This window comes from Cotesia glomerata, linkage group LG9 (genome assembly GCF_020080835.1).
Source record: "Cotesia glomerata isolate CgM1 linkage group LG9, MPM_Cglom_v2.3, whole genome shotgun sequence".
NCBI lineage: Eukaryota > Metazoa > Arthropoda > Insecta > Hymenoptera > Braconidae > Cotesia > Cotesia glomerata.
This window is the reverse complement of record NC_058166.1, coordinates 11,179,046-11,287,907: the sequence shown is the minus strand read 5'-3', so window position 1 is coordinate 11,287,907 and position 108,862 is coordinate 11,179,046. Positions and strand designations below refer to the sequence as shown.

General features: G+C 32.1%; 10 protein-coding genes and 1 non-coding gene across 15 annotated transcripts; 5 read left to right on the top strand and 6 right to left on the bottom strand.

Moving 5' to 3' along the window:
- Window positions 1-19,331: 19,331 nt before the first annotated feature.
- On the bottom strand, window positions 19,332-21,191 carry LOC123272236. The gene is made up of 4 exons (XM_044738935.1): window positions 20,420-21,191; window positions 20,316-20,335; window positions 19,875-20,201; window positions 19,332-19,784 (listed from the first exon to the last, which is right to left on the bottom strand). Exons 1-4 carry the CDS (start codon window positions 21,189-21,191, stop codon window positions 19,332-19,334), a joined length of 1,572 nt encoding a protein of 523 aa, XP_044594870.1.
- Window positions 21,192-27,035: 5,844 nt separating this feature from the next.
- LOC123271920 (general odorant-binding protein 56h-like) lies at window positions 27,036-32,680 on the bottom strand. Of its 2 annotated transcripts, none has more exons than XM_044738471.1 (5): window positions 32,531-32,680; window positions 32,250-32,426; window positions 32,072-32,177; window positions 27,353-27,411; window positions 27,036-27,193 (listed from the first exon to the last, which is right to left on the bottom strand). In XM_044738471.1, exons 1-5 carry the CDS (start codon window positions 32,576-32,578, stop codon window positions 27,143-27,145), a joined length of 441 nt encoding a protein of 146 aa, XP_044594406.1. In that variant the 5' UTR covers window positions 32,579-32,680; the 3' UTR covers window positions 27,036-27,142. The 2 variants fall into 2 exon arrangements, with proteins under 2 accessions (XP_044594406.1, XP_044594407.1); XM_044738472.1 differs by having other exon boundaries at window positions 27,036-27,187.
- Window positions 32,681-36,518: 3,838 nt separating this feature from the next.
- Window positions 36,519-37,201, top strand: LOC123272235. The gene is made up of 3 exons (XM_044738934.1): window positions 36,519-36,546; window positions 36,638-36,784; window positions 36,862-37,201. The coding sequence occupies exons 1-3, from the start codon at window positions 36,519-36,521 to the stop codon at window positions 37,176-37,178; spliced, it is 492 nt and encodes a 163-aa protein (XP_044594869.1). The 3' UTR covers window positions 37,179-37,201.
- Window positions 37,202-37,543: 342 nt separating this feature from the next.
- LOC123272234 lies at window positions 37,544-38,627 on the top strand. The gene is made up of 2 exons (XM_044738933.1): window positions 37,544-37,704; window positions 37,774-38,627. Exons 1-2 carry the CDS (start codon window positions 37,695-37,697, stop codon window positions 38,625-38,627), a joined length of 864 nt encoding a protein of 287 aa, XP_044594868.1. The 5' UTR covers window positions 37,544-37,694.
- A 5,574-nt stretch (window positions 38,628-44,201) lies between these two features.
- LOC123271892 lies at window positions 44,202-46,802 on the top strand. Of its 2 annotated transcripts, none has more exons than XM_044738435.1 (3): window positions 44,202-44,884; window positions 46,372-46,558; window positions 46,625-46,720. In XM_044738435.1, coding segments are annotated over exons 1-3 (660 nt in total). In that variant the 5' UTR covers window positions 44,202-44,412; the 3' UTR covers window positions 46,626-46,720. The 2 variants fall into 2 exon arrangements, with proteins under 2 accessions (XP_044594370.1, XP_044594369.1); XM_044738434.1 differs by having other exon boundaries at window positions 44,206-44,884; window positions 46,372-46,551; window positions 46,625-46,802.
- On the top strand, window positions 46,171-46,244 carry Trnat-agu. The gene has a single exon. It is a non-coding gene; the product is annotated as a tRNA-Thr (tRNA).
- Window positions 46,803-51,173: 4,371 nt separating the features above from the next.
- LOC123272233 lies at window positions 51,174-55,670 on the top strand. The gene has a single exon (XM_044738932.1). It carries the CDS (start codon window positions 51,174-51,176, stop codon window positions 55,668-55,670), a length of 4,497 nt encoding a protein of 1,498 aa, XP_044594867.1.
- A 7,188-nt stretch (window positions 55,671-62,858) lies between these two features.
- LOC123271905 lies at window positions 62,859-65,517 on the bottom strand. Its single transcript, XM_044738453.1, has 3 exons — window positions 65,055-65,517; window positions 64,929-64,997; window positions 62,859-63,153 (listed from the first exon to the last, which is right to left on the bottom strand). Exons 1-3 carry the CDS (start codon window positions 65,395-65,397, stop codon window positions 62,945-62,947), a joined length of 621 nt encoding a protein of 206 aa, XP_044594388.1. The 5' UTR covers window positions 65,398-65,517; the 3' UTR covers window positions 62,859-62,944.
- Window positions 65,518-69,427: 3,910 nt separating this feature from the next.
- On the bottom strand, window positions 69,428-74,554 carry LOC123272232. Its single transcript, XM_044738931.1, has 2 exons — window positions 73,970-74,554; window positions 69,428-69,882 (listed from the first exon to the last, which is right to left on the bottom strand). The coding sequence occupies exons 1-2, from the start codon at window positions 74,514-74,516 to the stop codon at window positions 69,428-69,430; spliced, it is 1,002 nt and encodes a 333-aa protein (XP_044594866.1). The 5' UTR covers window positions 74,517-74,554.
- A 5,865-nt stretch (window positions 74,555-80,419) lies between these two features.
- LOC123271897 lies at window positions 80,420-82,570 on the bottom strand. The gene is made up of 3 exons (XM_044738443.1): window positions 82,167-82,570; window positions 81,768-81,940; window positions 80,420-81,283 (listed from the first exon to the last, which is right to left on the bottom strand). Exons 1-3 carry the CDS (start codon window positions 82,412-82,414, stop codon window positions 80,976-80,978), a joined length of 729 nt encoding a protein of 242 aa, XP_044594378.1. The 5' UTR covers window positions 82,415-82,570; the 3' UTR covers window positions 80,420-80,975.
- Window positions 82,571-103,029: 20,459 nt separating this feature from the next.
- LOC123271888 lies at window positions 103,030-106,850 on the bottom strand. 3 transcript variants are annotated; one of them, XM_044738425.1, is made up of 3 exons: window positions 106,673-106,850; window positions 104,177-104,672; window positions 103,030-103,650 (listed from the first exon to the last, which is right to left on the bottom strand). In XM_044738425.1, the coding sequence occupies exons 2-3, from the start codon at window positions 104,667-104,669 to the stop codon at window positions 103,346-103,348; spliced, it is 798 nt and encodes a 265-aa protein (XP_044594360.1). In that variant the 5' UTR covers window positions 104,670-104,672; window positions 106,673-106,850; the 3' UTR covers window positions 103,030-103,345. The 3 variants fall into 3 exon arrangements, with proteins under 3 accessions (XP_044594360.1, XP_044594359.1, XP_044594361.1); XM_044738424.1 differs by having other exon boundaries at window positions 106,694-106,848; XM_044738426.1 differs by lacking the exon at window positions 106,673-106,850 and adding an exon at window positions 106,613-106,633.
- Between the last annotated feature and the right edge of the window lie 2,012 nt (window positions 106,851-108,862).

Below are 108,862 nucleotides of genomic sequence, written 5' to 3'. Positions count from 1 at the left end.
TGTGTGTGTGTGTGTGTATGACTATGTGACTCGCTTATAACTTTTGAACGGTTGAACCGATTTCATCGCGGTTGGTGCCATTCGAAAGGGCTACGCTGAACTTAGATTTCCTGAGAATTTGAACCGATTCGGACCGATAGATTTTAAGAAATCTTGAAAAATCTTAAAAAAAATAAGAAAAAAATCATTTTTGAAAGTAGCTTTTTGGAATATCTTTTAAACGGCTCTATCGATCAACTTCAAAAACTAATCCGCCCTTAAGCTTGAAAAACCACGCCGATCGGCGTCAACCCGATCAAAATCGGTTGATTCGTTCGAGAGATAGCGTGAACGAAAGAAAACCGAAAAAAGTGTTTTTTTCACATAACTTCGTCATTTCTTCTCGGAGCGTTTTTGAGGATATAGAATAATTTCAGAAGTTAAAAAACCTCGTCGATTGCCGCCAAAAACGTGGAAATCGGTTGATTAGTTCGAGAGATATCCTCGACGAAATATTTGGAAATAAGGATTTTTTCAACATAACTTCGACATTTTTTGGAATAACTTTCAAACAGCTCTACCGATCGATTCCAAAAACTAATCAGCTCTTAACATCATAAAACCACGTCGATTGCCACCAAGCTGGTCAAAATCGGTTGATTCGTTCGAGAGATATCGTGAACGAAAGAAAACCGAAAAAAGTGTTTTTTCAGAGTTACTCCGAAATTTCTAGTTTGACCAATTGAAACTTAGAAATTATTTATAAGGCTTAAAAAACTACGTAGAATGCCGCCAACCGCGTAAAAATCGGTTCATTCATTCAAAAGTTATTGCGGTATGAACATTCAAAAAATAGTGTTCCATGAAACTTCTATCAGACTTTTGAGCTCAAAGAGCTCAAAAGCATAGAAAAGGTATCTTTTTGAGCTCGGAGAGCTTAAAACAACACACAGATTGTACTTTTGAGCTCGAAGAGCTCAAAAAAGCGGCCAGGTATTAACGGAATTAGCGGGAAGTTGCAGGGATGGCCTTTAGGGTCAACCGTTTTCCTAATTTTTTTTTCTAACAATTTGCACACACCTTTTATTTCACCTACAAAAATACGAACTTATTAGACAGAATTGATAAACAGGAAAATGTCAAGTTGAAAAATAATGTACCAGTATTGACACTCGCAGTGTCAAAGCATAAAGCCCCAACTCCATCTTTAAGGTTCCAATCTTCTAGCAATTTGAAAATTACTTCACTTTGACTTAAAGCACATGAGTCACTTAATTTTGGCACTCCTAATATTTGTTCACAATCAACACCCGTTACAAGCACTGAAAGTCTTTCAACTTTTGCTGAACCTGTCATTTCTGGTAAGAGTTTTCCCTCCCAATGCACAGTTAAGATACTAGTAGGCTTGAAATTAGTTTTAATATTTTCTCCAATATTTTTTCTGTCTTGTTTGCGATGTCTGTAAATAGTACTAGGGCATATATTTACTTTCTCTAATGGAATACCCAAACTTTGCGAAACAGCGCCCAAAATAATTGCTGCATTTCGTGGTGTTGTATTAGTTCGATCTAGCGCAGCAGATACAAGAGGTGTCATGAGGTTTAATTTCCGTTCTTTGGAGGTCCCCATACAAAGTTGCCGATGCTCAACAATTTCCGTTCATTGGCCAAGGCACGGCTACTAATGCTCGGCCAAGTATCGGCGTTTTGTATCGGCCTAGCCTCGGTAAACCATCGGCTTTAATGTTCGGCCAAGCATTGGCGATTTGTACTGGCCTAGTCTAGGTTAGCCATCGGCTACCGCACGATATTTATTATAATATAATGGTATGTGATTTGATTATCAGCCATTGCTTGGCCGATGCTCTGGCTAATTCTTTATTACACTTGAAAACAATTAATACGTATTAGTCATTACTATGTTGTATTATTGTTTTCAATTTTTTTCAATTTAACGTTTGACCAAATTATAAACTAATATGTATTAAAAATTAGTAAATCAATTTTTAAAAAATATCTTAAGAGATTTTCTTAGGAGAAAACACCAATTTAAATTATTAACAATGTTTTTTTTTTTTTTTTTATAAATATTATATTGATCATTTTTTAGTTTTTGATATTTTTATTATTCAACAAGCTCGATTAGGATTAAATCAACATTGGTTTTCACTAAAACTAATTTAATAAATTAATGAATATTTTTTTGGAAGACTTTTTCGATAAATTTGTACATTACCTAATCAGTTAAAACTATTTCTTTTAGTATTAAAAAAAAAATATTTCAGCAAGAAGCTAATGATTTTTAATAAATGATTTATTTACTTATAAATAGATTTATGAATATAAATAAAAATATAAAAATATAAATATATAGATTTATTTACTAATAAATCAATTATTTTTAATTAATTTTGAACTTCTTGCTTAAAAAATGAAGTTTTAAAAAACTGGGAAGTTATTTTTTATTATTAAAATTCAGAAATTGTGCAATTATGAAATAAATAGAAAAATTCGTAACAACAATCAAGTTAACTCAATTATACTGAGAAAAATTGATCGTTGAACATTGAAATGATTAAACTAAGAACACTACACTCAGATCAGTTAGCAGCGCCCGTGACACCGCTCGAGACTTCCACGCAGACGGATCAGGTTCAAACCCCTCCACACCCGAATTTTTTCAGAATTAATTTCTATCAACCAGTAGTCCATCACCTCAGAATAATAATAATTCAAAAATAAACAACGAAAAAAAAATTTTTTTTTATTATTTTACCTAAAATTTTATTTTTTGCCTATGCTTGGCCGATGCTCGGCCAATGCTTGATTACTATGTTCGGCCGACGCTCAGTCGCCTATATCGGCTGGGTGTTACCATCCGATACTCGCCCAGTCTTGGCCCAACGATATTTCACGATACTAGGCCGATACTTAAAGATCGGTTACCAGTCTTGGCCCAGTATCGGGCCGATCTTCATTTTTTGTATGGGTCGTAGGCAGTTGATCTTCAAAATTAGAAGGTATTCGTTGCAATGAATCGAAACTATCAGTGTGAGATTCATTTGAAATAGTTACATTTGAAATTGACTTGCTTAATTCTACAAAAAATTAGATAGAAAATTATGTCAAATATCACTGAGAAAATTATATGAAGTTACCTTCCAATAATTGCTCAGATTCAGAATCTGTTTCCTCTGAAACAAATGGTATAACACTACGACGTTTGTTGCTCCTTTTATTTTCCAAAAATGTTTGTTGCTCGTTTGTTAAGTAGATATTCTCATTTCGACTTGCTATATCGAATAACTTTTGAGATAAAAGTTTAAGATTCTCTTCTTTAGTTTTTTGGGTAACTGATTTTGTTCGTGTACGGTTTTTTTTAATTTTAATCCACTTATTATACAAGTTTTTTAATTTTTCAGCACTGTTTGGATTTTTCATCACAGGAATTTTGGTCTTACTCCAAATAGTATTCACTTCATCAATAACAGTCTTTATACTATTTTTAAGTGATTTACCCAGAGATTTATAATTAAATATCAAATAACTGAGTACTTCCTGATTATTAGGAAGTTTGTGTTGAGGTAGACATTTGCGTTCGTCTCCAAGCAGGAAAAAATTTTCAGAAAAATTACTAGCTGACATTTCACTAAAATTATTGATTTAATTGCAACACTTAATCACAAGTAGTACTAATATTAAATACAACTTATATTTATTGCCACCAGAACTTTATATATTTTAGCAATGATATAAAACAACACCATACACACAAAACATAAACATTAACATTACCGAAGTTAATTAATGTTGATCTATGTTGAATGCGCCAATCGATGCGAAATAATTGCCGGCCGAGAAATAAAGAATAGAAAGTTATAACATTTTATAGAAAGTTATAATATTATCATAATGCTTAAACGCAGAGAATGACAGAAATAGGAAACAGCGCCATGATACGAAATATCGAACTAAAAAACTGTAAAAATATGCGCGAAAATATGATTTTAATCCATAAGTGTTATGATTTCACAATAGTAATAACTATTTAATAATAATTTGACTTACATTATTACATTGAAACGGGTCCAATACTTAAATTAAAAATTTCAATGCTCAAAAATGTACAATAAAATTAAATTATTCATGCAAGAGTAAATAAATTGAAAATTAAATGGAATTTAATGTGTATTTTTTTAAATGTTACCGTTTAACGGGCTATAACTTCGAAACTAGTCGTTCTACAGTCTTCAACCGAAGAGACATTTTTGTAGAGAATTTAATTACCTACAAAAGACATAAGAAGGTTTTTCGAAAAAAAATTTTTTTAATAACAAAAAGTCCACTTGAAAAAAAAAAAAAAAAAGTTTTCCTGTGTTATTTAAATGGGAAATCGAATTTTTTGATGAGCTAAGCCGCTATTGGACTTAAAACCTTTAGCCCAGCGGCATAATTTTTTATTTATTGACTAGACGACCCGGTGAACTTCGTATCACCTACATATATTTGTGAAACGTATAGTCAAAATTTAATACAAAATTCTTATTTACATTCAATGCAACATAGTTATACACTTAATCAATTTAAAGCTTTTTGATGGACTACATTTTTTATCTTTTTTTGCGGTGCGTAAATATATAAAGATGATGGTTTTCCGATTCACGAACACAGGACGTATAATTTCCTATGCACGAAATAGGGAAACTCCGATTTGATTCCGCAAATTTTCAACGACTGGCCTGGCGATTTATTTATGATCGTCAGTGCGGTTTGAACGTGAGATAGCTCGTCCCACATCTCATTAACTGGCATGACCTTAGTCAGGTTGTCTTCTCCTTGGTATTTTGAAACAATAACAATCAAAAAGTTCTTACGCACTGACAAACTGATAATAGATAAATAGATTTTATTAATCGGCTTGAAATTAATAATCAAGTGTTTGAAAAATGCATTCATTTTCAACCGTTACATTTCCGCAATTATAAAATCAATTAATTAGTTATGTGATTAGCAAAAATAACATGTATAAAAAATTCTTAGTCCGTTGACTGAATAACTACATGTCATGTTAAGTTTTGAAAACCTTACAATGACTTTTTCCCCGCTGCCAAAGAGACGATTATTCTAAGGAAATTTTTATTAAATGTTATTGAAGTTTAATAGATATGTCCTTAATTTCATGTCTCAAAAAGTCCTAGTTTATGAACAAAAATATTTCTTACATTCTACTCACCACTCTGACACAACCTACATATCAATTGAATTATCACGAAATTCGTTTTTGGTTGAAATCTAATCATTGACTAAGAAAAATATTTAAATCGGTTGACCTTGAAGGCCATCCCTGTAATTTTCTGTATCTCTTGAGATTCTTTAAATTTTATATCTGTAGGAACTGTATTTGAAGAATATGAATTTTTTGACAATTATCACTTCCGCACTCCTATGCGGGGGAAGAATTTCGTAAGATCCTATTCGAGATGATATCTACATTGTAAATAAAAGATTCCAACAAAACTTCGAGTCCATAAAAACTATTGATTGGAAATGAGAAATTTTCATGGCTAACGCCCCCGCAATCCTTTTTGAGGTTAGAATTTGATGAAATCCACTCTTAGCTGAACTTAACATCATACACGAAGATTCCTACTAAATTTGGAGTCTGTAGAAGTTACAGTTTGAAAATGATAACTTAACATTCCAACACCCACCCCCGTAATCCTTATGAGGGGTGGGTTGTAAAATCCGCTCTTAGATCATTTCCGCATCACATATGAAAGACTCCACCTAAATTTGACGTCTGTAGGATCTACAATTTGAAAGTTAAAAATTTTCATTGTCAATATCCACCCCCGCAACTCCCTGTGGAGCGAGCTATCGTAAAATTCGTTCATAGATTATTTCTATATCTCTTACAAAAGATTCCTACCAAATTTCGGAACTATAGGAGCTATAGTTCAAAAACCGGAATAATTCATTGTTAACGCTCCCGCAATCCCCTTTGAGGGAAAATTTTTTAAGATTTTTTTTACATACAAACCTTCTCCTAACAATTCTGACGATAACAAAAAAAAATTTAGTTCAATCGGTCCAGCCGTTCTCAAGTGATGCGTGGACATACATGCGGCATTTCATTTTTATTTATATAGATATATATATTAGAGTGGTCCAAAAAAAACATTTTTATTTTTTTTTTCAAGTGCTGCTGTTTCAAAAACTTCTCTAAGGTATAAAAAAAATTCTCTCCAAAGCGCAGCTTGATATCTCAATTGTTCATGAAGCTCAATGAATTTTTATTTTCCCATTTAAATAACACATCAAAAAATTTTATTTACGTTTTCATCCGGTAAAACTACGAAAAAAATTTTTTTTTGTATTTTTCGTCAATTATTCTTGTAGGAAATTTAATTCTCTATAAAAAGTACTAAGGTAGTTTTTTCGTAATCCTAACAAGTAAAAGTTATTAAGCTTTAAATACTGCAATAAAAGAAAATTTAATCAGATATGATTTTAGAATTCATGTTGTATCACATTTTCTGTTTCAAAGTATTTGATTAAGTAATTTATATTTTTTTCTTAAAAACATAGTATACAGTCTGATATCGGTCATTCAGTCTGGACCAGTGATAACAAATGACAATTCAATATATCGGTTTGTTTATTTGAACCACATGTTAAATGCACTGAAGGAGATTACCAGACTTTGTAAATACTCTAACCACTGCTTAAAAAAATTAAACTAGATAATTTACTTTTAGCACTCTCTTGCGGCCTACATGAAGATATATAGTAAATTAAATTTTTTGTTGACAATTAGTTTTTTACTTCAACCTAGCTGCATTTTAATAATTATGTCTTATAAGTCATATAAACTAAAATAAGAAATAACCAAAAATTAAATCAGTCTCAAAGATTATATTGGTTGTATGTTTATTAGCAATTTTTTTATAGTCAAGCTTATTTACTTAAATATGTGATGACTCCTGAGATAAGGCAGTTTTCCGCACTAACTCTACTTGTTTATTTATCATTTTTTTTTCAATGATTAAATTTAAAAATAAAAGAATCAATTCACGAAGGACTTCTATTTACGTACTCCTGCAAAGTTTCGTGATTTTTCATTCGGTCAAAAAGCGTCCCAGCATCATGTTCAAAATTTAAATATTCACCTGTTCTACCTGTCCTAAATCTTCTTAAATAAAAAAATTAAATTTGGTATACATCCGGAAGTACTAGCTTGCTCTTGATTCAGATTCCGTAATGAAATTCAAGTTCAATTTTAATAAATCACTGCTCATAAGAAAAAATATCCAAATTGTAATGAGAGAAATTATTCATCATTCACAGTTAATACTTCACCAAAAGACAGGTGTTAATTATATTAGAAACAGTCTAGTTTGATAAATTTTGAAATAAATACATGCAGTTACCGAAAAGTTTTCGAAAAGTTGCTTTGAAACTATCTTCGTTCAAATTTTTTTTGTGCAAGTATTTAAAACTCAATAACTTTTTACTCGTTAAGATTACGAAGAAACTACCTCAGTACTTTTTTGTAGAGAATCAAATTTCCTACAAGAATAATTGACGAAAAATACAAAAAAAATTTTTTTCGTATTATTGCTGGATAAAAACGTAAATAAAATTTTTTTACGTGTTATTTAAATGGGAAAATAAAAATTCATTGAGCTTCATGAAGAATTGAGATATCAAGCTGCGCTTTGAAGGGAATTTTTTTTATACCTTAGAGAAGCTTTTAAGATGATAGGCAAAAAACTTTTTTTTTTTGGACCACTCTAATATATATATATATATATATATCAGGGTGTTTCAATTTTAGGCAACTTTTTTTTTCAACGAAAAAACAGGCTGAAAACTTGCATGAAGGTGAGAACAGAAGCCTGTTCAAAGCGGAGCTCTAAATGTTAATATTTAGAGGTGTCTAGTCTCTCCCTAATTTTTCATTTCCCATTTAAATAACATAGGAAAAAAAATTCTTTTTATTTATTTTTCTAGCTCGGCATACGCACCTCATATAAATAAGCCTACAGCTTATTCTTGTAGAAAATTCAACGCTCTACAAAAAAGGTCTCTTACACTTTTATCATAAAGACAGCCGTTCTAAAGTTATTCAGACGTAAACTTCTGAATATATAAAATTTTGATTATTCAAGTATTAAACTGATAAAAATTAATTTATTACTGTCTTAAAAATTATTTTTATATGTAAAATTGGTTCTGATGCGCTAACATTTTCATAAGGCTAAAAAAAAATTTACTCATGTATCAAATTTTTTTCTTCTTTATTTCATTTACTGTTAGAAAATCATGACCCGAGTAGAATGAATTAAATTTTTAAAAAGTTTTACGGAATTATCAATTTATTACTCTACACGGAGAGAAAAGATAAGTTTGGAAAATCAGAAAAGTGCACGTCTCATAACGCTCATTTATCACAAAAAAATCTGGAAAACGGTTGACCTTAAAGGCCATCCCTGCAACTTCCGCTAATTTCATATCTAAGCGCTTAAAATTGCACTTATGAGGTTTTTGAGCTCTTCAAGTCAAAAAATTGATAAAAGTTTCGATTATTCGTTAATTCATTCAAGAGTTAATGCACTTCGAAAGTTCAAAAAATAGTATTCTTTGAAACTTTTATCAGACTTCTGACTTGAAGAGCTCAAAAACCTCATAAGTGCAATTTTAAGCGCTTTGATATGGAATTAGCGGAAGTTGCAGGGATGGCCTTCAGAGTCAACCGTTTTCCAGATTTTTTTGTGATAAATGAGCGTTATAAGACGTGCACTTTTCTGATTTTCCAAACTTATCTTTCCCTCCGTGTAGAGTAATAAATTGATAATTCCGTGAAACTTTTTAAAAATTTAATTTATTAAACTCGGGTCATAGTTTTTTTTCGGTAAATGAAATGAAGAAGAAAAAAATTTGATACATGAATAATTTTTTTTTTAGCATCATGAAAATATTACCGCATCAGAACCAATTTTACACATAAAAATAATTTTTAATACAGCAATAAATTAATTTGTATCAGTTTAATACTTGAATAATAAAAATTTTATACATTTAGAAGTTTACGTCTGAATAACTTTAGAACGGCCTGTCTTTATGATAAAAATGTAAGAGACCTTTTTTGTAGAGCGTTGAATTCTCTACAAGAATATGCTATGGACTTATTTAGATGAGGTGCGTATGCCGAGCTAGAAAAATAAACAAAAAAAAGAATTTTTTTTCCTATGTTATTTAAATGGGAAATGAAAAATTAGGGAGAGACTAGACACCTCTAAATATTAATATTAAGAGCTCCGCTTTGAACAAGCCTCTGTTCTCACCTTCATGCAAGTTTTCAGCCTGTTTTTTCGTTGAAAATAAAAAGTCGCCTAAAATTGAAACACCCTAATATATATATATATATATATATATATATATATATATATATATATACGAGCAGACCCGGCCACGCGTTGCTGTGGCTAAAGTTATTGTTATATTACATTGTAGTATACAATTTAAGAGGAACGGTAGGAGAACATCAGTCACGGGGACCACCATGCTTTTTACATAGATGGTATTTGTAAAAAAATATGGTGACCTTCATGACAGATTTTCTACGACTATAACCCTTTAGTACAGTGAAATTATTTACGAACCAAGACGGAAATGTTGAAGTTGGTACACAAATTCACGGGATAGGAATTTGAAGGGGAAGAAAGTTGAACACGATTGATTAAAATTTTCTTACAGTTTATATTAAGCAGAAATCAATACAAAAGAATTAATTTTTAAATTTATTATTTCCATTTAATTTTGTAACGAATGAGCATATTACAAAGTTGTAAGTGAATAACATATGACATTTAAACTTATGAATGAGGTAGGTAAGGCAGATAGTCTTAAATCTTTAACAGTAATATTTATTATTTTAAATTATAAATACTTTCAATTTCAATTTAATTTAGCACTAATCGGTGCACAATATTTTTGGTTAACCTGTCTTTAGCTAACACAAATAGATTCGACGGTTTCCCAACACGTGAACATACAACATATAGTTGCCCATGAGAAAAACACGGATTTTCCAAATCTAAACCACAAATGGACATTGTTTGGCCTTGAGACTTATTTATTGACATGGCAAAAGCTAAACGAATTGGAAACTGTAGCCGTTTGAAAGGTATGGTAGAATCTGGCGGTATCATTGGAATACGTGGCAACAGGACCACTTTTTCTTTAAACTTCCCAGTTAAAATGGTTGCTTCAAGAATGTTTCCGGTGATCTTTTTGATGATCAAACATGTACCGTTGCATAATTGAGGTGGATTACGTAGGAGAATAATCGGGGAACCAATCTTTAATTGAAGATTGTGGGGTGGCATTCCAGGTATATCTAGTGAATTCAAAAATTCAGTTCGAAAATTTACACTTTCATTTTTATCAACAACAGTATCGATTGATTTAAAAGACATCAGATCGCCTGGTAACAACAGTTGTATCTGGAAGTTAATTTCGTCAACATCAACATTTTTGGCTGCCAAAATCGCCCGATGACTGAGCCAGTTATGATTCAAGTAATTATTCTGTATATCCGGAAAAATACTCTGAATCAATTCATTTTTATCTTGAAGAACAGTACGAAAATTGTCTGGCAGTTTGATGCATTGCGTATTTGGTTGCAGTTCTATTTTACCGTTCCCAATATCTAGTAATTGCTCGGAAAATATTTGTGCTGATGGATCATTTTGCAACTGTACCCGCATGTTTATGGTCAATCGAAGTGTTTGTAATAATACTTTTCCCCAAAATTTAACTAAATTCGACCGATGGCGGAGATATCGGCTGGGTAGGGTATTTTACGCTCGCCTTTTTAATATATAATAAAATTAACCCGGAAACCCCTCAGGCTGGGTTAGTGCACATTTGGACGCCAGATAATTTTATCCAAAAATTACCAAAAATAATAAAAATTCCAGGGGCCGCGCCGGACAATCAATCAACGATTTAAACTAATGCGAATGAAAAGGTAAATCTCAAAGTAACTAAAGTCAAGGTCAAAATAGAATTTACAATTAGAAATAATAAATAATTAATTATAAAATAATATTTTATATTAACGAATTGAACTAGGAAGATGAGTCATAGGAAAAGAATCCGGGAATTAACTTACATAAAATAAATCATTGTTTAATTGGTAAATATTAATAAAAATAAATTATTTATTTATAAACGGTATTACTTAAAACTAAATCTACTTTCCAAATAACAAATTAAATCCTTTATTTATTTATTTATTTATTTATTAAATTTTGATCCTAGAGCAAGTGCTCCCTAAGGACCATCAGAATTAAGTACATTACATAATGAGTACATATAAATTAATGTAATATTAGGATAATAGAATATAATAGATTAATTATAGAAATTATAACATGATAAGTAAAATGATAAATAACATAATATAATAAGTGTTAATGAATATAATAATGACAAAAAATGTTATTGTTATTGTTCTTGATTCTTCGCAACAATTCTTTGCACAGTTTTATATATTTCTATCAAAATGCCAATTAAAACACGCTACTCTAAACTCTTCAAATGTGCCTAATGCAACAATATCAGACGGGAGCCGATTCCAAGTCTTTATGGCTGTTAACAGAAATGAACGCTCAAAAGTCACTGTACGGCAATTTGGTTGATGAAACACATCATTTCTACGCTCTGCACGATTTCTAACTGAGAGCAAAATACGAAAACCGTCACACAACAAATTATAATGTTGCAAATGCAACATCTTATAAATCATACAAGTTATCAAAAATTCGCGTCTACTATGCAGTGTCAACCATCCAAGCTGCCGTCTGTAAGGAGTAATGTGATCAAATCGCGGAACACCATAAATGAATCTTATGCAGGCATTAAACTTTCTCTGTAGCCTCTGTTGAAGGTTACCAGATATGTTTGTTAGAACAGCACAACAGTAATCAAATATTGGCAAGATCAATGCAGTAACTAATCTCCTACGCATTGTAGTGTTCAACACCTTACTATTCATTTTTAACCGTGCAAGGCAACCCATAGCCTGCTGGCTAACAGACACCATTTGGCCATGCCATGACAACGTATTGTCCAACACTAGTCCAAGATACCTGACACACTCAACGTATTCAACCACCATACTATTCACTATTATCCTTGGAGCATTAACACACATACTATTATTCGCATGTTGTGGGCTACCAAAGATGATAGCCTTCGTCTTAGTAGCATTAAGCCTAAGCATGTTGTTACGACACCAAGCCTCGATCATCAAAATTGTAGCATTTATCTTCTCAATCACTCGTTCTATTCGATTTAATTTGCAGGAACAGTAAATCACCAAATCATCTGCATAGAAGAGGTGTTTACAATCAATAAGTTCACCAAGCTCAGTAACAAATATTGCGTAAAGCAATGGGCCTAGAACGCTACCTTGTGGGACACCACACTTCACGTTATTCCACGATGATCGAGCATCGTCTATTTTAACTGCTTGTCTCCTTCCACTCAGGTATGAACGAAACCAATTTAAAACACCAGCTGACAGATTCAGTTTTTTAAGTTTCTTTAGAAGTAGTCGATGATCTACACAATCAAACGCCTTAGTAAAGTCAAAGAACACTGCAATAGTAACTAAGTGTTCATCAACACCTATACGTATTTCATCACATAAACGAATCAGAGCTGTCTGCGTATTCATGCCTTCCCTGAAGCCAGTCTGATACGGATCCAATAAATTATTTGAAGATATATATCTAATAAGCTGTTCATATACACATCGCTCCAGTATCTTAGACAACGGACAAAGAATTGAAATCGGCCTGTAATCACTGTATTGCTGTGGAGAACTTACTTTCGGAATAGGTACAATCCATGAATCCTTCCATTGCTTTGGAAACTGTGAAGACGTTAAGGAGGCATTAATCATGTTAACAATTGGTTCTAAACTGTAAGGCAGCAACTGCTTGTAATGCCTAATCGAGAAACCATCTGGACCAACTGCGCTAGTGGTAACACGGGACAAATTACGCCGAACTTCATTTGATGTAACCTCCCCAAAATTGAACTGATTTTCAATTTCATCAGCCAGACAAGTTGGAAGAAGCTGTAGATTATCAAAGTGACCGCCTCCAACAGAAACAAAATAATCGTTCAGCCCATTTATGTCAAGATTATCCGGACAAGTTGACGTTCTTGTTTTAAGAAGTCCTAACCTCCTGAAGTCATTCCAGATAGTCTTTGGGCTTCGAGCTAAAGCAATCCGTTCTTGCAAAAACTTTTTCTTAGCCTCAACAATTCTCTGCTTAACCAAACGACGAACACTACAGTACTCAGGATAAGCAAACCCAGTCCTTTTAAATATTCTGTAGAGCTTGTCTCTTCTCCGCTGAAGATCACGAATGTCATCAGTGAACCACGGTGCTGGAGGACGAGATACTTTTATCAGGCGTTCTGGCGCTATTGCATCTAAAACATGGAACTTTATAATAGATTTCAAACAATTAAACCAATATAAACGATAATTTTAGATATTAGCTTTTCAATATTATTTACAAACGTAATAATAATTAATGTAAGTGTAATGTTTTAATTAGTAATTGCTGGCCATTTCAGGGACCCACACGAGGCTTTCGGGATAGGTACAAGTATTCCTTTAAAATAACCCTTACTCGCTACGGGATCGACCCGATAAATCGATAGTGAATTTAATTAAACGATAAAAGAATAAATTATTTAAGTCAGGAGACAGCGGTGTGCGGATATTAATCGATCTCAACTTGTGAGTACTCACCAAAAAGGAAACTAAACCCAAGGCACCAAATCCACACTCCTTATAATAGCGGAGGTCCCGCGTGTATACCTCACACCAAGCGGGCCACCGCGTGTCTGCTCAATTTTTGTCACCGTAAACCGTTCGAGGCCTCGTGTTCGACAACAAGGGCCTTTCTAGCCATTTTCCCTAATTCAATGAACTCTTTGCTCGCGATCGATATTGTAGGGCCTCACCCGTGCGAGTAAAGGCTATGATTTATCACTCATAGTAAAATTAGGTACTATATGACAATGATTTACGGCAATGCACACAAATAATACTAATAGTAATAAATTATAAATAATTCATTATAAATGTCTGAAATAAAGATTAAATTAATTCTCAAATTAATAACCATAATATTAGAAATTTCAAATATAAATAATACTAATAATATTAAATTCAATAAATAAATTAATAAATAAATATAAAATAATAAATTCAGAGACACACCGAGTGTGGATCTGTTGCCAAATTTAGGCGCAGGGAGGGGCGCACACAGGGAATAAAAACCCTGTGACATGTTTCAACACTACGCCATAAGAATGATTGTTTCAAACATGCATTAATCTCATCCGCGAAAGTTGAGCGAGGTATAACCGATAAGGTCCGACGGAAATCACCAGACAAAAGTAAGATAGTACCACCGAAAAGTTTATTATTGCTTTTTAAATCCTGCATAGTTCTATGCAATGCTTCAAGTGAATATTTGTGCGCCATTGTGCACTCATCCCAAATTATTATAGAACTCTTCCGCAACACTGCAGCTATTCCACTATTCTTTTTGATGTTACACATTGCATCTGGTTTATGATGAATATCCAATGGCAGCTAAGTAAAGTAGCCGCAATGCCTGACGATGCAACTGCCAATGCGATTTTCTGTTGCGACCGTATTTTGGCAAGAATCAACGATATTAAAAATGTCTTACCGGTTCCGCCTGGTGCGTCCAAAAAAAAAATACCGCCTTCCCGAGTCGAAATTTTTTTTCGCTTAAAACCCATTTTAACCTGGGATAGTCTAATTCAGGGTGAAACAGAATGAAATAGGTTTTAAGAAATAAGGAACTGCATTGATACTAAACCCCATTTCACTCTGGTAATGTCTACTTAAGTGCGTTTTCAGACGAGTTAGGTTGAAGAAGGTTCTTAATAAAACTCTGTTTCACTCTTTTAGCGCCTAGCTGGGATTGTAAGATGTATACGATTTTTTGTTTCTTAGACGAAAAAGTGTCAGGCAGGGTTTTATTAAAACCTATTTCGACCTAGTTCAACCTTAATAGCCTAAACTGGTTATATTCATAGTAAAAAAAAAAGAAAAAATTATCATTTAACTGTTGGGTACTTCATGTTATTATTTGCATGACTGTTAAGGTAATGATAACTATTAGTAATGTTAATTTATAATTATACAAGAATAATGATATCGAAATGAAGACAGAGAAACGACGAAGAAAACACAAATTTCCGTTGAAAAAAACTCCACTTTACTGGGATTCGAAATCGAGACCTCACGATTACGAAGCAAGAATGGATCCCCTCTGCTACTCGAAGACTAGTCATACAGTAAAAATATTTGTTTCCATTGAAGCTACAACTGACAAAATTAAAATTAACTTATGTGATTAAATATTATTATTATTTCTTATGTCATGGTAAATATTACTGTGATTATTATTATTAATTTTACAACGTTGCTTACAAAGTGCTTAAAAAATTTCATCGCGAAAATTGCCTAAATTTTTAACTTCCCGCTAAGAAAATTGAAAATTTTCAAAAGTTGGGAAGTTATTGGTTTTACCCCGTTTTTCGAAAATCAAGTTTTCAACGGATGTTGACGTTTTGAGGTCCTAGGAAGCTTCCCCGATTGTTTCCGCGATGGTGTCCGTTTGTCTGTATGTATGTATGTAAGTATGCATGTAAGTATGTATGTGTGTGTATGTGTGTATCGCGATTGGCGTCATTCAAAAAGGCTTGACCAAACTTAGATTTTGAATATAATTAGGACCAATTCGAACGGGTAAATCTTGAGAAATTAAAAAAAAACTACAAAAAAAAATTTTTTCAAATGTGTTTTTTTTTTTAATAACTTTGAAACGGCTTCACCGATCGATTTCAAAAATTATTTAGCTCTTAACATTAAAAAAACAACGTCGATCGCCGCCAACCCGGTCAAAATCGGTTAATTCGTTCGTGAGTTATCGTTGTCGAAAGAAAACCGAAAAAAATGTTTTTTCGGAATTACTTCGAAATTTTTCGTTTAATCAATTTAAACTTAAAGATCCTTTATGGGACTTCAAAAGCTGCGACACAAAAATTATATTTTTGAGCTCTTCGAGTTCAAAATGTGAAAAACTGTGCTATATGTTCATTCTTTAAATTTTTAATTTGGCAAACTATTCTTTTTAGCAATTAGGTCAAATTTTTAAGTAGAAAAACTTGATCTTTCGTATATTTTTAAATTATTCTTGCACAAACCATAATTTTTTATTTAAAGCACGAAAAGTATATACACATGAATAGTTAAATAGTTAAAATTCTGAAAATTATTTCGAAAAAATTCTGGAAGAAATTATTTTTGAAATTTTTATAAGGTATAATTTTGTAATATATCGTTCGATTTTGATTTTTAAAACGGTATTCAAAGTAGTTTTTAGAGTAGTAATGAAAAAAAAATCTGTATATACGGGTTTATGTTGAAAGGTTAAAGAAGCCCGGTAATTATTTTCGAAAAATATCAAAAAAAATTTTTTGTAAATTTTCAACCAGCTGTAACTTTTGGACGCGTCGATCGATTTTAATTTTCCAAATGGTTTTCAACACAGTTTTTAAAGCGAAAAAACTGGATGTCCGGGCAAATATCGTTTGGTTAAGAAATTTAAATGTTATGTCGAAAAAATACTGAGAAAAAAAATTTTGTAAATTTTTAAACAAATATAATTTTTGAACGCGTCGTTCGATTTTAATTTTTAAAAAAGCATTCGACGCAGTTTATTAAGCATAGAAAATTTATAAATGGTTTTGTTGTGATTTTTTCGCACGTTTTACTGTAATACATTTTCAAAATAATGATAATAATTTTTATTACTCTTATTTATTTTGAAAAATGTATAAAGTTTTAATCTCTGTTTCACCCTAAGAAGCCTACGCGATAAAATTCTCATTAAACCCCAGCTCACTCTTCTACGACCTGAATTTAGACGAATAAGGTTTAAACAGAATTTTAAAGTTTGAACTAAATCCCAACTCAATACTCCTCACCCTGATGCAAGACGAGTTAGTTTGAAACAGAATCTTAAAATTTAAACTAAACCCCAACTCACTATTCCTCACCCTGATATAAGACGAGTTAGGTTGAAAAAGGTTCTTAAATTAGAGCGGCATATGTCTACATCAAAGGAATCAGGCTCTACTAGGTTGAACTGGGGTTTTAAAATTTCGATTCGGGTTGTTCAGCAGCAACAGCCAGCATAATCCGATCATAAATAATTTTTTGTTCTGCTGTTAGTAATGGCTCACTGTTCGTGATAATCGTGGCTAAATTTCCATGGTCATATTGTTGTTCTCGTTGTAAATCGGTATTGACTAAGTCAGTAGCTGGGCGATTAGGTGATGGCATACCATAATGATTAAGTGGTAAATTTGAAATTAGAACACATAAATTCTCGATCAACACCAATGCTTCATTATACGTCTCTGGCGTATAATCTATGTTTTGGCATTGATCTGTTTGTCTAATTCGGTGCAATATGTCTTCTGTCATGCAATTTTTATATTTTTCCCACAAAGTTTGTGCTTACGATGGATAACACGTCGTCAAAATAATTGCAAACAGTTGACGAATGTTATTGGGCATTGATGTCAACGCAGCATCAGCAAGCGCTAAGTCCCAATGGTTATCGTCTTCTAGCAATTGCAGTTCACGACATGCACCTTGGTATATATTGAATACTCGACCATTAACTGTTCGCAGAAATTAAAAAGACGTTGGTCCAGGCACATTCACCAATAACAAACGTAAATAGAAGCACTCACGTTGCTTTGGATGTACTGTGCAAAGTCGCCCCAATGTCTTAGCTTTGAATATGCCTGGAATGGAAGGATGTCGTTTTCCTTGTTTTCGTGGTTCCCATTTTTTACTGGATTTTTTCCATGTGAAATAACGCGGAACATCACCATATAGCAATGTCTTTGCGAATCGGCCAAAAATATCAAATCTTTGACACAATGTAAAAAATTCAGTTAGTGTCGTTTTTGGGGCCTCGAACGCTCTTTGGAGAAGATCTTCTTCAGTGAAGTATACACGTTGACCGTTCTCAAGATGTATTGCTAGATGCTGGACAAAAGGATCTCTTTCGTGTATGGGAAAACTGAGAATATGCCAAATAGCGCCGTTGCTGCTAATGTATCTACCCATTTGGTATCGTGCTATTTCGTCATTTTATTTATATTTTGTACTTCAAATATGGCCAAATGACTGCCTTTGTTTACATATTTACAAATTTTTATTTATTTATTTATTTATTTATTATTACCAGGATACAAAATTAGTATATACATACAAAATATGCACCTATAGAGGTGTTATAAAAAACACCTGTACATAGACCTGGAGAAACAAAAACTTATCAATAAAAAGACTTAATATTAATATATAAAGTATCATTTTAAAATGAAAAAAGAAAAATAAGAGAGCATATTATGATAACAAAGATGTAATCATAAAATTAGATATCAATTGATGCTATCCACTGAAATACTTTTTTTTTTATTAAGCTTATATTTTATATTTAACGACTAAAGTCTGAGGTAGTTTATTAAAATGCTTAATTGCTATATATTTAGAATTTTTGCGCGAAATATTTTTATTAATCTTTGGTAATTGTAAGGATTTAGCTCTAGTTTTACCCTTATAATCATTATATTTTTCTTTACAGTAAGAATAATGATAACATAGAGACTCTACAATAAACTTATTTTTAACTCCCATTATCGGAGTTTTATCATCTTTATCATGTAAAAATCGGATTAATTTATTTTGAGTATTCATTAGCACTTTCATTACATTTTTATAACTACCCCCCCCCTCCCCCCAGGTAATACCATACGTTACAATACTTTCAAATAAAGCATAGTAAATCATTTTTAAGGCTTTTTTAATCATAACATTCTTTAGCTTGTAGAAAATAAACATGAAATATCTGGTCTTTCTCAGAAGTTCTTTGACATGTTTATCCCATCTCATATGACTATCAAAAATTAAACCCAGATATTTACAAGTGTCAGACCGATTATTAACCTTATCATAAATCTTTGATAAAAAATTATCTGGAATGCTGTCTTTGTATGAGCCGAAAGTTATGTAATTAGTTTTCTCTATATTCAAAGTTAGATAGTTATTGCACATCCATTTCCCTATTTTATTAAGTTGTTCCGACATTTGTGCTTGAGCTTCTACCCAATTTTTACCAGTACATTTAATTATTGTATTTATTAAATGTACTTAATTGATTTTACAGAACTGCAAAGCTCAACGTTGATATGAGCTTTATAAGTTTTTGAAAGTAATGGTGAATATGGTACCACCCACTGATTATCAAATTCTGCTTGATTTGGATAATTCGGCAGTCGCATTGTAAATGTGTGGCCACCATTCTCAGTATTTCTGCAGCGATATATAGGATAACCATCAACATCCGTGATAGTGTCATTCGTATGCGGCTTTGGGAAATTTTTCTTACATTTTCCATTTTCCATGCATGGTGACGTGATGTTAAAAGCACCGCATGGCCCATGGATCATGTGTTTAGTGACAACATCAAATAATTCTGGATCAATTAATGGGTCTGGAATTTCGGCTGAAATTATTTGATCAATTTCTTCTGGACGGATTTTATCTTCAAGCCAAATCAAAATGTGGGCATGAGGCAAACCTCGCTTTTGCCACTTAATCGTATACAGCCAACAATGTGTGATACCGAAAATTGAATATTTAACAATAAAATCAATTAAGGATTTCAATTATTGTTTAAACACGTGTGCAGTTATATCATGACGATGAATTGCTTGTTGTCCTGATAATAATAAAGTTTGTATCTCTTCCCAATTCGGATTACATTTAAATGTAATAAACAAATCCGGTCGGCCGTAATAACGTACGTAAGTCATCGCGTCTTGTATGTATTCCTGCATGTTCCGTAGACTGCCGATGTAGCTTGAAGGTAAAATGAAAGCATTACCGATGTCATTAGGATTTAAATTTCCGTCGATGTTTCCAGCAACAGCATCTCGTAAGTGAATATATTCTTCCGATCGTAATTTAGCCTGGTTGAATCGAATGAATCGCAAGCGTTCGCTTTCAACCTTAGCATACATATCAACAATGTATTGATGGAATAGCTGACGATATCGAAGGATATAGTTGTCCTTATTTAGTCTAATCATTATTCGGTGTGCGTATTAGTTCATTGAGCTCACTTTTTTATTTCCATAATCACCTAAAAAAATAAAAAATAAAATACAATACGAAATTAACATTCATACATACAGTAAGAAAATCAATAGGTAATTGTCAAATTTACCGGTATTAGGATCACACTGTTTGATGTTAAGGTGATATTCATCCTGTCCTTGCCAAAATATCAATGGATATTGTAGTGCATCATATGAACGGTGTAGATCCGAAATCGTACTGATAGTGTTGTCTTGCCGTGTAATTTTTATAGATCTTTTGTCAACTGGATCACCAACCATGATAACAGCAACCTCATCAACAGTTGGAGCGTTGAATCTACCAGCATGTTCACCTAATGGTACTTTATCGGCTTTTATGACGATTTGATAGTTGTCATTTTGCAATCGTGGCGAAACTCTTTTGATTAATTGAAGTAGTTGATTCTGATCTTCTAAAAAATTTTCCAGTAATATCACAATTGCTCTTTCCTCTGCTTGTTCAATGAAATTATACTGACACCGAGTAGTTACGCGCTCTTCACAATTGCCCATAAAATAAATTTGAAGAAATTTCGGATTATCATCAGGCATTGGCATCAATGATCCAATTTTGTGGTACACCTGGCCTTGTATTTTGAATGTAGTTTCAAAATTACGTCCATCGGATGCAAGATCGCAAATTTTAGTTGCCCCAAATGACGTCATTTGGAAGCAAGAATTAAATTTGCGTATCTTACGCAAAAATAATTTTGAATCATCTGAATTCCCAGCAAGAAGGGATAATAAAGGTTCTGGCGGAGCGGGTAGAGGTGGCAGCACGACTTGTCCTGCTGCGCAGCACATACCGGCAGCTTCATTTCGAAATTTCAACGCCTGACAATATTGACATACTTTATCCATTCCACCGATAGCAATTTTTGAATGCGCAGAGTAGTTAATATCTGGTGCATATTCAAAAGCAATACGAACGAATGATGTACGTATTAATGAGCGGCTGATCCGTTGCCTTTGTCGTTTTTGTGCTCGTACTGTAGCTATGTTTCATTCTCGTGCCGCTCTTGTTCTCGTAATATTCTGTTGCAGACGTTCGCTACACTGTTCTTGAGATTCTTGTGCACGACCTTCTGCTGTTCTAATTCTTTGAGCTGTATTTCTTGTATCAACTTGTTCTGGCAACTGATGAGCTCTTTTAACACGTTTGCGTCGTGCTTCTCTGGTGCTTGCGTTGTTGAGGTTAGATTTTTTCGGTGGCATTTGACTGAAAATATTAATTTAATCGTTTAAATATTAGAAAAAAAAAAAAAAAACTGAAAAACATGTTATTATAGCACATTGAAATAATAAGTGCAAAATAATTTTTAATAGAGGTTAAATGAAAACAATGAAAAAAAAATATTTGTAAAATTATTGAAAAAATGTGGGGAGCTTTGTACCATTTTCTCATTAATATATTAATTAATTATTATAATTATGTGATAATACTTACATGTGGGTCATTCCACCAAATAAGAACATTTTTACGGGGCGACCCTCGCGGATTATGTTTAAAATTTATGGAGGTGTTCTCTATAATAAGAAATAAATTCCCTACAAGTTTCAGCCCTTAACATGCAGCGGTTCTGGAGTTATGATTTTTTGAAATTTTGAAAAAAAATTTTTTATAACTTTTTTATTAATTTTTCTGAAGAAGGAAGCTTTTTTATTAAAATCCACGAAAAATCTTATCTTGTGGGAAAAATGCTCAGCCTTTGAATAAAAATATCCATTTTATTATAAACACATCAGAAGACCCTTTGAAATCCAATTAAAGTGGAAAAATTGATTTTTCTTGGTGTGCGGTGCAAGGTACATCCAATTTGACTTTTTTTCTGAAAAATCAGAGTTTTTTACACAAAATATAAGGTTTTCACGATGTGCATATTTTTTGTTCAATCGCAATTAAATTAGACGTAAAATCTTTATAATTAAAATACTTTTATTTTTGAACTTTTTTCAGATGTTGATACAGTTTTAATAAGAGCATATCCAATTTCATCATTTATCGGTAAAAGTGTGCAATGTCTGTGTACCCTTTACCGTTTTTGATAAAGAATATCGTACGTCTAACACATTTTTTTTGTCTAAATAATCATCATTCGTTATGAAAGTAAAATCAACGCCTGTAAAATTCTTGATTGCCCAGGAATTCAAATCTTGTGGTGCCAGTATATGTTTTTTATTTTCCATTTGTAATGAAGCTCTAGCAGCATGTCGTTTTACTGGACCTACAAGCCCATCGCATGGTCCTTTGCCATGGGCAGTCGCAAAAAAATGCCACTCAACGATGATTCTAAAGTCAGCATAATATTAACATAAATTAGTAAATGTTTTTTTATTTTTAAATTGCTGAGGTGCTCCATCTGAGAAGTAAAAAATTCTTTCAATAACAGTAAATTTTTCTCTTAAAAAAGAAATCAATTGTTCTTGAAATAAATAAATCAAAACTGTGTCATGTTTAAGGCAATCTGAGATACCAACTAAGCCTAAATGCTTAATAGTATCATTTTCGTTTTAGTAAACCACCATTTGAAGTATAGTAGCTTGATCATTATTTCAATGATAGCCTTGAGCAGCTTCCTGCACAACAAACGCAATTTTCTACCAAGTTAAAAACTACCGCTAATTCACCACTCTTCAAATTTAATTTCGCATTAGGGAAAAACCGACTTTGTATTTTTACTATAAAGTCATGTTTTAAAAGTTTCTCAAGTTGCGTCGCTAAGGTATCAATAAAGTCATCGGAACTGAAATAACGTTTACAATGGTACATCGATCGGTTGATGTCCACATTTTAAATTCGATTTCATTTACATCAAATTCTTTAAACGATGGATGAAAGTAATTAATGATTTCTTCATTGTTTGGACATCTATTACAACTTCTGAAGAAGCATGATTCCGTTGGATTATTACAAATCAATTTATTCAATAAATTTTTATAAATTGATTAAGTTTCCACAATCCAATCAGTATTTCTCGCAAATTTTGGAAAATTACATCCTAAATAAGAAAATGGAATCGTAGTTGTGAACGCCATCTGCATTGTATAAACTCAATTTTTTAACGAGCAGTTTGAAATTTTAAATATTTAACAGAAAATTATTTTACTATCCCGAATAATCGTATAACGCTTAGCCGATATAACGTTTATTTTAATTGTGATTGAACAAAAAATATGCACATCGTGAAAACCATATATTTTGTGTAAAAAACTCTGATCTTTCAGAAAAAAAAAGTCAAATTGGATGTACCTTGCACCGCACACCGAGAAAAATCAATTTTTCCACTTTAATTGGATTTCAAAGGGTCGTCTGATGTGTTTATGATAAAATGGATATTTTCATTCAAAAGCTGAGAATTTTTCCGACAAGATAAGATTCTTCGTGGATTTTAATAAAAAAGTTTTCCTCATCAGAAAAATTAATAAAAAAGTTAAAAAAATTTTTTTTTCAAAATTTCAGAAAATCGGGGGTCGCCCCGTAAAAATGTTCTTATTTGGTGGAATGACCCATGTATATATTTTATAATTATAGAATTTTGAATAATGAAGCACAAATAAGTAAAAAGCAGGAATAATTTCACTGTATTATCGTCACTATAATTTAAATTTGATTTACACTTCGGTCTAAGTAACACGTGGTTGGCTATGCTAACACCAAAAATTAAAAAAGTAGAAATAATTGAATCTCACGGTATTTCGTTTACTACAAAATGAATTTAATCTATACTTTAGCCTCAATAACACGGGGTAATTATGATATTGAACTGTAGCTTATAAGACACGTTTGTCGGTTTACCATAGCAGTGCCATCTATTGATTACTTACTCAATCCAGTCGAAAAGTATCGACATCTGTTAGAATCTTTTGGAGTTGACAGATAATTGTGACTGTCAATTAATTATAGACAAATAATTTGCAATAAAATAAAATTGCGACTATAATTAAAGATCTAAGCTATCCTATCTCTTAAGTTGGACCAGACTGCTCACGGTGTGCTAATTTAATTTAAAATCGGTTAAGTAGTTTAGGAGTCCATCGCGGACAAACATCGTGACAGGAGATTTATACATATTAAGAAGATATATATCTGCATACTTTTTTTTGACAATTTTTAATTATAATTAATTTATAAAAAAAAATAAATAAAAACATTATAATAATAATTAAAATGAAATAGTATTAAAAATAATAAATTAAATTTTTAATAATTAAATATAAAAAGGGTTTATAAAAATATTTTCTTCACAAAAATTTATTTATTTCTAAATTCATTTATTTTGAGAGTGAATTTTATTATTAATAAAAATTAACTCCTTTTCGGAGTAAATATCACTCCCGTTGGGAGTGAATCAATTAAAAATCATTTACTCCGCGTTCACTCCGCAAATTTTTTACAGTGCACAGTCAACAGATAACCAGCGAAGTAGACGACGGTTTTGCCGGTAATTAAATAAAAATAATCTTCAATATTAAATGTTTTATTAACATATCAGTCCATGAAGTGAAATACTTCTATTTATTTATTAATTATTTACTTAATTATCCTGACCTGATCTCTTTAACGCCATCAATTAAAGTAAAATAAAAGTGAGAAAGATGGAACACGAAAGGAGAAAGGATATCGTTCGTAGGCGGAGAGCCCAAGATAACTTGCAATATTATGATTGTTGGAATTTATTAAATAGATTTGGTTTACCTTTTGGATTTTCCCATTATCTTATGGTAATTTTCGGTCTGTATTATATGTCATTTTTATGATACATGAAGCATGAGTATAATCAGTGTAATATACAATTCTTCAAATTACACCAAGTAAATTTTGGGTTAATGGATTCTTAATGAGCTTTTGAATATTATTAAATTCTTTGCTCGTTCTAAGTTATACGGGATTATTTATTAGAAAAAAAAAAGTTAATTATATAATTTCACGGTCCACACCATTACAACCTATGAAAACTATGGTTTTTATACTTAGAATGTTTCTTAAAAATAATATATTATTTGAAAAGTTTATTAAAAACAGAATAATTGAGAAATATTTTTAGAAAATTCCAACTCGAGTAAAAATAAAAATTGATTTTTAAACAATAAAATTTTTATCCACTGCCGCAACACCGCCGTACTACAGCCGTTTAGAAGACAAAATCGCCGCAACACGAAATCATTATTCTCGACTCGCATAACCGCAACATCGCCGCAACACCCCTGCAACACTGCTGTACCCCAATGCTAAAGCATAGCTAAAATTTCACAAAAAATGGCATCATAATTAATTTATCACGCAATAATTAATGAATAAATAACTTGAACATAAATTTTAATGTTAGACCCATTGTTCAATCTCTTTTTATTGAAATGCCTAATATTAAAACGAAAAAAAATTTTTAAATCAGGCCAAAGTACCGCGAAATTATTGATTCTTTTTAGTCGTATTATTGCGTAGTAAGTATATTTTTAATTTTGTCCTCTGGGATGAACAGAAGCGGCATGCCTATTGAAATACCCTGGAAAAATTTTGTATAATGATTAAACTGCGATGGGATTCGAACCTGGGTTGTCTGCATGAAAGTCTCGAACATTACCAACTGCGCTGTAAATCAGTTAACTAAAAGAATTTAGTTTAGCTATTTGAATGATGAACAAATATTTTATTTCAATGTATACCACCAAACGAAGGTAGTGTAGCGGTGTTTCGGCGGTGTCACGGCGGTGTTACAGTGGTGTTGCAGCGGTGTTGCGGCGGTCGATCGAAATTTATTATTTTCTAGTAGAAAATAATAATTTAATTTTTACTCGGGACAGTGCAGCCGTGTTGCGGTGATGTTGCGGCAATCACAATTTTATTATTTCATCACAGATTTGTTGCAGCTGTGTTTCGGCGGTGTTGAGGGATTTAAGAAGTATTTTAGATATATTTATTATAGTGCAGCCGTGTTGCGGCAATTATAATTTTTTTATTTTATCACAGATTTGTTGCGGCTGTGATGCGGCACTATTGCGGGCACTTAGACTCCGTACGGCGCTGTTGCGGCTATTTTATGTTTTTACTCGGGAATTTCTCCCAATTCAAAAGCTTAAAAATTGACAATTTAAAAAAAAATTTTTTTTGTGTTTTTAGAGATAAAATACGAAAAAAAAGTACTGTCATTTTTAGGATTTCTTATAAAATAAATGATTATAAAAAAGATTCATCAAAAAATGCTCCTTGTAGGAATTGAAAATAAATATTGACACAATTTTTTTTAAATACTAAAATTTATTCATTATATAAAACTGAGAGAAAATTTTTGATTCATTTTCAAAACTTTTCAGTACTATTTTGTAATTTTTAAACGAATAACAAAATTTTTTTTTTATTCGATAAAAAAAACTAAAAAATTTACGCTGTGAAGTTTTTTTATTAATAATATAAATAAAATCCTTCTTGGAGTGAATTTCACCCGAATGGATTGAATCTAATAAAAATTATCCACTCCACAAATTATTCACCATGCAAAATAAAATGATTTGAAAAATTAATAAAGAATATTTAAAAATGTTAATTTTTCGATTATTTCATCTTAAAATAATCAGATGACTGTAAAATTAAAAAATTACCAAAATAAAAGAATAACAATTGTCATGCTATTACAGTTTATTAATTAATAAAATATTTTTAAAATTGGTGTACAAAATGTGGTAGTACATTATTATTAATGATTCTATTAATAATAATAATTATCAACATTTTTCATTATATAATTTAAAATTCAGTTTCATATCGTGGCCGTTGAATTATGAAGTTGCACAACACCAAGTTTATCCAGAAACAATTATTGGTCGTGATGGTGGTGGTGGTGGTGATGATGAGGCAGTGCCTGTACAATAATATAATTAAAATTATTATATAACCAAATCATAATCAGGACATAAATGTGTGAAGGTGAGCGCTAACAGAAGTGTTGACTTAGATTTTTATTCTACGTAATATTTATGATCATAAACTAACTACGATTCATATATGTTATTATTATTAGTTTTACCTTATTGTCACGCAGACATTTCATTACGAGATAAGCTGTCTGGCACTCGTCACTTCCCTCTGTAATAAAAACATAATTTAATAAATCTTTTTAACATTATTACAAAGTTAAATGTTAAAAATCAGCTTGTGCTATTAATAATTAAAGGAAAAGATGAAAAAATTGAAAATGTTCAAATTTTCGTATTGTAAATAACAAAAAAAATTTTTTTCTATTTATTTATCAGTTATGGTTAATATTTTCTTATCCATGTGTAAAAAGTTAATGCTAATCTATGAGATAGATAACCACCTTGTAAATTAAAAAAAATCGTTTATTTGTTGCATTTTCTCAATCCTTATGCTTTTAAAAATCACTTCAAAAAATTCCGAAAATTCGAATTCTAACATAGTGCAATTAGTAAAAATGTGCACGCACTCTAAATAGCGCTTAATAGCGAGTGAAAACTTTAAACACGTTTTTTTCAAAACTACTTTTTTTTAAATAGCGGACAGTTCGTCGCCGAAATTATTCGATCGATTTTAATGTTTTTAATCTTGTTTTGCTCGTTGAGATGTTTTGTAAGCTAATCTACGACATGTTGCCAAAAAAAAATTAATTATAGGGAAGCCTGGTGCACGACGGCCCCTTAAGCCGATTTTTCCTTTTTGTGGCTTTTAACCGTCAAATTCATTTATTTGCCATCTACTTTGAACAAATCAGTCGAAATTTTGCAAAAAATCGAAAAAAATTTTTTTTTACTTAAGCTATTACCATCAAAATCTAGAGACTCTCTTTACAGAAAACGTCGTCGAGGGAAAACCACGATTTTTACGAGTTTTGAGTATCCCGACCAGAAATTTAAGTTCGGCGGTGGTTCGTTTCGAATTAAGCATGCCGAATTCCAAGCTCGCGCCGAACCAGAAATCCAAAGTTGGCCCACGTCCCGGAAGTAACGCAGTCGCGAGTTTGGGCCTAACTTGGCTTCCGACTTAGGCGGTGGTTTGGAAACCACACTTGCTGGTGACTATCCAAGCCTCATTCAGTCCGAATTTGGCTACCTAACTAGGCAGCACCCGACTAGAAATTTCAGTGAGGCAGTGATTTGGCGCAAGTAAGGCATGCCGAATTCCAAACTTGCAGTAAGTAAGGCATCCAAACAAGGCCAAAATTTGGGACGTAACGCAGTTGCGAGGCTCAGCCTAACTTGGCTTCCTGATTAGGTTGCAGTTTGGAAACCAAATTCGCAACGAAGAATCCAAATCTAATTCTTTCTTGATTTTTAGCTTTTTTATTATCAAGCGAAAATTAATAATAACAAATGCTTATTTTTTTATCTTCTTTTACTATTTTAAGTATAAATATTAAATTTAGGACTAAATTTTTTAAATATTTTATGAATAAAAAAAAACAAATTCTTTGTTGCTTTTATTTAATATTATTTTATTTTATTTTTTCTGTAATTTTTTTTTTGTTTTTTGGAGCGTTTTTTAATGTAAAGAGGTTTTTTTGATTGGTAGATTTGATAAGTCAAGGGGGAAGGAGATGATGGAGGAGTTAGATACACTAATCTCACATAACACTTAACTTTACTTCACACTCGCCTTAATAGTAATTATAATTAGCGACCTCTTACTTCAAGATACTTATAAGCACAACCAATGTTCAGCTTGCCTAATTTAAAACAAATAAGATTTGAATTGGGCTAGCCTAAGTTCGGAAAGCCAAGTTCGCTCCAAACTAGCAAAACTCAGGTTATCGTTACTTGAAACCAGTTCGGCGTTCCCATATGATATATCAGACTTAACGAATCCATGAAACTTTCCTAGTTACGTTCAAATATGGCAAGCCAAACATTTCGTTCTGCCTACCTTGGTTTTTATGAGGTACAACCTAGGCAAGCCTAAGTTAGGCAAGCCAAACTTGCCCCGAATTGGTTCTTCGGCATATGACTCACTGAAATTTCTAGTCGGGATAGCCAAGAACTCACAGAAAAAAAAATTAACATGGAGCAAAAAAAAAGATCTCAATTAAACAAAAAAAAAAAAAATTAGAAAAACGGTTGACCCTGAAGGCCATCCCTGCAACTTCCCGCTAATTCCATACTTAGGCGCTTAAAATTGCACCAATGACGTTTTTGAGCTCTTCGAGCCTAAAAATACAATTTATGAGTTATTTTGAGCTCTCCGAGCTCAAAAAATAGCTTTTGTACGCTTTTGAGCTCTTCGAGCTCAAAAGTCTGATAGGGATTTGATAAGACACTATTTTTTGAACTTTTAAACCGCAATAACTTTTGAATGAATAAACCGATTTTTACGCGGTTGGCAGCATTCGACGCAGTTTTTCAAGCCTCACAAAGAATCTTAAATTTTGAATTGATCGCGCTAGGAATTTCGGAGTTATTCCGAAAAAACACTTTTTTCGGTTTTCTTTCGTTCATGATATCTCTCGAACGAATCAACCGATTTTGACCGGACTGGTGGCGATCGACGTGGTTTTTTGAGGTTAAGAGCTGATTAGTTTTTGGAATTGAACCATCAAGCCGTATAAAAGTTATTCCAAAAAAACCGCATTTGAAAAAAATTTTTTTTTCAGTTTTTTGAAGATTTCTCAAAATCTATTGATCTGAATCGGTCCAAATAGTTTTCAAAATTTAAGTTTGGTCAAGCCCTTTCGAATGGCATCAACCGCGATGAAATCGGTCAAGCCGTTCAAAAGTTATAAGCGGTTCACATACTTTCACACACACACACACACACACACACACACACACACACACACACACACACACACACACACACACACACACACACACACACACACACACACACACACATACATACAGACAGACACCGTGACAACCTCGCGGGGATAGTCAGGGAAGCTTCCTGTGACCTTCAAACGTCGAGATCTGATGAAAACTCGATTTTTGCAAAAGGGGGTGAAAACAATAACTTCCCGATTTTTGAAAATCTTCGATTTTCATAGCGGGAAGTTAAAAATAAATTAATTAAAACTGAAAAATTTGAAAAAAAAAAAAAAAAAACATTTTAAATATAAAAATGATGATTGCCATTGTCTGTATTGCAATGGACTTTCCTTAGAGTCCTCAGAGTCATAGATTCAATGTAAAAATTGTAATAAATGGTCTTATGATTCTTGCGCAGGAATTGACAAAGATTATTCTGACGAATATGTTTGTGATCATTGCGAATAATCGTATATTCATTAAAGTATCTCGATGTGATTTTCTAATCATCGAACATTTATATTTCATGGTTTATTCAAAGTGTAATTTTTGTTAACGTCTTAAAAAATTATTATAAATTTTAATAGATAAAAAATACAGAGATGTTATTTAGCAATGAATTGGTAACATTAGTTTACATTGATTGAAATCACAGGTAGAGTTTTCATATTGAGCTTTTTAAATACGTAATATCTTGAACCAGACCTTTTTTTTATATTTTTATCAAGTCAAAATTAGAAATATGAATTGCGTAGAGTAAGACATCCTTGGAGGAATTCAAATAAAACTTTGAGATTAGGTTTCTGTCTGGTGCAGATAATACCGTGATCAATAATTCATCATATAATGATTACTGTTTTAATTTTAAAAAACAGTGTTTTCAATTTTTTATAAGCTATATAATTCAACTTTTCATTAAATTTTTCAGTTTAATTAAACTCATTCTGATTCATTGACTTGAAAAGGCCTAAAATAATGAATTCTTTAAATTTGTGATTTTTTTCTCGAGTGGTCCATTATGCCCCACTTATCACATTTTGGCCCGAAATATTATAAAAACATCATAGAGGCCATAACTTGACGGAAAATGGAAAAAAAAATTTTTACCTAATTTATGAGAGGGGCTGTTATGCCCGAAACCGTCGTGCACCTCTCTCCCCTGTATGATTCAATTTTTTGTTAAATTTTTTAGTTCAATAAAATTTTTTTTTAATTCATTTTACCACAAATATATCATAATTTGAAAAAAAAAAAAAAAAATTATTTTTCGTTACAATTTTTTTCTCGAGTGGTCCATTATGCCCCACATATCACATATTGGCCCAAAATATCATAAAAACATTATAGAGGTCATAACTTGAGGGAAATTGAAAAAAAAAATATTTTACTTAATTTTTGAGGGAGGCTGTCGTGCCCCAGGTTCCCCTAACCAGATTTAACGTACGCCCGCAAGCGCGCGTCTGAATGTTCGTATGGAATCACGTATATTTTTATGCTTATGATATATTTGACCAATCAAACTATGAATAAATTGGCTTCACATATATATTTCATTTCAATTTTATGTTGGGACATTTTTTTAAACCGAGAATAGTGAAAAACTGGGGTATTTTTTAACATTTTTATCAAACATCTGGCAGTTTTTTTTTGGCAAATTGTGGTAGATTGTCTCGTAAAGGACTGTTCTTTCAAAGATGCCGTGTTTTTTTTATCTTTCCTATTCACCGATTAACTGTCTACCATGGGACAGCATATTTTTGAGGCTTTAACTTCGGCGCCTCTTAGATAGTTTTTTAAAAAAATGAAATTTAAAAAAATCAAGTACTTTTGTATTTTATAAGCTTTAAATAAAAGTTTAAAAAAAAATTAATTGTAATATCCTAGACAGAATCTGAAAAGAAAATTATTGAAAATTGTGCATTTTTTAGCGTTCCAAAGTCATCTACCTTAAAAAATCTACAATGATATCATGAACATAAAAAGAAACTTACTCTCTTCAGTGCATTTTGTGATCGCTTCAACCTTCTTTTCACGATCGGGTATGTCAGCTGGAAGCTTCTCGAGCATTTTGTCTTTGTTGAATTGTCCATCAACCATCTTAACAAAATAACCAAATTTTTACAGGACAAATCTGTTGTAAGATGAAAAATTTCAAAAATATGTACGTACAGCACCCATTTCTTTGGCCATACAAGCTGTGAAGCATTTTATTTTTTGATCGGGTTCTTCTCCGTTTTTCTGAGCTTCATGAGCCTTATGTAGCTCTTCTTTTTCGATTCCTCCTTCTTTGAGACACTTCTCGAAGGTTGCTTTCATTTTCGCCCTTTTCTCTTCGTCTCCAAGTACCTAAATAGTTTTCAAAAATATTTTTAGAATCGAAACTCAGATCAATGCAACACAAAAATTAACTTGATTCTGTATCAATAGTGAATAAAAATAATAAAACTTACTCCAACAAGAAGAGCACAGGTTACCAGCACGAAAATTGATGAACGCATTGTTTAGTTAGTTGTTTGTTAGTTAGCTAGTTGTTTGTTCAAAGGACGTTTGAAAAACTTATGTCCATGCTGTGAAATAACTTGTCTTATATACCAGTGACAGATTCATTACTTCCTAGTCTCCCTGAAAAAATAATTGACTTATACGTAATGCTACTATTATTCGTATTCGTAAGTTTATTTTTATTGTTATATTTTTTTTAACTTACGATCTCGTTTAGTTTTATAAGAATCAAGATCAGCACACAACCGCAAGTGACATAATTGCTGACTACCTGAAATCGCTTTTAATGATCGATGATGAATTGTTATGAATTGTCTATGGATTTTTAGTTCGTGGAATTGTGCTCTGTCATTGAGGATTTAAAATTACTTCCTACTCGCGGTATTGTTTATTGAACATTAAAAATGATATTAAGCTAATTTTTATAATTTTTATCCGGCATGACGATGCTTGAATATAAGTTTTTAAAAGGTGTTGATTATTATTATCAAAAGTTACAATTATATATTATTATTGAAGAAAATTCAATAGTTGATTGTTTGTGAAAAATAATTTATAATTGATACTAGCGGACCCGACAGACGTTGTCCTGTACACACGTCTTAAATTTAGAAATTTTAAGCTTTTTCGAATAAGCTGTTACCGTTTGGACTGTTTTGATGAAAATTATTATTAAAACGTTATTATAATGGAATATTTTAATTAACTTGTGATTGATTTCACCACAATAACACAAAATTTTCTTGAATCTGATCGCAGCGCCTACACGGAGAGAATTTAATGGTAAATACAACTATCCGAGTATTGTAAAAACATACTTCTTAGTATGAATGATTGCAAGAACTATCCAAATTGTTAACTGAACCATCCAGATAGTTACATTTACCATCTGGATAATAATTATTACCATCTGGCTGGTAACTTAAAGATGGTAAACTTAATCATAATATATGTTAACCGCTAAAATCATGTTGATTGTAAATTCTACAATCATGATGGTAATTATTACCATCGCAGCTAGTAATATGATTAGTCACTATGTGACTACCGTGACAAGTGAATTATAAATAAACAAAAATTTCGCTTTATTAAATAATGACTTTTGTTAAATTGCGCTGTACTTTCTTAAATATTGACGTTTTTGAAAATATAAGCATATACGTTTTTGAAGATATAAGCATATATTTTATATATTTATATATAATATAGATAAATATATAAAACATATGAAAAATTGATATGGGTACTCAAATGAAAGGTCTCGATGAGTGTAATGTCTGGGTGAATTTACATTTTTAAAAATGTCAATAGTTTACAAGATACAAGGTTATTTCTTAATTATTGATATTTTTAAAGATGTAAGCTTATCCTGATGTCACACTCATCAAGAGCTTTCATTTGAGTACCCACATGCATTTCTGATATATTTTTGATATATACATATACAGAGTGTCCCAGAAGTAACGGACGCCATTGTAGCATCTGATAAACAAAATAATTCTGAGACGAAAAGTCCTTAGCCATTTTTTAATCAGACGCATAGATAATTAATTATTAATTAAAATAACGTCCTTTTATGCGTTAGAGAGAGAGCACTAGTGTCAAGTCAAGTGCGTTCCAACGAAGACGCTTGCACGTGTGAATGTGTAAGTAAATATGTGTGACTACGTTAGCTATAGAAACCAGTTAGTCATACAGTTAGTTGTGTCTTTGTTTGGCACATACTTTACTGGACACTGGCGCTCTCTCTCTAACAAATAAAGAGACGTTATTTTTAATTAATAATTAATTATCTATACGGTTAATTGAAAAATGGCTAAGGACTTTTCGTCTCAGAATTATTTTTTTCATCAGATGCTACAATGGCGTCCGTGACTTTTGGGACACCCTGTATATAATATACATAAATATATGAAATATATGAAAAATTGATGTGGGTACTCAAATGAAACGTCTCGATGAGTGTAATGTCGGGGTGAGCTTATATCTTTAAAAATGTCAATAGTTGACAAGATAGCAATGTCAGTTCTTAATTATTGACATTTTTTAATATATAAGCTCATCCTGATGTCACACTCACCAAGAGCTTTCATTTGAGTACCCACATGCATTTTGATATATTTTTCATATATACATATGGGGCATTCCACACCAAATCGACCACTTTTGAACCCGACCCCTTTAGATTTTGCTGAAACTTTTCCATCCTTTTCTACCCTTTGGAAAACATTTTTGAGAATTTTTTCAAATTTTTTTGTCCAACCTCAAAAAAGTTATGAATTTTTCAAAAAAATGGCTTTTTTATTTTCAAATAGCCATAACTTTTTTAGAAATTAACTTTTGGATACCTTTTTTTTTTAAAAAATTTTTGTTTTTGAATGAATTTTTCGAAAAAATATACGAAAAAAATTTAAAATGATCAATTATATAAAATAATCGGTTTTTTTAAGTACAATCGTCATTTTTTCGAAGTCCGCCATTTTCTTTTTTTTTTTTTTTCTCAAAAAAAACTTCAATTTAATTGACAACTATCCCCGCTAATCCCGAGCAGGGCGGATTTTTTTTTATATTTTTTTTTATCTATTTAAAAAAAAATTTTGTTTAATTTTAAAAAATGAAAATTTTTTTTTCATAAATACTATTTATATAACAATAAAAATGTTATTTAATGGTTCTGAGGTATTATAATTTCTATTTATTATCTTAATCTTCGATTATAATGACTGAAATTCAAATTTTGGCGCGTCAATAGGATCGATAAACTAGGGTATGGCAATCACAGACTTACCTATAGCCAGTTTAGTAGATACACGTGATTATGTTTCGATTCAAAAATCTATAGTGTTCCTCTATATTGAAATCTAGAACATAACCTATAAATCTTTTTTGCGTTTTAGTGTCGAATAAAAAATTGTTGTCATTACATTTGATAAATAAAAAAATTAGAAAAACGGTTGACCCTGAAGGCCATCCCTGCAACTTCCCGCTAATTCCATACTTAGGCGATTAAAATTGCACCAATGATGTTTTTGAGCTCTTCGAGCTTAAAAATACAATTTATGGATTATCTTGAGCTCTCCGAGCTCAAAGAGATTGCTTTCCTATGCTTTTGAGCTCTTCGAGCTCAAAAGTCTGATAGAGATTTGATAAGACACTATTTTTTGAATTTTTAAACCGCAATAACTTTTGAATGAATAAACCGATTTTCACGCGGTTGGCAGCATTCGACGCAGTTTTTTAAGCCTCACAAAGAATCTTAAATTTTGAATTGATCGCGCTAGGAATTTCGGAGTTATTCCGTAGAAACACTTTTTTTGGTTTTCTTTCGTTCACGATATCTCTCGAACGAATCAACCGATTTTGACCGGACTAGTGGCGATCGACGTGGTTTTTTGAGGTTAAGAGTTGATTAGTTTTTGGAATTGAACCATCAAGCCGTATAAAAGTTATTCCAAAAAAACCGCATTTGAAAAAAATTTTTTTTTCAGTTTTTTGAAGATTTCTCAAAGTCTATTGATCTGAATCGGTCCAAATAGTTTTCAAAATCTAAGTTTGGTCAAGCCCTTTCGAATGGCATCAACCGCGATAAAATCGGTCAAGCCGTTCAAAAGTTATAAGCGGTTCACATACTTTCACATACTTTCACGCATACTTTCACACACACACACACACACACACACACACACACACACACACACACACACACACACACACACACACACACACACACACACACACACACACACACACACACACACACACACACACACACACACATACAGACACCGTGACAACCTCGCGGGGATAGTCAGGGAAGCTTCCTGTGACCTTCAAACGTCGAGATCTGATGAAAACTCGATTTTTGCAAAACGGGGTGAAAACAATAACTTCCCGATTTTCTTAGCGGGAAGTTAAAAATTTCTCAAGTTTATGAACATGTTCCTGATTCACTCTTTGTGGAAGTGTTAATTATTTTGATTTTACTAATCTCCATCTAGTGGAATAATTTCATTGAAACATCATGGCATCAATGAAGCAATTTGATCGATGATTAGTTAGACAACAAACAAATACTCGTGATGATCCTAATGTTGATTCAAGTGATCACGAAGGCAACTCTAGTGACAGTAATGAAAACGATGATCATTTTGATAGCGATAGTAATACAACTGCCACAGATCTACCATTATCATTATCATTCCGTAAGGTTTTTAAATTATTTATACGTTTCTTAATTGAATACATTTTGAGTTATTACATGTTTTTATTATTTTTTAAGGTTCTATGTCATTTGATAACGAACCAAAAAATTCACAACCAAGCTCGGCATCTCAAGTTAGCGCTGCAACTCAGTTACCTGTAATAAATCATGCATTACAGCTGTTAAATCAATCACCAATCCCATCAAGGAAATTAAATGACAATCAATTTTTAAACAACAAAATAAATCAGATATCTGACAGCTTGAAAAAGGTTTTACTCTCTTCAACTGATGAAGACCCGGTCGATGATGATGGTGAAAATTTTCGCGCTTTAATAAAATTACTGCAAGACAAATTTAACGATAAAGAAACGGAAAAATCATTGAAAATATAGGTTTTAACATTATTACCTGAACAATGGAGTGAAAGACGTATTTCTGAAACTATGAATACATCAAGACATACGTCAAGGGTAGCAAAAGCGTTGGTTGAAGAAAAAGGTCCACTTTCAGTACCTGAATCAAAATTAGATATATATAGCATTAAATTGATGTCTTAAACACAACTGAAGACTCACTTACTCAACATCTTTTTTTATAGGGAGAAAAATTGCAGATCAAGTGAAATGAAAGTTGAAAATTTTTATAATGATGATGAGTACAGTGCTCCGATGCCAGGTATGGAAGATTTTGTTTCAGTTCGAAATGATGATGGTAATTGAGTACCCGTCCAAAAAAGACTTGTCCTGTCTAGCTTAAAAGAATTATACCAATGTTTTCGGGAAATAAACGCTGCAGAGAAAATTGGATTTTCGAGATTTGCTTCTCTGCGACCTAAACATTGTGTGTTAGCAGGGGCAAGTGGAACACATACCATCTGTGTCTATACGATCCATCAAAACGTTAAGTTAATGATGCTTGGTAATTATCAAATTCATTAACAGTTATAAATGTGTGAATTTTTATTTAACTAAATCACAAATGTTTCAGGTGCGAATATTCATTCTCTAACAAGAAATACAGATATATCCATTACACACTATAGTGATTGTTTGAGTTTGATTGTATGTAAATCTCCATCGTTTCTATGTTATTTGGGTAGATGTGAAAACTGTCCAGGGGTAGATGAGTTGAGTAACCTTTTACTGGCATGTTTTGAAAATCACGAAATTGAGAATATTACATATAAGTATTGGATATCTAAACCGAGAAGCAGTTTAGAAACTATTATTAAGCCTATAGAAGAATTTGTTGAAGATTTTTGTACTGAATTGAAAACTCTTCTACCTTACTCATTTATTGCTAAAGAACAAGCAAAATTTTTGAAAACATTGAGAGAAACATTAGAACCAAATGAATTTATCATTATTTGTGATTTTGCAGAAAATTACGCGTTCGTAGTGCAAAACGCGGCATCTGGTTTTCACTGGAACAATAATCAAGCAACAATTTTCCCAGTAGTGATTTATTATAAAGTAAATGGCGAACTTGAACACAAAAGTTTAGTAATTATTTCAGATTGTAATAATCATGATGCCGTTGCCGTACATGTTTTTATCAAATTAATAACTGACTATGTGAAAAGTCTTCCTGAACGTTGTAACAAAATTTATTATTTTTCTGACGGGGCTCCTCAACAATTTAAAAACTTTAAAAACTTCGTAAATTTATATTATCACGAAGAGGATTTCGACATTCCTGCTGAATGGCATTTTTTTGCGACAGCCCATGGCAAAGGTCCATGTGATGGTATTGGTGGTACCATTAAACGATATGCAGCAAGAGCAAGTCTCCAACTTGCGGTTGACAAACAAATAACAACGCCTGAAGAAGTCTTTGAATAGATTTCTGATCCGGACAACTTGCCAAACATCATAACTAAGTTTTCCCCAGAAGAGGATTATAAAACAGCAGTAAATGATTTAAATGAAAGATTTTTAAAAACAAAACCGATCACAGGAACTTAACAATTACACTGTATAATTCCAGACAAAAATGGTTGTTTGTACATTAAAAACTTTTCAAATTCCAACGAGCACAAAATTTGTAAAATATTTAAACGCCAGAGACGTAATTAATAAATTGTTGAATAATTTTTCAGTCATTGAAAATTTACTTTATTAATCATTAATCCTAGTCAAAAAAATAGAAAATTAATATAATAAATAGAGATTATAATACCTCAGAACCATTAAATAACATTTTTATTGTTATATAAATAGTATTTATGAAAAAAAAATTTTCATTTTTTAAAATTAAACAAAAATTTTTTTTAAATAAATAAAAAAAATATAAAAAAAAATCGGCCCTGCTCGGAATTAGCGGGGATAGTTGTCAAATAAATTGAAGTTTTTTTTGAAAAAAAAAAAAAAATAAAATGGCGGACTTCGAAAAAATGACGATTGTACTTAAAAAAACCGATTATTTTATATAATTGATCATGTTAAATTTTTTTCGTATATTTTTTCGAAAAGTTCATTCAAAAACAAAAATTTTTTAAAAAAAAAAGGTACCCAAAAGTTAATTTCTAAAAAGTTATGGCTATTTGAAAATAAAAAAGCCATTTTTTTGAAAAATTCATAACTTTTTTGAGGTTGGACAGAAAAATTTGAAAAAATTCTCAAAAATGTTTTCCAAAGGGTAGAAAAGGATGGAAAAGTTTCAGCAAAATCTAAAGGGGTCGGGTTCAAAAGTGGTTGATTTGGCGTGAAATGCCCCATATATAATAGGGTAAAACTTTTAATTTTTTTTTCTTTAGCTACCGCGAAAATATCGTCCAAGATGACGAAAAAAAAATTCTGGTAGAGTTTGAGCTCTTAATATCAATATCTAGAGGTGTCACATGGTAATTTTCGATTTCCCATTTAAATAACACAGGAATTTTTTTTTTTTTTTTTTTTTTTTTTTTTTTTGGAATTTTGATGTATTTCAACGAGTTATTGTATGGTAAAAGTAAATAGATATTTTTGTAGGAAATTGAACGGCCTACAAAAAAGGTCTGATATAATTTTTCGCTAAGTCAACTCGATTAAAAGTTATTCGCAGTTAAAATTCAACTTAAAATAATATACGATGACTTTCACAATTTTTTATACTTTTTAACAATAAAACGGCTTAAAATCATAAAACTACATATTTTTCGTGAATTTTCTCATTTTTACTTCCCAAAATTATTGAGAAAAACTTATGTCATATATAGCACACAATTCGAATAAAAGCGTTGAAAACTGATTTCAATGTAGTCGGAAGTACTGTAAAGATTTTTGATGCGATTATATATATATATATATATATATATGAAAAATATATTTTGACATATATTTTTTTTGCGCTAAATATATGCTTACTTATATTTTGAAATATATTACCGTCTATATGTTTGCATGTATGTTCATTATATATGAAAGCATATATGTGTACATTGTAAAAACGTTCTAATCGGCCATTTTTTACAAAGTTATGGGTATTGAAAAAAAAAGTGACGTCTTTTTTTGAAAATCAGTAAGGATGCCTCATATTAATACGCTTACATGTATGTGTACATATTAGGGTGTCCGTTATTTCCCAAGTTGATTTTTTTTTCGCGATCGCCCCCTTGATTTTCAGTTCTTGGCCTAAAAAAAAATATCTTACACAATAAGCTCTTAATTACCAAATTGAACCGTGCCGAAGTCGAGTTACATTTCCCATTTAAATAACATGGGAATTTGGAACTTTTTGCAATTATTTTTTTTTCTTCAAAAAAAATGTCACCACGATTATGATCGGTGCATATTCTGATGAGAAATTGAATGCTCTACAAAAAAGTTCTCTTATAATTTTTCGATAAAATCATTTCTTTAGAAGTTATTTGTGGTTAAAGTTGTGTATATAGTTATTATCATAGTTTTGCAGTCTTGATATAAAGTTTTTTGTGTTATAATCATTTATTTTATCTATAAATGTTCCAAAAATTTTATCAAAATGATTAATAGTTACAATAACGTTAACAATACGATGTATTGAATACATTTTTAATAATATTGCCGCTTATTTGTATTTTTTCTGTCTCTATTCACATTTATTTGTTAAGCAATTTTTAGTTGCATTATTAGAGTGCCAATGAAATCAAATTTTATAAACCAGTTGCATTTCACTATGCACGCTAGATGTCAAAAGCGATTTATTCGCTGAAAATATATATTTTTCGGGACATTTTCGAGTTAGATCTTGAAACGCAACAAAATCTTTTGCATATTTGTTCATTCATAGTATTTATTTAGGCAGTATTGCACAAATTCAAAAACCATCTGTGGTGTTTAACTGGTGAAAAAGCTGATTTGACTTTTTTCGATTCAAATACATAACTTCACGTAAAACGAAAAATGATTAAGACAGTTGGGTTCTGCAAGGCATATTCCAAGAAAATTATGAAATTTTTTTTATCGAAAGATAAATATATTAACAATTCACTACCAAAATTTCAGATCGATTCACCACACCGTTTTTGAGAAATTAATTTTCGAAATTGCATCATTTATACGCAGAGGTATAGAGAGATGGTAAAGTTAGTATGAAATCTTCCATACCACCCGAGTGATGCAAATAATTTCATACTATAGTACATAACTTCATACTATAGTATATAACTTCACATATAAAAGTTATGTAACTTCACCATCTTTCTATACCTTTGCGTGTAAATGTTGCAATTTCGAAAATTCATTGCTTAAAAACATTTTGGTGAATTGATCTGAAATTTTGGTGGTGAATCATTAATATAATTCTTTCAATAAAAAAAAATTCATAATTTTCTTGAAATATGTCTTGCAGGATCCAACTACGTTAAATTATTAAAATGTAATGAAAATTTCGATTTTGATTCCCCCTGAACGCTATATAGTTAATGCAGATAATGAAATTATCAATTCAAAAAAAAAAGATATTGATTTCTTTCTTAAATAAATTAATTGTTATTAATTCAAATTCGATGAAAATTTTTTTTTTGATTCAACATAAATAAAAAATTGCTAGAGATTAACTTTGAGACATGAGTCACCAATAATGATTGTTTGGAAGGATTAGACATTGTTAATAATCTACAATTGTTAACGATGTAGCCGAAAGAGCGCTTCGATGAACTCAAAAATACATCAACAATTTAACGCATAAAAAAGAACAAAAACAATATTTAGTGCAAATTATTCATGAAAACAAAAACAAACAAATTCATGAATACTTATCATAATGCGACTAAAAATTGCTTAACAAATAAATGTGAATAGAGACAGAAAAAATACAAATAAGCGGCAATATTATTAAAAATGTATTCAATACATCGTATTGTTAACGTTACTGTAACTATTAATCATTTTGATAAAATTTTTGGAACATTTATAAATAAAATAAATGACTATAACACAAAAAACTTTACAGCAAGACTGCAAAACTATGATAATAACTATAAACACAACTTTAACCACAAATAACTTCTAAAGGAATGATTTTATCGAAAAATTATAAGAAAATTTTTTTGTAGAGCATTCAATTTCTCATCAGAATATGCACTGATCATAATCGTGGTGACATTTTTTTTGAAGAAAAAAAAATAATTGCAAAAAGTTCCAAATTCCCATGTTATTTAAATGGGAAATGTAACTCGACTTCGGCACGGTTCAATTTGGTAATTAAGAGCTTATTTGACTAAGATATTTTTTTTTAGGTCAAGAACTAAAAATCCAGGGGGCGATCGCGAAAAAAAAGTCAACTTGGGAAATAACGTACACCCTAGTACATATGAATTTAAATATATGCTTCCATCTATATAAGCATATATGTCAACATCCCGTGCAAAAAAAAATTAGAAAAACGGTTGACCCTAAAGGCCATCCTTGCAACTTCCCGCTAATTTCATATTTAAGCGCTCAAAATGATACTTACTACGATTTTGAGCTCTTCGAGCTCAAAAATATAATTTTCGTGTCATTTTAAGCTCTCCAAGCTCAAAAATCTGGTAAAAGTTTCCCGAGTCAGAATAATGAACCTACATAAGCCTACATGAACCTACATGAGCCTACAGGACAATTTTTAATTGTTTTAATCGATATTTTTATCTTTAATTGTTTTGATTGATCAATATAACCTCACAGAATATACTCATACCAATATTAAATAGTACAATACAAATGAATTTAAATAGTAACTAAAAAATTATTGACAAAAATTCAATTTATAAATTGGATAATATCGATCAAAACAATCGAAAATTATCCTGTAGGCTCATGTAGATTCATGTAGGCTCATATAGATTCATTATTCTGACTCGGGTTAATAAAACACTATTTCTTAAATTTTAAAACCACAATAACTTTTGAATAAATAAACCGATTTTCACGCGGTTGGTGGCATTCTACGCAGTTTTTCAGGCCTCATGAAGAATTTTTAAGTTTTAATCGATCGAAATAGGAATTGCAATGTAATTCCGAAAAAACATTTTTTTCGGTTTTTTTTCGACAACGATAACTCACGAACGAATCAACCGATTTTGACCGGGCTCGCGGGAAGTTAAAAATTGTTCAAAAAGTGTTCACAGCTTGTAACATCAAAACGTGACATGAAATTGATAATCATTCGAAAAAAAAATTTTTTGCTCAGATACCTTTTTTAAACAAGTAAAATTTTGCTACTTTGTAATAAATGTTACATTTGCATAAATGTCTTAATCACATAAAATTAATCGGAAAATTACCCATGATAGTCATAATCATAACCCGATTACCTAATTACCTTTTTTCCAAATAATTAACTCTCCTTAGAAGCATTATCTAGCCCAATCAACCTCAAAAAAAAATCAACAACGCTGTCTCTCACCATAACCATTACAGAAAAGAAAACGATGCTCAATAAATTTCTATTGAAACCTATAAATAAATTACAGCGATAAAAAAAGCATTAATTAATTTTCACCGTGCTATATACGCATACTATCTCTTATCCTTTATTAACATCAAACGTCTACCATCGACCTGGGATTTATTTAATGATCATTAACATTTGCATTCAGTTGAACATTTACACACAAACACACCATAGACAGAAAACACATCATAACTAATAATAGACAACTTTAAATTAGTAATCCACCTAATAATTCATTTAAACGTTTCGTTGATTCACACGGCCACTCGTTATCTAGAACGAGGAGTGTGTAGTACCATCTTCAACATTGGTAAATACCGAACAATTATGATGTTAACTAAATCCAACAATTAACACATGCAGGCATAAAACAACTACCTACATATGAGTATTTTGATGTAAACAATGTAATAGAATGTTAATTTAAGTACTTACTAGATCCATACAAAGTTATAATAATAATAATAATAATAATAATAATAATAATAATAATAATAATAATAATAATAATAATAATAATAATAATAATAATATTTGTGATATAAGTGAGCATAGTTTTAAAACTAAAGTAAAGTACTATAAGTGAATTCAGTAGATGAGTAGGTGTGCAATGATGTTTGTACAGAACATAATGCATTAAGTGGTCAACGAAGCAGTGATTACGTGTTTAATGCATCCATAAATGCATATTCACGCTCTGTATGGTGTAACAAGACCCAAGTTCTCACGAACATGTGGCAGGAGTTAATTACTCTCTACGTTCTTTATAAAAATGATACCTTCATGGATAACAGGTCAGTCAGTGGTGTGTTATCATCAAATATGATGCTTCGAGACATTAGAGTTTGTGCTTTACTTATTGTATTTCTCTATGGATTTATCGATGGTTCCTACAGTGAGCCCGCATTTCGACGGCATCGCATGCTTAATTATCAATTGAGTAGTAATAATAATAATAATCATAATAATAATCATAATTCTAAAAGTTTTGATAAGGCAAATGATAGTAAAGTGACAGTTGATTGCGTGGGAAGTCGTGCTGATTCACCAGAGTGCAAATTGCTCGTTAAAAGTCGTAATGATACTATTAGAAGCAACGGAACGATTGACAGATTGAAGGATAGTAATGTGGAGGATTCAGATCAAAACCAATCTTGGATTGCTGAGGTGTTTGGTGATGGTGATGATAGTGCTCTTGAAGAAGGTAAGAACTGTTGGGTGGATTGTAAATAGTTTACTTTATAAGTGATAGGCGTTTTAAAATAAAATTGTATTGAAAAGTATGGGAATCAAGCTTGAATGGGTGAATTAGAATTGTTTGATAGGAAACAGAAATTTTTTTAATGGTATTTTACTGTTTATAAGATACATATCGTTACCAAGAACAATTTGTTGGTAATGTTACGTATAGCAATAGCGATTGAAGTATGTCGCGTCGTGAAAAAATATATCATGTTATTTGGTAAGAATATGCTTCTTTAGTAAATAATTAAAAGATTGATCGGACTTAAGTCATTTATTTGTAAAATCAGGTTGAAATTAAACATAAATTTTTATTAATATCAATTGTGGACAAATATTGGTCACAGATATTAAAAATCAATGCCTATAATTATATTACAGGTTATTTATCTTTAAAAATAGATTACCTGTCGGGTCGACAAAATATTATTTAAAAAAAAATTTTTTTTTAATTTAAGAGATTAATGATTAACATTCATGTTGATGTCTTGACTATGAGACTGGAAATTGAATTATATTTTTTCAACGGTGAAACTATCAAGAGTATAAACTTTTAGGTTATCTAATAAATAAACATCTATTAAATATCTATTTTATTCACATATTTCAAGTAACTAGACTGTAGTTATCAATTATATATTCGATTGTTCTAAAAAAAAAGTTTTGTATGTTTTACATTTAAATAACAATGAAATAATTTAGGTTGATTGATGTAAAGGAACAAAATTAACCTATAAAAATATAATTGTCACCAGCATTATGGATATGTCTACCTCAAGACCAAGCCCTTGAGAATTTGTTTTCGGTTCGAGAATTATTATTATACTTACCGTGGAATTTTTAAGCATGAATAATGAAAAATATTGAGATAAAAATTGAAAATCGGATGCAATAGTGACACTTTTACGTTTATTTTGTTATTTTAGTCTGTAAAATATGGAATTTAGCAATAATATAGATAATCTCATGGATAATATCGCTTTTTGTTATAAATATTGAGGTGTAAAAAAGATTAAAATTAATAATTTTGTATATTTAAAAAATTTGTAACAATTTTTAAATTTGTTAATTATTATTAATTTGGAAAATTTTCTCATTAAATCTTTTCAAAGGTTACTGATCAGATTTGTATCGTGTCTTTATAAAGAAAAATTAAATTTAAAAGAAAAAAAATCAATAGACATGCGACGAACTTAAATCCACTGGTTCATAAGCTCAAAACTTACAGTTACATAGTGGCCCATCGAAGGCGCCGTGGCTTAGTTGGTTAAAGCGCCTGTCTAGTAAACAGGAGATCGGGGGTTCGAATCCCCCCGGAGCCTTGCTGGGAAAATATTTTTTTCTGAATCAATCTTATTATTTTTTATTCTGAGCAATTTAATTATTGATTATCTTAAAATTTTGTATTGGTAAATAAATAAATTGACATAATTGCAACTATAATTACAGGTCGAGGAAGGAAAAAGAAAAAAGGTAAGGGAGGAATATTTTTCATGGTAGCAGCAGCAATGAAAGCAACATTATTGTGGGTAATGGTGCACGCAACGGCACTTCTTGCCGGTAAAGCGTTCGTTATTGCAAAAATAGCTCTAGCATTAGCCGCAGCAGTCGCGCTCAAGAAATCCCTCGGTAATTAGTCAGTATTCAACCACTATTTGCAGATTGAGAGAAATACAATTAATTTATTTTATATTTGTTGTAGATCACGGTGAAAAAACTTCCTATGAGATAATAAAACACCCCCAGCACAGTTACGCTTCCTCACATAGCTCAAGTATCGACTACGACCATCATGGCGGATTCGAAGGTCATCGCAGAAGGAGATGATTTGCTCAATATATTTAATTAATTAATCTTTCATATTTATTGTACTATTTATTTATTTATATTTATATTTATTTATTTTTAAATATTTGTATCAAAAATTCAGTGAATAAAAATGTTCGTAATTTATTTTTAATTTTTTTTTACATTGGAAAAGATGTTCAATAGGGAAAACGCATAAAAATTTAATAAAAATTGTTTGCAGAATTTAATTAGTTCTGAACTCAGAATTGAAAATTTTAAGATCAATCCAGTAAGTTTTCAAAACTGTTGAGAGCTTTTTTTTTAATGAAGGACAGTTTGAATTAAACTGGCTATTTATTAAATCTAAGAGAATTTAATTCTTGACATGTTACTTAAATAAATTATTGATCTCAGGTGAACCAAAAATCTTACGAAATTTGTTCGTCGAGGAAGACGAAGATATCAGAAGATCAGATAGGTTAACAGCAAAGTATAATATCTCTTTCAAAATCCTAAATTTTGCTACTACTTGCTATTACGAGCATGCATCCGGCGTGCATTGCCGATTGAATAGTTTAAATTCTTTTAAATCAAAAGCCTTAAATTATTTCTTGAATCTCGAAGTAGAAGGTAAATTGTAAAATATAATTCAATTTATTGAGTTGAAATTACAAACCTTTCTAAGAATATGTTTAATAATATTATATAATTAATCTATACTAATAAATGGAGAGCCGGTTTTTTTGTCCGGTTATACTACGAAAACTACTGAACCGATCGGAATAATACCTACTTATACCATAAGATGCAGCGTGTTTCGGAGAAGGTTTTAGTATATGAAATGGTGGTGATTACTTATTCGGAAGCTATATTTTTTTGACTTAGAAATAATGAATTTTTATTGTAACTAAATTTATTCTATTCGATTATCATTTGTTTCAAATAAATTTTTTAATTCTATTGGTTATGTATACATACTAGGTAGATTTCTTCACTTATGAGACCTGCAATTTCTTCAACTGAAACTTTCAATGCTCATTAAAATTTTTTTTTTTTCATATCAATTATTTATTTTTATAAGAAAAACACGGGAATGTTATAATGATTGCATATTGAAAGTTACAATGAATATTAGCTACACGGAAAAAAAAATTTCGTTCTGGTAACGTAACTGTAGAGTTACCACAACTATACACAGTTTACTGTTCGTTGTAGAGTTACAGTAACAAAATGTTATTTAGTTCTGATAACTCAATGTTGTTGAGCTCTCAGAGCTCTACGGGATTGTTCACAGAGCCAAACGGTATAGTTGAGAGCGCTCTACGTTGCGCAGTAGTAGAGTGCGCTGACATATTTCATAACCTTCTAAAATGCCAAACATAATTATTTTGTTACTAATCTATATTATTAAAAATATATGAGGACAATTAAGTTCCTAATTTATTTATTTAAGGAAATAGGTTTTTTTTTGTCAAATTGAATTTCGTTAGAACAGTTTTGTATTTATGGTTTTTCAAGGTTCATTTGCAGTGACTATTAATTTAATTTATTAGTTGAATATATTGTGATAAGTGATAAGTTATCGGAATACATTAAAAAGACCCAATTTAACACAAAATAAAATTTTTTTTCGTTTATTTATCTTTTCTCGTGCATATACGGTAATGATTTTATGTCCAATATTTATTAATATAATTAAGAAAATAAGATAATTTTGTGACGACCATATTTTTATTTTACAAATAATTTTTATTTGTAATATAAGTTCTATTATTATTTTATTTCTATTATAATACTATTCTTATTTGTCATATACAATTATTGTTGGCAATATAAATTCATTCTGCTGCATGTATTTATTAAATTATCAATGCTAAATCGTAATCAAAAATTAAGCAACTTCCAAAAATTTGTTATAGTCTTAGAACGATCCTGTAGAGTTGTGAGAGGTAAATAACGTTTAGCTCTCAGAGCTCAACGATGTAGAGTTGCAGGAGCCAAACTGTATTGTTACTATAAGAATACGTTAACCTACTGGAACTTTTTACAACTAACTAACTACTATAGAGTTCCTATAGCAAAATTTTTTTCTCCGTGTAGAATAATTACATGGATAAAAGGTGCATACCGATTCGATAGAATTGGGAATCTGTGCAAATCAAAACAATACTCTAATTAAATTTCAAGTCTAGATCTAAAAATGCGATTCTATAAAGCGCCCAGCGGAGCGGGCGAGTAACAGCTAGTATTATATAATTAAATTAGAAAATTTTTATAAATCTCTCAATCTTGAAATTTTTAATGCTTACTTTATGCACTTATAAGATGCATCTGTGTATACACACTGTATAATGTTGCTATTTGGTTATTGGACCTTGGCATTTAAATAAAACAAATTAAAAAAAAAATTATTTTTTCTTAGTATATTATATCAATAGATGTATAATTTACATAGAGCGAATTTTTTTAATTTTTTTCAACAAATATTTTTAAACAGGGATTCTAGATACATCAATTGTTCAGTTTTTAAGTAGACTATGGTTATTTTCATACAGAAAAATAACGGTTTGTTAAATTAGTTAAAACTAAAAATTTTTATAGTAAAGTTATTATTTTATTTCATAACTAGCTGTTACTCGCCCGCTCCGCTGGGCGCTTTATAGAATTGCATTTTTAGATCTAGACTTGAAATTTAATTAGAGTATTGTTTTAACTTGCACAGATTCCCAATTCCATCGAATTGGCATGCACCTTTCATCCATGTAATTATTCTAGCTAATATTCATTTGTTTAAAAATAAAGATATAATTCAAAATTGTTGGTTATAATTCAAAATTATTAAATATGTGGCGCCACCTATTGATCGTTATGAGTACTCTAAACAACAACATTGGCGCTGTCGCTTAGCTCGCGCTCGCGCCTGCGCCTTACTCGCGTCTGCGCCTAGAAACATCTCGTAAAAGAAAAGTCTAGATCAAAATTCTTAATTTGGCTAAATATTAATTAAAAATCGATTAATTAATAATCAAAAGAGTTAAAATAAAGTAAAAATTCATTTTGTATCAAAATCATTCATTTTGTTAATCTGGAAAGTGAATTTATCAAAAAAGAGTTCTCTCCAACTCAATCGAGAGAATTTCAGCTGAAAATTCGAGAATCCCGCCAGTCAAGTATATAAGCCAGTCCATCCGGCGCTGCGAGTCAGTCTTCATTTCAAACGCTTACTATTCACATCGTGATATCAAGCTAAGATAAAAGTCTTTCACTGCAACGAACTTGTCTACAAGTAAAATCTTGTTATTCTGAGTGTGAGAAAATCATCTAAGTCAGCGTGTTTATAACCTAATCGAAAAGCATCTTCTTTGGCGACTTCTAGACAAGAAAATCATCGTGTTCAAGGCTCGGTACTTCTTTTCACCCTGTTAGGTGACCTACAAGCTTCCTTGTGGTACCCCTCAGAGAAAATCATCGTACCCAAGGCCCGGCTGGTCATCACCTTGTAAGGTGCACCTGCAGGCTCCCTTGAACACCTTCTAGAAGTCTATTCCTAATCAACAGATCCAGCACCTCTTCTCCTTTGGGTTTACGGTGTCTAACCACTATTTTAACCATTTGAGTGACTCATTGATTTCATAAAACGAAACTGTGATCTAAAAGATTGTGTGTTCTCTAACTTAAACTTATTGTTAATTTTGTAATAATTGTCAATAAAATTAACCTATAAAACTGACTCTCCAGCTATTGTTTTTTTAACATTTTTTGGTAGCAGAGCGTGGTTTCAAGTGAAACAGTGTCAAGATGAGAGTCAGTCATATCAAGAATCATATTGATGAGCAGATGGAGCTCATCAAAATCATCAACGAGGCCACCACAAACTTAACTCGTGTCGGGGAAGAAAATATTTCGCTTCAACGTGTGGAGGCTAGGAAAACTGCTTTGCGTGACACCTGGAACAAATTCTCAGCTACTCATGATGCAATTAAAATTGCTATGAGAAAGTTAAGTGATCATAAGAAGCGAAAGGTATTAAGGCTCCCTTATCTCCAGGACAATCTCTACCGAATTACCTATGATGCATACCTAGAAGCATTGGAAAAGATGAACACCTTGTATTATCAGCTACGACAGGCTGAGAGCAGAGCATCGTCAGTCACGAATACGGAATTACCGGTTCATCATTTCGGTCCTCGTCTACCAAATCTTGATCTACCAAAGTTTAATGGTAATCCATCTGAATGGCTGCAATTCAAGGATCTGTTCACCTCCATGGTTCTCAACAATAATTCTTTATCCATCATATGGAAGCTTCATTATCTCAAGCAGAGTCTTACTGGTCCAGCAGCGGATTTTTAAAGAATACAGCCTTAACAACTGATAATTTTCAAAAAGCATGGGATGCGCTAGTTTCATTCTACGAAAATAAGCGGTTGTTGGTAAATTCAGCGCTTCAATCATTAATTACCATGAAGAGGATGACAAAAGAATCAGCTGTGGAAATGGAAGGTCTCTATTCTACAATTACACAAATCTATCGAACTTTAGAGACACTTGGACGACCAGTTAACACTTGGGATGATTTCTTGGTGTTTATTACGGTTCAACGTCTGGATTCAGAATCTGTCAAGGCATGGGAACTCCATCTAGGTTCTACCAAAGATCCTCCAACTTGGAAACAGTTCATAGAGTTTCTGATGAGTCGATTACTAACTCTCCAAGCAGTCGAAAAATCAAGAAAGCCTGGGTCTCAGCATAATCCAAGAGTAACTACGGTTCATCATGCATCTGGAGATCCAAGTAATTTCAAGAAATGTTCTATTTGCTCCGCAGATCATTATACAGCTAAATGTCCAGAGTTTGCTAATAAACCACTTGAGAAAAAATTGGCAATTATCAAAGACAAGAAGTTATGTTATAATTGCTTGAGAAATCATCTAGTCAACAAGTGTACTTCGACAAGAAGGTGTATGAATTGCGGAAAAAGACATCATACAGCTATCCATAGAGATGAAGCAGATTCAACACCAAATGTTCAAGCCAATTTAACATCTTATTCAACTTCAACAGCTAATCAAACTCTGCTCGCCACTGCTCAAGTCGCAGTCGTTTCGGAACAAGGATATCAAGTCCAAGCAAGAGCATTGATTGATCCTGGGTCTCAAGTATCTTTTATATCTAAAAGATTAGTTCAGCAGCTTCATCTTAAAAGGAAACCAGTAATATTCGAATTACATGGAATCGGCGCGGTAAATGCCGGAAGAACTCAAGGTCTGGTATCAGTTACATTACGACCTCACTTCAAGTCATCTCAACAAGTAAATATTCAAGCTCATGTTCTTCCTAAGTTAACAGCAAGGATTCAAGCTACGTCATCTGCAAATTGGAGTCATTTTCAACAACTTCAACTAGCCGACCCTAGCTACAATCAACCTGGTAAAATTGATGTTATCATTGGAGCAGATTATTATGGTCAAATTTGTCTTGAAGGACTACGAAAGGGACCAAATAACTCTCCTACGGCTCAATCAACGATCTTCGGATGGATCCTTTTCGGTCCCACTGGAAATTCTTCTACCTCTTCAATACAGTGTTTTCACACTTCTGTTGATGAAGAACTCTACGAACTTATACAAAGATTTTGGAAGCTCGATGATATTCCTGTAAGCAATAAATCTTCTTTAACCCCAAATGACCAAGAATGTGAAGATCATTTCAAGGAAACACATTCTCGAGATAATACTGGCCGCTATATCGTCAGATTACCATTTAAAAAGCCGGTCGAATCTCTTGGAGAATCAAAGAGTGCAGCACATCGTATGTTATTTACTTTATCTAAGCGATTCCTGAAAGACTCATCATTGAGGATAGCTTATCATGGATTCATGGATGAATATCAACGACTACAACATATGAGATTGGTATCTAAGTCTACTGCTGAGCCTAAGCACAGCTATTACTTACCTCATCACGGAGTAATACGAGAACAAAGTCTAACAACTAAATTGCGAGTGGTCTTCAATGCATCTTGTAAGACTTCAAGTGGGTTATCTTTAAATGACATTCTTCACACTGGACCTAAGCTACAAACTGAACTAATCGATGTACTCTTACGATTCCGGTTCTTTAAATATGTCTTCGTCTCGGATATTGAGAAGATGTACAGACAAATCATGGTCCATCCAAATGATTGGGATCTCCAGAGAATTTTGTGGAAAAACGAAAAGGATGAATTAATTATTTATCAACTAATGACTGTCACTTATGGGATGGCTTGTGCTCCCTTTCTAGCTTTGCGAGTTATGCAGCAACTAGTTGAAGATGAAGGACCAAAGTACCCTCTGGCTATATCAACTCTAACAAAAGGCCGATACGTTGACGATGTTTTCGGTGGTGAAGATTCCATTCAAGAAGCACAAGAAACGGTGAAACAAGTAAACAATCTCTGCATGGCGGGCGGTTTCCCTCTTAAGAAATGGATAAGCAATGAACCTTCAACTCTTCAATCAATCTCATCTGCGGATCAACTTCTGGCTTCTTCAGTAACAATTGATAAAAGTACAGTTGTACATGCTCTTGGCATGAATTGGAGTCCGATTACTGATAAGTTCCAGTTTACATGGAATATTCCTGCTTATTCAAAAATTACAAAACGGACAATCCTATCAACCATTGCTAGATTCTTCGACCCACTTGGACTTCTGGCTCCGGTAGTAATCACGGCAAAGATCTTTATTCAACAACTCTGGACGAATCAGCTGGACTGGGACGATCCACTATCTGCAGTTCTTTCAAATCAATGGAAAGATTTGATTCAGAGTTTCCAAGAGATGAATCAGATGTCAATTCCTCGCTGGCTTCAAACATCACGCAGTAATCCTTGTGAAATTCATGGATTTTGTGATGCATCTCAGCAAGCTCTCGCTGCTGTCATTTACGTCTTATCAAAAGATCCAAATGAAAAAACTCAGACTGTGTTATTGTGCTCGAAGACCAAGGTAGCTCCTATCAAGAGGCTAACGATCCCTCGACTAGAACTATCAGCTGCTGTCCTACTAACAAAATTAGTTCATCACGTTCTTCAAAAGTTTGAAATAAAGAAACCTCAAGTTCATCTTTGGACGGATTCCGCAATCACACATACTTGGATAAATAATCATCCATCTCGTTGGAAAGAATTTATTCATAACAGAGTTTGCTTTATCCAAGAAACTCTTCCCGCAGCAAAATGGCATTTTGTACCAGGTAAAGAAAATCCTGCTGACTGCGCTACACGTGGATTAACTCCAACTCAGTTATTCAAGCATTCTATTTGGTGGTTTGGTCCTGAATGGTTAAAGCAGTCATCATCATCATGGCCTAATGGTTCAACAATTCCAACGATCAACGATCATCTGGAAGAACGTCCAATTAAAGTAATGACAACCAAACTTATACCTATGTCAATTGAAGAGTTTCTTCGGAGAACAACACCGAAACCATTTGATCAACTAAATCGCATTTATCATAATTTAACTCGACTACTTCGTATCACTGCCCTTTGTAGAAGATTCATTCTAAGATTACGGAAGAAAGCAGCAAATCTTAAAACTGAGCCAATCACTGTACAAGAATTAAACGACGCTAAATTCTACTGGGTCAAGATAACGCAACAACATGCCTTCAATCAAGAAATCAAACAACTATCCAGAGGAGAACATCTGTCCAACTCTAATCCTCTAGTAAGATTAACACCTTTTATCGATTCACAAGGGATTCTTCGAGTAGGAGGAAGATTAGAGTCATCTCACTTGCCATTTGGTGCCAAACATCCAGCTATTCTTCCACGAAATTCTCCACTGACTAAGATGATCATTGATAAAGCTCATCAAAAAACTCTTCATGGAGGAATCCAAAAGACTTTATCCTTTATTCTAGATGAATTCTGGATTATTGGAGGAAGAACTTCAGTCAAATCAGCAATCTGGAACTGTGTAAGATGTGCAAGATTCCGACAAATCAAGAGCCAACAACTAATGGGTCAATTACCAATTCATCGAGTTACTCCTTCTCGTCCCTTTTTGCATACCGGTGTTGACTATGCTGGACCATTCATGCTAAAAACTTGGAGAGGACGCAATGCTCGTGAATATAAAGCATACATTGCCTTATTTGTCTGTGAATCTACGTCAGCTATTCATCTAGAACTTGTCACCGATTATACAACTAATGCCTTTATAGCAGCTTATAAACGGTTTACTGCCAGACGTGGGATTTGTGCAACATTGAGAAGCGATTGTGGAACCAATCTCAGAGGAGCGGACTCGGAACTTCGAAACCTCTTTTCTTCAACATCAAAACAGCTTGGTAAACTAGCTTCACTCCTCGCCAATGACGGTACTCAATGGTTGTTTAATCCTCCTTCTGCTCCTCATTTCGGTGGAAAGTGGGAATCTGGAGTGAGATCAACAAAACACCATCTTTGTAGAGTAATAGGAGAACAACAACTAACTTATGAAGAAATGAGTACCTTCCTGACTCAAGTTGAAGCTGTTTTGAACTCAAGGCCTCTATGTTCGCTCACTGAAGATCCTGATGATCTTTCCGTGCTAACTCCTGGTCATTTTCTTATAGGAGGACCACTAAATATTGTACCTGAACCTTCTTTAGAAGATATTCAAATATCTCGTCTTTCTCGATGGCAGCTTCTGCGACGCATGACTGATGATTTTTGGACTAAGTGGTCTAAAGAATATCTTCAAAAGTATCAACCGATTTACAAATGGAATCAACCAATGCCTGAAATCAAACCAGGGTCACTAGTTCTCATTACGGATGAAAGATATCCACCAACAAAATGGCCTCTAGGACGTATCATCAAGGTTCACCCCGGTAAGGATGGCCACGTTCGAGTAGTTACTGTAAAAACGGCTACGAGTACCTTTGAAAGACCTGTCACTAAATTAAGAATCTTACCAATTCATTAACAATAGTTTGTTAAATCAATTTAACAAAGGCGGGCGGAAAATGTTTAAAAATAAAGATATAATTCAAAATTGTTGGTTATAATTCAAAATTATTAAATATGTGGCGCCACCTATTGATCGTTATGAGTACTCTAAACAACAACATTGGCGCTGTCGCTTAGCTCGCGCTCGCGCCTGCGCCTTACTCGCGTCTGCGCCTAGAAACATCTCGTAAAAGAAAAGTCTAGATCAAAATTCTTAATTTGGCTAAATATTAATTAAAAATCGATTAATTAATAATCAAAAGAGTTAAAATAAAGTAAAAATTCATTTTGTATCAAAATCATTCATTTTGTTAATCTGGAAAGTGAATTTATCAAAAAAGAGTTCTCTCCAACTCAATCGAGAGAATTTCAGCTGAAAATTCGAGAATCCCGCCAGTCAAGTATATAAGCCAGTCCATCCGGCGCTGCGAGTCAGTCTTCATTTCAAACGCTTACTATTCACATCGTGATATCAAGCTAAGATAAAAGTCTTTCACTGCAACGAACTTGTCTACAAGTAAAATCTTGTTATTCTGAGTGTGAGAAAATCATCTAAGTCAGCGTGTTTATAACCTAATCGAAAAGCATCTTCTTTGGCGACTTCTAGACAAGAAAATCATCGTGTTCAAGGCTCGGTACTTCTTTTCACCCTGTTAGGTGACCTACAAGCTTCCTTGTGGTACCCCTCAGAGAAAATCATCGTACCCAAGGCCCGGCTGGTCATCACCTTGTAAGGTGCACCTGCAGGCTCCCTTGAACACCTTCTAGAAGTCTATTCCTAATCAACAGATCCAGCACCTCTTCTCCTTTGGGTTTACGGTGTCTAACCACTATTTTAACCATTTGAGTGACTCATTGATTTCATAAAACGAAACTGTGATCTAAAAGATTGTGTGTTCTCTAACTTAAACTTATTGTTAATTTTGTAATAATTGTCAATAAAATTAACCTATAAAACTGACTCTCCAGCTATTGTTTTTTTAACATCATTGTAACTTTCAATGTGCAATCATTATAACATTCCCGTGTCTTTCTTACAAAAATGAATAATAATTGATATGAAAAAAAAATTTGTAATGAGCATTGAAAGTTTCAGTTAAAGAAATTGCAGGTCTCATAAGTGAAGAAATTCGCCTAGTATATAAACATAACCAATAGAATTAAAAAATTGATTTCAAATGAATGACAATCGAATAGAATAAATTTAGTTACAATAGAAATTCATTATTTCTAAGTCAAAAAAATATAGGTTCCGGATAAGTAATCAACACTATATCATATACTAAAATCTTCTCCGAAACACGTTGTATCTTATGGTATAAGTATTATTCCGATTGGTTCAGTAGTTTTCGCAGTATAACTGGACAAAAAAAACGGCTCTCCATTCATTAGTATAGATAATCTAAAAAATAAAAAACCTTCCACTCAAAAAAATTCTACAGTTTTATAACTTTAGAAAGAAAATCTATTTACAGTACAACCTGGTTATAAGTTACTGTTTGGGGCTGTAGGAGAAAAAATTCTCGGAAAAATTTGTCCCCCATCACTACGTTTAACTCCGAGATCGCTCGGTTTGATGCATATGTGTGCATCGTGTTTGTATTTGCACCCGCACTCCTTTTATAAGTTACTTGACGTTTGTCATTTCTTTACGTATAATAGTGCTGTTTTTTGTGTATATATAGTACATATGAGAGTAACTTATAAAAGGACTGCGGGAATAAACTCCTCAGCGATAACCGAAAAACGTTGTCAGTAGAAATGTACACGGTGAGAAATTTTCATTATTTTTTTTTCTGCATGGATTTTAGATATTACAATGATGCATATTACTAGTGAACCTTATTGACTCAGAATAAAATTTTACAATGGCCCATAGTAATTTCTGAAACAAATGAAATCAGACATAGTAAATGGTAGAAATTGAAATGTACCATAGTAAAATGAAATATGCAATGGCTGCGTTCAAGTTTACTAAGTTCTTAGCAGATCTGAGCATATCTTGTAGCAACAACTTAAAATAACTATATTATTTTTTTTTTAAATCTATAATAAAACAATGCAAGGTATATTTATTTAAGTTTGTCTAAAATTAATTTTTTTGGTAGATAAAGTCAGCCCTGCTCAGAACTTAGTAAACCTGAGCCAATAATTTAAATTTCCGAATGTACTATAGCAAAAAAAATAAGAAAACGTTTGTAAAAAATAAAAAATTTTAGAGTAAAAAATATTTTTAGCAATTAAAAAAAATATCAAACCAAACAAGATTTTTTTTGTTTGCAATAATTTTTAAAAATATTTTTTTAAAATATAGTTTTTTTTATTTTTTTTTTTCATTTTTAACAATAAACGTAGGATTTATTTTGGCAGTTAATTTTATTGTGAATAATTATAAACACAATATATAACTTTTAAATTATTTTTTATTATTATTAGAAGTGTCGGTTGCAGGTTAACCATCAAATGTTTGTTTTCATTTTAATTTTTCACGGTAAATTATAAAATATTTTATTATTTATGAATCTTACAAATTTTCATTAACTATTCATGTGTTGATGGATTTATAAACTAATATTTATTTAAAACTTAATGTTTATTGCAATTTTCATAACACCGTTAACCACTACTGATAGCGTCTGTACACTTATGTTGACAAAACAAAGCAGTATGAAAAAATGAAAGAGCGCGCGTCGCGACTGACGCGCATACGTTTACTATGGGACATTTGAAAATTTCATAGTCACAATTTTAAATTTAAACCGAGTACACGTGACTAAATGTGAAACTTTTTTATAAATTTTTATTGTCGACTGAGCAACAGAAATTTTACTATAGAACTATAATGAAAAGTTTTAAGCACACTAACAGTTTTTGTTCTGTCAGTTTACGAAAATTTTTTATATATGTTTATGTAACAGTTGCATGGTCAAATTTACTATGGTCCCTAGTAAATATTGATTGGTACAATATGATATTCTTAAATTTTTATGGTAATATTTTGAATTGAGTCATTAAGGTTCAGTCTTATTATGTATGCATAGTAAATTTCTACAGAAATTTCTCACCGTGTAGTGGGGGAACCATCCCGAGAAGAGTGAAAAAAAATTGAGGGGAAGTAACTTATAATCGAGTAACTTATAGCCAGGTTGTACTGTATTATGTTCAGATTTTTATTATTTTGCTTCATAGAACGTAAATATCGATTATAATCACCATCAACTGGGAGAAGAAAGTTATTAATGTTAATTTTTTCTTTCCAATGTTCGATGACAATGGATAATTTGTAGATGATTAACCAATTAATTATAACCTCAATTTCATAAAAAATAAATGAAACTAGGAATTTTAATTGCGCGCTTTAATCCTACACGGAAAGAAATACATTGCGGATATCACTATGTCACTATGGGTGTGAACACCATACTGTATGGTTTAGAAGATTTTCATTGGATAAAAAATCGTCAGCATAGATGATTTGGCTATGGTGGGAATAGTAACATCGACAATAGTTATAGCCGATGCGCCAATGTCACTATGGGCGTCAGACCCATAGTAACTGGCGACATTTACGATGCTCCTGGCAGAACAGTCTATCCATTATTGTTATATCTCTTATGCTAATATTGAAGTTGTAACAAAGTTAGTTTAATTGATTAAATAGGTTATGCACTGATAGAAGGATTTATTAACTATTAATAATTTAATTTATTTGAAAACAATTATTTAATTTATTAAATTTCAATAAATATTTTTCAACATTAAATAAATATTTATTTGGGAGGAAAGTACATTTATTAATAGTTAATAAATATTTATTTATATTTAACGAATATTTATTAACAGTTAATAAAGATTTTGTAGAGTGAATTTGTTTCGCCTGCAATGTCATATGATTTGATATATATAAAGATTGATTATAAATAAAAATCATCTTTATAAATTATTTACATTAATTATATTATGTTATAATAACGTTTATTATAAAATACCAAATTCTATCACAGCTCATAATTATCTTTTATATTTTTAAATATTAAAAACGTTAATTTATTTAAAGAATTAAATTAATATCATGTATTCCAGCCATAAGGTTATGAAAAGTGTCAAAAAAAATTGCTATTTTTGCGTTTTATATTAAATAAACATTTTTTAACAGTTAACAAATATTTATTAACTATTAATAAATATTTATTAACGGTTAATACATCGTACTAAACAAATTACTTATTAACTGTTAATAAATATTTGTTACCTGTTAACAAATATTTATTAAATCGTATGATGTTAAAAAAATCATTTATTAACCGTCAATTAAGCTTATTAAATATAAAGAAATCCTTCTATCAAAGTGTTCAATGAGAAATATTTAAAAATTTTGTATTAAACTAATTTAATGTAACAATTAATTTCTAAGTAGTTAAATATTATTTAGTAAAAGGAGAAAAATGAAAAACGGCGTATGCAATTAAAATAAACATTGTTTTTAATTTATTTTTATTTCTAATTATTATACATATATTACAATACTTTTTTTTTTTTAATAATGAATTTATATTAAATCCAACGTTTTGGAATGTAAGTTTTACCATTCCCAGCGATTACTTTTCGAGTCAAACTACAAAATTTTAAATCTGAATAAAATAAACAATACCATCTCTTACCTAGAAAAAATATCACATAAATTTAGGTTAGTTTACTTATTTTCATGATTTTTTCATTATATTAATTTATTAGATGTATTTGATTTCATGATAGTACTTACTATTTCAACAAAATCAAAACAATATATTATATTTATTACGTTTATTTATTGCGTTATATTTATACTTGTTATTATATTTATACTCGTTACACGTGTAAACACACGTTTATTTTCTTTTTACTAATTTATAAATTTTTATGTCGATATAGTAGTTGTACCCATAAAATATTGGCCGTAATTCGATAGAGTTATTGATTGTCGCGCCAAGTAGCATCGCGGGAAAAACTAGTAGCATTGCGAGATCTGCGATGCAGTATGGGGCTGGCGGCAATGCTGTCACGTCAAACCTACTATGCGCCCGTGTAATAGACGCAAAAATTCTGGTACCATACAGTATAGTAGATAATCCTATACTCATAAGACTTATAGCAATGCCCTGTAGCAACACAGGGATATCCGCAATGTATTTCTTTCCGTGTAATCAATAAGGTATCAGTTACCATTCTTTCGAGATTTTCGAGATTTTTGATACTAAACTAACTTCAGTTTAATCATCAATTTTATATTATAGGATATCACAAAAATCATCTGTTGACTGACTTTCAACTTTTATAGTATACACGGAAAAAAGTAAACTGTAATATTCACTCGGATTCCGGTTAATTTTTATAGTTTCAAACAGTAAAGCGGACATTGGGGTGGCAAAAATATAAATATTACAGAACTTAATGTAGAAAGTATAAAAGTCACAATTTATAATTTAATATCCAAAATAAGTGATCAGTAGCTGTCACTATAGTAAATAACGACTCTTTCATCTTAAAAAATTACAGTTTCAAACAGTAAAAATTGCCATTTCAATATATAGTCCATATTATGAGGAGAAGGGGAACTCAGATGAAAGAGAATGGGGTCTTACTCTGGGAGAATTTAACATTTCAAACAATAAAAATTATACTTTTAAAATATAGATTTTACCAGTCCAAGCAAGTCAATAATTACAGTTTGATTTTTAGCGTTACGTTTAAAATTTACCATTTTACTTTGTAAATATTGACGTTGCTTGTAATAGAAATTTACTAACTTTATTTTATACGTTTTACATATCATAAGATCATTTTTTAGGTGCGAAATGATAAATATCAAAGTCTGAATTCTTAATTATTAAACTTTAACATTTTAGACATTTACATAGCGAATATCACTGTTTGAAATAGTATTTTCTTCCATGTAAAGAGTAAATTGTAACGTTTAAATGGTAAATATTATAAAGTGAATAGTAAAATCACGATTTTAATGTTTGAAATGGTAATTTTTAGCAGTTGATCATTACTTATTATAAATCGACTGTTATTTATTACAGTTTACTTTTTTCCGTGTAGTAAAAAATATTTAGAAATTCATAATCTATGAAGTAAAATTGAATCAAATACTTAAATGATCCTTAATTACTTGAACTACAGCTTTGACAAGTAAAAATTTTGCGTTACTTCACGCTACCAATCGGCTGGCCGTGAAACTATTTTTATAAAATGACTTATTAAAATCGTATTTTATCTATTGGTATGGCGAAAAATGTTAACATTGAGAAAATATTAAATTTAACATTGCTATCGTCTAACAAAAAATTAAGAGAAAATCACAAATTAACATAAAATTTTTTCTTTCAATTTAAAAACATAATCTGACCTTTATTGACGCAAAATTTTTTGTACCGACAATTGGATACGGATGTCATACATACATAAATGTACGATGTGAAAAGAAATGTAAGACATAAAAGATAGAAGAAGTGCGTCATTACGGACAGAGAAAGGGTCTTGAAAGCTAACTGATTTCCTAGAAAAGTAATGACGTCTGTAACTATCACCGTATTTCTACACTGTTACCGGGTTACCACTAATTTTAATCAATAGATCATACATTAACTATTTAAGTAACTATCTTTTTATTAAACGATAAATATTAACAAAATAAGCAATAAATAAATAAATAAATTAATTAATTACTTATACAAAATTACAAAAACGTAACACGTAACACACAACTAGTTATTGATTTGTTGATTGAGATTCATCGAGCTTTGGTTATACAGAGTGTCCCAGAAGTAACGGACGCCATTGTAGCATCTGATAAACAAAATAATTCTGAGACGAAAAGTCCTTAGCCATTTTTTAATCAGACGCATAGATAATTAATTATTAATTAAAATAACGTCCTTTTATGCGTTCGAGAGAGAGAGCACTAGTGTCAAGTCAAGTTTCAACGAAGACGCTTGCACGTGTGAATGTATAAGTAAATATGTGTGACTACGTTAGCTATAGAAACTAGTTAGTCATACAGTTAGTTGTGTCTTTGTTTGGCACATATCTTACTGGACACTGGCGCTCTCTCTCTAACAAATAAAGAGACGTTATTTTTAATTAATAATTAATTATCTGTGCGGTTAATTGAAAAATGGCTAAGGACTTTTCGTCTCAAAATTATTTTTTTCATCAGATGCTACAATGGCGTCCGTGACTTTTGGGACACCCTGTATTTTGAATTATCTACGAGGATCCCAAAGACCTAGACCATCCTCCATATCCACCGTGCGGATCGGAGGCTGTAGCGTAGATAACTTCATGACCTCCGCCGCCGCTTGAGACTAATTTTTTCAGTCCAATTATTGCGCTGAGTACTAACGCTATTTTCGCAGTCAAAAGAGCTGTACCCGCTAAGAAGGCGATTTTTGCGTATGCTAATTGGGCCATTACACCTGAAAAAAAATAAGTTATTAATGTTGATAATTACTATATTAAATAATAATAATAAACTATATGATTAAAAGAAAAATTTTGTTTCTAACGTTTTAAAAAGGTTCCATGGCAAGAAAAAGACACCAATAGGTTATGGCTATTGGTTTCTTTCTCATGCACTAGTGCTGCCTCTCTTTATAGACTATCGCTCACTTACTTCCACTCACGTAAAATATCTAAAGTCGCTAACTTCAAACATTTTTTATAAAAAAATGAATACCGCTCGTTTATGTTCTTTCTGATAAAAAATACTTAAAATAACTTCAATTAAATATTCTCAGTTTTTCAAAAAATCCTAAGAAAAGTATGATTGTTATTCAATAAAATGTTCACTTTAACTACAGTCAGGATAGGGAATACATGTTACATTCGAGGGTTTTCTAACGCAACCACGTATCCCGATTTTTGAAGATGAAATGGTTCAACTGAAAAATTAATAATTAATTATAAACGCGTTACAAAAAAAAAATATTAACCAGATTAATAATAAATACGATAGTATTTTTAGAAAATACAATTGATAAATATTATTTTTAGATGAATATTAATTTTTTATAAGCTATTTTTCACCTCGTCTCCAAAATCGTCATTTTTGAGATACGGTTAGGTCAAAAAACCATCGGTCATGTTGCATGTATGATTTTTTATTGCTAATATTTCAAAAATTAGCCCCGCAAGGACTATTAAAAAAAATTTATTCGTATAGAGACTACTTAAAATTACTCGTATTCAAAAATTAAAGAATATTTTAAGAAAAGTGATTTTTCATGGAATCTCCTTAATATGATTAATAGAGTTTTCTTAATTTAAATTCAATATTATTTATTTATTAACATAAAATTACCCTAGTAGAAGCGAAATCGAAGCTCTGAATAGAGTCTGGCTACACGGAGAAAAAAGTATTGCTATTATAGCGATCCAGTGGATCGTGAACGAAGTATCGTGATAAGCTCAAAACAGTATTGTCATATTCACGATACGAATACAGTTATGCTCGAAACAGTGAATACTGAATACCACGCTCAACTGTATAATGAATATCTCAAAACGTTTTCTTACTACAGCGAAACGGATCGTGATTATCGAGTTTATTTATTTACAATTTTGGTAATGAAATAGCGATAATTGCACCAATTTATATTAACAGCGATATGGAAAATTGGGTTGTTGATAAATTACTCGAGTGGAATCTTGAAAAACTCGTGTCGTTTTTTGAAGGTCTAGTAAAAAAATAAATTTTCCTATGTTAACTGTGTTAATGCTGTGTCCGTGGTTATTGTATATAATTCTACTGCGTTGATAAAGAAAAACAATGAACATTATATACTGTATTAAATAAATAACATTTGTGTTTTCATAAAAGGTTTTTTTAGCATAAATAATTTGATCCCATACTACTTTACGCAAAAATATGTTATTTTTTTTATAAAGTACATGGAGTAATAAAGAAGTAAAAATTCCATTAAAAAATATTTTTCTTATGATAAAAATAATTGCGTATTTTTAATGAATATATCAATAATACAAATTTCTAGGCTAATATTTTTAAAAATAAAAAAAAAAGTGACATAAAATAAATTCCAACTGATTAAAAATCAATGATTTCTTTAATAATTACCAAAAAAAGTTCCGATAGTTTCTCTAATATTTCACATAAAAATTAACTTACAGGAATTCCCTCAATAACGCGAGTAACAACATAATATTCCACAACATAATAAAAAAAAACTCTTACCTGCCATAGCAAGACCTCCCATCATCAAAGCGCCTCCATATCCACCTTTATCTTTCTTCTTACCCCGTCCTAGAAAACAATCATCATAAAAATCCACTGTGAGGATAAAAAATTATCAAAAAATACCTTCAATAACTCCTCCAGGAATGGTCAGTTTGATGCTTCTGGAAGCCAAATACTCATGTAGCTTCCTGTCAAGCTTATCATCCAAGCTCAAAGCAGTGTCATTCTCCCCACTGGACCTCTGAATGATATCAGGAATGACTTTTGGGTCTCTTGCGATCGACACATAATCATTAACAACATAAACCGTATCATCCTCAACAGCCCTTTCTAAAACGTCGAGCGCACGTTTTTTCAAACAGTCGAAAGTATTTTTTTCTTTGGTGCATTTTTCGAAAAATTTAACGTAATCTCCCCTGCAAGTCGCAATGACCACCAGCAAACAAAGTCCAACAAAAATTTTCATCTTGCCGAATCAGATATCCAAAGTTCGGATGACTTTCGTTACAACTTAAGAATGCCTGATACTAGGCATAGATATTCGCGTAAACTAACCATACGACCGGCATACCTCGACTCTTATATACCAGATATTAGGGAAACTATAAAGCTTCCACCACCTTCTTTATAAGAGCAACATCACCAACAACCATTCATTTAGACGATGATGACTCTAGATTATCCGTAATAAGAGTTGCCGCGTCTGATTCGTCCAAGCCCTGCCCATCTCTTCTCCTATCCTAGTCTCCTTTTTTGCTTGATTCACAGAGCTCCGAGTTGTTGTAGTTAATTCTGGTGAACGTTACGTGAAATATACACGCGCTGTTTAGCGCTGGGATATTTAGAAAAAATACTTAACGCATGTACATAATAATCTTACACTTAGCTCTAAATTAAAGAAACAATGTCGCAGTGGTTTACGAACAAGTAGACTCCGATCTGACCCGGTTGCCAAACGATCCGAAGGCTTCCGATTTAACAACAAGTGTGAGTGAGAGAAGCAACAATTATTCGCTAATAAAATCAATCCTGGCACTCATATTCGCTAATAAGAATGAGTAATTCGACCGAAACTAAGTGTTGGTTGGTTATTTTAATAACAATAACTTCTGAAACGAACAGAACATCTGCCAGCTTGGGATAATCATAATAGACATACGTCGATGCCAATTGTTTGAATTATAACTCAGTATGAATATTACTCAAGGAACTGTACTTTTATGAAGCGAAAGATAATTGTTGGCTGTAATTTAATAGGATCCCATCTTATTTTATTTCCTTGGAAATGGTTGTTGTTGATTTAATTGAGACTTAGATTGCTGATTGGAGATTGTTAATTGTGGATTGTAGATTGTTTGATTGCAGACTGGTGAGAATCGGTTGTAGAGCGTTGAAGAAAGTAGGATATTCAGATGGGCTAGTTTTTAAATAAACAAGAATATCGAAGAAAATATATAGAAGAAATGCCCATGGGAAAAATATGTATGAAAATATATAGGTATACATATAAAAGATATATGTCTACATATACCCTTGAAAAAATTTTCTGATATGATCGCATACGTTTATAATAGGCTTCACATGAAAATAAAAAAAAAATTATATATTATAATTTTTTAATTTTTTCTAGAAATGAATTACAATTAGCATGTTTTATTAAATAAAAATTGGCTAAGTAGTCTTATCAAAATAAAAATCTGCTACATACATAATGAGTTGAATTATAATGAACTTAATTTTCTTTGCTTAGATAACTCTCTTTTGATAAATCTATGCGACCATGGAGGGGGAATTTTTTATCCGGATTTACGATAACACTCATATCTTTAAGACTATAGAATGTTTTTTAATGAACATTTGTGTAATTTTTGTAAGATTTACACTTGATAAAATAAATAAAAAAAAAACAATCTAGATATTCCTTTATTTTTCCAGTCAAGAAAATTCCCGAAAATCAATCTTTCTTTTCGGCCACCATATATGAACAGATACATCCAAAATACACAGTAAAAAATTTTTCGTCAAATTTAACACAAAAATTTGTGTTAATGATTTTTTTTACACAATCTGTGTTGAATCAACACTCTATTGTGTTGAATCAACATACTAAAATGTTAAATTCTACACACTAAAATGTTGAATTCCACAGAAACATTTTTACACTTTACAAAATGACGAAAAATTTTTTACTGTATAAATGAAAAGATAAACACAATTTCCATATATGATGCATATCAAAGATATCAAAGTTCGAATAACCAACTTGTCAACTCCATTTAAAAAAATTCTTCATTAAGATAAAAGAACTTTTAATTAACATATTTATTATCTAATAAAAAAAATGATAAATCTAAAAACCAATTCATTATCGACCACACGTATAATATTATTGTTTCAATTACCCAAATAAAATGTATTCAGATTATAACTATTTGAAAATATTAAAAAAAAAAAACATCTCAATAATGTAGAGTTATACAATTTGCTAATCAGAACGTCGATATAAAAAATTTTCATTCACATTTTCGGAAAAAATAAATCTAAATTAACTTTACGTACGGATATAAGCTTTCTATATATTACTTCCGTGGGAAAAAGTAGGCTGAAATCGACAGTGAAGGAAGTAGGGTAGCTTCGATTAGAAGCTAGATTGCAATTAAATGGGAGCATGTTTCACTTTTAGATGGAACTGATTGATTAAGCGAACAGTAACTGGAGCGATCGTATTCAATTCACCATTTGGAGGGCAGTTGTTGTTTGTTGCTTGGATTGATACTTCATTTAATTATTGCGGCTTTGTTTTGTGAGATTCGATTGCGGTTTGATTTGATGGGAAATTGATTATTGGGACCGTTATGGTTCGGAGGTTATTATTGGAGAAAGATGGAAATGTTTAGACTGATTTATTGTGTAGAATTATGATCTTGGTGTACAATAAGTTGTTATGAAACAAAGCGTAAAGTAGTAACTCACTGATGATTTTTTGCAGCAAAAATGCTGAACTATATATTAATGGCTCTTTCATTGACATATTCACACAAAAGAGATTGTTAAAATTACTGTTGATTGTCAAGTACAAGAAAAATGATTTTCATTTGTGAAACGCTTTCAAGAGAGTATTTAAAATGATTTGAAGGATCATAAACTATATACAAAATTATGAAAAATCAAATTACTTTAAATACTCTTTAATTTGTTCGTTTAATAAGGGTGTGGATATATTTTGCAATTAAGGTAAAAGCTCCAATAGATGATCATGTACCAGTATATGATCACTCCATGTATTTGTATACCTATATTTATGAATATAGATATACAAATACATGGAGTGATCATATACTGGTACGTGATCATCTATTGGGGCTTTGACCTTATATGTGATTTTTTTAAAAATAGTTTCTATTAATAAATTACACGTTTTATTATAATTTTAGTTGAATTTTCATGGCTTATTTGAAATATAATAATATTAGCAAGAATCATTAAAAAAAAAACTGTGAATATCTATCAAGCTTTTCATCTATGACCGTAAACCAGTGGACCAATTTTCAGTGATTTGAAATTTAATAGCGCTTCCAATATAAGCTTTCAATTACCACAGATTCATTCACGAATTAGTCCACGTGAAGAGATATCGTGATTGAAGTAATTATTTATGAATGGAAACGAGTTTCACTTCAACATTGGCCCTCATAATTTTATACTGTAGCTTTGATATTAAATAGACACGAAATGAGTAATTTATGTAATTTACTAGATTGAGTGGATAACTTACTTCATATTCTAGGAACTCGAATCAAATATAAAAAAAATTTTACCATCATATTTTTAAAAATTTAATAGCTATTGGTTCGAGTTTGAAAGAGTTTATCAAGAATAAAATCTGATCAAATTTTGGAGTTAATTGACCAAGCCGTTTCCAAAATATTCAAAAAATTAAAACCAAAAAAATTTGATTATTTTTAACGGATAACTTTAAAAATTTTTGACTAATCAACTTGAAATCAACGAAAAACTTTTTTTAATCAATAAACTACGTCTATTGTTATCTAGAAAATTACAATAGAACGAAGCATTCAGAAGATAATGCAGTTTCAAAATTCGAATTTAAAATTCTACATAATTCTTATTTTTTCGATCTTGAAGAGTTTAAAAATGAATTAATTGGTAAATTTTTGAAAGTTTTAAAAATAATTTGGCAGATTTTTTTCTAAACGTAAAAATGTATTTTGTTCCTAAAGTAAAAAAAAGTAAAAATTTATCTTTCATTCTTTCAATAGAATTTCCTATTGAAAGAATTTCCTACAACAAAAAAAAAGTACGAAAAAAAATCTATGATTTTTTAGAATTAGTGATGTGACATTGGAAGATAGAAGAAAAATGCCCGGTTGATGATGACGCTAGATGGTTTTTATAGAATCTTTTTTCATTAAATAATTTTACAAGTAATAACAAATAACAAACAACAAAGAAAAATAACAAAAATATATCAACAACTAATCTCGTGACCAGAGAAAATTTTTTCCGCTTCGAGTATTATCACGGCTTGCATCACTTTCAGGGTCGTAAACTTCGACAACTTCTTTAATAACATGGTGATTGTACCCCGGCACGTCTTTGACGAAATTTCTGTAGGGACGATAAGGATAGTGGTGCTCGTTGATTGTATTGTGATCATAACCGTGCTGAAAATGATGTTGGAATCCGTTGAAATTATTGTAATTACTTTGAAATCCAGAAGGTGCACCGTGAGAAAGTCCGGCGATGTTTGGCGAGCTCACAAATGCATTCCATCCAAGTAGTCCGCTTATAATAAGCGCTACTTTCGTGAGTAACAAGGCTTTCTTCGTCACGACAACAAGGGCCCCGAATACCAAGGGAATTAGTGAGGACAGACTGAACTTCAGGCCCAGAAGAAAGGGCACTACTACGCTCTTCATTATCATTCTTCCTGAAACAGAATAAGAACATAATCTTATATTTATAATCGAATAGTATCTTAGCAGTAGCGAGCTATTTTAAGAACTATACATTCTACGGAGGAGATTGATAGTGGGAATTAATGAGTTCATTGGTAATGGCTTTGATTCAACCGCCACCTAGCGGAAGAATCTCCAAACTTCTACACCTTGAACTTGATAATATTCAATGCTAAGTTATCCTTGTATCGACTGAGGTGTTCAAGATGTTAATGCTTCAAGGTTTTGCCTCTAGATGTTCTTATTTTTTTTTTTATTTTTCTTTATAAATATCGAATTTTGTGAGAAAAATGAAGAAAGAAATAGAATATTAATCGAAAAAAATTATTTTGAATTTTCAGACATCAAAAATTTTTTTTGGTAAGAAATTTTTAAGTTAAAAGAACAATTTTTCATTTTTCTTTCAAAAAAAATTAAAATAAAGTAGAAAAAGTTATTTTAAATTTCAAGGTATCGACAATTTTTTTTGTGATGATAAATTTTTAAATTAAAATAGAAATTTTTAATCTTTAAATTTTTATTTTCTCTCATAAATATTAAATATTGTAAGAAAAATAAAAATAAAATAGTAAATTTATAGAAAATATTTTTTTTAATTTAAAAATATTTTATGTAATGAAATTTTTAAATCAAAATGAAAAATTTTAGCGTTAATATCAGCAGAGAAACTTTTTTGTAAAACTGTTAACTTGTTTTGAAAATGTTTAACTAATGACAGCAAATGCGTTGTAATTATAAGAAGTTATAAGAAAATTTTATCTTAACTTAACACTAATTACTATCATAATTATGATTTATCAAGACTTATAATTGAGCCGCCTTAATAAAAGCATGTGCTTGATTGATGTGATCAGTAAATGCCTGCTTGTTAATTTTACATATAATATTTTTCCATAAAATACCAACAATTATTGTATGTAATTTTGATATTTGAAAAAAATTTATAACTAGCCTTTTCTTGTGATCATTCAGTTTTTAAATTATAATTAATTATTTTTTTTTTTTTAACTCAATTATTTTTCATTTATTTTTATTTTCTGTTGATGACTTTATTTGTTCAATTAATAAAACTTAGTTAAAAAAAAAAAAATGTTATGAAAACATTTCATCAACAATGTTTTCGCGGTCGAAATTTATTTTCTTGTAAAAAAAATTCATTTTCCTCATTTTTTTGTCTATATTCGTTATTCGTCGATGTAAAAACAACAACACAAACGCGAGAAAAATTTTCTAGCAATTTCTGAAAACTTGAAAAAATATTCAATTTGAAGAACAAATCTTACTTCATTTTTCCCTAAGCTCCGAATAATCTGCTCAAAATATTCTCTTAATGGATCAATCTGAAAATTTACAGAGCCATTGGGAATACATGATGGTAAAAAATATTCGTGAAAACCTAAACCTTTCCATCGGGATTTGCTAAGATGCGTTCGATTTACAAAAACAAAAGAAAAAGTTATTTTTTTAAAATTGATATTCTTGATAAAAATTTTTTTTTTTCAAATATCTTGATAGGTGATTTTAAAAAAATTTATTCCAATTTTCGAAACTGCTGTTCAATTTTCTGTACCATCATTGGTTGTTGAGATATTGATTGGTTGAAGACAGAAGGGTCCTTTTTCGTTTAATTTTAAATATTTCCACGACAAAGGAACGTAGTAAGCGTTAAAAAAAGAAAATTAAAACTGAATGATCAAGTTACCTGGTATATATGGTTGTTTAACAAAAAATAGTAATTTATGTCATATAGCCGCAAAGTGGCGATTTTCTGACAACGATGATGTTGCGATATGAGCTTAAGGTTCGTGGCGAGAATATACGAAAACGGACGTAATTTTGACATCCGAGGCGAAGCCGAGGACGGAAATTTACACTGGTTTTCGTACATTCGCATCACAAACTTTAAAGCGAATATCGTAAAATCGTCGTCGTCAAAATCATCACTTAGTGGCCAAATTACATACAATATTTTTTGTTATCATCGCTCCATAAGTTTAACTTTTGAGGGATAGGAGGCAAATAATGACATATTCAAATTTTATGAAGTTTCACAAGGGCAAAAAAATTAATTTTATATTAATTATCTTTGTATTAAATTTTATTGATGACTCACTAGTAACTAAGTTTAAATTTACTCAAAATCAACGGTCAGTACACTAGAATTGGATTTATTTTGTTTTAAATTTCATCCGATTTCACAAGGACAGTACGGAAAAAAAGGGGGAAGTAAACTTTGCCACCTAGGCTGCAGAAAAAAGGCAGTAAGATAGAGTCTTTAGAAATGAGTATCTTTTCGGACGTCACCCAGCGCTCAAAAATTGTAAGTATGTATGTATGTAAACCTCTCATAACTTTTGAATGGCTTGACTGATTCGATCGCGGTTGGCACAATTTGAAAGGGCTTGTCCAAACTTAGATTTTGGATACAATTTGGATCGATTCGGACCGATAGATTTCGAAAAATCCGAAAAAAACTGTAAAAAAAAATTTTTTCAAAAGTGGTTTTTTTGGAATAACTTTCAAACGGCTTTATCGATCAACTCCAAAAACTAATCAGCTCTTAACCTTAAAAAACCACGTCTATCGCCGCTAATCCGGTCAAAATGGGTTGATTTTTTCGAGAGATATCGTGCAGGAAAGAAAACCCAAAAAAGTGTTTTTTCGGAATTACTTCGAAATTTCTAGTTTGATCAATTCAAACTTAAAGATTTTTCATAAGGCTTAAAAAACTGCGTCAAATGCCGCCAACCGCGTGAAAATCGGTTCATTCATTCAAAAGTTATTGCGGTTTGAAAACTCAAAAAATAGTGCTTTATTAACCTTCTATCAAACTTTTGAGCTTGGAGAGCTCAAAACAACATATAAATTGTATTTTTGAGCTCGAAGAGCTCAAAAACGTCGTAAATGCAATTTTAAGCGCCCAGGTATGAAATTAGCGGGAAGTTGCAGGGATGGCCTTCAGGGTCAACCATTTTCCTAATTTTTTTAATTTAATTTTTAGAAAAGTTAAATTTCAGTCTATGCAATCAATCTACAATTTTTTTTTTCCTCAAAGATTGATACCACTTACATATTTTTTCAGACATAAAATAACTAAATAAAAAATTAGGAAAACGGTTGACCCTAAAGGCCATCCCTGCAACTTCCCGCTAATTCCGTTAATACCTGGCCGCTTTTTTGAGCTCTTCGAGCTCAAAAGTACAATCTGTGTGTTGTTTTAAGCTCTCCGAGCTCAAAAAGATACCTTTTCTATGCTTTTGAGCTCTTTGAGCTCAAAAGTCTGATAGAAGTTTCATAGAACACTATTTTTTGAATGTTCATACCGCAATAACTTTTGAATGAATGAACCGATTTTTACGCGGTTGGCGGCATTCTACGTAGTTTTTTAAGCCTTATAAATAATTTCTAAGTTTCAATTGGTCAAACTAGAAATTTCGGAGTAACTCTGAAAAAACACTTTTTTCGGTTTTCTTTCGTTCACGATATCTCTCGAGAGAATCAACCGATTTTGACCGGATAGGCGGCGATCGACGTGGTTTTTCAAGGTTGAGAGCTGATTAGTTTTTTGAATCGATCGGTTGAGCCGTTTAAAAGTTATCCTAAAAAAACCACTTCAGAAAAAATTTTTTTTCCTACTTTTTTTTAGATTTCTCTAAATTTCTCAAAATCTATCGGTCCGAATCGGTTCAAATTAACAGAAAATCTAAGTTTGGCGAAGCCCTTTCGAATGGCACCAACCGCGATGAAATCGGTTCAACCGTTCAAAAGTTATAAGAGGTTTACATACTTACACACACACACACACACACACACACACACACACACACACACACACACACACACACACACACACACACACACACACACACACACACACACACACACATACATATAGACATAGTGACACCCTCGCGGGAATAGTCAGGAAAGCTTCCTTGGACCTCAAAACGTCGAGATCTGATGAAAACTCGATTTTCGAAAAACGGGGTAAAACCAATAACTTCCCGATTTTTGAAAATTTTCAATTTTCTTAGCGGGAAGTTAAAAATAAAACCTTACCTGGACCAAGTTGTCGGTTAGAATGTCCAGCAACTCTTTCATCAAGAGCAAACTCTAGCATCCCATTGCTATTTAATGCAGGGCCGACTTTCATCGTCAATCCTGGATAGAAATATCCCAGGTCCCACTTCATATTCCGCCTCTCCATCATCCTAGCTGCAGCCTTGACCACATTACTAAAATCCTTTGGATCATAATCAAGATCCATCAGATCCCTAGCTTCACTTTCAGATTTATCCAGCCTCACATCCCCAAAATCCAGCCGATTTTCATCATTCATCGACTTTAAGACACTAAAACTGCCTTCGTTGAAGCACTCAAGTGTTCCGTGAACTTTTTTATCCACACACTGCGTAAACACTTGCGAGAAACTACCCTCGACATTGTCGTGGTCCCGATTGTTTTTGGACCCGAAATTGGGATTGGGATTCGAATTAGTGTCACTGTTTTCAGAAATGTTCTTATCCTTAGGTTCCATAATAACCGTAATCACAGTAGGAGTGTAGATCGACAGAACAATCAACATAAAATCGCGTAACTTGGTCATTCTGCGACATGTATGCTGCTTGAAATCAAAAGTTTGAATAACGGTCGAACACTAGCGACCCTCGGGAAGATGTCAGAGGATATATAGCTTCTAACTGTTGGAAATTTCACCCGCCAGAGAACAATTAGTTTCACTTGGGAGATCTTTTATCATCGGCGAAAGTTGAGTGAAATATATATGCTGATATATTTAATGGACGTATTGTTTGGTATGCCAAAAAATTCTCATCAGATACACCGGATGCACCTGACAGACAACAGGACATAATTTCCTGTACAATTTTTTTATTGTTAACAAAAGTCGCGATTAGTCTCACTAGATATCATACGAATCGCGATTTCTTGTGTTTTCATAGTTGGTCCATTCATTTAATTGCTTTTGACAACAATGGGTGTTTTTACCGATTTGTTATACAAATTTAATTATTTTGGCAGGAACTCCACGAATTAACTAAAGAGGCTTATACGTTCTAAATTTCTGTAGTACACTGGCAAAAGTATTTATTAAGCTTTATTAACTGTTATTAAATGAATTTATCAAAACAGTTAGACAATTCTTCTATGAGTGTATAATGTAATTAAACGCTTAAAATTCAATATTTTTATATCATTTTTCTTCCGGAGTTTTTTCCCGTTATTATTCACTTAAATAATGAATTTTAATAACAATTAAGATTTTGTAGACGCTCATATAAATAGTTCCGCGACAGCCGCTAGACGGCAAAAGATAGTCCATAGTTTTTCTAAGCAGAGTGGTAGGTCAATCAATTAAATTCCGAGAGTAAAAACTAACATCGTTTTCAAGCTAGTGTGAATAATAGAAAAATCTGACTTGGAAAATTCTTTTTTCATAACTAAATAAAATTATATAATGAATGGCAAATGTGAGTAAAGCTCAATGCACTGATAAAAAATTTAACTTGACTCAAGAGCAAGAATCTTGAACCAAGAATACCAATTGGAAAAAAATGAATTTCTTGAGCCAAGAGGAAAAATTATTGAGTCAAGATATATTTTCTTGAACCAAGAATTATATCTTGACTCAAGAATTTTTCCTCTTGGCTCAAGAAATTCATTTTCTTCCAATTGGTGTTCTTGGTTCAAGATTCTTACTCTTGAGTCAAGTTAAATTTTTTATCAGTGTGAATATAAACGATAAAATAAATTAATAAGAAAAATTTTAAGATCATTGTAATACAGAATGTTACTGTGTGAAAATTAGTAGACCTTTTTAAAAATGGGAAAAAATTGGTAATTCAAATTTCTCAATTTATCGAAATATTTTAAGGATAATATAATTGATATATGAATTCTGTTTGCTAGAATAGAAAATTCCACTGTTGGCTTTAAATGCCAACATTGATCTGGACGAAAATTTTAATAAAGCTTTCACATAGATTTTCGATTGAACTAATTTTTATTATAATTAATTTTTTTTTGTTATTTTGAAATTCAAAAATTTAGATGTTTGTAATGTGTACCGAAAATTATTCACGACGATGCTTATCCATGATTAAATCGGTTTTAATAATATTTTTTATGTTTCTACGGAAATTTTCCTTGATTTTTTTCATTCTGTCAAAATTCTGGAAACGTTTAATAAATTGCTATAAAGTTTGATGCCCAATGTCTTACATCGACAATCAGTGCAAGTTGGTTTTAACCATAAAAATTTTCAATGTCAATCTTTTTTCGTGTAAAAATCGTAGTAACACACATAATTTCATGTAGCAATTTGTTTGCTGTTCAAATGATTCTGTTTTTGTAATAACGAAAAAAATTCACATCAATATCTGGTTTTTTGATGAAGAAGTTTCAAAAATTGGATGTTTGATATTTAAACAATAACATGTTATAATACAACAATAATTAAATTTGAACTGAGCGCTAATTACTAACACACGTTTTGAGGAAAGATCTATCATCAATTAAGACTTCGAAGTCTTATGAATCAACCAAATAATTAATGTACAAGTTTAAAGTGAACCCATATTTAAAATAATTTTCATACTTCAGTCAAATTTTTATATTCGATGTCTAACGTGGCCTGTAAAAAAATTATCTTGTTCCAAATAAAGTCATTACTAATGACTCATTAGCATTAATCATTAATTTCTTACATAGGTGAACTACTACACTGATAGAAGGATTTGTTTATAGTTAAAAAGATTTCTTAATATTTAACAAATCATTTATTAGAAGCCATTTGTTAGTCCTTAACAAACATTTGTTAGTATTTAAAAAGATTTATTAATATTTAATAAATGAAAATCAGATTTATTAAATACAAACAAATCATTTTAAATACTAAGAAATATTTGTTTAATACTAAAAAATGGTCTGTAATAAATGATTTGTTAACTATTAACAAATATTATTTAATACAAATAAATCCTTCTATCAGTGTATAGACTGGGTTTTTTTTTTTATACGTCATGCTATGATAATAAACGAGTATAAATTGGTTCTCTACAAACTGTAATATCTGTGACGAGAAATACTTCTACTGTTTAGTTAACCTCAAGTTTTTTTAAAAATGACAATGAAAGTCTTGATGGTCTTTCTGCTTATTGCTGTGATGTCGACTGTGGTTTTGGTCGTTGCAAAGTAATCGGTTCAAGGGTAAGTTGTAAATAATGATAATAATGACAGTAATCGAAGTTATTTATTTAATATATTTTGTATTGTATGATTGTAGTGTATTCAAAATGATGATTGCTGCTTTAATCTTGTGTGTGACAAAAAACTATCTGCCAGAGAATGGTACTGCAGTCATCCTACAAGAGCTGACAAATTCGTAGAATATTGATAGAAACTTCAAATCATTTTTTGAAAAGTTCACCCGATTCAAAAAGATATGACATTTTTATGACCCATCAAGTTTATTCGATTTTTAATGAACATAATTATTATAAGCAGTTCATAAAATAAGAATTTAATCGCCAAAAATTTATAAAATATATTATGTAATCACAATTATGATAGTTCTTGTAAGAAATTACATTATAACAGAAACAGTAAGTTTCTTTTTCGAGTTTTCAATAAAAGTCTGGTCATAATCTAATTTAAATTTATATTTATGAGATATTTAAATTGCGCGCGCTCATCCTAGTCAATAAGGAATTAGAGCTTATTTTTCGATAAGTTTTGATAATAAACTAACTTCAGTTCAATTATAAATTTTATATTTTGAGATTTAAAATATTCTTTATGAACAAATAATTTTTAATCGCAATTTGCAAAATGATACAATTTTTGTTTACTATGCAAACTGAAATGGAGAAAAAATTATATTTTTTCCCAAGTTTTTCTAAACACATTAAGTATATTTTTGCGGGATGGTCGATAGATGGCGAAAAGTAGTCCAAAGATTTTCTAAGCAGAATGGTAGATCGAGTAATTAAATTCCAAAAATGAAATTTAATATTGTTTTCAAATAAAATTTAAGTAACAGAAAAAATTTATTAAATTTTATATGAAGTTCTTTTTTAGCTGTAATAAAATTTTATAATGAATATCGAATATTATTTGAAGTCCGATGATTTTTACACGGAAAAAATGAAACCCGACTGGTTCGATTTCGGCACCAGACTCAGTCGTGTGCAAGAAAGAATGGAAAAAAAATTAGTTTACACCAGACTGACTCGTGTGCGCACCCGAATGAGTCTAGTGCAGCACATGACTGTCTTTCGTGTAGATAAACCATAAAATGAAGTGACGATCTACTATAATCAGTGAATATTCTTTAAGAATATATTGCTTTTATTTAGATTAATAAAGGGGCCAATGAACAGGCATAAACAACCCGTTACAATATAATGGAAAAAAATTGACAATCAAATTTCTTTTGTCATCGAAGAGCGATAAATTCGATAGTTATTGAATCGCACCCATTACCCCAAGAAATTAATGGGTGCTTACTCTATAGATTTTTATACATGCCATAATTTTTAGATGCAAGTAATTAGTATTTTAGTAGCATCTTTAGAAAAATTTTCCATAAATGCACTTGAAGAACTTAATAATAATAAATTGTAACATCATTTACGAAAAATACTTCTATCATTTTAATTAACTTTGAATTATTTTTTTAAATAACAATGGAAGTTTCGATGATTTTTCTGATTATCATTGCAATATCACTGCAAATGTAATGCAATGATAGTGTGTCTACACAGTAAAAAATCTTGCATCATTGCGTCAAAAAATTTTTCTTGCTCTCCTACCCGAAAGTACGGTATTTCTGGACGCAATGAACTATTTAATAATAACACTACACAAACGATTTACATAAAAAGTTTATACATAATAAAATATAAAAGTTTTGTGAACTTTATTTGCTTTCTTTTATATTTTGACAGCTAGTCAAGCAATGTTTATAAAACAATAGGTACATGTACTCTACAAGCTTCTAATAATTAATTTTAAAAATTAAAAATTAATTTTTAATCAACTCAAAAAAATCAATTCTGTTATTAGAACAAGTTTAAATATTTGTGCCAAGTTCCGTGCACTCTTAACTAGAACAGTTGTTAGTAAACTTTAAAATAACATATTTATTTTTTTTTAATTTATTAATTTTTACTTTTTTTTTATGTCCGCCCCGACCAGCAAAGCCTCGGCTTTGCAAAAGTCAAACGGCGCCCCCCTCGCACCCGGCAAAACCTCGGCTTCGCCTCGGTTTTGCAAAACCCCTTCCGCGGAGTTGCGTACTTTCGGGTGGAGAGCAAGAAAAATAGGATACGACCCACGACCAGAATGTTGGATGCCCTGACGTATGGGATATGATGGCCGAGGCGTAGCCTCGGCCATCATATCCCATACGCCAGGAAATCCAACTTTCTGGCCTAAGGTTGTAATATACTATTGTGTTAAAAATTTTTGTTTTAAATATTAAACCTTTCTATGTATAAATTTAACACTTTTTTGTGTTAATCCTCTTAAATCAACACAAGGAAGTGTTAAATATTTGATACAAAATTTTTTGACGCAGTGACGCAAAATTTATTACCGTGTATTCATAGATTAATGATGAAGACTTTGAATCGCTTTTTGAAAAGTTTATAAAAATTTTTAAGTATTCATTAAGTTTACTTTATTTTTAATGAAAAATTTTACTAACAATTCATAGAAAGAATTATTTACGAAAGCATATAAAAAATTTATATTCATATATTTGTTAAGAAATCCTAAAAATTGTATAGGTCAATTAATTTTAGTAACATTTAATTACCTAATTAATTTTTTTTTACTTTTTACATTAGAATATTTCAAAAAGACTTAAAAACATTATTATATTGATGAAAATTTAGTTCAATGTTTCAACAAAGTTTTTTTTTTATAATTAATATTTACAAACTCAAACTTTAGATAAATTGTTCAAAATATTTGTTAGTTATCTGGCCCGTAAAACTTTGTGTAGCTAATTAAAAATTATTTTTGTCTAAAAACTTCTAACTCCACTGAAAAAAATATCTAGATTCAATTCATATGCGTTTTATTTGGTCATTTCGATATACTTCAAGCGATGGGAGTGAAAATTTTATCCCAATTTTTTAGAGTGTAATTAGTTTATCTTTAAGCTATTAACTTACCAGTGTTGATCCGTTTTCTACGGCAATAACTGATGTTCCTTTAATATATGAACGGATATATCAAACATATATAAAAAATTAAGTCTATATATATTTTCGGCGAAAATACATAAAAGTTAGAAGAATGTATGGATGAAATTTCTTATGTTTTCAAACACAAATTTTTGCCCTTATATGTTTATAAACATTTTTTTCATCGAACAGTTATCAAAGTCTATTTTTCCATTACAATTTTTCCATGGTAATTTCCGACGCTGATCATCAAAAACTTATACCAACAATCACAAGGTCTTCAAATGAATGATAAATGTTAAATTAAAATTATATTTATTTATAAATAACAAATTTATAAGTTACATATTAAAATGAACCGGTTTCATAAAGAAAACCGTGTATAAATAATTAGTCATTGGGTAATCTGTCCGCGGTGATCTGACTAGGAGTCTGCCTTTAACTTAATTGACCAGTGCACAAAAATTGACACATTATTAAACAATCCTTAAAACAACTGTACAAGACTCCAAGTAAAACCGCACTAAGTAACCTCGGGCACGGTAATCCAATCAGTATAATTAACCTCAAATGTCCTCCTAAGATGGCGTCTGTCCGTTCGTAAGTTATCCGTCTGTGAGATACAAAACAATCCGTGAGTGGTCTATGATTTAGGTCTAGGTCTATGGCATCTGACAACGAATCCCAGCAGGATCGATTGAGCAGCTAATATCAAAACAGTAGCTAAGTCCAATCGGTAATCTTCTCGGTCGATAAGCGTCTCGTATGTTGAGTAAAGTTAAGTCTTGCAGTGAACTTAGTCAATGGCCGTTAATTTATGATTAATGATAAATAAATAAATATATATAAATTAATTAATTAGTTGGCTTGTAAGCGCTGTAAGCAAGCTCGGCTCCAGTTGCCGATCTGCCCCAGCCGTGGTGTTCTTCATGGTGGGCCGGGTGAGCGACAACCTCGTAGCTCTGGTGGTTCTTGTTTGCCCAAAGCTTTTGCAGACCCAAAATAGCCGATATTATCAGAGCGATCTTGCCGATCACCAGGGCTTTGAATGCCAGAAGAGCCAAAGCTCCCAATACGATTGGCATCAAAATCGCGAATTTCATTTTCAAGAGAAACAGAAGTGGCATTAAGGTTTTTGCGAGCTTCTTCTTCTTACCTCGGGCTGAAAAAAATTCATATATTAATTTTTAGATGCAAGAAAAATTATAAAAATTTTGTAATCTCACAATTATTCGATCCGCTTTCAAAGTTTTTATTTTTAAACTTTAAAGTTTTGTATCTAACGGCAAATTGGTACCGTAATTTCACATGACACATATGTCACAGTACATTAGAAAGTATTCATCAAAATTTGCTAGGCTAAATCGAAGATTGAACTTGTACATTTCCAAAAATAGAAAAGATTTATTAACAGATGAGTATTTTGACCCAAATTTTAAAAGTTTCTTTTCACGAATAAAAAAAAAGTCCGATCAATAAATATTTTTCAGAAGTTACCGTAATTCCAAAACCGGTTTTCAAGTCAAGTCAACAGTTTTGAACCGAATTGACTGGGAAATAACTGAGCATACTTGAAACATTTTTGAGTTTTTTTTTTTTCACAAATTAATGAAAATAAAATTATTTATACATATGCACAAATGTACCTTCGTCGAATGACCGTGAAACTTCTTCGGGCAAACTGAGTTCGACGGTGTGGGTTGACAGGAATTTTCCTGCCCTGTCAACAAGAGCCTCATCAACGGCAGCCTCACGAGCTTCCATTTCAGTTGGTAAACTAGCTTCGATGTCATTCAATGACCTTGCATTGTCAGCACGACTGTAATTAGTATAAAATTCACAGTTATTAATAGAATTATTTATAATTGTTACATAACAAAAATTAAAGTCATTAAAATCGGTCACTTTTGTTTGATAAAAGTCTTTTGTTGGTAAGTGATGAAAAGTAATAAGATAATAAGTGAAAGTTGTAATTCCGCGCACATTATTTCATTAAATTCCACAATTCACTTTCAGGATGATGAATATAATGAGCAACCACTTACCTTCTCTTGGCCTCCTCGGTCTGAACGATTTTAAGCCCATCTACGATACTGATGTCCGCGGATCTCGCGACCCGGTCAACGAATCTCAGTGCTTTCAATTTTAGACAAACTGACACGTCTGGCTCGGAGGCACAGGATGCATACACGTCAACGGCATCCTCCAGAAGGGATTTTGGACCGGATTCTTGTCCCGCTGGGGCGGAAAAGACAAAACCGATCAATGAGATAACAACCACGTATCTTAGCATTTTATTTTTCTAATTTTTGATTGTTATTATTAATAATATCACGAACTTCACTGTTTTAATGATTTAATTTGATAAATAAAATAAAATAACGAGTTTGTTGTTAAATTGGCAGCTCGTTGAACCAACTACGCCGATCGTATCGACACTGACCGAAAGAATCACGATGCTGCCTTTTATCCTCAACGCGAAAGGGGTCCGCGTACGTTTTTGAAATTTTGATGGCCCCCACTTTTGTTGGTCCACTGTACGAGCATTGACTATAAGCACCGTACGATCGTAACTGCCCCTGTCCCATCCACCAAACACACACAGGTACAAACGCGTGTCTTCCTCTTTTCTCTCTTCGCCTCTTTCCTCTCTTGCCACTTTTCTCTTTGCTCTTTACACTTTTTACTCCTCACCCAGCTACGACAAACGCAGGTTGAAAAAACATTTTAAATTGGGTACTACTCAAAAGGAAGAAATTTATTCGACAATCGACGATTGTCGTCCAATCGTTTGTCTATCAGGAAACATGTGTGCTTCATGCGTGTATATATGAGCACACATGACCCGCCCTTTTACTAATACTTTCCAAGATTAGTTTCTCTCTGATACTTCAATGCTCCTCCCATTCGAATTTTTTTTAGAATGATTCGCTTGAAAAGAAAAAAAAAATTTTTTTTAATAAATTTTTAAAGAAAAAAAAAACTGATTACACTTTTTTAAAAAATTTCACTTTTCGAAATTTTTCTTCCTTAAAATTTGCTTAAATTTTTGGAAAAGTAAACTTAATTTCATTTTTTTATTAAAATTTTGTTTCAATTTTATATTCAAAATTTTACGGTCCAAATTTTTCTTTCTTAAAAATGAAGTTGAATTTTTACGGAAAAAATTTAAGAAATTTAATTTCGACTACTTTTTTGACTAATAACTTTATCAAATTTTTTTTTTCTAAAATGTTGTTTGAATTTTAAGCAAAAAAAAAAACGGCTTACACGTTCTCTTAATTAAAATTTTTAATTAAATTTTTTCTTTGTCCTATTTTAATTTTTTTCTCAACAGTTTAACTTTTCAAAATTTTTCTTCCTTAAAATCTACTCAAATTAAAAAAAAAATCAGCTTCATTTTATTGAAATGTCTTTTAAATTTTTTTCATTAATAATGTTAGTGCCAGAAATTTCGTCTCCTGAAAATTCAATCAAATTTTTTAATTTTCAAATTTCTTTAACCGTTTTATAAACATATTTTTTCAAACATTTCATTTCAATAGCTTTTCAAAAATTACATGTTCGATTATATTTAAAAAAATTTTTTTTCATTAATATAAATAAATTTTGCTTTAATTATTATTTTTGCCTACTAGAACATTTTCTTCGAAATTTTGAAATTAATTTGTACATTTTCAAAAAATCAAGATCCCTGCAAATTTTCTGTAATTAAGTAATAGTTATTAAAACGAAAAAGTTAAAATTGTGAAATTTTACAGTTATAGATGTGTATATAGGAGAATCCACGAAGACAAGAATTAAGAGAGTAAGAGAGTTAAAAAAAAAAAAAAAGTGTACGTAAAAATTGTGTCGCCTCGTGTGCCCGATGGCTATAAGACCATCAGCGCTCGCGACAACAACCCGGCGTTTTTATACTATGAATAAATTATTGTTTATCTTTAAATTTTAAACGTGAGAATTGGGCTTTGGGAATAAAAATAAGATAATTAATTTTTAAACTAAAATTTACATTGACCTCAAAAAGCATCCTCATATGTATTTTCTTAAATTGGCAATATATTCGCGAATAAATGCGCAAAGAAATTTGATCCTCAATTTCGATCTTAAATTTACTTTCAAAAAATGAAATTTTGAAAAGATGAGGAACTTTCCTCGTTAACAACTAATGTAATTAATTCATCGTATTTGGAGTCAAAGCCTTAAGGACGTTTAACGGTTTTTACGGAATGCACGGTGAGGCGAGTTGGGCTCGCGCCAGACCCGCGGAGAAGACGACTGGCCGCGCCTCCCGTTGACCCCGAACCGATCTCAGTCTCTTGTCTAGAGTGAGAACGACTTTAACAATTTTTATTTGTTATTTTAAATTTATGGATCAGCTTAAATTGTATTATTTGAATGTTGCGTTAGAAATTTATATTTGTAACAAATGGTTCTTTAATATCTTTCGGAACAGATAACAGTCAAACTTTCTCCGCTCCGGTCCAATCATACGGACCTGTCTCTCAACGAGATACAATAAAGTAAAGTAAGAGCGTATTTTAAATTGATGCCGTACTCTTGAGACTGCGAGGCGTTTTTTTAATAAGCATTCGTTATTATTATTATTTATTTTTTTTTAAATTAATTTATTTACTAATTAATAGTTATAACAATAGGCAAATACTTTGGCCTGGTTTAAGAATAAATCAAATTGATCAATTCGTTAATTATCTGTATGATAAATTTTTTAATCATAATTAAAAATTCGAGGATGCTTAATCAACTGCAAAACTAAGTGATAACTTAATATTGTAAAATGTATCGTAAAATTTAAAATATTGACTTTCATTGACGTCATCTAACTTACGTCTGATCGTTTTCTAAATTATTCGACAGCTTTCAATTTTTAAATATATGGACAAATAGTTATTTTTACAGGTTTATCTTTAAATAATTTCCAGAAGGATTGTATTTCAATTCTGTACAATGCATATCACAGTTTATAAAACAAGCTACAATTTACACTATTGCATCTACAATTTCACTTCATCTTTAAAAATCGATTTAATATAACAATTGAGTGGTACATAAAAATAGAGTTAAACATTAATTGTCAGTGAATCGACGATATAAGCTTTATTATTGTGTATTATTTAAGCTTTATTGTGACTCTGAATTTAAAATTTTTTTGAAAAAATATTCTTGACACATTTACAATAAATATATGATTTATTATTTTCAATTAATTAAATTTTGACAAAACATTTTACAGTTATTTTTGAATTATTACATAAATACAAATCCACATATTTCATTTCTGTGAATAGAATATTTGTTTTTAAATTAACGTTCAAATGTTAAATATTAAAAACTGAAATTATTGTAGATAATTCGACGAAATACGGAGGATGGAATGAAGGATGCTGGAAAAAATAAAAATCGTGGGAAAAAAAAGTTTTCGGCGCTACTTTCTCTCGATAAGTGAAGGAGGACCTGAATTCTCCCTTACGACGAAAAATATAACACTGCTCATCTCATCTCGTCTTTCCATCTCATAATTTCTTATAAATTTTAAAATTTTAGGTATAATTATACCTACCGTGGACGGAGATACTTATTGCCGAGGTGCGATGACTAAAAAATGAGTAAAATGATCGGGCTCATGGAGCAGGTACTACGGGTATAATGGAACACTTTCCTCTCCCCGGCTGCGGCGAGAGTGAACTCGCTGGTCGTTGGAAGATCGAGGTCAGGTCAAGGCCCCCGTCCGACCAACCAGACTCCAGCTTGTAACTTTTTTATTTTTTTTCTGTTGTATATTTATTACAGTTTTTGTAATCGATTTATTGTACGGCTTTTTGGACTTTACATGAATCAAATGTTTGAGGGTGAAATTTTAGAATATTTTTGAGAAACTTTATTCTCAGAAATTTAATTTAAATTATTAATAAAATGTGAACTCGAAATATCGAGTCATTAATTATTTATGACCACTAGGGTTTTTCATTTGAATTTTTTTTTTGTGAAAAATTGTTGACATCGCTATACTATAATTGCTACAAAATGTCATAATACATACGATTAAATTAAAAACTGTCTCAAAAACAAAATGGATTACTACTAATTTACCAAAAAAGAAAATAAACCAATCTTGATACTACTAAAAAAAATTAGAAAAACGGTTGACCCTGAAGGCCATCCCTGCAACTTCCCGCTAATTCCATACCTAGGCGCTTAAAATTGCACTTATGACGTTTTTGAGCTCTTCGAGCTCAAAAATACAATTTATGTGTTATTTTGAGCTCTATAAAAAATTTAGAACAAAAAAATTGATCTAATGAAAAATTTCGGAGTTATTACAAAAAAACACTTTTTTCGATTTTTTTCGACAACGATATCTCACGAACGCATCAACCGATTCTGACGCTCTATGTGGCGATCGATGCGGGTATTCAAAGTTAAGAGCTGATTAGTTTTTGAAGTTGATCGGTTGAGCCAATTCGAAGATATTTAAAAAAAATGAAAAAAAAAAATTTCGAATCGAATATTCGAATAGTTCAAATAATTCGAATAATTCGAATAATCCGAATAATCCAAACAGTCGTTTTCTGTTGATAAATTAACTAATTTTCGTGTAGAAATTACTTTGTTTTATTGTATTTAACCAAATGAAGTCTTCAAAATTATTTGATAGTAAAGTCTGCTTATTATTTGTATTAAATATTTCTTGGTGTACTCGGACCCCCTACTCCGGGGCACTCCGCCATTTTGACATTTCTCCGAGAAAATTCGTTTTTTTTAAATGAGATCTACGACACGATGGATCAGACATTGAAGACGATTTCGTTGTTGTTACTTTTCGCTGCTATGGTAACCACTACGGCAACGATTATCATGGCAACGGTTGAATATTAATGGATAAAATTTGTAAAAATATTGATTAATTAAATTGTTAATAGTAAAAATTTTGACAGAAGCGTATTTAAATAAAGGTTGCGATGAGCGTAACATCAGGATGAGCTTGTGTCTTAAAAAATGTCAATAATTAAGAAATAACGTTGTATTTTGCTAATCTTGGAGTTACACTAATCGAGACCTTTCATTCGAATAACCACACGAATTTTTCATATATTTTATATATTTTACAAATATGAGAAATATCATGTGTATAAAATATATAGAAAAATACGTGTGGGTACTCAAATGAAAGATCTCGATGAACGTAACATCAGGATGAGCTTATATCTAAAAAAATGTCAATGACAAAGAAACGACTTCGTAGTTTGCCTTCTAATGATATTTGGAACGATAGATAAGATAAAGATAATTCTAGAGTTACACTTATCGAGACCTTTCATTTGAATACCCACGCAAATTTTTCCATGTATTGTATACATATGATATTTGTCATATTTTCGAAATATATAAAATATATGAGAAAAATCGTGTGCGTACTCAAATGAAAGGTATCGATGAGCGTAACATCAGGATGAGCGTATGTCCGAAAAAATGTCATTAATTAACATATGACGTTGTATTTTGTCCACTGATGATATTTTTAACGATATAAGCTCATCTAAGAGTTACACTTATCGAGACCTTTCATTTGAATACCAACACGAATTTTTTACATATTTCACAAATATGCGGAATATCTTATGAACAAAATACATGAAAGAAATTGAGTGCGTACTCAAATGAAAGGTCTCAATGAACGTAACATGAGGATGAACTTATATCTTAAAAAATGACAATAACTAATATAAGATATGACGTTGTATTTTGTCCACTGATGATATTTTCAACTATGTAAGCTCATTTTGATTTTACACTTATCGAGTTTACACGATGAATTGTCAAATGATTTTTCGAATGAAAGATTCGAGTTTACACGAATTACCTTAAATATTATAAAATATCTAGGGGCAAAGAAGCTCTTTTGATTGCTGTCAATCCCGTTTGAATCAGTCGGGCCGTTTAAAAGTTATGAGAGGTTTATATTCACACACACACACACACACACACACACACACACACACACACACACACACACACACACACACACACACACACACTTCTGAGAGTGATGCTGGATGCACGACTCAACTTCAAACAGCAGGTGGAACATGTCAGTGCCAAAGCGTCAGTAGTGAGGGCTAGTCTCGCACGGCTGATGCCTAACATCGGAGGCCCAATGCAGAGCTGGAGGCTACTATTGTCATCAGTAGTCACATCAGTGCTCACTTACGGAATATCCATTGGGGCTGATGCACTGGAAACCCAGAAATCATGGAGAAAAGCTGGACCAGTATATCGACTGAGTGCCCTACGAGTAGCTAGTGCCTTCCGCACTATATCAGAAGAAGCAATGTGCGTCATTGCCGGAACCCTACCTCTTAGAGTTCTAGCAGAGGAAAGACGAGCCCTTTACCAACGAAAAAGGTCAACTGCACTGAGCCCTGAAGAACTTAGAATTGAAGAACAGCAGAACAGCATAGGCCAATGGCAACTACAATGGGATGCTGCAGAGAAGGGTAGGTGGACGCACCGCCTCATACCTCAGATCGACATTTGGCTTAACCGGAATCACGGCGAGGTCAATTACTATCTTACGCAGATGTTGTCGGGACACGGGTGTTTTTGAGAGTATCTACACCGCTTTAAGCACGATGACTCTTCGGAGTGCCTGTCCTGCCCAGGAGTTGCTGAAGATGCGGAGCACGTATTCTTTGTATGTCCTCGTTTCGATCCATAGCGTAAAGAGTTGGAGAGGATCCTGAACCAGAGAATGCAACCAGATTCACTAGTGGAAACAATGTTGTCATCAGAAGCTGCCTGGAACGCTACCAACACGTTTGCAACAGAAGTCCTTAAAGATTTGCGTTCCACCGAAAGAAGAAGAGCAAATAGCAGAAGATAGAAGGAAGGTAGTTAACACCTTAGCCACCAGAAGGAAGAGCAGTAGCTAGATCCTCCCTTCACGAAGTAATGCCTGACGGCGGTTTCCATGAGGGATTAGAGGAAAGAAGGAAAAGGGGTTTAGGGTTTAGTGGGTAGGGGCGTTAGTGTCGAGTTTTAGTATGACGCTGCGTCGAGTCGCCACATATCCAGGCCAAACAACTATGCCTAGAATCCGTAAAAAGGATTCCCCCCCCTAAGGGAAAAAAAAAAAAAAACACACCCACACACACACACACACACACACACACAGGAGGCCCGAACCAGAGCAGGAGACTATTGCTGTCGTCAGTAGTCACATCAGTGCTCACATATGGAATATTCATTTGGGCAGACGCGCTGAAGACCCAAGAATCATGGAGGAAAGCCGGACTAGTCTACCGATTAAGTGCACTGAGAGTTGCAAGCGCCTTCCGCACAATATCCGAGGAGGCAGTGTGCGTCATTTCTGGAACTCTGCCTCTTAGAGTCCTAGCTGAGGAAAGACGGAACCTATACCACCGAAAGAGGTCATCTACACTGAGCGCTGAAGAACTGAGAACTGAAGAGCGACAACATAGTATAGCAAGATGGCAACAACTATGGGATGCTACGGAGAAGGGAAGATGGACTCATCGACTTATACCAAGGATTGACGTTTGGCTTAACCCGAATCACGGCGAGGCCAACTACTATCTGACTCAGATGTTGTCAGGACACAGCTGTTTCCGGGAGTACCTTCATCGCTTTAAGCACGATAATTTCCCAGAGTGTCCGTCTTGCCCAAGAGTTGCTGAAAATGCGGAGCACGTTTTCTTTGAGTGCCCTCGTTTTAACCCACAGCGTGATGAGTTAGAGAAGATCCTGAACAAGAAAATCACACCAGAGTCAATAGTAGAAGAAATGCTGTCATTCGAAGCTGCCTGGAACGCCACAAGCACGTTTACCACCGAAGTGCTTACAGAGCTGCGTTCCATTGAAAGAAAAAGGGCAAATGACAGAAACTAGAAGGAAGGAAAAATAACACCTTAGCCACCAGAAGGAATAGCAGTAGCTAGATCCTCCCCTCACGAAGTAATGCTTGACGGCGGTTTCCATGAGGGATTAGAGGAAAGAAGAAAAGGGGTTTAGGGTTTAGTGGGTAGGGGCGTTAGCGTCGAGTTTTAGTATGACGCTGCGTCGAGTCGCCACATATCCAGGCCGAACAGCTATGCCTGGAATCCGTAAAAGAGATTCCCCCCCCTAAGTTAAAAAAAAACACACACACACACACACGCATACACACACACACCTGCGGCAGAGGAGAAAATGCTACCAGGCGCGTCTCCCCGTAGCGGATGGGAGAACGCTCGCTGTCCTTGGATGACACTAGGTGACACAACCCTTTAATAGGTTGGTCACACTAACTGACCTAGCAAGACGATCGTTCCCTGCTGTAACTCACTGGGAGTGTCCGGAACCCGTGTCGATTATTTCCGACGATGCAGGCTACGGCTGAGGTGAGCTTGCTCTGCCGAAGTGTAAGTTGCAGTAGCGGATCAGGAGCCAGCCACTTTGGGCCTTGATCAGGAAGTACGCAGTGAGTGTTAGAGATCGGAATCTTCACCGCCCCGAGTGAGTCTAGTCCGTCCGTGTATTTCGGGACTGGCTAAGTGTCGGCTAGGCCTCAGGGAACTGGGGTAGGAGTACTATCTCCGAGGGTACACCCGTTTCTAGTTATGACAACCCGCTCCACTCCGTACGATGCGCTGGTAAATCAAAAAGTATGAGTAATTTACAGGAAACAAACAAGGGTGGAAACAGGCTTCATGCCCAACAAGCAGCGATTGAAGCAAGCGCTGAAATGAAGAGAACTCAAGCGCTGGAGCGCCTTGAAAAGCTGACCATTGAGCTGCAAGAGTTTGTCCAAACTAAGGTCAATATCCACAAGGAGATAAAGACCAAGACAACCGGTGTAGTCAATGCTCTTGGAAGATTCAAGAAACTGGACGAGGAATGGCAGTCATCACGACGACACATTCAAACTGAAGTTGAGACGGAAGAAGTAATGGATACTGGAGCTGACGGTGACGGCGAATCTGCTGCTGAGGACAAGGGTGAAACTGACACAAGGCCTGGAAAGAGAAAGGACCGAAATTCGCCAGAGCCAACCGACAAAGTTACAAAGAAGAAGGACTTGAAAAAAAGCCCTCCCCAACGACTGGCAGGACAGGGCGACGAACCTAAGAAAGCGACTGATTGGGAAAAAGTACAGTCTAAGAAGGAGAAGAGGAAGCTAGCTAGAGAGCAACTCTCAAAGCAGCCGCCGAAGGAGCCCAGGCCAGAGCCTAAGCGGAAAAAACCACGCAAATGGATCAGACCCGACGCACTGATCATCCGCCCGGCCGAGAAAACAAAGTATGCCGAGATTCTGCGTCGCATAAAGCAGGACGTCCCAGATTAGCAGGTTCGTTCAACGGTAGATAAGATCAACAAGACCAGAAGTGGCGACTTGTTGATTACGATTTCGAGGAAGAGCACTGACAAAGGCCAAGCCCTCCAAAAGACGATCGCAGATATCCTTAAGGAGGAGGCCAAAGTGATCTGCAAAGGACCACAGGAGACCATCGAGATCCGAGATGTCGATGACGACACGATGAAAGAGCATATTCAGACCGCTCTAAAGAGGGAAGCTGGAGAAAGTTGTGAAATCCCACTAGAGGCAATCAAAATCCGTAAAGCCTTTAGGGGTACGCAGACAGCCACAGTGTTACTACCAGCAGCTGCAGCACAAAAGTTACTAGAGGGAAACTGCAAAATAAGGATCGGCTGGGTCAATTGCCGAATGAGAGCAACGAAGAGACCCATACAATGCTTCAAATGCTGGCACTTTGGGCACTTCGGATCTCAGTGCAAAAGCGAAGTCGACCGGTCTAAGCACTGCATAAGGTGCGGAAAAGAAGGACACAAAATTGCTGATTGTAAAAATCCAGCTAAATGTGCACTGTGTGTTGAACAGCATGGCGTAGAAAAGGCGGCTCACCATGCAGGCACGAACAGATGCCCCGTCTTCCAAGAAGCGCTCCAGAAGATAACGAAGCCAAGAATATGAAGATATTGCAGGTCAACCTCAATCATTGTGAGGCTGCGCATGACCTGCTCATGCAAACTGTGCGCAAATTAGAGGGAGACGTAGCACTTATAAGTGAGCCTTATAGACACCTGAGTAACCAACCCTGGGAATCCGACAGCACGAACAAAGCCGTCATCTGGTCTTGCGATAAATGTCCTTTTCAGAGAACAGTTAACAATAAAGAAGCTGGCTTCATAGCAGCATAGGTAGATGGCCTCCGCTTCTACAGTTGCTATGCACCACCTAGTCTCTCTAATGAACAGTTTGAAGACTTCCTTGATCGGCTAACTGAGGACGCAAGAAAACACTTTCCCGTGGCAATAGCTGGTGACCAATTCCTGGGTAGCAGACTGGGGCAGCAAGTTCACTAATACACGTGGAAAAGTACTTCTCGAGGCAATGGCCACACTGGACGTGATCCTTCTTAACACCGGTGACACGCCAACGTATACTAAGGGAGAGGCAAACTCAATTGTCGACCTTACATTTGTCAGCAGTTGCTTAGCTCGAAGAGGTTTTTCTTGGAAAGTATTGAACATCTACACAGCCAGTGACCATAGTGCGATACTATGGGAAATATCAATTGGCCAGAATCTAACAAGAGTCAACAGGAACGCCAGCGCGGTTGGATTGACAGTTAAATCTCTCGATCGCACTGCTTTAGTAGTAGCCCTAGAGTGTGATCCGATCATCGTAGAAACTGCTGAAGATAAGACCAAGGACCTAATGAGAAGAGTCACCCAGGCTTGCGACGCCAGTATGTCTCGGAAACGTGGCATGAATTCAAGACCTTCGGTGCACTGGTGGAACGATCACATTAGCATTCTACGTTCAGAGTGTCTTAAAAAAAGAAGAAAGTCTCAGCGTGGCTACAGACGACCTAACTCCGCAGAGCTGTTGGCAGAGTATAAAAAGGCCCGTCGAGAACTAAACAGAGCCATTAAAGAAAGCAAAAGACGCTGCTGGAAGAAACTGGTCGCAGAAGTAGAGAAAGATCCATGGGGCAGACCGTATAAGGTGGTTATGACCCACCTGAAATGCCAGCCAATGCCATCACCTACGTGTCCACAGCTCCTAGAGAAGACTGTTACTGCGCTGTTTCCCCAACAGCTGGTATTCACCTACAAGTTGGAGCAGCTTAACCCTGAAGACATCCCAACTATCACGTTGGACGAGTTGATAGAGGCAGGCAATCGAGTAGGGAATAATAAGGCACCGGGATTGGACGGAATCCCTAATATTGCCCTGAAATCAATCCTTAGGGCAGCACCGGCACTATTCCTGGACGTTTATGATACATGCCTGAAAAAAAGGGACTTTTCCCCAGAAGTGGAAACAGCAACGGCTAGTGCTACTTCCGAAGGGGAAAAAGCCGCCGGAAGAACCGTCATCCTATCGACCACTCTGCATGTTAGACACGGCCGGTAAGATATTCGAGCGCATAATTCATCAGAGAATAGAGGCTGTAGTCGATCCACTCCTGGCAGAGAACCAGTTTGGTTTCCGAAAAGGACGGTCAACTCTGGATGCGATCAAATTGGTTGTTGATACAGCCAAGGATGCAATCGCTGGAACGAGATGGAAGGGTGGAAAGAAGAAATACTGCTTGGTGGCTGCTTTGGACATCAAGAACGCCTTCAACTCCGCTAACTGGGATTGCGTTATGCGGGCTCTAGAAGAAAAAAACGTACCAGGATACCTTCGCAGAATAGTAGCGAGCTACTTCACGAATAGGGTTCTAAAATATGACACGAAGAACGGTACGGAAGTGTACGAAATCTCCGGAGGAGTGCCACAGGGATCAGTTTTAGGTCCTCTGCTATGGAACATCATGTATGATGGCCTCCTGAGAATAGCATTGCTCACGGGAGTCAAACTTGTAGCATTCGCGGATGACGTAGCTGTCGTGATCGTCGCAAAGCACCTCGAAGAGATAGAAATGGCATTTGATATTACATTCAGACGAGTCAATTTGTGGATAGACATGATGAACTTGCAACTAGCCAAGCATAAAATCGAGGCAGTGCTCATCACTCGTAGAAAAACGGTAGAAACCATCAAGTTGAGAGTCGGAGAACAAGAAATAACATCACAACCATTTATCCGTTATCTGGGAGTGATGCTGGATGCCCGACTCAACTTCAAGCAGCAGGTGGAACACGTCAGTGCCAAAGCGTCAGTAGTGAGGGCTAGTCTCGCACGGCTGATGCCTAACATCGGAGGCCCAATGCAGAGCAGGAGGCTACTATTGTCATCAGTAGTCACATCAGTGCTCACTTACGGAATATCCATTGGGGCTGATGCACTGGAAACCCAGAAATCATGGAGAAAAGCTGGACCAGTATATCGACTGAGTGCCCTACGAGTAGCTAGTGCCTTCCGCACTATATCAGAAGAAGCAATGTGCGTCATTGCCGGAACCCTACCTCTTAGAGTTCTAGCAGAGGAAAGACGAGCCCTTTACCAACGAAAAAGGTCAACTGCACTGAGCCCTGAAGAACTTAGAATTGAAGAACAGCAGAACAGCATAGGCCAATGGCAACTACAATGGGATGCTGCAGAGAAGGGTAGGTGGACGCACCGCCTCATACCTCAGATCGACATTTGGCTTAACCGGAATCACGGCGAGGTCAATTACTATCTTACGCAGATGTTGTCGGGACACGGGTGTTTTTGAGAGTATCTACACCGCTTTAAGCACGATGACTCTTCGGAGTGCCTGTCCTGCCCAGGAGTTGCTGAAGATGCGGAGCACGTATTCTTTGTATGTCCTCGTTTCGATCCATAGCGTAAAGAGTTGGAGAGGATCCTGAACCATAGAATGCAACCAGATTCACTAGTGGAAACAATGTTGTCATCAGAAGCTGCCTGGAACGCTACCAACAGGTTTGCAACAGAAGTCCTCAAAGACTTGCGTTCCACCGAAAGACGAAGAGCAAATATCAGAAGATAGAAGGAAGGTAGTTAACACCTTAGCCACTAGAAGAAAGAGCAGTAGCTAGTTCCTCCCCTCACGAAGTAATGCCTGACGGCGGTTCCCATGAGGGATTAGAGGAAAGAAGAAAAGGGGTTTAGGGTTTAGTGAGTAGGGGCGTTAGCGTAGAGTTTTAGTATGACGCTGCGTCGAGTCTTCACATATCCAGGCGAAACAGCTATGCCTGGAATCCGCAAAAAGGATTCCCCCCTCTGAAAAAAAAAAAAAAAAAAAAAAAAAAAATCACTATCGCAAAAAAAGTCAGGGAAGCTTCTGTAAAATAAATAGTTTTTTAACAAAAAATATAATAAATAATACTGTTCTTCAACTCGCGATCTAGTTCGTACTTTACCTATATAATTTTTTCTATAATTCAAAAATTCTAGAACGCGTTCAACTGAAAAATATTCTTTGGTTTTTAAAGTCTAATCAGCCCATTATACCTCCTAAACACTTCGAGAGTTGAAAATGTTGGGGGTCTATTTTGCCCCCAAATATTTTTGAATATTGAAAATTTTAGGGGGCCCATTTTGCCCCTAAGGGCCCATTTTGCCCCCCCCCTTCCCCTACATAAAATCTTTCATTTAAAAGCTTATGCGACGTTTTCATTGTTGTCGCTTTTCGTTATTACGGTAACAACTTTGGCAACAGGTAAATATTAATGAATAAAATTTGTAAAAATATTAATAAATTAAATTGTCGATAGTAAACATGTTGGCAGAAGCGCGCTCGATTTTCTAGTACATAAAAATTTTATGTGGGTACTCATATAAAAGGTCTCACCCTAGTTGCCATGATAACCAAAGTGTTTACCATAGCAGCGAAAAGCGACAACAATGAAATCGTCACATCAAAAGTTCAGGGCTCTCAAATTTATGCCCTCGTAGTGTATACTAGTTTTCTTGCTATCCGGTTGAAAGTACGCAAAAAATTGCGTTGAAAAAAATTGATGCCTGCCCCCGACATTTGCGGCACGAGCGAAGTGAGTGCTGCTGGTCGGGGGGGGGGAGGCATCAAATACACCTGTCAATAAAGATATTAATTTATAATCTATCATATTACTACTTTCTTCTGAGAAAAGATCTTAATTTAATTAAATTAATTTAAAATTATAAATATATTTTAAATTAACTCTGATTTTAAAAATAAAAAAAAATAGAAAAATGAAATAATAATGCTTAGAAAAAAAAATTAAGAAAAAAATCAGTGTATTTTTTCAAATAATTATTTGTTTAATAATGAATTTATTTATTCGAAAATATCTATTAGAATAAAAAATATTTCTCGTTTTCTTTTGTAATTTAAATATTTAATAAGTCTCATTTCATTAAAATAAATATTTACTTTCTTTAATTAACTTAGTTTCTACCTAAAATCATCGACACATAACAAGACAGATACATTTATAACAATCACAAGTAAGGTTAGGCTTATAAACATAAGTAATAGAGTGAGCGCGACTACCGACTTTCGGACTTTCTGCCGCCTCGTGTCTCGTTGTCAGTGCATGAATACATTATTTCGGCTCCCCGTCGTAGGGCGCATGCGCGACTTGATCACGGCATAAAACTGAGGCTTTCTGCCGTGAAATCGCAGCGGGAACCCCGTACTTTCGACCAGCGTAGTAAGAAAAAATTTTTCAAATCAGAGTTAACTTATAATATATTTATAATTTTAAATTAATTTAATTAAATTAAGATCTTTTCTCAAAAGAAAGTAGTAATATGATAGATTATAAATTAATATCTTTATTGACACGTTTATTTGATGCCTGCCCCCCCCCCCCCCCCACCAGCAGCACTCGCTTCGTTCGTGCCGCAAATGTCGGGGGCAGGCATCAATTTTTTGCGTACTTTCGACCGGATAGCAAGAAAACTAGTATACACTACGAGGGCAGAAATTTGAGCGCGCAGTACAGGAATCTCAACTTTCTGCCCTTGTAGTGTAATATACTATTTACTACCAATGGATTCTCTCACACTCCAAATGATTCCTACACGGAAAGAAAATTATAGGAACTATTCCTATACCATTATGGGAATGGTTCCGATAATGCTATAGAAATAATTCCTATACTATTATAGAAACTATTCCTATATCATTATGGGAATTAATCCTATAATATTATGGGAACTATTCCTATAATATTATGGGAATGGTTCTCATAATTCTATAGGAATTATTCCTATACTATTATAGGAATGGTTTCCATAATTGATGCGAACCATTCCCATAATAGTATAGGAATAGTTCCCACAATATATAAGTTTAAATCTTACACGGAAAAAAAAAATTGGGGCTGCCACATGATACATTTCTGTGGAAGATACATGAGTTTCATGTGACAGCAACATGATTTTCATGTGGCAGGCAATAATAGTTAAAACAATAATAATAATAATAATAATAATAATAATAATAATAATTTATATTATTAAGAGAATAAGAACAATTTTGTCTTTTCAAGGTTTCATATCATTCTCGTCGATAGTCAATTTATGATGATAGATATTGAGGTTGCATTCGAAAATGCTCTATCTCTAAACATATAATTGAGAAATGACCTTCTATCTTGTGAACTATTGACATTTTTAAAGATATAAGCTCATCTCGATGTTACACAGTAAAAAATTTTTCGTCATTGTGTAAAGTGTTAAAATTTGTGTGTTGAGTATTACACTCTAGTGTGTAGAATTTAACATTCTCATGTGTTGATTTAATGATTTAACACTTGTGAATGTTAAATTCTACACACAAGAGTGTAATATTTAACACACAAATTTTAACACTCTACAAAATGACGAAAAATTTTTTACTGTGTACACTCATGAAAACCTTTCATTTGGGTACCCATATCAATTTTTCATATATTTTATATATTTATATATATATTATATATATGTAAGTATGAAAAATATATCAAAATGCATGTGAGTACTCAAATAAAAGTTTTTAATGAGTGTAACATCGGGATGAGCTTATATCTTCAAAAATGTCAATAGTTTACCAGATACAAGGTCATTTCTTCATTATGTATCTAGACACAGAGCATTTTCGAATGCAGCCTATATTCTTATTATAATAAATTGACTATTGGTGAGAATGATATGAAACTTTGAAAAGGCACAACTCCAAGCAAAAACCCATTTTATCATATGTAATTTAAAATCCGAACAAAAACAGTTTCACTGTAAAAAAATTGCGCCAAGTCCACGTTCATAAGACTATCAAGAAAAAAAAAATTTCTTTTTTCTTTACAAAAAGATATAAAATAAAAAAATTAAAAAATCCAAGTAACCGATATGATTGTATTTGATTTTCGGAAATTAAAAAAAATTTTATTGTAAATTTGAAAATTAAAAAAAATATTTTGGAACGTATTTAGTGTGCGTGGTTGCAAAATATTTTACTTTTAATGAAATTCGTAAAATCTATTTACTAGGACTTTATAAAAATTGAAATACACAATGACGCACACCAAGTACGTTCGAAAATTTTTTTTTTTATTTTCAAATTTACAATAAAATTTTTTTTAATTTCTGAAAATCAAATACAATCATATCGGTTACTTGGATTTTTTAATTTTTTTATTTTATATCTTTTTGTAAAGAAAAAAGAAATTTTTTTTTTTTTGATAGTCTTATGAACGTGGACTTGGCGCAATTTTTTTTTACAGTGAAACTGTTTTTGTTCGGATTTTAGTATTTTTTGTAATTATAATAAAAATTTACAATAGGTACCAACTTAAATCTCGCGTTGGCTGCATTTTTTATAGCAAACTATCCCATTGAAGCTACAGTTTATGAAAAAACAATTCCAGCGCACCCTGGCGGATGTAGATGCAAGCTGTGAAATGTATTTTTATAACTGTAGTTTCCCATCTATTGGAAGATTACCATGCATTCTCGAATTATTTAGTCTGTGGCATGTCACTTTTTACATAGAAAAAAAGTCAGGATCGAAATTTTTGAGCTTGCTATAGTTTGTGCTGATAAAATTTAATAATTTCAAGTAGATTAATTGTTATAATTGAATATAATTAATTAATATCAGTAAAATAAAGCATGAATTACAGTTATAATATAAAATTTAGGAACAAGAAGTACCGTAGAATTAAATAAAATTTTGCAACCTCAAAATACCGTTCTGCTTACAGTAAACACAGTCGGTAGTCTGGCGCTCCGTTTACAACGGATTTGAACGGAACTTGGCGCCAGATTCTACCGAATCTGTGGATACACTGGTCACAAAATTTTTCTTATTATTTTAATAATATAGATTATTATTATGATTATGATGATGATTATTATTATTATTATTATTATTATTGTTTTTTTTAACTATTATTGCCTACTACATGAAAATTATGTTGCTGTCACATGAAAATCATGTGGCTGCTACATGATTTTTTCATGTGGCTGCCACAGGATTTTCCTGTTGCTGCAACATGAAAATCATGTGGCTGCACCAATTTTTTTTCCCTGTATATATAATCCGAACAAAAACAGTTTCACTGTAAAAAAGTCGCACCAAGTCCACGTTCATAAGACTATTAGGAAAAAAAAAATTTTTTTTTTCTTTACAAAAACATACAAAATAAAAAAATTAAAAAATTCAAGTAACCGATATGATTGTTTATGATTTTCGGAAATTAAAAAAAATTTTATTGTAAATTTAAAAATTAAAAAAAAAATTTTAGAACGTATTTAGTGTGCGTGGTTGCAAAATATTTTACTTTTGATGAAATTCGTAAAATCTATTTACTAGGACTTTAAAAAAATTGAAATACACAATGACGCACACCAAGTACGTTCTAAAATTTTTTTTTTTATTTTTAAATTTACAATAAAATTTTTTTTAATTTCCGAAAATCATAAACAATCATATCGGTTACTTGAATTTTTTAATTTTTTTATTTTGTATGTTTTTGTAAAGAAAAAAAAAATTTTTTTTTTCCTAATAGTCTTATGAACGTGGACTTGGTGCGACTTTTTTACAGTGAAACTGTTTTTGTTCGGATTTTAGTATTTTTTGTAATTATAATGAAAATTTACAATTGATAACAACTTAAATCTCGTGTTGACTGCATTTTTTACTGCAAACTATCCCCTTGAAGCTACAGTTTATGTAGATGTAATTCCAGTGCACCCTGGCGGCCGTAAATGTAAGCTGTGAATTACTTTTTTTAACTGTAGTTGCTTATCTATAGGAGGATTACTACACATTTTTATTTTATATAGTCTGTGGCGCTGACCTTTCTCCGTCAAAAAAAAGTCAGGATCGAAATTTGTGAGCGAGCTATAGTATGTGCTGATAAAATTTAATAATTTCAAGTAAATAAATTGTTATAAGTGAATATAATTAATTAATACGGTGAAATAAATTATGAATTACTGTTATGATAAACAAATTGGGTAAAAAAAGTACCGTAGAATTAAATAAAATTTCGCAGCCTCAAAAAACCGTTCTGCTTACAGTAAACATAGTCGGTAGTCTGGCGCTCCGTTTACAACGGATTTGAACGGAACTTGGCGCCAGATTCTACCGAATCTGTGAATAGGAATCTTTTTGAACTCACTCCACACGAAGATTTTATTTTTATTTTATTTTGAGAATGATTCCCATAATGGTATAAGAATGATTCCTATAATATTCTAGGAATCCTTCCTATATCATTATGCATTTTAGCTTTTTCTAGCTTGATATAAACATGAGTGTTTAATTTCATGAGATGGTCAATATGGAAGCCTAGATACTTGACTATTTTTTTATGAGGAACGTCGATAAATTCTTTGGTACCTGGGTGTTCGGTTCTCAGCTGTTCTACGTCACTATATTCGATGTCACGATATCCGCGACATGAAATCCGTGCCATTTAACCCTTGGACCACTATATTCGCAACAATATACGATATACATTATTAACATTTTAACTAGGGTTAAAATTTTAATTAATTATTAATTATTCTATAATTAATTATGAGGATAAAATAAATTAATTATTGTAATTAACATTATGACTCGTGCTATAACATTAGCTATAATTAACACGTCATCGATGATTCATTAACATTTTACTAGAGCATTAAGAATTAAAATAATATACAATCTGCATTATTAATTTTTCAACTGGGGGGGCTTCACCCCCGAACCCCCACCGAGCTCTGACCCTGGCCCTTGTCTAATTTTTTGCCTGCCCAAACCTTTTTACGTTACGTAACAAATTTATTTTTTTTTTCTTTTATTTAATATTATTTTATTTTCTCAATAATTTTTTTTTTAGAGCCTTTCTTACTGTGAAGTTTTTTTTGATTGGTAGATTTTATAGGTCAGGGAGGAAGGAGATGATGGAGGAGATAGATACATTAGTCATACATAACTTAAATTTACTTCTCACTAACCTTAAAAGTAATTGTAATTCATAATTATTAATTATTAAAAAATGTCGAACGCGAGACTCAAATACTGTACCCGATGCATGAGAGCCCTATAATTCTTATTTTTTTTCCAAAAAAAGTTTATTTGCATTATGAAGATACAAAGTCTCATATAATATTATGTATATTTGGCTGCAAAAATACTTGACAAATTGCCATAAACTGCACTGATAATTTTGTTAGTTAATTAACATTAATGTCCCGAAAGATGGATTGCTCACAACTGTCTTATTTTCTAGTAGATAACATGAATACTTAATTAAAATTAACGTCTAATTATCCATATAGTTAGATCGCATTAATTTTTAGTGAAAATTTCTCTGAAATAATATAACGATGTAAAAAAAAATAAAAAACATCAAGCTACAAGTCTCTTTGTTAACTTATAAACTAAAATAAATAAATATGTACATATATATATATTATGTATAAGTGACCAGATTAAAATATCCCGACCCAAATTACTGCTAGAAAGATTTTTTCAGCTTAGAAATAAAATTGTTCAAAATTTTCAACAAATTAATTTCTTGTCATAACAATGACCATTTTTTTCAAAATAAATTTTTTCTTCTAGTACACAGCAAAAATTTTCCTGTTTACTTAATCGCAAATTAGCATTTTCTACCTCCAAGTGTTAGAACAATCCAACACCATCTTTCTCACACACACGTCTCCAACTTATATAGTAAAAAGTGAGTTATAGCAGCAAAGCGATTGACTGTCAAGTCCGCCTGGATGCTGTCTGCTGTCGGCCTGGTTTACTTCTTAGTACGTGAGCAAATCACACACGCACACTTGGACATTCCTCGTACTTATACAAGAATATATTGTGTATTAAGTATTAAAACGCAGAAACTTGATAACATAAGCGTTTAATCCATAAAATAAATAAACCTAAGCCTTCTCATTTTTTTCTCAAACCCTCCAATTTTTCACCCTATAAATGTGACCCTATAAAACAATAATAATCTACGTTCTGGAATCTAAGCTTTCCCAAGCGTCAACAAATCAACCACTACTGCACTAGTGGAATTATCTGCACACACAACACACATTCACATTGACAATCGTCTCAACCGGACGTTAATCGGCAGCTATATCAAGTGTAAGGTAGAAGTGGCGCTGCTCCGGTGGCCTGCATCTACATAATCACATACGGCTTCAATTACACATCCTATTTTATACATTACATGTCCGAGATCTGTGTGAAAATTATAATTCAGTCAAGCTCTGATTGCTATTAATATTCAATATTTAATTAACTTGCCTAAAATCGACTTTTTAGCCAATTATTGTCTCCGTTCGGGCCAAATTTCTTTCAGGAAAACGATGACGACTTCCAGTTGGCAGTCAGGTGAAAGTTAAAGATGAAAAAAAAAAAAACAACAAATAGATTTAAGTAAAAATGTTTATTTATTTTTTATAAAACAAATATTATATAATTTATGATTACAATAATTAAATAAATTATTTATAATTTTAATATTAGTCTTCGTTTTGTTTTCTATAGATACATGCTGGAAAATAAATAAAATACTGCGGGTGATAAATGGTAATTTGGATGGATGATTACGATTGTGCATGGGAGCGATAAAAAAATGAAAAAATCACAGTGCGGTCAGCGATTTCCAAATTTTCTTGGAAATCACGGTTTTAGGGCAGAGGATGTTTTATTGTTGGCTTGTAGGGAAGTTCCTAATGAGGTGAGTTGATAAATTATAATTTATAATTTGTAAATGTAAATGGTAATTTAATGAGTTATGAAAGTTTTAGTGATAATTATTATGAGGAGGATGATGTTGAAGAGGGACCGGGTTTGTAAGCGGAGTACGCGAGTTCCTGAGCAGAAGATCGCGCCCATCCGCTCCCTCCATGGCCGACTTGGACCACCTCGTGGCCGTGCTCATGCCCGGAAACCAGTTTCTTCAGCCCGATTATTGATGCGAGCACCAGGGCAAGTTTACTGACGATCAAGGCCTTGCCCGCTAATAATGCCAGCGCTCCCAGGGCCAGAGGGACCAGGGTTCCTCCGATTAACAAAGGGATTGCCAAAAGTCCCCCCATGTTTTTCTTCTTTTTGCCTCGACCTTTAATCAAATATTTTTTTTTTGTTATTTTTCAGTGTGAATTTTATTTTTGTAGAAGTTTGATTTGATTTAATTTTTAAAAGATTAAAAAATTTTAGATAAATTGAAAAAAAAAAAAATTGGAAATACTGTGGCTTTAATTTTTGGTACAAGGATAATTTCGAAATTTTGAAAAAAATTTGAGTAATTTTTGATAAAAAATTACAAAGTTTTGACAAAAAAAAATATCCGGAAGAAAAATTTAAATTATAGTTAAATTTAAAGTTCCAAAAATAATTTTGAAGTTTCATAATTTTTTTTTTTTAAAACAAATGTAAATAATGTCAATTTTTCAAGTTTTTTGAAAATGAAAAATTTTGTATTTTCCAAAAATGAATTTTTTTCAAATTTTTATCTCAAAAGAATTACACAAAAATTAATAGAATAAATTTTCTTTAAAATTATAAAAATTTCAAAATTTTTAAAAAATTTTTCAATTAAATAAAAAATCAAATTTTTGGAAAAGTCAAAAAATTTTAGAACTTACCTTCTTCAGTAAGACTCCTCGACAATTCCTCAACATTAGGAAGTTTCAATTTAAGAGTATGACTTTGGAAGAACCGAACAAACTTGTCAAAAATCATAGTGTTAAGCGCATCTTCCTTGTCCTCTAGCGCCCTGGGTAAAGAGGCCTCAATTTCCTGAGGTGTCTTGGGAGCTTCTTCAATTTTCTCTCTAGAATTTTCGTCTCGCACAACCGTAACTCCTTCGGCGATATTAAGCTGGGCGCTACGCGACACGCGGTCCATCGCGGTCACCAGCTTGAGTTTCAGACAAGAGCTCATCTCCTCTCCCGAGCATTCTTTGTACACCTGATAAACATACCTCAGCTCGCCCAGCAGACCGTTTGCCGCCGAGGAGCGTCCCGTCTGCTCGTCAATCGAGTTTGTCTTCGCGATCGAGTCCGTTGATCTTCCAGCGGCTGATACGACCAAGATCGCCAAGGTGATATAACAGAAATGGTGACCCGTATGTCTCATTTTCTGTAATCCAAAAGTTTTCAAAAGTTAGAAAATTATTTAATTAATTGAAAATAAAATTTTTTTCAAATTTTGCACTTTTAAAAAAGAATTTCCAAAAATTAATAAATTAATTAAAAAAATTTCTCCAAGTTTTGCACATTTATAAAAAAAATATTCAGAAATCAATAAATTAATTAAAAACATTTTCAAAATTTTGCACATGTATAGAAAAAATATATAAATATTGGCAATTGGTATCAATGATAAAGTTACACTGAACGAATGAAAAACTTTCACGTAATATATTATATATTTTATGTGGAATTGAATACGACACAATACGATGCGAATGAAGAAGTCTATCAGTAGGTAAGCATCAACATTGCCGTTATATTTATACCCGTTGCCAATGATCTCAACACACTACACCGACACACTGATCGACATCATTTAAATCAACTGACCACGCATTTATGTCTTTTAAGACTGGGTCAGTAATGGAATAATAACAATAATTGTTGTTATTATTATTATAATCTATTTGAGCCAAGTGAGTACTCATATAAATACAATGAATATTATTTTTGAATTATATAATATTTTTTCCACCCCAATCTTTCTTTTACAATCAAAGAAAAAAATTTTTTTTAATTAAATTAAAAACTCGTTAAGAAAAATTTTGGGGGCGAATCTTACAATTTTTCCAAAACATTGTCTTGGAAAATTTTTCAATTAAAAATCGATAAATTATTGATCTAAAAAATTTCAGGTTTACATTTCATCGATTTTTGATTTAAGTTTACCGACAAATTTTTTTATAAAAAAAAAAAAAAAAAAAAAAAAAGAATACATCTTTAATTTTGATTGAAAATTGAATAATTATTAGAGTAGAATTTTTAGAATATTCTAATAACTGTTTAATTTTCAAACGAAACAAAAGGAAAATTTTTAAAGAATATAATTAAATAAGAAACTGTAATCCGATAATAATTTTTTTCTTGAATTTAATTGAAAGTCAAAAATTATCAGACCGAAAATGCTACTGAAATATCAAGCTTTAATTAAAGTATTCAGGATTTTTTTTTTAATTAACATAATTAACTCTAGCTCCGATTAAAATTATACTATAATTAAGCCTCAAGTTCATAATTAATAAAAATTTTTGCACTTGAATTGCAGAACTTTTAAATCGATTATACGGTAAAAAGAATTTATTTGGATCAATCATTTTAATTTTAATTTTTTCTTATAATAATTAGGTACCGATTTTTCACTAAAATTTATCAAAGTAAAGCTATTTTAATTATAAATGAAATCTTAACTCTTGGAAAATTGAAAAAAAGTGAAATTTTTTTAAATAATTTCAATTCCACCGATTTTTTATCAAAATTTTTCAAAAAATATTTTTTAATTACAAATTATTCTCCAACTTTTGAAAAAATAAAAAAAAACCCAAATTGTCAATTAAATTTACTGATTTATGTTTAAAATTTGCCAAGAAAAAAATTTCTTATTTATAAATAAATCCCCGAATCTTAAAAAAAAATCCGATCAATTATAAAACCAAACAACAAATTATTCTTAGTTTCATAACTCATCGATTATCAATTAAAATTTGTTCAGAAAAAATTCATTTAATTCAACTATAATCTGAACTTCAAAAATAATTAAAAAAAGAATCAAAAATTTTTTTCATATTTTCAATTAAAAGTCAATGAATTATAAAACCGAACAATAAATTTTTTTTCATCTCACAATTCCTTGATTGTCAAATAAAATTTATCAAGAATAAACTGTGTTAATTAGAAATTAATCTCAACTTTAAAAAAACCCAAAATTTTTCTGTAATTTAAATCAAAAATCGATGAATTATAAAAATAGAATCGATCAAATGAATTTTCAAATCAAGAAATTCAGTCTCTCAACAAAATAATCCTATCAAACAATAATAAAATATTTACTTCCCTTTTCAATAGATAAAAAGTCACTGATAAAAATATTAAAAAAAATAAACAACAAACCACTGATAAAATTCGACGTACGTTTTGTTAAAAATACTAAAAGCCGGACTAAATAGACAGATACAATAGATGGTGGCGAGATGTTAGATCTTAGATGCCGATGTTAGATGATGCTTTTCTTGGAGAGCACTCTACGATGACTGTTCGTAACGGAAGCCCTGCCCTAGCTCTATATATCTGGTCAGGTGTAGATAGACTCAGCCGCACTCGGGGATATTTCCCCACTTGCCTCCCACTTTTGATCACATTAAAGAAACTGCACTCGCACAAGTACACACCGGCTTAGATATTATTCTGTACCAATAATAACAACAATAACAAATCTTTATGGGGGTATGCCCCTCTGTACATCAACACTGAAATCCCGAGTAACAGAGTACAGAGGAAGTTTGATGATGACGACAGCAAACCACCCAAGTGAAACGATAAAACCCGCTTTTTTATTTGGTCTTGTGTGTAAACTCTTTTAATTTCGAATATCATTAGATATTATATGGATGTCTTTGTTTTTTAGCTTAGACGTCATTAGTAGGCCTGTGTGAGTGTGGCTGTGCAACGTCATTGGTCAATTAGTACTATTAACAGACAATTAACTTGTACGTCTATGAAATCCATCTACTCATATTACATATATATATGCAGGTACCGCTTTCATATATTGTACGCTTTTGATGTACTCATACTAATTATTGTTATTATTCAGTGAGACGAGAAAACGGACCGCGGACCAAAAATTTACTGCATGTTAATGCTAAGATGGAGGGTTTTTATTTTTTATTTTTGCTATTGTTAGTTAAAACTGCATTTCATTATAATAGTTTCTTTGACCTGGTACTTGTTATTTATAGTTATGGGCTTATGTTATGAGTTATGAGGATAATTATTGTTGTTATGACCGAGGATGTATTATATTGTTTTTTGCTATCGGTAACGTGACAAATTGACGGACTAGGTGGATAGTGTCTGGCTAATATGAGAGAAATCTTGAATTAGATTTAAACCTTTTGAAGGAAATTTAAATGCTGAATAATGGAAATTAATATGTTTGTTTTTTGTCAAACATTGTGGTCACCGTTAATTTTTAATTGAAAAATAGTTTTTGTTTTCCTCTTTTTTCAAAAGGACGTTTGATGAAAAGTTTGAAGTTTTCACGGGAGTAAATTTGGAATTTATTTTAATAAGGTCAGAGTTACTATTGCAAATTTGTTTAAAATCAAATTAGTAGTCAAATTAATTCGAATCTCGAAGACGCGTGTAATGTATACTCATATTCTCACGTGATGGTTGTATCTGATCATATTATGATCAATGATCACTGATCATGTATAGATAATGTAATCATATAATAATCGAAATGTTCGTAGAGTCACCATAAATGGTCATGTGCAACTATGTTGTGATCATAAGAGATCATATTGTAATCATTTGTGGTTACATATGAGCAAGTTGTGACCATACATGCCTATATGTTATCATAATCTGACTATAGATTGTTACGTGTGACCATACTATGACGTCTGTACTCTTATTGTGATCATGAATAGTCATATGTAACCACATAACTTTATAATGACCATATTTATAACCATTCACAATCCCGTCTGATCAAGTAGCACGCATTTTAATTGGAAATTGTCGTTTTTAACTTTTTTTCTTACACAAAAAGTTTGTCAGAATGTGTACTTGAACTGAATGCGAATTTTCATACGTCTTTAACTATGAATTTAAAATAAAATGTATCTATAATAAATTGAACAAAATTAGTACTAGTGGGTGGGTCATATCTGGACATTTATGAACTTGAAAATAATCCAAAAAATTAAATCAAAATTTGTCATGCATGTACAGTATACGTGTTTACATTATTATATATAAATATAAAATAAGGTGGATACCATTTCCTAGTCAATTAAAATAACACATCTATGCAAGTAAAGGTTTGTTTAATCTTTTAATAAATCTAAACGTGTTTATACGGCATACGCCGGCTAAGCATACAGTATACATTATATATTGTATATTATATATTATATATGTATAGCGATTCGAAGTTTTCACTTGGTGTGACCTAGTTACTGATTCTTAGGCGAGCGCGACCATGAAAGAGAAGATTATATCAAGGTTGAATTTAATATATATATTTTTCCTCCATCTGCGGATTAAATTGATCAATTTTTTAGTAATTGCTAG

Coding starts and splice junctions, on each gene's coding strand:
- LOC123271905 (XM_044738453.1), bottom strand. CDS start 65,397: ATGAAAATTTTTGTTGGACTTTGTTTGCTGGTGGTCATTGCGACTTGC. Junction 64,998..65,054: donor TCCTGGAGGAGTTATTGAAG/GTATTTTTTGAT, acceptor ATTGTTTTCTAG/GACGGGGTAAGAAGAAAGAT. Junction 63,154..64,928: donor GGGAGGTCTTGCTATGGCAG/GTAAGAGTTTTT, acceptor ATTTTTTTTCAG/GTGTAATGGCCCAATTAGCA.
- LOC123271888 (XM_044738425.1), bottom strand. CDS start 104,669: ATGAGACATACGGGTCACCATTTCTGTTATATCACCTTGGCGATCTTG. Junction 103,651..104,176: donor GAGGAGTCTTACTGAAGAAG/GTAAGTTCTAAA, acceptor ATTTGATTAAAG/GTCGAGGCAAAAAGAAGAAA.
- LOC123271897 (XM_044738443.1), bottom strand. CDS start 82,414: ATGCTAAGATACGTGGTTGTTATCTCATTGATCGGTTTTGTCTTTTCC. Junction 81,941..82,166: donor ACCGAGGAGGCCAAGAGAAG/GTAAGTGGTTGC, acceptor TACTAATTACAG/TCGTGCTGACAATGCAAGGT. Junction 81,284..81,767: donor TTCACGGTCATTCGACGAAG/GTACATTTGTGC, acceptor AATTTTTTTCAG/CCCGAGGTAAGAAGAAGAAG.
- LOC123272236 (XM_044738935.1), bottom strand. CDS start 21,191: ATGGATAAAGTATGTCAATATTGTCAGGCGTTGAAATTTCGAAATGAA. Junction 20,336..20,419: donor ACAGTGTGATCCTAATACCG/GTAAATTTGACA, acceptor TTATTTTTTTAG/GTGATTATGGAAATAAAAAA. Junction 19,785..19,874: donor GTCATGATATAACTGCACAC/GTGTTTAAACAA, acceptor TATACGATTAAG/TGGCAAAAGCGAGGTTTGCC.
- LOC123272235 (XM_044738934.1), top strand. CDS start 36,519: ATGTTCCTGATTCACTCTTTGTGGAAGT. Junction 36,547..36,637: donor GATTCACTCTTTGTGGAAGT/GTTAATTATTTT, acceptor ATCGATGATTAG/TTAGACAACAAACAAATACT. Junction 36,785..36,861: donor ACCATTATCATTATCATTCC/GTAAGGTTTTTA, acceptor TTATTTTTTAAG/GTTCTATGTCATTTGATAAC.
- LOC123272232 (XM_044738931.1), bottom strand. CDS start 74,516: ATGACCAAGTTACGCGATTTTATGTTGATTGTTCTGTCGATCTACACT. Junction 69,883..73,969: donor TAACCGACAACTTGGTCCAG/GTAAGGTTTTAT, acceptor ATTCTGTTTCAG/GAAGAATGATAATGAAGAGC.
- LOC123271920 (XM_044738471.1), bottom strand. CDS start 32,578: ATGCGTTCATCAATTTTCGTGCTGGTAACCTGTGCTCTTCTTGTTGGA. Junction 32,178..32,249: donor TGGCCAAAGAAATGGGTGCT/GTACGTACATAT, acceptor TATTTTGTTAAG/ATGGTTGATGGACAATTCAA. Junction 27,194..27,352: donor AATGTCTGCGTGACAATAAG/GTAAAACTAATA, acceptor AATTATATTATT/GTACAGGCACTGCCTCATCA.
- LOC123272233 (XM_044738932.1), top strand. CDS start 51,174: ATGAAGAGGATGACAAAAGAATCAGCTGTGGAAATGGAAGGTCTCTAT.
- LOC123271892 (XM_044738434.1), top strand. CDS start 44,413: ATGTGGCAGGAGTTAATTACTCTCTACGTTCTTTATAAAAATGATACC. Junction 44,885..46,371: donor TGATAGTGCTCTTGAAGAAG/GTAAGAACTGTT, acceptor CTATAATTACAG/GTCGAGGAAGGAAAAAGAAA. Junction 46,552..46,624: donor CGCGCTCAAGAAATCCCTCG/GTAATTAGTCAG, acceptor TATTTGTTGTAG/ATCACGGTGAAAAAACTTCC.